We start from the raw sequence: 121,896 nt of genomic DNA on the forward strand, positions 1-121,896 counted from the left end.
TTCCTCCCCACAAGGAATTTTTCTTCTCACGTCCTAGACAAAGCAAGTCAAAGTATAAACAGTCTCTCTTTTAGATTTTTCCTTAATGATATGCTTGTTTGTATTTCATGACAAGTTCTCACTGTGTAGCCCAGGGTAGCCTTAAACTCATGATCTTCTCTCTTCAAGTGCTGGAAGTATTGCTGTGTGTCACCAGTCTTGGCCCGATGCTTTTCCTTAAGACCTTTGTACATGCTTCTGTATTTGCAAGTCTAATATCACAATTATTAATGACCTTAGTGGCTTCCACACCTGTACAGGTAGAAGTAAGACGAACGTGAACTTTGAGCAGTGACCATGCATGAATGTTAGTTGACATTAGTGAGCAGACAGCCTCAGTGGCTCCAGGGGACTCCTCCCCTTTGATGACCTCTACTATGGCTTCACTGTGTGCCCAATTACCTTCCATGGCTGTGACCAAACATCTGAGAAAGACAAATTATAAGGAGAAAAGATTTATTTTGTTTCAGTTTCAGAGGTCTCAGTTGACTGTTGTTTGGAGGCCTGGGGTGAGACAGAATATCACAGGAAGGAATGCTGGGTAGAACAAAGTATTCACCTCAAGGAAGGCTGGAAGCAAAGAGAAGAAGAGATAAAGTGAGAATATTCCCTTCAAGAACACATCTCCAGTGACTTAACTTCGTTCTGTTAACACCCACCACTTAAAAGCTCACCATTTCCCAATGGCATCACAAGCTGGTGAGTAAATCTTTAAGGGGTATGCTAGATCCAAACTATGGCCTCTGTCCCTCTAGAACTCATGTTGAAAAATTAATCCTCAATGTGATAGTATTGAGACTTGAAGGGACTTTTAACAGATGACTGGGTCATAAAGAGAATCGAATGCCTAGCTCTTGGAAGTGAGTGCTCACTCTCTTGGGATTGAATTGTTAACCTGGCTTGTTATAAAGCAAGCTGACTCCAGGGAGCATTGCCACCTTTAGTTGAAGCAGCATGAGCTGCTCCCTAGCACCATGTTCTTGGATTCCCCAGCCTCCAGAAATGTCAGGCAAGGAAACATTTTTCCTTCAAAAATTTCCCAGTCTTAGGTAATAGTTACAGAAAGCAAACTAAGACAAGCCACTGTGAGGGAAGTATTCCCTCCTACCTCACCTCACCTGGGCTCAACAGGGAGGGAATCTAAGATGGCCCATCAAGGCAGAATGACAGAGAACAAGGTCAGTATAAAAGGTGATTGGCATGTCCACAACACCCAGGACAGTTAACTCCCATACTGCATCAGGTAGACCTGAGACAAACATGGGGTCTGAATCCCTTCTCTCTGAGCTTGCATCTCAAAACCTCACTCCTTTCTTCTTATACAAAAAGATATAGACCCCTCTAGCAGGGTACCAGTGGCTCACACCTGAAATCTAATTACTCGGGAGGCTGAGGGCTGAGGATCTCGGTTTGAAGCCAGCTGGGCAGGAAAGTCTGTGAGCTTTTTATCTCTAAACACAAAAAAGCTAAAGTATAGCTGTACTCAAGAGGCAGAGTGCTAGCCTTCAGGAAAAAAAAAAAACAAACCTCAGGAACAGCATCCAGGCCTTGAATTCAAGCCCCAGTACACATGCATGCACACGCGTGCGTGCTTACACACACACACACACACACACACACACACACACACACACACACAGACCCACCTTTTTGGTGGCAAAAATCACTCCTGAAGACCTGCCTGGAAACCCCCAGATGAAGAAGATGGGTCCAACCAAACCTTCCAGAGAGCCACTCACCATGGTTCCTAACCCTCCTGAGCAGTGAGGTAACAGCTGTGTGTGTCTGGAAGTCAGCTTAAGAGGGTGAAGGATGATATGCACTCAGTTTCCAGAGCTCAGCTGCTGGACGCTGAAGTGGGCGGATGGGGTTTGACACTGCAGGCCATGAAGAGAGGTACCGTGCGCAGAAAAGAACTCCAAAGACAGCCCTGGCCAAAGAGAGGGCAGCACTAATAAAAAGCAGCTTCCTTAACTGCTGCCAAGGCCAATACCTTGAGAAGTGTCTTCAAGGAAAGGCTGGCTGAGGGCCAGACCCCTGGCTTTCAGACGTGGCTGCCAAGGCCTTGCTGCTTAGGCAATACCACGGCTCCCTCTGCACCGTGGCCAGGAAAATCTGCCAGGAGCCTCCCCTCCCAGGCTTGTAACTCGACCTCCACAGCTGTGTGTGAACGGAAAACAAATGATAAGAGTCTGCACACCTCTTCCAATTAAATCTGATATATGAATTCCCTCCTTTCTTATTTTTTTTTATCAAAGACTATTTTTGTCTTGGTTTTCAAGACAAAACTAAGCTAATGAGGGAAACTCCTGCCACATTTCTTGACCTTGTCTAAACACGACCCAGCCTTGCCCTTTCCACTGTGGCACATCTGTCCTGACCTACTGCACACAGAAGAAAGCCCCAGATAGGCTGGGAGGAAAGAAGAAAAGAATGGACATGGCTCTTTCATCTTTACATGTGAGCATTGAAGATCCCTTTTGGCGAGAATAAAGACAGTTTATAAGTCTGAGGCACTGATTTGCTCCACATTTCCCAAGTGCCTGTTGTTTCTAAGAGCCAGAGAGACTGAGGGCAGAGGAGATTGCCATCCCTGCCTCATGGTGCTCCTAGCCTAGTGGAGTTTGCAGATGAGCGATCACGTCTGTATAGGACACTATGGATGGACTTTAAGAGGACATGGATGAGAGCTCACAGGAAGGGTTGGTCACAGGGAGCCCTGGATAGCTTTCCTGGGAAGAGACATGGAGCCTGAGACTGAGAGGCCACATTTGTTTTCTCTTGCCTGACAATCCACAGTAGCCAAGTGGCCCAGACTGGAGTGCTAGCCCTGGTTATCCAGGGCCTAGCTCCTTTTAATCTTACATTTTCATCTTTCAGAGCATCTTTGTCATCAAAGCCACCTCACCAGCCACACCAGGAAAAGAGAAGATGCTTTGGCTTCCTTCTCCCTGTCCTGAATTTAGTCCTATGGTAACTTCTAGCTGTGAGGAAGGCTGGAAGACGGATAGTGTGTAACTGAACAGCCATATGCCAGGCTAGCACTAAGGGAAGATGGAGTGACAGATGTTAGTGGACAATTAGAACTCTGTCAGAGAGGGGAGGAATGGCTTGTGGATGAACACAGTCAAGGACAAGACACCCAAGACAGAACACTAGACATGCAGAGGGATGCACTAATAAGCTCTGATCTAAGTCTCTTATCAACAGGGTTTCATTTAAGCCCCAAATCCTGGAAGGAAATGGTGTTCCCATTTTTATTTTAGAAGACAGCAAAGGTCAGATGATTTAGCTAAGGTTCCAGGGATGTACTAGCAAAGCCAAGATAGTTCAGGAAGTCCATTGAATTCCACAGTTACTGGTCTCTCCAGGAGGTAACACTTCCTCTCTGCAACGCTATCAAGCAAGTAGGAGAGATGAGGGAACAGCGATTCCAACCCGAGGGTGCTGCAGATAGTGAACGAGGCCTAGGAGGCAAGGGTGGGCTTGGCACAAGGCAGCAGGTGAGTCATAGAAGCACCATCTGATTAAGCCCACTACTTTTGGATGTAAGAGAGTGAAAGTTCAGAGTCTATTCTGGGACTAAATCCTTCCTCACAGATGAGTCTCAGAATTGTGAGCAATGTTGCCAGATGCTCAGATGAGAAGAGGATCTTGACCTCAGTATGATCAATCCAGGCATCTGGTCCAACCCCACCCAGAGCGAGAGCTCCTCCTCAGCATCTCTGAAGGTTGCCAGTCATTGCCAACTCAAGCTCAGTGCTGGGAGGGTCTTACCACCTCCCAGCAGCGTCTCTGAAAGATCATTCTGGATGGCCTATAAGTTTTTTAGTTTTGGTTTTTTTTGTTACTGTTGGCTTTTTTTTTTTTTTTTCTGGGCCTTAGCGCTGTCCCTCAGCTCTTCAGCTCAAGGCTAGCACTCTACTACTTGAGCCCCAGGGCCACTTTCCAGTTTTCTGGTGGTTATTGGAGATAAGAGTTTCACGGACTTTCCTGCCTGGGCTGGCTTTGAACCTTGATCCTCAGATCTCAGCCTCCTGAGTAGCTAGTATTACAGGTGTGAGCCATCAGTGCCTGGTGGCTTTTAAAAAAATAATATGTTTATTTGCTTGTTTTTGAAACAGACTCTCAGGCTGGCATCAGACTAGCAATCCTCCTCGGCTCAGCCTCCTAAGTACTGGGCTGAAAGGCATGTGCCACCCCATTCAGCCTCTGGAGCTCTTCTGATAGATCCACACAGGTCTAGAGGTTGGATAAGACTCAGCTCCCTGCTCAGGCACTGAGTCCACCCACCCATGGTCTGTAGATATCCAGAGTTCCATACCCCCGTGGTTACAGCAGTGTGAGTCCCTGTCCAGAGCATTTCCCTCTGCGGAGCATCCCAGTACCACCCATGAGATGGAGACCCCTGATGTCAGGTGGCTGACAGCATTTCTTACTTCCATGAGCATCAGACATGTTCATTACCTTTCCCAGAGCCTCACAGCCACAACCTTGAAGAAAAATCACTTTGAAAATGTGCAACAGATTTGGCCTATGAATAATTCAGCACAGCTCCTGACTCAGGGGAAGTATTCGGTTACTGATGCTTCTGAACCTAGAGAAACAGTAGATAGATAGCAAGCCACTGTGGGGCTGAATCTGCTCTGATTGGAGGGGGTGGATGGGAGGAGGGAGGGAAGGAAGCAGGGAGCTGAAGGTGGAAAGATAATCAATTTCTTCCTCCAGTCTGTCTTAGAAGCTCCCAAGGACTTTCTCTCCCCCCACAGAACAGGCTTAGAGGAAAGCAGGGACACGGGCTTGTGGGAGCTGCTTGGAATGACAGGCCACCTCAACCTCAGGAACATAATGATGGTGTGTGGATTGAGTTGTAAAGCCCTTCCATTAAGGAATCATGAACTCAAAGTAGGAACCTAGCCCAGGGTGCAACAATCCTCCCAGAGTGCCCTGGCACAAACCATCCCATTTTGGCTCAGCATTGCTTCAGGACTAGAAGAGGTTAAAGGAGAGAGATGAGGGCTTGGGTTGAAAGTTTAAGCTCCAGTTCTGCCTTTCCTGGCAGTAGAAGCATGAGAAGGTCACACACACTTACATGGTATGAATGAGGTGACAACCAAATAACCAGATCTGCCAGTGACCCTGTATTGTCACCTCTGGTCCCATAACAGGTCAGCTAAGGAAAACTCTTTCTTACTGGAGGTGTTTTGTCTTGGTGAACCAGGTCTGCTCCCCACCTCCTTTTGTGTGCTAGTTTTGGGGCTTGAATTCACCGTCTCATGCTTGTGCTTGGCTTTTTCATTCCAGGCCTTGCTGTCACTTGAGCCACTCCTCTACTTCTAGCTTTTAGCTGATTGGTTGGACTGAGCCACACCCCTACTTCGGGCTTTTTGCTGGTTACTTGGACTTTCCAGCCCAGGCTGGTTTCAATTTGTGATTCTCAGTTCTCAGCCTCCAGAGTAGCTAGAACTACAGGAGTGAGTCACGGGCTTCCAGCTGGGGATGTCTTGATATAGAGCATAGGCCTACATAAATAGCCTATTTTTCTTTTATGCTGAATTCCAAACTTACTTAACACTCTCATTGTGAAGAGGAGAGAGTCCAAGGAAAGGCACGCTAAGAAAAGATGAGCAAGAATTCCTGCTCCAGATCCAAGCAGAGCAGCTCCAGGGCACTCACCTCATGCCTGCGTCAATCACAGAGAATAGGCAAGAGCTCCACCTCCCGCCCACCACAAAGGCCCAATATTACAGGCCCACTTGGACAGCTCACTCCTGGTGTCGCTCCTTAGAATAGAAGTGAGGGTAGGAAAGACTAGCTTGAGTGAGTTCTCTTGGGGTAAGCACTGGTTCTCTTGGGGTCTCAGCTTTAACGTGGGGATAATAAGCCAGGCATTGGTGGTTTACCCTAGCTACTCAGTGTGCTGAGATCTGGGGATCTCAGTTCAAAGCCAGTTCATGCAGACAAATCCAACAGGCTCTTATTTCCAATTAGCCAGCAAAAAGCTGAAACTAGGGGCATGGCCCAAGTGGCAGGATACCAGCCGTGAGAGAAAAAAACAGAGAGCTCACGGCTCTGAGTTAAGCCCCAGTACTGGAACACATGCAGGCACGCATGCATACACATGAAGATTGTAAAAACAATAGCCCTGCTACCTGAAGGGTGCCTAAGGGAAGGCTGGGGAGGGAGGGAGCAATTCAGGTTAAGGGATATTGTTAACAGCAAGGACTCTCAGGGAAGCAGGCCCTGGCTGCACTGAACCCTGGGGATCACACTGTATGGAACACAGTCCCCTGCCTACAGACTGCTTAAATGCAAAACACATTCCTACAGCAGCCTGAAAGACAATACAGATGGTGGACAATCTGGTGCTGGCTCCCCATTACCGACAGCGTGTGCAGTAATATGAGGTTTTAGGCGTTGTTTAGCCCCTGCCAATGAGGTGCCTGACACTCTCCACCCTTTGGCGAGGTCACCATGACTCCCAGCCTAGCACTTTACTCTGAGGCTCCCCAAACCCTGTGAGCCACCCATCTGCCCTGGGGAAAACCAATCAGCCAATCAGCCCCTCTGTCTCCAATGCCAGTGGCATCTTTGCCCAAGAGGAGCACCTTTTGTTTTTCTGCACCGAGCACACATCCCCTTGTGACAGTATACATCACTCAAGGGCTATTGTAAAGACGCCAGAAGTTTCCCTCACAGAGGCGGCCTCCTGCAAGACAGCAATGAATGGCCTCCGGCTTTTTCATCCAGTTACTTCTCCCTGAGTGTTATACTCTCCTAACCGTCCTTTGCCTTTTTCCCCCGTCTTTTTGTCTTGCTTGTTTGCTTGCTTTTCCCGTGAAGAAAACACACAGCGAGTTAGATAGTAAACACCTGATGTCGCCATGCTGAAGCCATCTTTCTCACATCTCGCCCAGCGTCCAGCCCCACGAGCAGCATTCTCAGGCTGCTCTTTGCGGGGAGTGCCACCCTCCCCGCCAGGGGACTTACCAGCAGACAATCTCTGAGGTCTTCACTCTCAACTCTGTGTGTGTGTGGTCGTGGGGCTTGAACTCTGGGCATGAGCGCTATCCCTCAGGTCTTCAGCTCAAGCTTTACCACTTGAGCCACAGTGCCACTTGCGGCTTTTTCTGAGTGGTTTATTGGAGGTAAGAGTCTCACGGACTTTCCTGTCTGGGCTGGTTTTCAATCGCCATACTCAGATCTCAGCCTCCTGAGTAGCTAGGATTGCAGGCATGAGCCACCGACACCCGGCTCACTCTCAGCTTTTATAGTGAAGTAGAGCGGATCTGGGGAATCAAACCCAGGCCCTCAAGCAAGCGAGGCAGGCCTCTACCACAGTCACACCCCAACCCTCAACACCATTAAGCTCCCATCCAATAAGGAACAATCACGCTTTACCACCTGAGGTTTGAATACAAAAACACTAATACAAAGAATAATTATTATTGTTATTACAGTCATAATAATTATTATTGCAAATTATGTTAGCATAGTGGAGACAGTTTCAAACTTTGCAATTCAGGGGGCCCGCATACTGGTACCCTTCATTTTTTGGGGGGATACTATTCCTTTTCACTCCTCCCCCTCTCGAGTTACCATGTCTTTTAAGTGATCTCTTCAAGTGAACCTTCTTGCTGTGCTACAGTTCCACAAGCATTAGGGGTAGAAGACTGTGCTAACACTGCCCAGCCTGTCTTTGAGTGCAGGGGGCAGAAATTCAGGAGACTATTTCCACACGACTTAGTATCTAAAGGCCTTTTCCCCCGTTTTAGAACTCCAAAGGCAATCTGGGCTGAGGTGTGTGTGGAACCCACTGTAGGCATTAAGCTACAGCAGGAAAAGTGATTTTTAGAGGTCAGCTGGACCTGCCCGGGGAGCCTGGGGAACATTTGGGAAGTGTGAAAGGCGCCCCCTGGTGGAAACAAGTGATCCGACAGGCGAGCCGCAAGGAGAACCAGGACTTCACCAGGCCTCCCATGGGGTCCAAACAAAGCATACTTTTCCCCCCAACAGAAATTCCTTCAGAGGATCGCTGCTGCCTTCTACCTCACTCACCAGGCTGCAACAGCCTGGAATATTGTAACTAATGGTGTCCTTCTCCAGAGGGTCCCTGGAGCTTTCTCGTTATTAATTATCCCATGAGCCCCCAAGGCTTTAGCTAGCTGTGAAGGAGAAAACGAATGTTGAAAAATAACTGCACAGGATGGGAAGCAGTGAGGTCATTTCCCTTGGAGCTCTGCAAGTTCCTAGAAGCCATCCCAGGTGGGGTCCCAGGCGCCAGTGGCCGCAAGTGCTCAGTATGGTACCAGGTGATCCTTTGAAGCTAAAGGCAGGTGAGTCACATCTTTCCTCTGCTCAACCCCCAGCAATGGCTCTTATTTCTCTTAGAGGAAAAGGCCCTGCATATGTTAGCCCTACTAAAACTGGAGTTTTAGACCCCATGCCCCAAACTCCAGGGGTACCACAAGTGAGTTCCAGCCACTCACCTCCGTAAGCCAAAAAAAGAGACCACAAGTAGCCTCCAAGGTGGTCTAGCAGTCGTTCATCTCAGGATTGGCCAGGGAGGTCTTTGTTACAATAAGAGTCATTGACTCCTGCCTGGTGTCTAACTCCTGTCCTCTCCTTCGTGGCTCCCAAGATGGCTGCAAATAACTGCAGGAGAGAATGGCACAGGGCAAAGGACGTAGCTACAAAAATGGAAGAGGCAGGGATTGCCTAGCTTGTATTCTGCTCTTAGTTAATTCATACGCCCAAGTAAGGAGTCTGTGTTTCTCTGCAAAATGTGGTTTAAATACCTCTTCCACTACCACTTCTGAGATCTCATCTCCTGCTACTGTGCCCTTAGCTCAGCCCACTCCAGCCACATTGACTTCTTTGCCATTCCACCAACAGCCAACATTGTCTAGAATGTTCTCCCCCCAGCCCTCGTTTGAATTCGCTTTTCTCCTTTCTTTCTATGCTCAGATCTTCTCAATGAGATTTCTGATGGACTGATTTCCCCTCCTCCCATTCACAGGTTGGAGCCCTCACTTCCAACGTGATCCTCTTTGGAGTCTTCAAAGAGGTAATGAAGGTGAATTGAGGCCATGGGGTAAGGTCCTAACACGAGCTGGCATCCTTATAAGAAGAAGAGCTGCCAAAGTCCTGTGCAAGCAGGCAGAGGTTGCACAGGCATAGGGAAGATAGCAGCCACCTACAAGCCACCAGGCCTCACGGTGAAACCTGCTTCGCCAGCACCTTGATCTTGGACAGCAGCTTCCAGAACTGCAGAAAGCAAGTTTCTGTTGCTCCCATCGCCTGGCCTACGACGTTCTATAGCAGCTTTGGCAAACTGACATAAAGCAGAGGGTCCAAATTAGGCAGAAGGTTAAGACTGTCAGCTCACTTATTTCCGCTGGGAATCTGGAGCCCCTGAAGCAGAGGAGCAAGCTGAGAAGGGCTACTTGTTAAAAAGATCTCTTGGGCAGCCACTGATGAGGAAGCTGCTGGAGGCAGGGAGAGCCCTGGGGGAGCGGGGAGGTATTCCACCAGGCAAATCTCACAGTGAGCTTTTTATTATATGCACTCTGTGAGAAAGATTAGATTCAGGAACATATCCTTGTTAACCCCTAAGAGCCAGGCACAGGCAGATTGAGCAAGGGTTCTGGCCTGCAGCCTTGGGGAAGGAAAGCCAGACTCCCTCTGCTAACCCTCCTACTTAGGTTCAGACAGCCCCAAGAGCTAGGCTGTGTCTTTGTTTGGCTCTTAGCAAGAGAAGGACTTGTCTGCAGGCAGACATCCTTCAAAACACTCCCAATCTCCATCTTTTTCTTGAGACCTTCCCAGCAGGCTGTTGCCATGACAACCATTGCTGACCCAACCTTCAGGAAGCAACAGCCAGCCAGAGCTCAGAAAGGCTGCATGTGGTCTGGCTGCTGCTAGTCATTACTCAGTCTATGATGCAACACACACACACACACACACACACACACACACACACACACACACTTCTGCATATATTTGCACATTATTTTTCTTACTTCTGCGAATATTTGCACATTATTTTTCTTACATTCCCCACCTCCATGCTGGTGGGTTTTCTGGACAATTATAGCAGCCTATGCTTCCCCACCCACCATGGTGATTCAACCAAGTGAGTAGTGGGCATAGGACCTGAGCAGCAGAGCCAGTTCATTCCCAGGAATAACTTCTAGGGACTTCAAGAAGGAAGTCCCCTTCTCCATCTATGCCATACTGGGATTTCTCTAGCTGTGACCTTGCCTAGGTATTTGATCTCATCCAGAGAGAACAAGGTCATCACTCGAAGAAGCAAAGGCAAGCAGAGAGAGCCAGCATTCCTGTGACAATGAGTCTCGAGTTCTAAGCCCCTGGCTCCATGATAGTATGTAGGGTCTGGTTCTTTGCCAGCTTTGGGAGCCATGATGCTCCATCACCACAGTCCCTGGTGTCTTCTTCCCAAACCATTTCTTCTTTTAGCTCCCATCTACCTGTCTGGTCCCATCTGAAAAAATCGCTTCCCCTCTGTGTGCCTTAACTAGCATAGCTCCAGAGCTGGGGGAAAGCAACTAGGTTCTAACTCTCTCTACTCCAGGAGGTTTTAGAGGAGCAAGAGGAGACAGTGGAAGGCTTAATGTCAGGACTGTCATGGAATTTGGGGATTATGGGGCCGCTGATATTAAGAAGAGCTGGCCTGGGGACCAGGAGACAGAGCTGTGCCCCACACCTGGCATAAGGCTCCTCCTGGCACTGTGAGCCACTGCTAAGCTGCTGTCAATGAAGAATGCACTCAGCTGCCACACAGGGGAGAAGGTAGTCCCAGCCTCCTCCCTTCCCTATGGGATTCACCACTGATTCTGTAAGAGGCAACTTAAAAGATGTCTTTTCTGGGTTCTGTGCATTAACGGAAAGTCCCCCAATTTTGTATGTGTGCCCTTTGATCTGAGCTATTCTCAGCTGTAGTCCCTCTGGAATCCCCTTGTTTGCAGAAGAAAAAAAGATGGATACCCATCAGGTATGCAGGCAAACTTTCCCTCAAATGCCTTCTTCTTATCATTATCTTAAAGAAAACAGCCCCAAACTCAGGAGATCACCTTGCTCCTGTTCCGTTCCAGTAATAAAGTCATAAAACTTCTCCAGAACTCCTCCAAGAACAAAGGCCCAGATAATGGCCAACCAGACCTCACACCTGTGTCCTGGGGACTGTTTTAACTATGCATGCCTTTCTCACTCCCTGCCCCCAATTCTCCCTGTTTAATCTAGGCCAACGTCTCTATCTCTGAAGGCTGAAGATATACTGAAATGCTGTCTTCCCATGGCTGCCATGTAGTAAATCTCCTTTCTCTGCCTTTTTATTTCTCTGTCTTTTTATTTGGCACATGAGTGAAAAGGCTGGACCTAATTGGGACTCCTATACTTCGAGCCTGGGGTCTCAAAGTCTGGTTTGAATTGGGCTCTGTTCCTCAGCACTGACCTAGCTTTCCTCTGAGTGCTGGAAGGATGGAGCTCAAACATCCAGAGGGAATAAGAACAGCTTTCAAGCCAGTGGCTTAAACATGTCAAGCCCCAAGGAAGTGAGGCAGAGCGAGGCCGGCCAGCATCCATTCATGCAGCCCTTCCCTGGTGCTCTCAACTGGCTCCAGGCAGAAATGCCTGGGATGGGTCCCTATGTGCTAAACAGACAGATGAGGGTGAAGGGCAAAGGAAGGTTATTTCATGGCCCCAGGACATACTGCAGGATGAGGCCAAGTAAGCACTTCGGCCCAAATGCAGCCATCGATCTGGGTCCAGACTTGAGCTTTTAGATAGAAGGACAGAATTAGGGAAAAGGGTGAATGGCGTGCATAATTTTTAAGTAGCCCCAGTCCTAGGTGTGTTTGGTGATCAGCCACAGCAGCAGATGGTTTGTCAGCCTGTGGTCTCAGATTGATCAGGTGGGGCCTGGCTGATCATGATTTGGTTCTCCTGGATCTCGAGAAGTTATTCTCATTTGAGAGGAATCATCAGATTCCCATGAGAGGGTTCCCCTGCTCCAAAGTGCAGCATCATCATTGTAGGTAACAGTCTTCACGGAGGGGAGGAAGTCTGTCCTGCAAGAGTCTACTGTCCCTGTAGGGAAAGGTCCCTTGTCATAAAGATGTTACCAGTCTTATCTTTCTTGGAACCCAGGACAATTGCAAAGTGATTGCAGAGAGAGAATAGCTTACAGCAGAGATACATAGAAAAGGGAGGCAGGAATTCCAGATTTTTCTCTGACTTTTAGTTAATTCATGGGCCTGAGTAAGGAGATAGTGCTTTTCAGCAAAAGCAGATTAATATAGATACAGGTATACAGATAGGTGTTAAAGTACACAAACTTTCACTGAAAGGAAAGCTATGAAAGTAGGGGGCTCCCAAAAAAAGGAGTCCCCAACAGCAAGTTAAGTACTAACTGTATGAAGCTGAAGGATGCCACCAAGGAGTTGGATTCATTTTCTTCACCCATTAAAGAACCAAAAGGCAAGAAAGTAAAGCAGACAGAGGAAGTTTACTTGAAATCGAACCCTACAAAAGGAGAGACTCTTTGAGAGGGTCCCCAAAGGGATGTCCCAGGGCGTCTTCTCCCAGTCTTTATAGTAAAGGCTCCTCCCCCCACCTCCTCTTTTGGGCTGTGCATTGATTGCTTGATGATTTGCACATGAACTACCCTGGTTCTTTTCATTAATTGAGCAGCCACTCAGGGAATTATGGGAAGAAGTGTTTGAGCCAGAACTCACAGAACTGTGGGGAAAAACAAAGAAGCATTTGAGGAGGAGCCCAAGGTACTATGGAAACAAGAAGTGATGGTCTACATGTTACCTGCTGTGGTACATCTGCCATTTTTTATCCTGATTTTTTCTAGTGGAGGAAGCCTAATTCTCCCTCAGGAAGATTCTACAAGGTTCTATCTACTTTTCTAAGTCTTCTCAAAAAACCTGTGAGGAGCCAATGGCTCACACCTGTAAACCTAACTACTCAGGAGGCTGAGATCTAAGGATTGTGGTTTGAAGCCAGCCCAGGCAGAAAAGTCCCCATGAGACTCTTCAATTAATCACTCAAAGAAATCCCCACAAGTGGTGCTGTGGCTCAAAGTGGTAGAGTGCTAGCCTTGAGCAAAAAGAGCTCAGGGACGCTGCCCAGCCCCTGAGCTCAAGCCCCACACTGGGCAATAGCAACAACTTATAAGGTAGTAAGGGCACTGGAGCCCCAACTACACTGGGTAAATATATTCTTACAAATGAGGACTTCAGTGCTCAGAAATGTTAAATAATTTGCCTGAGTCACAGAACTCTTCCCAATTGTTGGAACCAGATTCACTCACAGAGCTTCTGCCCCATTGCTAAGTTCTACACAGGGAGGTGAAGGGAAGGAGGCAGCGTTTAGAGTTTCTGGTCCCTGTTACACTGAGCAAGCAAGCCAGGCTGCTGCAGAGTGAACAGAGGCAGCTGTGCTGAGTGATGGATGGGGCTTCTGGTTACTCCTGAAAATGCTCTGTGCACAAAGATATCTCAAGTAACCATTCATGGTTTAGGATGAGCACCATAGACTCCATTAACCACACAAGGCTAGTTTGCTGAGCCACGAGCAACTTTCTGTTCAATGGTGTGTTCTATGCAGGACATCACTGAAAAGATGGCAACTATGGCAGGACAGACAGCTTGGGATTTTGGTTTCTTTTCTTTTTCCTGTTTGTGTTGGTATTGGGGCTTGAATTCAGGGCCTGTGTTCACACTTGGATTTTCTGCTCAAGGCTGGCACTCTTCCACTTAAGTCACACCTCCATTTGTAGCTTTTTTCTGGTTAATTGGAGTTAGTCTCTTGGATTTGCATGCTCGGGCTGGCTTTGAATCACAATCCTCAGATCTCAGCCTCCTTGAGGAGCTAGGATTACAGGTGTGAGCTAACAGCTCACTGGGATTTTGTTTTCTTAGAGGAGGCTGTGGTTGCTAGATACTCCCACTCTCCACAGCTTGCTTACAGTATGCACCACAGTTCCCATTCACAGTCACCAGCATTCCTTCTATTCTGGATGCTCAGCTGGACTACATTTCCCAAACTCCTTTGCACATAGATATGGATAGGCTTCAGCTGAAATGAAATGAAAACAAAGGTGCTGGGTGCCACTTCTAATCACAAAGAAAGAGAAGAAATCAGAGCCAGGTGGAGACTATCAACCCAGGGCAACCTCGGAGGTCTGGGGCTGATCATGGAGAAGCAACACCCACATAAGTCCCTGAATAACACGTAAAGAACTGCAGAATCAGCCTGCACAACTAACCAGGTGCTGTCTCACTTGCTGTAATCCCAGCTCCATGGCAGTGTTTGTATGAAATGCATGTATCACCCAGCTTGAGGCACCACTGGGGATGTGACGCACCATTATTTTTTACACCACTGAGAAAGAAAAATGCTACCAATTAATGCTATGCCACTATGCTTTCATTTAGAACTTTCATTGTATAGATTTTGCAAATCATAGATTTTTTTTTAAATCCTACATCTCCCATGCATAATAAAACAGGAAACATAGATGAAAATATTGGCTAAGATATTTCTTGTCACTGACTCCTCCCTTTGAATCAGACTTGACCATCGTTTTCTTCATATGCTGTCATCTGCCCTGTAGCATCTGAAGTGTTGGTGATGAAGCATTTCTCAGGGGAATCCATAAAAGGATTGAGTGTCCTAAACACTGGGCTTTTAAGACAGAGCCATAGTTTTATGGCATTAGTTTACTTTGGAATTCTATCTGAATGCTGTCAAACATATCTGATCCACCACCTTCTCCACAACCATTTCATTCTTTTGTAATCAGAGAGAGCATGCTCCTCAATTGTATGGGAATTTTCCCCAGACTACTAATACATATTCAGCAAATTTGTGTGTGTGTGTGTGTGTGTGTGTGTGTGTGTGTGTGTGTGTGTGTGTGCGCGCGCGCGCGCGCGCATGCGCATGTGCACGCGCACATACCAGTACTCAGAATCTGGGCACTGTCCCATAGCTTTTTCACTCAAGGATAGCATTCTACTGTTTGAGCTAAAGCACCATTTTTGTCTTTTTGGTGGTTCATTGTATATAAGAGTCTCACAGACTTTCCTGCCCAGGCTAGATTCGAACCATGATCCTCATAGCTCAGCTTCTTGAGTAGATAGGGTTACAAATGTGCACCATTGCCACCCAGTTTACTCTGTATTTTTTGTTGTTGTTGTTGGGGCTTGAACTCTGGGCATGGGCACTGTCTCTCAGCTCTTCAGCTCAAGGCGAGTGCTCTACCACTTGAGCCAAAGTGCCACTTCCAGTTTTCTAATGGTTTATTGGAGATAAGAGTCTCACAGAGTTTCCTGCCTGGGCTGGCTTTGAACCGTGATCCTCAGATCTCAGCCTCCTGAGTAGCTAGGATTAGAGCACCCAGCTATTCTGTATGTTTTGATGCTGGACTTTTTTTTAAATGTTCACACAAATGATCATAAACTCATCAAGGCTGCCAGTAGCTGACAGCGAACATAAGATGCCATCCATTTGTGATACACTGCAATTACAGAGGTTTTTGAATTACAGGGAAAGAAATGTCCGATTTAAAAAAAAAAATACGTTTATAAATTCTCAATAAATATGTGTTAAAGCAGCAGATAAATTCTAGTTTCCAGTTTATGATTAAAAAAATGTTTTGTCTATTTTAAAGAAAAGTCTTTAGTGGGCTGGGAAGGTGGCTCAGTGGTAGAGTGCTTGCCTTGCATTCACGAGGCCCTGGGTTCGATTCCTTAGCACCACATAAGCTCAAGTGGTAGAGCTCTAGCCTTGAGCTGAAGAGCTGAGGGACAGCGCCCAGGCCCAGAGTTCAGGCCCCACGACCGGACCAAAAAAAAGAAAAAAAAAGTCTTTAATTTGGAGTCTTTGATTTAGAGGAATCAAGATTAAGCTGCTCTTGATGCCAACAACTTAAAATCCAATCAAAAGGCAAAAAAAAAAAAAAAGGAAAGGCAAATTCGCTCACATAACCCAAAGTCCTAAAATAGGATTGATTCAGCATCGTGAATTCAGTGACACAGCAACTGAGGAGAGACCAGAGCTCCTTGCTATATCTCTGCTCTGCCATCCTAGTCATGCTGCTGGCTTGGTCCTCAGACCAGCTGCCCTCAGGGTCCCAAGTTGATTGCCTTAGTTCTAGCGTCACATCTAAACATGGGAAAGCCAGTGGGGATATAGGGATTGAATCTTCTCTATGAGTTTTTAATCTAATCTTTTTTTTTTTGGGGGGGGGGAGTCGGTCATGGGGCTTGAACACTGGGCCTGGGCGCTGTCCCTCGGCTCTTCAGCTCAAGGTTAGTGCTCTACCGCTTGAGCCATAGCATCACTTGGATTTTTCTATTTATGTGGTGCTGAAGAATCAAACCCAGGGTCTCATGAATGCAAGGCAAGCATTCTACCACTGAGCCACCTTCCCAGCGCTTCTTTATGAGTTTTTAAGTGAGAAAACCTGCCCTCCATCAAACTTCTTGTTTGATTGGCAGCCTGGGTCCCGTACTTTCCACTAAAGCAATCTGTAGCAGAGAAGTATAAATTGCCCTGACTAGATTAGATCAATCAAAATTCACTTTTTGTTGTTGTTGTTGTTTGGGGGGGGGGAGTTCTGGGCCTGAGCACTGTCCCTCAGCTCTTCAGTTCAAGGCAAGTGCTCTACCACTTGAGTCACAGCGCCACCTCTGGTTTTCTGGTGGTTTACTGGAGATAAGAGTCTCACAGACTTTCCTGCTGGCTTTGAACCATGATCCTCAGATCTCAGCCTTCTGATTACCTAGGATTGCAGGCGTGAGCCACCAGTGCCCAGCTCAGGATTTACTCTTGAACATGGCATGGAGTTCCCCTTCCCTTTAGGGGAGGATGTGAAAAGTAAATTAAGGAAGAAATGAACAGATGGTGGGTGAGTGGTAAGACAGCCAGTGTCAGATGTCTGGTTGTACATTAAGGTTGTTTCCAGCCTCACTGCCCATATCGATGTGTTGTGCTGGCAGAGAAAGTATCACTATTCATTTTCAGGATCTTGTATTATTGCTCTTTTTTTTTTTTTTTTCACACCTTGGGTTCTACCACTTAAGTCACATCTGGTGTTTTTACTGGTTAACTGGAGTTGAATTTCTCAGACTTTTCTCCTCTGGCTGGCTTTGTCTGAATCGAGATCCTTAGTGCTCAACCTCCAGAGTAGCTAGGGCTACAGGCATGAGCTACTAGTCTAATGCTTATTTTTGATGGCAAACAACGAGGATATGTGCTGTAAATCCATCCTTAACGGTTTTGTGGCAGGTACTAGTGCTAGCTGACTTACACTCTCTAAGCTGCTGTTTCGCTTGTTACCATAACCACAAAGACAAAACACCTCACAGTCACCTTCCAGATGCCTTGCAACTGGAAGTAACCATGTAAGCCAGGTCTTGTCAATAAGATACAAGCAAATGCCTTCTGGGAGTTTGGGGACTTTTTTTTTTTTTTTTAATAGCTCAGAGGCTCTCATACTGTCTTTTTTTTTCTTTTTTTTTTTTTTTTTGGGGGGGGGGGTCCGGTCGTGGGGCCTGAACTCTGGGCCTGGGCACTGTCCCTCAGCTCTTCAGCTCAAGGCTAGCGCTCTACCACTTGAGCCACAGCACCACTTCCGGCTTTTTTCTTTTTTCTTATGTGGTGCTGAGGAATCGAACCCAGGGCCTCAGGCATGCAAGGCAAGCGCTCTACCACTGAGCCAACTTTCCAGCCCCCCTTCTCATACTGTCTTTAATCTCTTTTCTATCATATTTCTGTCTTAAGTGCAGCTTGGTAAGTTGCTGTGACTTGATGTCTGTGCTTCTTGCAGCTGAATGTTATTCTAAGAATTCTTTTGTTTTTGCCATTCTTGGGGTTTGAACTCAGGGCCCAGGCACTGTTCCCTGAGCTTCTTTTGCTCAAGGCTAGCACTCTACCACTGAGCCACATTCCCAGCCAAGTATTCTTGGTCATTTCAAATATACATGCTAACTTCTGTCAGCTGACCAAACCGTCTTTGGTCCTACCTATTGTAACAGGGTGGTGGTACATGTCTGCAATCCCAGCAGGCATGAAGCAGAAATAAAAGGATCACAAATACGAAGTCAGCCTTGGCTTATGTAATGAGATTCTGATGGAAAAAGTATAGTATATCAGCCAGGCACTGGTAGCTTACGCCTGCAATCCTAGCTACTCAGGAGGCTGAGATTTGAGGATCACAATTCAAAGCCAGCCCGAATAGGAAAGTCTGTGAGACTCGTATCTCCAATTAACCACCAGAAAAAAACTAGAAATGGCACTGGCTCAAATTGGTAGAGTGCTAGCCTTGAGCAGAAAGAGCTCAGGGACAGGGCCCAGGCCCTGAGTTCAAGCCCAATGATTAATCCAAAAAAAAAAAAAAGTACAGTATATCATATATATATATATATACATATATATATATACATATATATATATATATATATGAGTTTTAGTCTGTGGCTTCTTTGAAGGAAATATTTATGCTACGTAGACATTCTATGAGAGTTAACTTGGTTAAAACTAAGTAGTGTAATCTGTTCCCATCAGATCACAAGACCCTGCAAGTGCTGTGCGGTGTGAGTGTCAGGATCACCTCTTCGTCCAAACTGTGGGACTCAGCTTCCTCATAGAGTCATGACAAGACACTCCTGGCATCTGAAGTCTGTGTATACCACAGTGGCCCAGTGAGATTGTTCCAGTGACATCACAGCCATCTCAGTTGTGTGAGTACACTCTGTGATGATGCATTCTGTGATGATGGCAGATGTATCTCAATCATTAAGTGACACATGACCATGCTTTAGTTGCACATATCAGTTTAAAGGGAAGCTCTTCAGTACCAGCCCAGCTGTCAAGTTCCCAGCCCAGGCTATCCCATTGGCTGCCTCCTCCTCCTTTCTAGGAAGGAAGAAAGGAAGGAAGGAAGCAAACAAGCAAGCAAGCTGGGCACTAATGGCTCATGCCTAGCTGAGATTTGAGGATCAAGGCTCAAAGCTAGCTTGGGCAGGAAAGTCCATGAGAATCTTATCTCCAATTAACCACCAGAAAACTGGAAGTGGCATTGTGGCTCAAAGTGGTAGTGAGCTAGGCTTGAGCAAAAAGCTCAGGGACAGCACCCAAGCCCTGAGTTCAAGCCCCAGGAATGACAAAAAAAAAAACCCTCTGGTTTCTATTTCTTAAAATTTATTCTGATAAATATTATTTTATATGATTAGAGTACCTCCTCCTTTCAAAGTTGCTTCTGTTCCACAGGATACTGGACAAGGGATGGAAGGAAAGGACAAAGGAAGGAGAAAGTCAATATAGTACTAGCCTGGAAGTGCTCAGGGGTGGGAAGAAAAGATCTTTAATCTTTGCATCATCCTCAGGAAAAGAAACCCTGGCCCTGAGGACCTGCTATGTTGGACCCACCAGTTTTGCAGGGCAAAATTCTCAGGAGACTGTCAGCTACCAACTAGCAAATCAACGCTTAAGAAATTTTGATTTTAAAAGATCTAAGTGAAGATTCTAGGGCCTCCAGATTTAAGAGGGCACGATATATTCACTAAAAAAAAAAAATGGAGAAAATGCACTTAAATTTTTACATTTTTAAAAAAGAACCCTGGCTTTGAGCTCAGATACCTGAACTATTTTTGAGCTATATGACCTTGAGCAAGTCTTTTATCTTCTATGAAATTCCTACACATCCCTCCTCCCCTTCCCCCCTCCCCCCAGTCAAGCAAAGGAATATCCGGAGGACACATTAAAATCAGTATGAAAGTCTTTTGTTTTGGATCTTAAAGGAGAGAACAACTGAGAGGCTCAACGCCAATCATGCAGAACATTCCGCTTCACAAAGCCCTCCCTATCCTTTCTCTGGGAGCCTCGGCTCACTTCCACATGGGCATTTGTTAGCCAGTCAGAGCATGCTGCCATCTGCTGGAAGAAAGAGGAACTAAACACCAAAGCATCCTTTCGCACCCGTGCGGGCAGGACCCCAACTTTCCATTCAGCTGTGACTCTTGTCCTTGAAGACCATCAGAGGCATCCCTAACCAGCTATCAATTTCTCAGAAGAATAAGATTTCAAACCATTTTTCTTTTTTTAAACTGGTAGTATATTATTCAGCTTTAAGAAATTCTCAACATGGCTGAATCTTGCAGACATTATACAAAATGACACATGCCAGTCAGTCTAATATTGTGTGGCTTCACTTACACTAACTAAAGTTGTCAAATTCATAATGATATGGACATATGGTGGTAGACAGGGGTGAGGGTGGGGAGTGGAGAATTATCACTTAACGGGTATCAGTTTTGAGTGTTGCCAGAAAGTTCTAGAATGGATCTGCACATCTGCACAGAGATGTGGATACATTTACTAGTGAACTGTACACATAGATATGATTCATTTTATGTTTTGTAACATTTTACTACAGAACATCTCAGGAAAGAGTTCACTCCACAGAATCACCCAAACATAGACTGAATGGAGATGGAAATAAATACGTCACATGATGACCTGAGAAACAGGGTGGACAAGACAAAGGATGTCTTCCCTTTAAAGGACAGCTCTCCCGATGCCCATGATGGCCACAGGGATCCTTTCTTTGATGTGATAAATCTATTATCTTTGCTGTTCTCATTTCCAAACCAATTCCTCCCTCCCTCCCTCCCTCCCTCCCTCCCTTCCTCCCTTCCTCCCTTCCTTCCTTCCTCCCTCCCTTCCTTCTTTTTTCCTTCTTTCTTTCATTTCTTCTGGTCCTGAAGTTGAGCTCAGGGCCTGAGCACTCTCCCTGAGCTCTTTTTTGCTCAAGGCTGGTGCTCTACCACTTGAACCATACCTCTACTTCCAGCTTTTTGCTTATTAATTATAGATAAGAGTCTCACAGACTTTCCTGCCTAGGCTGGCTTTGAGCCATAATCCTCAGATCTTAGCCTCCTACGTAGCTAGGATTATAGTTATGAGCCCCTGGTGCCAGGCCAAAATATCCCATTTTCATGGGCAATTTTGGGGATGGCACAATACTATGTTCAGCTGAGCCAGAGCCCCTGCTCCCCAAGAGGTGGCTGTGCTTGACCACTCATTGGCAGACAGCCAATTTCCTTTTGCTTTGGGGGCTTTGGGTTTCCAGATTACAGAATTCCAGAAAGTCAAGGGCTCTGAGCAATTTGTGACACTGAAGGACTTCTCTCCTACCTTATTAAAAAAAACAGAAATACAGAAAATGTTTACAATGACTATTCAAAAGCCAAAAAGTCAGCAGGCAGAAGCCTAACCTTGCCCACCAGAGCCTTCCCACCACCCCTTTGTCACAGGTGAAGAGGCAAGATTCTTCCCCCAGGGTCTCACCAGTGGAGGGAGCTTTCCTCATGAGGATACCCAAGGCCCACCAGCCACAGCAATGCCAGGTTAACAGGGGCATGTTGAGTCTATTCACAGAAGTAGCAAGCAGGAAGCAGATGTCAGGTTCTCCAAGACCCAAAGATCCTGGAACTCTTATTGTTGACCTTCTGCTTTTAGAAGCCCTTAATCACCCCAGCTTGCCTGCCTGATCACTAAGTCTCACCCAGAGGCAAAGCCAGAGAGAAAAGATGGTATTTAGACACACTTGGTGACAGGGGCAAGGAAAAGTCACCAGAAGGGGATTTGGTTTATTAAGATCTCCATCCCAAGCTGACACCTGTAATTCTAGCTACCAAGGAGGCTGAGATTCCCAGTTCAAAGCCAGCCTATGGAGTACTGACCCCCACACAAAAAGAAAATAAAAATCCCTGTCTCCATTCCTTAGGCTTTCTAGGCTTGAAGTATGTTTCCTAATCTTCCCCCAGAATACCTGTACATCAGCAGGATTGGGGTGGTGAAGTTCATTTCTGGGTCAGCAAAGTTGATAGTCACAAGAGAAATCCAAGTCCAGGGAACAGAGGGGGAGGGAGGATGTGCGAAGTCAGAAAACAGAACCTGGCCCTCATCCATGTTCTCTTCAAAGCTTGAAAAGCTAGTTTCTCCCACTTGTCTGGAAGTCTGGAGAGGATCCAAAGAGACAGACACCTCTCCCAAAGCCCTGCAAAGGTCCCCTCCTCCCCTGCTCACCAAGAAGGCAGACACTCCCCCACCCTGTCAAAGCTGCAGGGTTTCTGAGTTGGGGGAGATTTGGGAGCAGGGGAAGGAGAGCATCTGAGCAGCTTCATCCTGGCCAATCACAGAAGTACAGGTTCTATGGGCTGATGGTCCCAGTGATTTGTCCTATGAGTGTAATACTGTCTTCTAGTTGGATCACCCCAGATACCCTGGGCCACTCCCAGAGACTCTAGCCAGTGTCTGTCCCACTATTCTCGTGCTCTGGGTGCTCCACACACAGGCTCTGAGGTCATGTTGAGCCTGGTGAGATGGATGGCATGGAAATAAGAATTACAACCTCCCAGAGATGGAGACAGACATCTCCCCTTCTCAGGGGCAGGGAGATGGGGAGTAGGTCAGAATCCCAGTTCTTCCCAGATCTCTTGCCTTAACTTTTAACACATCATTACAACCTGGGTGACCACTGAAGGAATATCTCACCTGGAAGGAATGCAAAAGGGGAAGAGGGAGCCACTAATGATCTGGGAAAGGGCATACTCCAGGACAATCCTGGGGTGATGCTAATCATCCATCCTCAATAAGGATACACCAAAGAGCAGGGGAAGAACCCCATCTACCACTTCTCACTCATGTCTCCCTTCTGTGATTACTAGACAAAAGCACCAGCTCATCAGAGCAGGTAAAACTGTCCATGTCTGGTGGACAGACTGAAACTAATGGGCTGTAAAACTAGGAAGCCTTAGTCTGTTTCAGGCTGTTCCCACTGGTAGAGTCTGTGCTCAGATCGGGAGAAAGTCATACTGATAGTCTGTTATCCTGGGACAGCCAGAACCTCTGGATGGGAACACAGATTCCTCAGTTAATCATTAAGAAGCCACTCGCTGGGAGGTAAAGCAGCAGGAAGTTCTTTGTCCATAAATACGTGTAGAACACAGAAGACATCCTGCAATTTTACATCTGGCCTGCAAGGGGCAGCATATCTCTAGAAACAAACGACCATAGTGTGTGCTTAGGGGTTACTTCAGAAAATGGATTTAGTTAGCCAAGGAATAAGTTTTTGGTTGTTGTTGTTTTGTTTTTGTGCCAGTTCTGGAGCTTGAACTCAGAGTATGGGCGCTGTCTATGCGCCTTTCTGCTCAAGGCTAGCGCTCTACCACTTGAGCCACAGCACCACTTCCAGCTTTTTCAGCTTATGTGGTGCTGAGGAATAAAACCCAGGGCCTCATGCATGTGAGACAAGCACTCTATCACTGAGCCACCTTCCCAGCCTTTTTAAAATCAATTTGATGTGTTCCAGTATGCAATTTCTACTCCTACATATTTTCACATTTGGATATTTTCTCTGTGTTTTATGCTAGGTAAAGAGTAAACTTTTTTTTTTGGTCGGTCGCAGGGTTTGAACACTGGGCCTGGGCACTGTCCAGCTCAAGGGGAGCACTCCATCACGTGAGCCACAGCACCACTTGCGGTTTTTTAGTGATTTATTGGAGATAAGAGTCTCAGGGACTTTCTTGCCCGGGCTGGCTTTGAACCGTGATCCTCAGATCACAGCTTCCTGAGTAGCTAGAATTACAGGCATGAGCCACCGGTGCCCAGCTAAGAGTAAACTTTTAATGACTACATACTTACAGACTGACCAGTTGGTTGAAGATAACTAGATTTGCCTGGAGCATGGAAAGCGCAGGATGAACTAGGAGGAAGTGAACTAGGGACTGACGAATGCCATGGAAAAGCACTGCGATGATCTGAATGCCTGTCTACTCTCAAGCTCATGTTAAAATTTAATTGCATTGAGAGGTGGAAGCTTTAAGAGATGTAAAGTCTGCCTTGGTGACTAGGTTTAATGTCATTATTGCGGAAGTGGGTTACCATGGTGATGGGTCCCTTAGAAAAATATAAGTAGGGTCTCCTCTTGCTTTATCCCACCCCTCTCTTACCCTTCTGCTCCAGGACAATCCAGAAAGAAGGCCCTCACCAGAAGCCAGACCCTGTTCTTGAACTTCCTTATCTCCAAAAGTGTGAGCCAGTAAGTTCCTGCCGTTTATACCTTTCCCAGGTTCAGGTGGTCTGTTACAGAAACACAAAATGGATGAGGACAAGTGCTTTCCTTTCTGGCTTGCCCAGGAAAACCAACCGCATTTGAAATTTTCCTAAAGGATATTTTTCTCCAAGAGCAAGCTTACGGACAGATGAAACCAGTCATCTTGGCTTATTAATATTCCTCCTCTTTGCAAAGTTCATTCTACACACATATTAGATAAACAAGTTCCAGGTTTGGGTTATACGTATTTAAAGCTTTTACATTTACACTCAAAGGCATTGCACATTATACCCTCCCTACAAGACCCTCTGGATGCACTGAAGCCATGGAAGTTCATGCGCACCCCCACTGAGAAGGGACCGTCAGTGTGCAGCCCACCTGGCTTTGGCTAGCTGAGCAGCAGAAAAGCAAATATGCTGAGCTTCCTAGGGACTTGCTGTCTGCTGTCCCTGAAGCTATCTGCCCATCCCTCAGGACATCATGGTTTTCTGAGCAGCAGAAGATGGGAGCCATTAATGTTCCCAGTGTCCCACAGCACCCTTATCTCAGGCAAACCCCCTGTTTGCTGAGACACGGACAGACTCGGGCAGCCTTGAAGGGTGGGCCCAGAGGGCTGGGGAGGTATGGGTGCCAGTTCTCAGCCTCCTGAAAGTTGGTGCTTTCCCATAAGAGCTTCAGATTGGTGGGGTTTTTTGTTGTTGTTGTTTTGATTGGTGGGGGCTTGAACTCTGGGCCTGGGTGCTGTCCCTCAGCTCTTCAGCTCAAGGCTAGCGCTCTACCACTAGAGCCAGAGCTCCACTTCTGGTTTTCTGGTGGTTTATTGGAGATAAGAGTCTCACAGACTTTCCTGCCCAGACTGGTATTGAACTGTGATCCTCAGATCTCAGTCTCTTGAGTAGCTAGGATTACAGGCGGGAGCCACAGGTGCCCAGCTTCAGATTGGTGGTCTAATGACACACAGCCAACTAATGCCCAAGTTCCCCATGTAGCTGGGTTCGTGGCTTCAGTGGATGAAGTATCTGTGTTGAGAGGAGGCAGCAAGGTGGTTGAGCAGGAGGGAGACATCTATGTTCTCACAACGAGCAGGGTCACTGCAGCCAGAGACAGCTGGAGATAATGCCTGGCTGTAGATAACACAGGAGCCCGGCCTGCTTCCTTCCACTGCTGAGCTTTGCTGTGTCTTCTAGAACAGCCTTCAATATTGGCGCTATCCCTAGCTTCCGGTCAGAGCCTGAGAGGGATGTGGTGGGGTCTATGCCGGCTCAGAGTGCTGCCCTGCAGAAAGTAAGCTCAGCAGAGGCAGCCAGGGAGCCCACAAGTGGTCCTACAGCCCATTTAACTACGCGAAATGCCATATGCCTGGGGCTGCTATTCTAGAGTCTTCTCTTCTCTCCCCCAGGATGGGGAATATGAGGGGCCTTGGCTGAGGGGGTCAGGAAAGGCTGGGTAAGAGTTAGATAGGGAAGAGAGGCCTGCCGGTGGGGAGGTGAGACTCTTCATCAAACAAGAGGATTAGGGGCACAGCAGGAGAGTCATAGAAGGGAGACTGTGGGCACCAATGAGGCTGTGGTCTTTAGGCCCTACCTTACTTCCTGACCAACAAAAACCACACACAGCTAGGCCTCTTCACCACCTCACCATGACAGGCAGGAGGTGTCCAGCATGGGCCTGCCTGGACCTGGTGTAGAACCAAGGGCAGAGTGTGGAATGCAACCAAGGGAGGGTAGCACCCCTGTTCTTTAAGGGTAAGACTGGACCTCAGGTGGCGTCAGACCAGCAGAACAGAGAAAGAGAGGAGGCAGTGGAGGGGACAGGGTAGTGTTATCACTTTCCGCCCCGGGGAAGCGCTGAGGATGCTCCAGGCTGGGTGGCCATGATGTGATAGATGGATTCCCGGAAGCGCTGGTCTCGGCTGAGCCTCTTGGCCACCTCCTTCAGCTCTTCTATGTTGTTGGCCTCCAGCTGGGAGGTCATGAAGGACTGGGATGGCTTCACTGGGAAGACAGGGCCCGATCACCTCGGGAATAGCCCTCCCTCCACCATGGCTTGGTCCTGACCCTGGCCCCCCTCCCAGCCCCGCCCCCTCTCAGCCCCATGGACCACTGAGCTTCTCCCAGCCCTTCCTGACTGTGGGTTTCCACAATCCTGTAAGAGACCCAGGGTACAAGAATTTACCTTGGGTCGGTAGAGCCAACCGGTCCAGCTTAACCCCAGAGCGGGGCCAGCCTTGCTTGTCCCCCACCCTGCCCTCTTCCTGCCTTGTGACTAATAACTTGTGCCACCAGATCCCATCAGGGTGGCAGCCGCTGAGCACACTCACTGTCATTCCAGGAGGTGCTAGACCGACGCCGGTGGAAGCGGCAGCTCTTGATGCGGCGAGTGGCAGCCTTGTGGATATACACCGAATTCTTCATGATGACAGGCATCTTGGCCTCCAGCTCTGCGTTTCGGATACACTCCTCAAAGAACCCTGTGGTGGAGGCAAGATCAGATGGGTCAAGTTGGCTACTTCCTTCCCTCAGCCCCTTCTTCCCTTCCCTTCCCAGGGATGGGGGAGGGATAAAGGGATTGAGGGGGAAATATGCTGGTCCCATCCCTTTGAGACCATTGCTGCCAGCAGGGGACAGAGCTTCCTCCATCCCTTATACCAAAATCTGTTGCTAGCTCATGGGCAGGTCTGCTGAGAACAGAGCTCAGTTTGAGCTTTTAAAAATTCCAAATGGCAGCAGTGCCCAAGGGAACCCTTGGGCACTGAATAGCTGTAGAAGAAACCCCACAAATGACCAAACTTATAAATAAGCAGGCCTCCATGGGGCCTGGAAGCTGCCGTGGCTGCGTGGCTGGGGGCCAGTCCACAGAGGGAGGACTCACTTTTCAGATGGCTCACATCAGCCCGCATCCTCTCCTCCTTCTCCTTGTTTCGCACCTTGGAGTTGAGCCCTTGTTCCAGGCTCTGCAAGGCTCCCTCGGCCTCCCGCAGACGCCGCTCCAGGTCCATGCGGACCTTGACCTCAGCCTGGACAGAGGCAAGTGAGACAGAGAGACAGAGACAGAGACAGGAGAGGGGGGTGGAGGGAGGGAAGGAGGGAGAGAGAGAAAGAAAGGGCTAGGAAGCAGTTATCATCTCTCTAGAAGCCTTCCCTCATCACTCCTGGCTCAATGGGCTCAAATGGAAGTTTCCACATCATGCTTCTATCTCTCACCCCCAACCCAGGTAGCCTGGGCTTGGTCCCTACTCCCAAGAGGAGGTATTTATTAATGATATGGCAGTGTCTTTTCCCTCATAGTGGTGTCATGCCCACATCTGGACTGCTGGTCAGGTTGCAGAGTATTCTGGTAGCTAGCCTGTACTGGACAGCACCAGACAGGAACCCCAAGAAAGAGGAAGGGCCCTTGAGCTCACCTTAAGCTCCCGCTCAGCCTGCTGCTTCTCTGCTGTCAGCTCCTGCAGCGAGTTCTGCAATGCCTGAGACTGGCTGGAGTAGAATTCCCGCTCCTCCTCCAGGGCCCGTGAACGCTCTTCATTCTCCTTCATCCTGCCAGCAAGAGAGGACCTTACTCAATGTGCATGCACCAAAGGGGGTCATCCCTCCGAGACCTGGCTGGAGACACTCTGAACTCCCAGGACTTCCTGGGTCCAGCCACTCAGGTGAAGAGAGGAATGACCTGGTTCCATAATGGAAGTCCTAGGCTTAGAGGCATCAGACTTGGGTCTAGGGCGGGTCAGTTCTGTGACCTTAAGAAAGCCCTATCACCCCTCAAAGACTGTTTCCTCAGAGATAGGAGGCCAAGGGAACCTGCCTACCTGGCCACAAACACAGTTCTGAGCATACAGTGATGCTCTGTAGGATTCACCATTTCAAGAGACAATGAATCATCAAGTCAGCATTGGGGAGCAAAACTTGCTGGGAAAACAATCCTAGACAACAGGAAGTAAGTGGCCCCTCTGCTCAGTACCAGCTAGAACTCGAGTCCAGCTTGAAGAAAGTTCCTAGATTCCAAGCCACTGGAAGACCCAGGTGTCTCACCGCTTCTCTGCAAGGTGCTTCTCTGCCAACAGCTGCTGCATCCGCTCCTCGATCTGCCGTAGGTTGCTATGGAGACCCCCACTGGCAGGTGGCTGCTCACTCTGACTGGCCAGGGACTGTGGCTGGTTCTTGTCCTCCTCTAGCATTTCAAGGGTTTTCTTCTTTTCTATGGAGAGTTCCTAATACAGAAGTAGGGAAAGAAGAGAAGGAGCTCAGTTTTTAACATGGCGGCTTACCAGCCTTTCAATTTCAGGGAATAAACCTCTCCTCTCTCAGTCCTCTTTGAAGGACACCTTAAGATGATGTCTCATTCCAAGATAGCTCTCTTCCCACAACAAGGCAAGTTTACTCCTCAACCAAGGGAGTCAAAGTGGGGCCCAATATGGCTACTAGTGGAGAACCAGGTCCCAAGGCCCAAAAGCTCCATGATCTTCTGGGGTTCCATCTGTTCACTTGATAAAACACCCAACAGAACCAGACTAAGAGCAGATTTAGATTCCTATATCCACTGGGATCTTATACTACACAGAGTTGCAACCGTCCATGATGAGAAGCAGGGAAAAATAAAGACACCACAAAGCACCAGTCAGTTAAGGGAGACTGGAAACCGTGGCAACCATCAAGGCCATAAACCCCCATGGTGGTTACACCAGGGTTTGGAGAGACCATGAAGACATAATAGAATGAAATACACAATTGGGAAAACACAACACAGAGGTGCAAAATGTTGTATGAGCCCAGAGCTCAGAGCAAATACCTGCCTAGAAGAATTAGGGAAGGTTGACTAAAAAAAAAAAAAAAAAAAAAAAAAATATATATATATATATATATATATATATATATATATATATATTTGAGGGCAGGGAGATGGAAATAGACTCTATCCATGGGTGAGTGCTAGCAGAAGGGGCTTGGGTTAACAAGGAGGTTTTAAAGAGAGAGAGAAGAGATTTGAGTTGGTCTTCAAAGAATGAGTAGGAGTTCTCCATGCAGAGGAGAGATGGAAAGGACATGCTATATAAAAAAATAGTCTGAGGGGCCTGGGAAGGTGGCTCAGTGGTAGAGCGCTTGCCTTGCATGCATGAGGCCCTGGGTTCGATTCCTCAGCACCACATGAACAGAAAAAGCCGGAAGTGGTGCTGTGGCTCCAGTGGTAGAGCGCTAGCCTTGAGCTGAAGAGCTGAGGGACAGGGCCCAGGCCCAGAGTTCAGGCCCCATAACTGACAAAAAACAAAAACAAGAAAACAAAAACAGTCTGAGGAAAGGTATGGGGAGCAAGAGAAGTCATCTCTGTGGCACATGAGCTCAGTGGTTAGAGCCGAGTTGGATGTATCATTTTGTAGGTGGGGGGAGGGGGGCTAGCAGGGAAGGACCTGCTAAGGCTAGAATTAGCACTTACACATCATGCTAAGGAGTGGGTACTTTGTCCTTGATTCATGCCACACCCTTCTCCCTTCAGTTTCTTGTGGTACCAGACAAAAATGATTTGGCAGTTACTTTCATGCTCGATTTTACCCAGGAGCACTTGGGCGAATGAGCCACAAGAAGGATGTGGTGCCCACCCTAATCGATTCTCCATCTTCTATAAAAATACTGGCACCAGAGAAAGTTGGTTTCCTAAGGCCATGGTCGTGGCCAGGGCCTGCTGGAATTTGCCCTCTGGGTAGGGGAACAAACAGTTCCTGCTTTGGCCTCCATATCAGCTGTAGTTGCCAGCCATCCACAGAGATCTTTTAGATTAGCATCTCTTCCCTCCCCCTTGCAGGAACCCCACTGGGAAGCACTTGGAAAAACTAGAATGGTGGGAGCCCGACCACCAGCCCACCAGCAGCCCCTCACCTCCAGCGTCTGCTGCAAGGACTCTGTGAGGTGCCTCAGCTCCTTTTTCTCTTGTTCCACACCCTTGAGGCATCTGGCCGTGAGCTCCAGCTCCCTGTGAGAACAGAGGGCTGTATAGCAATGCCCACCTCCCCACCACCAACCCTGCACACAGACTGCTGCCTCTCCTTGGTGACAGCCCTCTGTACCTCCAGACTCCCCCCTCCCCCAAACAGCTGCAGGTCCAGGGCTGAAAGGAAAGCCACCAACAAAGTTGGAGTCATTTGTTCCAGGTGCTCACACACCTGTCGGGTGGGATAAGTTCATGTCACACCCCTCTCCCCTGTCTATGGGACATTCCACAACCATCATCCCTGGTCAGCACGGTCAGCACCCATAAGGGCCCAGCCACACCTGTTGTCCAAGACAGCACCTACTAAAATCCATGCTATTATGCCGATTTCTCAAAATCTTTCACTCTTCAAGGGCTAGTTCCATTCATCCCACAGGGTCATGCATGTGTCTTAATTCCTATGACACAGGAAATCTACACTACCTTCTAGCCTCAACTATATATAGAATTGTGTTAAATGTCTCTGGGTGCAAGTCTAGTTTTCTCAGCCAAGATGGCAAGATCTCAAGGAAGGGAACTTATTTATTTGCAAGATCAATTTTTACTTGGGCTGTTACTGATGGTCAGTGATGATGGTGAGGATAATAATGACCACTGGTGGCCAATGTAGTAGCCTCCAAATTCTGGATAGAATACATCCAATCCCCAGGGGTCCCCTCCGCTTTTTAAAACAATGTGGAACACTTCATGAATTTGCATGTCATCCTTGCACAGAGGCAATGCTAATCTCTCTGCATCGCTCCAATTTTAGCAGGCGTGGCTGAAGCGAGTTTCCATCATGCCTAGCTTGTTTGTTGAGATGGGATTTTGAAATCTTTCTTGCACACTCTGGCCTCCAACCACAGTGCTCCCAATCTTAGCCTCTGAGTAGCTTCAATTACAAGCATAAACCTGTAAAATTATAGGCATAAGAGGCTTTCTCTACCTGATACTTTTTAAAGCTATACATTTGGGTGCCTTAGCTTCGTGTAATTATAATTCAGCTCGTGATTATAATGTGTATCTATGTTTGCAAACAGTGACAGGGGACCGAAGATCCCAAGTGGTATCCCTAGCCCAAAAGGGAAAAGGATTGGCTCTGCAGATGAGGCAGAGCATGTTGGGGGTTGAGGCTGTCAGCATCTGTAGGCCAGGCCAGCTTGCTCCTGACTTGAGCATGAAGATAGGAAGGACTAGCTGCTGTGTCCCGGTCAGTCTATACTTGCCCATACCTCCATGTTCCAGTTCCCCCCACTGCAAGAGGATAATTATCAATGAGTAGAAATAGCTCATTGCTGGGGGTGGGAAGCTGTGTGTCTACCGCTTCCTTGGAGTATACAGAGGCCTGAACCATTGGGAGGGGAGACAAAGCCATAAGAGCTATCTCCTGGGTGGAGGCCTCTCCAGACCTGGCTGAACACTGCTCTGCATGCCCTGTGCTGGGGCACCCCTCCGGGACCCTCCCGGGGCCCACCACCACCTCTTGATCTGCTCCTGCTCCACTCTCAGCTCCTGCACCACCTCCTCAAACTGCTGCTTCTCAGCCTCCAGCACCTGGTTCAGGCGTTCAAGCTCCTGCAGACAACCAGACAGGAAGAGAAGAGTTATGGGGGGAGGGAGGAGAGTTCACTGAAGTTGGGGGCTCCCTACTAATCAAGGAGACCCTCTGGGATTTGGCTCAATATGGCCAAATATAGCTTAGCAAGATTTGAATTAATCACTGAGGAATCCTGGCCCTACTCAGAGACATGCAATCTCAACCAACCCCAAGTCTGGGATGAACTCAACCTCTTAAAACAGCAAACTAGGGGCTGGGAAGGTGACTCAGTGGTAGAGTGCTTGTCTTGCATGCATGAGTCCCTGGTCGATTCTTCAGCACCACATAAGCAGAAAAAAACAGGAAGTGGCACTGTGGCTCAAGTGGTAGAGTGCTAGCCTTGAGGTAAAGAGCTGAGGGACAGAGCCCAGGCCCAGAGTTCAGGCCCCATGACCAAGAAAAAATAAAATAAAAAATAAAAACAACAGCAGCAAAACAGCAAACTAAATCCAGGTGCTGGTGGCTAATGCCTATAATCCTAGCTACTCAGGGGGCTGAGAATTGAGGTTTGAAGCCAGCCCAGGCAGGAAAGGCCATGAAACTCCTATCTCCAATAAATTACTCAGAAAAAGCCAGAAGTGGTGCTGTGGCTCAAGTGGTAGCGCATTAGCCTTGAGCACAAAAAGGCTCAAGGACAGTGCCCAAGCCCTGATTTCAAGTCCCAGGACTGACCAAAAAACAAAAACCAAAACAGCAATTTAAGCAGGACTTGGAAATGATCAGGACACAGGTCCTGTGGCAGATGTGAAGACTACTCTGCTAGGCAGCGCCAATGACTTATACCATAAGGGTAGCTTGCTGACCTTCAAGCCTAAAGAAAAAAGAGGGAGTATATATTTCCATTACAGAGCCCCAGAATGCCTCTTTGACAATTCAACTTGCAGATATCTCCCACTACTTAATATTGCACTGGGCTATCTTTCTGTACTTGAAAATGGGGAAGGGTCAGTTATTAAAATCTCATTCCTTCTCTCTACAGCTAAGCCTCCCAGAAGCAGAAAGGGAAGCTAACCCACCTGGACCTAGTTTTTCCTCTGGCTTTTCTCTTTTGGTGGTCCCAAAATATGTGATTAAGGTGCTTTTCCCTTTTCTTCCTCTTTTGGGGAAGGGGTGGTACTGGGGTTTGAACCCAAGGCCTTGTTCCTGTTAAGCAATTGCTCTATCATTTAAGTCACGCCCTAGCCCTTTTAAGCTCTAGTGATTTTTTTTTTAATAGGGTCTCTGGTTTCTGTCCTGGTAGGCCTGAACCCCGATCTTCCTAGTTACACTTTAGGGTAGCTGGAGTAACAGATGTGTCCCACCATGCCTAGTTTATTGAGATGGGATTCTTTCTGCCCAGTCTGGTCTGGAACTACAGTCCTCCCAATCTAACCTTCTAAGATTACAGGCATGAACCTATAGCATCATAGGCATAAGATACTTTACACAAATTCACAGGCAGAGCTGTGTCCAGGCAGTATTTGCTGAGAAATGGGTACCCATGAACCACAGCCCACCAGGGTCAAAGCAATTTTAAAAGCAATTCATTATCCATCAGATGCTTGAATTTCCCTCTGAATTTCCTGCCAGAAATGGTCCAGCTCTGCTTGAGTAGTTCTTACCAAAGGAAATTTGCTCCTTTGGTAAGACAGCCCATTTCACCCTTGAGCAATCTGACAGAAAAGCTCTTTTTTACAAGCTCCACCCCCTGCCAGGCTGAATGCTGGATGTTCTGAAAGCCACAAATACAAAAGCATTAATGGATGGTGATGGAAGATTTGGTTGAATTCTTTGCAGGTTCTGATGAGGTACAAATCATTTATGCTGCATGTCCCATCTCTTCCCCTACCCCTACCTCCTGGGCCCTAATTGCTTAAACCACCTCTATCCTTGCCCCAAACTCTCCCTCATTTCAGCATCACCTTTACTTCTTGTACTTTCTCTGTGACTTAGCCCCCACAGTCCAAAAACAAAGGGCTAGCAGACAACTCTTAGACAATCCTAGACTGGCAAAGCTAAGGGGGCAGCAAATGCCTGGCCAATGCTTGGTGGTTCCAGCACATATAGGGAAAGGGGGTAGTTCCTTCCACAAAGAATTAGAGACACAATCTACCTTCCAATTTTCTTTACTGAGTCCAGTCTCTTCCCATGGGGGCCACAGGACAAACCTAAATTCTTTTCCTTTCCAGTGTTTAAAAGAGCTGTTCCATTCCCCAGTTTCTTGTCTTCCAAGCCAAACAATTCCTGTTTGCCATGCTTCACTGGACATGATTTCGAGTTCTCAATAAAACTAATTATGCCCTTGAAAAGAATGTACTGACGGGTTCCTGATTAGGAAGACTTCATTCAGTAAAGATTCTTCACAAGTAATTTGCAGGCTCAATCCAATTCTAGGAAAAGCCCCAGTGAAATGTTTTCCTTTATATTTCATCCTATTCATTTACGCTACATAAATTTATTGAGGATACAAAGTTACTGTCTTGGGGCTTATTATCTTCTATATATATATATATATATATATAAAATCAGACTGGTGGGGCTGGGAAGGTGGCTCAGTGGTAGAGTGCTTGCCTTGCATGCCTGAGGCCCTGGGTTCGATTCCTCAGCACCACATAAGCAAAAAGAAAAAAGCTGGAAGTGGCGCTGTGGCTCAAGTGGTAGAGCACTAGCCTTGAGCTGAAGAGCTGAGGGACAGCGCCCAGGCCCAGAGTTCAGTCCCCACGACCGGACCCCAAAAAAAAAAAAAAAAAATCAGACTGGCATTTTTTTTTGGCCAGTCCTGGGGCTTGAACTCAGGGCCTGGGCACTGTACCTAAGCTTCATTTGCTCAATGCTAGCACTGTACTACTTGAGCCACAGTGCCATTTCTGGCTTTTTCTGTTTATGTGTACTGAGGAATGGAACCCAGGGCTTCATGCATGCTAGGCAAACACTATACCACTAGGCCACATTCCCAGCCCCCAGACTGGGATTTTTGATCAAATTCAGGAATCAATTATTACTAAAACAATGACATATTAGAATGGTATTACAAAACAAGATACATAATAAGGCAGGAACCACTTTATGTAAAGCTGTCCTGGATGAGCAGAAGAGTAGAGGAGATGAGGGGGGAGGGAAAATCATCTGATTCTTGAACTCACAGACAAAGCTAAATAAATAGGAAGACAGGCAGGCCATAAGGCTGGACCCATAGTAAAAGCACATATGATGAGAAAGAGTTAGAGGGACTGACAGAGTACAGACCATGTAGGCCCCTGGGCTATGATGCAGTTTTCATTTTTCTTCCTGAGCAAAAAAAAAAAAAAAGCAATGAAAGTTTTGAGTAGAATGCAGGGGAAGAAAAGGGGGAACATTATCTAATTTCAATTTTGTTTGTCCTGGTAGTAGGGCTCGCACTCAGGGCTTTGAGCTCTCACTGGATGTTTTCACTCAAGGCTGGAGCTACTATCTCTATTTCTGGCTTTTTGCTGGTTAACCGAAGATAAGAGTCTCACAGACTTTTCTGCCTATGCAGGCTTTGAACTGAGATCTTCAAGTCTCTGCTTTCTGAGTAGGTAGGATTAGAAATGTGAGCCACTAGTACGGAGTTCTAATTTCAACTTTAAACAGTGAATCTGGCTTCAGTGTAAAGAAATGGATGAAGTGGGTCCAGAAAAGGGAGGCCCAGATGGGAGGCCACTGACTAGTCCAGGCGAGACCTAATAGCTGTGTAAACCAGAGCAAGAAAGTGAGATAAGTGGCTTGGCAGATTCTAATCCTTTAATAGACCTATGTCTATTAAAGAAATTAAATCGATAGTTAACCTACCAAATAGTACCAGGCCCAGGTTGGTTCCCAGGTGAATTCCACCAAACATTTAAGGGAAAAAATTATTCCAATTATCTACAATCTCTTTTTTTGTTCTTAATATATATTTTATTGTAAAGATACTATACAGAGGGGTTACAGTTACACGAGCAAGGTAATGAGTCCATTTCCTATCAAGCATTGTTACACCCTCCTTTATTTTTCCCCTACCATCTCTTTCCTCCCCACCTCCCCAACTCCTCCATTCCCCCCACCCCACCCTACCAAAGTTGTAAACTTTGTTTCAACATACTGTCTTGATCTACAATCTCTTCTAGAATTTAAAGCAGAAGAACCAGATACTGGTAACGCACACCTGTCATCCTAGCTGCTCAGAAGGCTGAGATCCAGTGGATCATGGTTCAAAGACAGCCCAGGCAGGGAAGTCCATGAGACCTTATCTCCAAAATAACCAGCAAAAAGCAACGTTAAAGGTATGATTCAAGTGGCAAAGCACTAGCCAAGCAGGTTTGAGGCCCTGAGCTTAAACTTCGGTATCTCCAAAAAAAGAAAGGGCAGTATTTCCTAACTCATTTCTAGCATTACACTAATGCTAAAATTCAACGAAGACATTACAGAAACACTACATACTATAGACCCGCATCATTCATGAGCATAGTTGCAAAAGTCCATAACAAAGTATTATTTTTGTCAGTCCTGGGGCTTGAACTCAGGGCCTAGGCACTATCCCTGATATTTTTTTTTTTTGGGTCCGGTCGTGGGGCCTGAACTCTGGGCCTGGGCACTGTCCCTCAGCTCTTCAGCTCAAGGCTAGCGCTCTACCACTTGAGCCACGGTGCCACTTCTGGCTTTTTTCTTTTTGCTTATGTGGTGCTGAGGAATCGAACCCAGGGCCTCATGCTTGCAAGGCAAGCGCTCTACCACTGAGCCACCTTCCCAGCCCCTATCCCTGATATTCTTTGCACTCAAGGCTAACACTTTACCACTTGAGCCACAGCACCACTTTCAGCATTTTCTGTGTAGTTTCTTTGGAGATAAGTGTCTCATGGACTATCCTTTCCTGCCTAGGCTGGCTCTGAGCTGTAACCTCAGATCTCAGCTTCCTGAGTAGCTAGGATTACAGGCATGAGCTTCTGGCACCCAGCCAAAATATTTTTTAAATCCAACAATGTATAGAAAGAACTAGATAGCATAACCAAGTAGGATTTTTCTCCAGGTATTCAAAGCTGGTTCAATACCAAAAAAAGCAATTTATACAATCTGTCACACCAATAATGGCTAATAAAGAAATGCCATATCCTGTGAGCATATGAAAAGTATTTGACAAAATCCAGTACCTGATGATGGTTTTTAAACACACACACACACACACACACACACACACACACACTTCAACAATCTAAGAATAGGAGATTCCTCAACTTGATAAGGAACATTTCACCATAGAACATTTTCTCTAAGACTAATAACAGAGCATGGATGCTCACCACTGCTTCTCAGCATTGCTATGAACTCTCTGGGTAATGCAATAAGACAAGAAAAAGCAGCAGATGGTACATAGATTGGGAAAAGAGAAATAATGCTGACATTATTCAACATTTACAAGGGAGGTCAGAAAACAGCTTTACATTTGTAGTGGGAGGTTCCAACTCAGTCTGCAAGAACTATATCAGAGCCAGGCCCTGATGGCTCATGCCTTTAATCCTAGCTATTCTGGAGGCTGAGCTCTGAGCCAGGGAAAAGTCCCTGTGAGACTCTCATCTTCAATTAACCACTCAAAAACCAGGAAGTGGAATTGTGGCTCAAAGTGGTAGCATGCTAGTCTGGAGCAAAAGAGCTCAGGGACAAAACCAAGGCTCTGAGTTCAAGCCCCATGATTGGGGTGGGGGCAGAGAAGTATTATATCAGACCAGACCTGGGCATTGTCTGATTTCCCTTTGCCCATCTCCATTCAAGGTTGAACTCTCAAAGTTCATTCAGAAAAAGAAAGTTAGGTAGGCCTCTCTCTTCCAGGGTTAAAAAGAAGAGGCCACAAGGAGCCAAGAACCCCTGGGGAATGTGCACCTAATGGAGGGCATTGTCTTGGGCCTAGACAGATGCCCCCAGGATTGATCCTCCTAGATTCTCTGCTCAGGCCACAGAGTCTCAGGCCTTTCCTGCCATGTGGAAGATGCCAGGGCTGCACAGTTATTGATGCATGTCTAGATGGGTCTTGGAAGTACATGAAGCACTTTCCTGAATTCTAGTTCATTGATCATTGCAGCAACCTGAGAAGCTGGCAGAAACTGTCATTATTTTATTAAGACAAAACAGATGGACAATCTGAACTTCAGAGATGTCAATAGACATGTCCAAGAAGCCAGCAAGAGAGCTGAGACACTGATCCAGATCTCCTGGTTCTAGACTCTGAGTCTTCCTGTAGTCAGTCTCCTGTCCTCCATAGACCTCACAAATCATCAGGAGAATATTCAGCTTATCACTCACTCTTTCTGTGGTCCAAAGCACATCCAATAATCTCTGACCTGGAGAGGAGGTGCAGAAGGTGCAGAGGACAGGTAGTCCTCTAATGGAGGAGCAAGTTAGGGAAGGAAAAACTTACTAACTCAGTGGTCCACCCAGGAATTAAATCTGAGATCCATTCCTGCTCTAGAACATGCCACAGATAAAGAACCTGGCAGTTTTCTTCTCCTTCCTGCCCAGAGAAGCCTTAAAAGTACAGCTGGGCCTGAGCCTTACTCCTAACTTGTTTTAGAAAGAGTTTGCATTCAACAACCTTCCTCTATCAACAGGCTATGGCATAAGTAAGGATTGTGTTCAGTGGGTTTCTGCTGTCCTAATTTCCCAGCTAAAGACCTAGATAGAGTGTCTAAATTTTCCTCCGGCTGACAGCTGTCCTAGATTTAGCCTCTCTGATGGATAAGTCTCCTTTCCCCTCCTGTGGCTAATGGATGCTGCTCCATCCCATCCCAGGCTTCCTTGATCACCCATCTTTAAGTTACTGACATTGCACCAAAGGCTCACTTACCATGTCTAGGGATATGTAAAGAAAAATGCCAAAATTCTACTGAGAGCTAGAAGAGAGAGAGAGAGAGAGAGCTGGGAGACACAGGGGCCCAAAGCTGGCAAAGGAGAGACTTGGTACCTCATGGAACTAGATCTCCAACCTATGCCCCATGTACAATTCTCAACCTGTTCTTTTCTTTTTATTCAACAACATGACTCTGAAGTCCAGTTGGAAGAATAAATGGCAAGCATAACTGATGGCATTTTTGAAGAAGGAAAATCAAGGTGGATTGTTGTGTTGGATTAAAACTAAGATGTAAGCTGAGTATTGGTGGCTTACCCCTGTAATCCTAGTTACTCAGGAGACTGAGATCTGAGAATCTCAGTTCAGAGTTGGCCCAGGCAGGAAAGTCCATGAGACTCTAATCTCCAATTAACCACCAGAAAACCAGAAATGGAGCTTTGGCTCAAAGTGGTAGAGCACTAACCTTGAGCAAAAAACCTTAAGGATAGAGTCCAGGGCCTGAGTTCAAACCCCATAACTGAAATAAGTAAGTAAAGTAAATGAATAAACAAACAAGATGTAATACAAAGTTGCAAGTTGTTCATTTTATTGGTTTGTTCCATAGACAGTAAGCTCTTATCTTGGGGCAGATGCTGGATCAGGCAATAGAAGGCTTAAGGTCCAAAAGGGACATAGTGTTTCTGTGTTTGAAGCCCCAGGAGGAAGGTCTGGAGTTCATGAGAGCAGAACCAGAGTCCAGCTCTGAGGCAAGGCTGATGGCCCCAGCCCTGCGGCTTGCCCAGACAATAGTGAGTGACAAGGCAAAGAGAAGTGGACAAAGTCTGACCCTTTCATCTATCTGGACAAAAAACTCTGCAGCTTTGGACCTCAGGCAGTTATCGTGCAGGATTGGCCCAAAATTAATTACTTAAGATGGGCATGATGGCACACACTATAATCCCAGCTACTCAGGAGGCTGGGGCAGCCAGGGCAACTTGGCAAGACTGTATCACAAAGTAAAAATAAAAATGGGCTAAAGGTGTAGCTCAGTGGTAAAACTTTGCCTAGTATATGCAAGCCCATGAACTGCAAATAAAGTAACCCACAGATAATCATTGAGCACAAAGCATTTTATATGTACCATCTTGTTTAATCTTTACTTTGTTCTTCAGATGAGACTATTGGTATTCAGAGTGGTTAAGTAACTTGCTTGAAGCCACGCAGCTAGAAGTTGGTAAGGTCAAATATAGTCTCAGGTAGCTTGACCCCAGAGTCTGAGCTGCTAATCACAACCCTGCCCTACCGTTCAGGCAAGGGCAAGTCTACATAGAATTTGATATGAAGTGGACTTTGTTGGCTCAAATATAGCAAGAGTCACCATGACTCCACAGGCCTATGATGAGCCTACTTACAGCTCAATTGTGAACATTTGGAGGATGAAGGAAGCTCTAAGATCATTCAATCCAATCACCCTTATGACACCAGAAGCCTATATAGATACCAGGCCATTGGAGCCCCATGACTATCAGTGCCAAGCAGATAAAGGTTTTGAGTAGATATTTGTCTAGAAGGTCACCTCTTGAGGGCTGATGAGGAAACATAACATTGCCTGCCAAGAGCCTACAGCAAGTTGAGAGCATTATAATCTCACTTGGCCTCCCTGTTCCACCCTGATTTCTCTATACTGGAGATGCCCAGCCCTCTGCATGGTCCCTAAGCTGGATACAAAATGCAGCTGCCAAGGAGGGGACGTGGAAGGAGGGGTGCCATTCTGAGCATGCTCAGAACTCCTACCTCTCTCTGCTCCCTCTGTAGGCAGAGTTCTTCTGTCTCTTCCATCAGTTTGTCTGTCAAAGCAAGCACACATGAGAAGCTCACTCAGACAAGAGGTCCTGAGGGGGCAGGTGCCTGAGGGTGACCTCCATCACCCGCCCCCTGCCCTCTCTCAGGGAAGAGGTCAGCTCCTCTAATAGCCAGGCTTTGGGACCAACTCTGCTGAATGAAACTGCCTTGCTGACCCAAACTGCTCGCCTCCTTTCTGGTCATTGAGAACAATGCTTTGTGCATTGGTGGGGCTATGAGGTTGGAGGCTCAAGTGGGTGTCTCCTGTCCCTACCCACTGGAGGACAGAATCCTGAGGGTGAGGAGAGTGGTGACTGGAGCCAGCAGAGGGGAACCAGTGCTGGTCTGCCAGAGTCTAAGGAGGTGAAGGAGAACAGGTCCCAGGCAAAGAAACCAGGTCCCACCTCACTTCCTCTGTGCTTACCAGCCAGTGGGGGGAGTATGGAGCCTAGACCCCTGCAGCCATGACAATGGCTGGGGGTAGGAGTGGGTCTCTACATTACAGAAGTAGAAACTGAGGCTTGGAGAAGTTAGTATGTCTAAAGATGGACACAGTTAAGAGATGGGTTCTAGGGGCTGGGAAGGTGGCTCAGTGGTAGAGCGCTTGCCTTGCATGCTCGAGGCCCTGGGTTCGATTCCTTAGCACCACATAAGCAAAAAGAAAAAAAGCCGGAAGTGGCGCTGTGGCTCAAGTGGTAGAGCGCTAGCCTTGAGCTGAAGAGCTGAGGGACAGCGCCCAGGCCCAGAGTTCAGGCCCCACTACCAGACCCAAAAAAAAAAAAAAAAAAGAGATGGGCTCTAACACTGAGGGTAGAGCCCAGGTTATTTTACCCAAGTTATGCTGGCCATAAAGACCTTTTCTGCACCTTAAAGCCCTCCAGGCATCAAACTGTCTGCTAAGCCCCAACAGAGACATCTCCACCCCTTGCCTAGAACCTCAAGCGCTGCCACCAGGGAACCTCAGATTCCAGCCCACTCCCCTGCTTCAGCCAACCTAAATATTCCTGCTTTTCCTTAGCCAACTGCAGCCCCTGGGCTTCCAGGCTTTTGATCATGGCTTCTCCCAGCTGGGCATTTTTCCAAGTCCTGAGGAGGGAGGGCAGATGGGACAGAAGAGAACAGAGAAAGAAACCCAAAATCGTTAAAGCAGTAGGGCTGAGGAGAAGGTGAATGTACGTTCAGTTCGTTATGCCTGCTCATTCTCTCCAGAATCGCAGCCGGCACTCACTTTGGCCACTGGGCTCCAAGCCACCAGCATTGATCGCTTACAGTAACTGGAGCCTGGCGGGGCTGCAAAGTGGGCCATGGGGGCTGGGCCAAGAGCACTTGCAAAGCAGAGCAGAGCAGAGCAGAGATTACATCCTGGTTAGCTTTCTGTATCACTGCATGCCTAGCACCTACACAAAGCCAAGCACGGGGCATGCATGACTGTTATTTGTCAGACCAAAGTTATGACTCAGCTCACATGGACAGGAATTTGAATAGTGTGTGTGTGTGTGTGTGTGTGTGTGTGTGTGTGTGTGTGTGTGTGTGTGTGTGTGTGTGTGTGTGTGTGTGTGTGTGTGTGTGTGTGTGTGTGTAGATGACTCTGTGTGTGTGTGTGTGTGTGTGTGTGTGTGTGTGTGTGTGTGTGTGTAGATGACTGTGTTGGGCTGGGGTTTCTATGATCTAGACTGATTTATAAAATCTTAGTTCTAGTCTTTGCTAGGATTAACTACAGTTCTGGGGAGGTGAATTGGATGGAGGGAGAGTTTACAACCAATGACACTGGATTCACTCCCAAGAGTTGGAGGCAAATGGCCTGCCACCTGTGACTGCTCACTCACGTATGGGACATAACAAGTGTCTCCTCCCCTCTCCCTAGTCAAGTCTCTGTGTCAGGATGCCAGCTGAGAGGCAGGGAGCTCTGGGCAGGCCCAGCCCAGCCCCTTCTCTCCTGGCTCACCCACAGCCCTCCTGGCAGATACTTACACCTTCCCAGACTCCTGCAGCATCTCCAGCCATTGCGTCTGCTCAAACTCGGACTCAGCAGCCAGCAAGATGTTCCCCTGCCAGGAAGAAGAGCCAGGGTATGCCATACTGAGGCCGAGGAAGGCCCTCTCCTCCCTCCCCCGCCCCGCCATCCAGGGCACTGATAGGCCTCCCAGGCTAGGCTGTGCAGGGCTGTTCCGAGGGAATAAAAAACAAGAAGCTGCTCTGCCCTGGCACTCACATGAAAGTCCTGGTGTGAGATCTTCATGGCGTAGGGCATGCTGGGCTCTTCCTTGGCCTCTACCAGGCAGCCGCCCAGAGGAATGACCCCCTGCAGAAGAAGCAGAATAGGCAGCTCTCACCCCAGATAACTCATCACTCAGCGGCCCCTGGAGAAAGCCAGGTGCTGCCAACATCCCAGACCAGACTCTAGACTCCAGCGCTACTGGACAGAGGCCAGCACTGACTCCCAGAAGAAAGAGGAAGGGATGAACAGGCTTTGAGGTAGAGGAGGGTACAGGAGGGAATTTTCTCTCCAGACTCTCAGCTAGACCACAGCAGGACAACTCCTGCTGTTCCCACTCCCACCCCCACGCAGAGGCTCTGTGGCCGGAGGCATCTCACCTTGGGATGTATATTGAAGTACTTATTGGATTCAAAGCTCTTTCTCTCGCTCTCAGAGTAGTAAAGCAGAAAGCTCTCTTTGATGATAAAAAACCTATAGTGAGTGATGGGGAGAAAAGAGTAACCAGGAGAGAAGGGGTGAGGTCTCTCGGGACAACAAGAGCCTACATTCCATATTGCACAAAGGCCTCAGTTGGCCGGCCATCCTCCGCTGTAGACAGCACAGTCCCCACACCAGGACAGGGAGGAGGGAGGCCCAGGGCTGGAGGCCAGAGCTGCCTGCCTCTGTGCCCCCTGAGCTGATACCACTGGCACAGCAGAGCACCTTTGGCCCTTCCCCTTGGGTACTCTCACCCCTTGAGTGACCACTCTCAGTCACTTAGGAGCTCCCCCTGCAGAGCAGAGGACAGGAGGCATGTGATTGTAAGATGGGGTCTTTTGGTGTCATCTTGGGAGCTGGCAACCAAATGGAACTAGGCACCCAACTGGTAAGGCCGTCCCTTAACATCCCTTATGTCTCAAACCGCTCACAGCCTCCCTCCAGAATTCACGTCTAGCAGGACCATTGTGCCCTTAAGCGCTTTCTAGCTGCTGGGGTGGTGACTCCTCAGTGTCAGCTCCGGCACTGAGCCTACCCTGGGGCCTCTTAAAAAACTGATGAGCATCAAGTGTTCTCCAGGGGGAAGAGTCAATGGGGCCTCAAAAGTCAGACACCCAGAATGGCTGACTCCTTCTTCCAGGGCACAGTTGCAGTGATGCAATGTGAACAAAAGGCATAAGGATTCTGAGTTGTTCTTGTCATACATATGCAGGGGGTGGGGAGGTGGGGGAGAGAAGTCAAAGCAGTGGCACATTGTACTTGCTGGGATGGCTTACAATAGCCAACAGTGGGCATCTCTCCCCTGCTCTGCATTTGGTGACAAGGTGTCAGCCACTTGATATTAGCCATGGAATATTTACATCAGAAAGTCAAATGCTACAGAATCGCTAAGCCCCACCCCAAGAACCTGTTTCTGGGATTTGATCTCAAGACTTGTGCCAGCTCAGCTTTCAGGCTCAACCAGTTGAGCAACATTCAGTCTTACCGTTTCCTAGATATTTTGGAGATGGACCCTTTTCTGCCCAAGCTGGCCTTGAACCATTATTCTCTAGACCTCAACTTCTTGAGTAGTTAGGATTGCAGGTAGGAGCCACCAACACCCAACTAAGAGCCTGCTCTTAACACCACTAGCTAGCACCTTCTTGTGAGGTGCTGGAGAAGTTGCTGGTGGGCATCAACAAGCCAGAGAATCTGTAGGTCCTGCCAGCCGTGGGGCCGTGGGGCTCGTCTGAGGACACAGCTGCTGGGCGGCAGGTGGAGGGGCAGGCCTGGGTCTGGGAGAACTGCCATCTCTCCTCTCCTGAGCAGAGGGAAGTGCTTTGGTGTGAGCCTAAGCCAACTAATTGGTTTGAGTTGGTTTGACTGTTTTGTTTTCTGAATCAAGGCTCGTTTCAAACCCACGATCCTTATACTTCAGCTTCCCAAGTAGCTGGAATTATAGATGCACACTAGTGCACTTGGCTTCAACCTATTTTCTTTATTTGTCTGACCCTTTCTGCCCAATCACTTAACAAATACACCCTGTGAACCTGGTGACACTGCTAATGCCAACGATTCTGAGAGCACAGGAATACTACCTACTTCTGAACTAGGTGACATTCTGGCCCTCCTACCTACCCACCACTCCACTTTCCCACCATTTCTGCCCTTCAGTGTGTCTATGCTCTAGAGATCTGTGGAACTCAGATGGAGACAGTGCTGCTCACCTGGCCTGGCCTCCCACCATGTTTCTTCTGGCTGAGCCCTCCTCACCCAATTCTCATCCCCAGACCAGCCCGCAGTGATGTCTGGCACTTCCTGATCAGACTGTACACTTAGCTCTTAGTACCAACTGGCACACTCCGTGTGCTTTTCTTGTCCAAAGGAGGTCACTGGGCTTCTGGAAGGCAAGGTCATGCCACTGCCTTCCCCTGAGTAAGGTAGATATCTTCTACCCGTTTCCAGAAAACATCACAGAATAGGTAAGGGTGTAAGGTGGTACCAGATACACCTGTCACCGGCTGGCTGGTGGGGTAGGGATTAGACATTCGCACCCAGCTCTCTGAGCTTTGGGTTTTGTTTTTTTTAATCACCAGTAGAGTAAGGTAAAACATCTGCCTTATCTGATCACACAAAATATTGAAATGAACTCCAGCAAATGGAAGCAAGAAGTTTTCTTTTTCTTTTGTTCTGTTTGTCCATTTATATGTCTTCGGGAGTACAAGGGGGAGGCACAGAGATGGGGGGATAAGGATAAATAAATGCAGCAGTGGGACTCACTGCACACTATGTTAAAAATGAACTATACAGCTTGTGGGTGGGGACAGGAGGAAAAATCTGGGAGTGAGGGAAGGGGTGACACTGTCCAAAAAGAAATGTACTCTATACCTGATTTATGCAACTGTTAACCCCTTTGTACATCACCTTTATACTAACAAAATTTAAAAAAAAATACCTGCCTTAGGAAGATGCCAGTGGCATACACCTGTAATCCTAGCTACTCAAGAGGCTGAGATCTGATGATCTCAGTCCAAAGCCAACCCAGGCAGAAAAAGTCCATGAGACTCTTATCTCCAATTAACCTCAAAAAATCAGAAGTGGCACTGTGGCTCAAGTGGCAGAGCACTTTAGAAAAAAAGCTCAGGGACAGTGCCCAGGCCAAAAGTTCAAGCCCCAGGACTGGCAAAAAAAAATTGAATTAAAAACAATTAAAAAAAAACAAACCTGCCTTATAAGGGGATGGTGAGAAGCAGTTGAGTGTGGGCTCCTCACTCTGCCAGACCCAAATCTGTGGTAACTAGTGGCACAGAGCCACCTCTGGCCTGCCCCATTCAGCAGCACCAGAAATACTGCTGGTGCCTCTCCATGAGTACAGTGAAGTCCTAACCCCAAGTGACTGTATTTGGGGCTAGGGCGTTTAAGAGAAACTAAAGTTAAATAAGCTAATAAAGCCAAGGCTCTAATCCAATAGGGCTGTAGCTCTATAAAAAGAGGAATTACCTTTCTCCTTCCTTTCTCTATCCCTTGCCCCATCTGCTATATGGAAACATACCAAGACTGAGAAGTTGACCCATCTTCACCAGAACCCAATGATGCTGGGTGATATTAGTGGGTTGATATTAGCCAAGGTGGGCAGAGAAGACTAATTAATCTTTGCTAGATGTGGTGGTACCTTCCTGTAATCCTGGCACTTAGGAGGCTGAGGAGGATTTTGAGTGAGGACAGCCTGGGCTGCAAGACCTTAACTCGAATTTTACAAAAGGTGATTTTTGAGGAGGGAGAAGTTGTTCCAGGCAGAGAACCCACAAGTGCAAAGGTCCTGAGGTGAGAAGGAGCCTGGCTCTGGAAGGATCTGCAAGGTTGAAATCAGCAGGCTGTAGCTACTAAAATAACAATGGCAGCTTACACTCCTTCAGCGCTTACCACAAGCCACACCTGCCTCCACGCAGTTACCTCTGCCAGTGCACTTAACATTCAAGGTATTAACTCTTCAGCATCCTACCACGCAGGTGCTTACATGGGCTGGAATGAGCGGGAGGGCTTTGAGCGGGAGGGGCCTGATCTACCGTACATTGCAAAGGTGTGTCCTGACTGTTGAACTGAGAGCTGGAGTACTGGGGTAAGGGTGGGGAAAGCGGCTAAAGAGTCAGTGCCACCCAACATCACACTGGTGGGCAATCCTTAGCATTTGCCCTGCACACAGGCTGGGTCCCTAGATGTCACTCCCTTTCATGTGAAGTGCAGCATAGAGACAGACAAGTGATGGAGGTCCTGAGCAGCCTTTGCCCCTTGTTAGCTGGACTGCAGCAGGCCCCGGGGCTGCCCTGGCTGCAGGGATTGCTAAGGGCCCACACACAGGTGCCACACCTAGCCCAGCTGCAGCTGTTTTCATCTTGGTGGGGGTGAGGAAGGGGAGGAGTGCTGGCACAGTCCTGGGGAAGAGGGCAGCCTCCCAGCTAGCAGTGATGTGAATCAGTCACCACTGGCTCATTTGGCAAACATGCTTTTAAGACCCAAAGGGCTAGCTTTGCTTATCAACCTGCCTCAGTGGTGGCCACTGTCATGATTATCAGCCTCTGCTCAGCAGCTGGGGGTCCAGAGTCCATGTGCCCTGCACAGAGAAAGAACCAGTTCTCATCCCCTCCTCCCAAAGTCCTCTCACTCAGCTGAAAGCTGGGATCCAACACATTCCAGGCTTTGTGGAGCTGAGCTGGGTATGTAAAGGCTGGCACATCATTCTCCTATGCTGGGAGCTCTACATGCATGTGTGTGTGTGTGTGTGTGTGTGTGTGTGTGTGTGTGTGTACATATATAGATAATTTTTTTGCACTGTTCTTTTTGTTTAAGGCTAGCACTCTATACTTGAGCCACAGTGCCACTTCAGGCTTTTTCTGCTTATGTGGTACTGAGAAATCGAACCCAGGCGCTAGGCTAGTGCATGCTAGGCAAGTACTCTACCACAAAACCACATTCCAAGCCTGAGCCCTGCATATATTGAGATTTTTGTTTGTTTTCCCTCTCATTCTGGGGTTTGAGCTCAGGGCCTGGAGCTCTTCTTGCTTGGTTTTTCACTCAAGCTAGCCCTTGAGCCATACCTCCATTTCTGGTTGTTTTGCTGGTTCATTGGAAATAAGAGGCTTTCAGATTTGTCAGCACAGTCTGGCTTTCAGATCGTAATCTTGAGATCTCATCCTCCTGAGTAGCTAGGATTACAGGGTTGAGCCACCAGCGCCCAGCTTCTCTGGTCTTAAAGAACAGCATTTTTACCCCTAGATGGCAAAACATTTAGAAGGCAGCAAGACATCCACTTTGCTAAGTGTTTAACTGACATTGCCTTATTTAAACACCCTGAGATGGAGGGATTTTATTTCTATATTTTCTACTTCACTGGGGAAGAAACTGAGACAAAGAGAGATGAAGCAATGGAACAGTGGCATCCTTGGAACTCAGTTCTCTCTACTGACAAAGCTGACATTTTGACTGCTTGTTCTCTGTGTGGCCTGGGGCTCCTTGTCCCTTCTGACCAGGAATTGTTGGTCTCCAGAAAGCTGGTCAGCTCAGGCCAGAGAGCTTTAAGGAGTCGCCAGGCATAGACAGGTACTGTGCTGAGTTCTGGAGTGTGTTAACTCCCCATCGTCAGGAGTTTACCAATGAAACCATGAGAGTATGCAGCCAGCAAAAAAATTTTAAGTAGCTCATTTTCAGCTCTGATTTTGTGTCAGGCACTGTTGTAGTAACAGCATTCTATGTGTTAATTCATAAGTAGGAGAGGAAACTGAAGCATGGAGAAGCACTATGCCCCAAATTACATGGCTCAGAAATGGGGGTGCTAGAAGACTTGAAAAGCACAGATAAAGGAGCAGGAAGCTACACCACAGCATTGCAAAGTCCCAGTGTTATATCTATCACAACAGTGCAAATCAGCAAATTAGCATATGACAACATTTAAAAACTATGTTATTATATCACAACATTGTAAAGCACCAGCATGCATGACAACACAGTAAGCTTATATGAGCCACAGGAAAAGTTGAGGCAGGAATGAATGATGTAGGGGGCCCAGACAAGGGACCTTCTCTGAGAAGTCACAACTAAGCAGAGCTTTAAAGAAGAAATAGGAGTAGCTTAGAAATTTGTCCAGAAGTAGAAGAAGGAGACATGTATTACAGACAGAGAGAAAGGCATATGGAGAAGTTATCGAAGTTATATCTGGGATTACATGCAGATAAGTGCAAAAGGGACAGCCAGTAAGGCAGGGAAGCTGAGGGAGAGGGGAGAAAGGAGTAGATGACAGAGAACCAGGGTTCAGAGCAGGGCAGGCTTCGGACTGCAGGCCAGGAGCTGCCAGAGGATTTTAAACAAGTTATAGGAAGGGGGTACAAAGGGATCCACAGCCAGGCAAAGTGACCAACTAGGAGGTATCAACAGGCTCATTAAATAACTAAACAAGGGTAGGTTGAACTGACTGTGATGACATGGTAGCTTCCAGATTCCATCTTTCCTTCCTTCCTTCCTCCCTCCCTCTCTCCCTTCCTTCCTTCCCAAAAGCCTCATACTTTCTAGGCATGCAACTCTAACACTGATGGATGAACCAGCCTTTTTCTTTTTCTTTCTTTGTTTTTTTGTACTGGTTTTTCTTTAGATAGAGCCCTTTCCCCGCCTCTGTCTATGTCTGGACTGCAAGTGTCTTTCATGCTTCTCATATCAGCTAGAATGACAGATATATACCACCATACCTAGCTACTGATTGAGAAAAAGTCTTGTCATTGTTTTGCTTGAACTGGTCTCACACTACTATCCTCTTGGTCTCAGCCTCCATGTAGCTAAGATATGAGCCACCCTACCCAACAGGGCTCCTATCCTCGAAGTCTTGTGCTCAGAGTGCAATAATGTCTCTCCCAGAGTTATTGCTAGTTAATAACACCTGATTCCTGAGAGATCAGACTTGAGATGAGAAAAATGTCCATCAGACCACCAGCACTTTCTCTTGGGGACAGGTCCTGTCACAGAAAGACCCAACTAGGACACTCATCTGAGCTCTTTAAGTTTTGGAGATGAAAATGCTAAATTTGAGAGTATTGGCTGGGAAGGGTTTTGTATGACAGGGTACTAGAAACTGGAAGTTAAGAAACTGGAAGTTAAGGGAATCCTGCAGGGCAATGGGGAGGAGGTGTGGTGAGTGCAGAGGAAAGACCCCTCACCTCGAAACACATGAGACTGAGTTCTACAGGGACAAGAGAGAGTGGCCAGCAGAGGAGGTCTGAGAAAATGGGGAGCTAAGACTCAGTCAGTGGGTGCGTGAACTGTGCCTAGCTGCTTCTCCGTGCCACATCTTCCTTTCAGCAAAGTTCACTTGACCCATAAAGACCCACGCTGGGGACGTGGTTTATTGGTAGAGTGCTTGCCTAGCATGCATGAAGCTCTGGGTTCGATTCCTTGGTATACATACACAGAAAAAGCCAGAAGTGGCATGTGGCTCAAGTGGTAGAGTGCTATCCTTGAGCACAAGAAGCTCAGGGACAGTGCCAGGATCTAAGTTCAAGCCCTAGGACTGGCAAAAAAAAAAAAAAAAAGACCTTGTACAAAAGGCTGGGGAGGGGTAACTGTGGGGAGGGAGAGGTGACTGAGATACAAGGTGAGCTCCGCTTCTGGCTGTGCAACAAGGAGCTACTACACCAAACAGTGAAGCCATTCATGAAGGAAGAAACATGAGTCTACAGCCTCGTAGGGATCAGCAGGAAACTAGTGTACAATTTACACTTGTAAAGGATTTGATACCCCTACTGTTAAGTTGTCCACAAGAGCTGGGCACTGGTGGCTCATACCTATAACCCTACTACTCAGGTGGCTGAGATGTGAGGATCAAGGTTCAAAATCATCCCAGGAAGAAAAGCTTGTAAGACCCTTTATCTCCATTAACCATCAAAAACCTGGGAGTATAGCTGTGGCTCAAGCAGTAGGATGCTCTCCTTGAGCAAAAAAGCTCAGGGATAATGCCTGGGCCTTGAGTTAAGCCCCAAGACCAGCACACCTCCATACACAAACCAGTTGGATTCACCCCATCTCCAGATGAGACCCTGTGGACCCTGAGGCTGAGGGGATATTCCACAGGCTGAACTAGTACCTAGGCACTGGCAGAACCAGGACTGGAACTTAGAGTTCCTGCCTCAGACTAGATTTACTCTCCACTCTCCCACAGCTGCTATCTGAAGAAATTATACCCTCGTGTGCAAGTCCCAGATACACAGAAGCTGAATTGCCTGTGAGCGTGAGGTCTAGCCCCACGCAGAAAGAACTCATTCTCAAGCAAGGCATCAACAGTCCTTAAGGGAGGGGCGGGGAACAGAAGAAAGGCTGGTTCACATAGTTAACTCCCTTGACTTTGGCAGATGCAGTCTGTGACCCCAATGGAACCTGAGTTAACACATTTCATTTCCTGCCTGTGTGAAGGGGGAGAGGAGGGTGTCCATAGATTATGTACATCTCCCTAGACTAGGGGACAGGAATCTGGAGGGCCAGCAAGGCACCTTCCACCTGCTTTACCCCATGTTTCCTAGCCATTGGTTGAGGGGAATGACATCTCCAGGACAAGGAGAAGATAAGATAAAGTTTGAGGGTGAAAACACCATGGAATCTTCAGAGTAAAATAAATTGATCACTTGTTGGAGGGGGGCGGGGGAGGAAGGTATACTTACTTCCCCAATTCCTGTCCCTTCTTCAATGCTAAGATAACTTCCTGCCAGTTCTTCCTCCCCTAGCCTTCCCATACACATTCACAGGAGAATACCTGCCTCTCAGCCCCAACGATGCTGCCAATATGGTAGAAGTTTGGGGAACACCTGTAGATTGGGGAGGGGGTTCAGGACCCCTCTATAGTAGAAACACTGCAGCTATGGTTATAGGATGCCTCACACAGCCAGTTGTGAGAGCAAACATCTATGTCACAGAATGAGGCTGAGCCTGGTGTCGTGGAGCTGACCAGATAAGCTCTTCCTCTCAGCACCTCTGTAATATTCCTCTCTGTAATAATGGCAAGCCCATTATTACAGTGTGATCTTTGAGAAATGGACCTCAGAGCCAAAGACAAAAATATAACTGTAGCCCAAATCCATGTAAGAAGAATCTCCCCAATCTCCTTGGTATGATGACCACCATCTGTACAGATAATCTTTTCACATCTGTGTAGGTTGCCTCCTGAGAGCTGGAACACGTGGACACTATCCCATGGAATCCTTGGTACTTAAGCAACACTGAGTCCTAGCTCCCTGAGGGCCCATGGATGGTCCACAATGGGGAGACCGCTGGCCCAGACCCAGCTGGTCCCCTCTGACTATCTTGCACCAGTGGAGAAAAGGGACAAGGAATATAGATGTCTCTGTCACAGAAAGAAGTTGGCTAGGTTCTCCTCAGGGATTTGGGAGAAGGGATGGAGTGCTGAAAAGAGCATGCAACCCAGGAACCAGCTAGCCAGGCTATGGGTTCAGCCTACCCCAATGTTGGCACTGGCCAAGGCTAAGACCTCTCTCGTGCCCCCTTATTGAGTTGCCCAGGTGTCTTCCCTGCTGTCAGACCAAAGAGGAAGACAGTTATTCCTTTTACCCGCTAGCTGCCCCTCCTAGATCCTTTCCTTACTCTTAATTACTGCTTTTACCTTCACTTTTTTTTCCTTTTCCTTTTTTTACCCATGGAAAAATATGCTAGCAACTGAGTTCAAGGGCATCTTCCTCCAGATTGGCAGGACTGCTTGGACAGTAGGGGATAGAGGCCATAATTCTAAAACAGATCTTGAGAGGAAGAGGTTTTATAGAGCCTGGCCAGCTGAAGCTGGTTCCACCCTGCCCACCACTTATTTATGCACACGGAGGTTTCTAGGCCCCCTCCTCTCAGCTGACCACCAGGGCATCGATCGCTCTAATGGAAAACCTCTGCAGTGGCCTGGGCTGCCTTGTCCCAGTACTTTCCTGTGGCTGCTAATTAGCTGATATCCAAAGACTACATCACAAATGGGAAACTGGAACCCAGGAGGCCCTGTAGAGAGCAAGTGGGGGCTGGGCTGAGCATCATGCCTCCCACTTCCCCCAACCAGACAGGAGAGAGGGAGAGGGGGAGAAAGAGAGAGAGTGGTTACCAGAGTTGGGAGCATAAGCAGGCCTAGATGGGCAGGTGAGATGTTAATTCTTTCCAGGAGAGGGAGTCTGTGCTTAGTGGCAGTTACAGAGGAAGAAAGGGCACCAAGATGGCAATCTTCTTCAGTGAGGGTTGGAGGACTTGACTTGGAGCTGTATTTGCAGAGCATGTGTAGTGTCCTGACTTTGACCGATTGGGTTCTGTGTGGCTGTGAGGATAGAGAATCTCTGGGTGCCCCAAGCCCCCTGCTAAGGCTTCCCAGGTTATCCTCAGCTTCATCATCGTGCTTTTTAGCTGAGAGCGCTTTCCTCCTGACAGTCTCCAAATCAACTGTGGGTGCAAGAATCCACTGCATGTACAGTATTTAGGGGGTCAGGGAACATACTCCAGGAAGATGGGTGGGGGGTGTCCCTCAGGCACCTTTGCATTTACCAGATGCAACCAGGTGAAAGTGACTGGCAAGAAAAATTCTGGATGACAGCTCTAGAGGAATACTTCGGGACAGAAGCCAGACCTGATGGAGAAGAGAGTTGGCTTCCTGGAACAGCTGAGGCAGAAGAGGGGCAGCGGTATCCTGCTAATAGTGCCTGAGTCTCTAGGCAGCAGTCTCGTCCCCACTCCCCAGCCCCCCCACCCCGTCCTGGCAGACAGCTTTCCACTGGCCTTCAGGAGCTGAAGCTCAGGCAGCCAAACCCCAGAGCCCTCACATAACCTTCATGCTGTTCCAAACCCGCAGTTAAAGCACCAGAGATAAAACTGAACTTCAGAGAAATTCAAGGGATCTTCATCCCATTAAATCCCAGAGAGAAATCTATATAAGAAGGAATAAAATTAAGCACCTAATACCAGCTGTGTAAAATTGCAAAATGCATGCAGAGCTCCAATTGTTCTGTGGTCTCATAGAGATATTAAATTATTTATCAAAATTGAACATCCTAGGCACTACCACGTGCATATGGTCTGCTGGGAACACTGGAGGCCCCTCTGCTCAGGGCAGACTCCTGGTGTGGGATGGGGAAAGAGCATGTGGAGGCATGCTTACTTTCCTAGAAGGGGGATGAGCCCTCCAGGGAACAGACAGGACAGCATCTGAGTGCTGAGCAGCATATGTTAGATCTGAAGTTGGCTTGAGACCTGCACCTGCAGCTTTGGAAGCTTCCTGTCAGTCCTGTGAACTCTTCCTCATCCTAATACTTCCCAGGCTCCTCAGGAATTGAAAAGAAGCTATGGACATCTGAAGAGCTGTCTGATGGGAGGGGGAGGGGTTGGGGGATGGAGGCTGCTCTGGTTCTCCTCTCCCCCTCACTTTTGACAGAACCAGTCCAACCCCTCCTCCACTCCAGCTTCATGGATCCTTTCCAGGTCCTCCACCCCAGGCGCTGGACTCTTCCCTCCATATAGCTCAAGGGACAGTTTGGAAAGATTTCCAACACCTCTTCCCACCTACACTTCCTGGCCCCTCCTCTCTCTGCTGGACTGAACCTTCGAGAAGGGTCAGTGGCTCAAGTTGTACATAGAGGTTGAGGCAGAGGGAAGGGAGACACTGGTGCCCCACTTTTGAGTTTGTCCCTCTAGACCTGGATGAAGGGATGGAATTGGCTGTGGGGGTCCCAGGAGGATATTGCTGGCTGGAGGTGGGACTTTTGGGGGGGTACCGTCCGGTGAAACTTGACCCACTACAGTGTGAGGTCTGCAGTCCGCACCCCGCGTCCCCATTCGAGGTTCAGCTCATTCCACAGACAAGGCCCTGCTGCTCCCAGGCCCGTGGTCCCACCCGGGCCCTGGGAGGAGGGAGTCCCTGGCCAAGCCCCCCATCTTCCAGGGTGACAGCAGTGGCCGGAGGGGGCTGGGAGGGCCCGAGGCCGGGCTCCCTCCCCGGAGGTCATCTGGGGGTGAAGGGACGCACTCACCGCCGGGACCACTTGGCCGACGGTCTCCCGAAGGGCCGCTTCCACAGCACCCCGTACAGCTGCACTTTGGTGCTGATGTCCAGCGCGTCCGAGTCGGTCTGCTCCAGGGACGGCGACGGCGACACCGAGTTGGACTTGGACGTGAACATCATGTCTCAGCGGGACGGCCGCCGGCGCGGGGGACCGGAAGGACGGCCGGGGTCGACGCGGGGCACCGTCGGGGCGCGTGCGAGCGAGCACCAGAGCGGGCGAGCGGAGAGGCCCAGCGAGCCGGCTCGGAGCAGCTGCATTGAAGCGCGCCGAGCCCGGAGCGCGCCGCCGAGGGGTGCGGGGCGCGCGGCCGGAGCCCGGGACCGAGCTGGGGATGGATGGCTGCGGGCCGGGCGGGAAGTCCGCGGGGAGGGCGGCAGCTCAGCCGGGAGCCGCAGCCTTCCCGCTCCCCCCCGCTCCCGCCCCCCCGTGACAGCCCCAGTTCTGGTGGCCCCGATTGGCTGGGAGTGACAGGTGCGCGCCAATCAGGGCGGGCGCGGACTGGAGGGCGTCCGGAAGGTCCCGGCCCCCGGCAGCTCCAGGATTCGGCCACAGCACCTCCCCACGTCCGCCCAGGCGCCCGGCCCCTCCTCGTGGAAACGGGGCTCCCTTCGTAGATAGCCACGATCTCTGCATGAGGGAGAGGAAGGAGCAAGGGCGTGGTGTCCTGGACTTGAGATTCCAGAAGAGCCTTCACGTAGTTCCCTCTGTCAGCGGAGGGAGCCTTGGTTTTTCTCTCCCGCAAAGAGGAAAGGCCCCCAAGCACTTGGCAGGCGGGAGGATGGCGGGGTACAACTTTGTACTAGTGCCCGACCCGAGACGACGTTCCACCAAGGTTGATGCCCCGCCCCTCCTCGCCCCGCAAGTGGGTTCCACCTCCGCCGTGCGGGGATCCCATGGCTGGAACTTGGCAGGCTGTGGCGGTGACGATCTTAGTCAGCGAGTGCAGTCTGTATTCGTGATTTAATCGGTGCACCTGGCAGGTGCTCCCTAGGGGATGCGTGCTCCACTTCCGCTCCGCCTGGCTCAGGAGCCTGGAAAGGCTTGCTTCTTCCAGGCCATCCCTGGGCAGTCACGATTTCACCTGTACCTTTAGGAAACACTTTCCTCACTGAAGATCTGTGATTCCTCACGTGAAGTAAAGAAGTCAGATTGGAGCAGAAGTTAACACATGACTAGCCTGGAGAGTCAAATCAGTTTACAGATGGATGTTATTAACTTGCCCCAAGTGAAAACCATGGATGGAGCCATATATAATGTCTCAAAGCACATATTGTTTTTCTATATTCACTAATTTTTTTTTCAGAACTGGAGATTGAACCCAGGGTCTTTTGCATCCAAGACAAGCCCTGTACATGAGCCACACCCTCACCTCCAAAAATAAGATCTTAAGTATTTATTTAATGGAAGTTTACAGCAGGTCACCACCATCCAAAGCAAAACGTGAAATATTTCTATCACCCCAGAAATTTTTGCCACCTTCCCTAGAAAAGCACCTGTGAATCTAGTCAGCAAGATGCAGAGATGCCACCATGTATAAGGCCAAATTATGAGTCTTTTTTGGAGAGCCAGAGGACTGCTGGTGGAATGCAGCTAGCGCTAAGCTTATATAGGCCAAAACCACACACAGGGTGTTGAATCAAACCCAACAAGTGTTACACAGGAGCAAAGCAAACCAGATAAGGACATTTAAACCTAATAGAAAAGCAAACTATCTAGGGAAACAATCAGGGGAAATCAAAAGCCAATTATCTAGGGGAAGTTTAGACACAGCCTCCTTACTTCACCTTGCACTTATCATCTGCAATAAAGTCCTGTCCCTGTGCCTCTGACAGGCAAGTTCATATCACACACTTCTTTCTAATGCAAGGTTTTTAGTGTTTAGATGGCTCCTAACTGGGGAATGGGTAGCTCATACTCCTAATCTTAGGAACTCCAGGAGCTGAGATCCAGAAGATTATGGTTCAAACTAGCCCAGTCAGAAAAGTACTTGAGCCTCCATCTCCAAAAAGAGCAAAAAACCTAGCTGGAGGTGTGGCCTAAGTGCTAGAATACCAGCTGAACAAGCTTGAGGCCTTGCATTCAAACTCCAGTACTAGCTACTCTACTGAAATGAGAAATAGCCTGGAGGGTCACAAACTCAAAAGCTTCCATGGAGGAGCCAGCATGCCAGACATTAGGGGATGGTAACATTTGGGGCAAATTCCTTTAGGCAGTGGAGTAATTTTAATACACAGTGTAAGAAGGGTTAAACGTGACTATAATGTATGTTATGTGTTTAGAAAGCTGGCACCAATGCAGCCACCTGGAGACAGGCCTCTGGCAGTACACAGCAGCCAATGTTCTATGGCACTGAGCTTCCCTTCCCCCCACCCCGACCCTGCCCCACCCCACCCCACCCCAGATTGTTCTGCAGCAGATTTTGGGTACCATTCTGGGAGCTTCACCTCAGAACTGACTCTCTGGCCCTCTTGATATCAATTTATTCCTTTTTTGTTGAATCAGGTCAGAAGCAGTTTTGGACACTTACGGCAAAGATAAGCTTGTGAGCCAGGGGGAAATGGAGGGTAGGGTGAGCCCAAAGATCATTTGATAGGAGAAATGGATCCCAGGTTTCTTCAATGGCAGAGAAACTAAACTTTGCTCATTCGGTCTATACCTGGAACATGTAGACAGACCTTGTGGGACCACTCAGTGTGCAGTGAAAATGTAAAAGATTTTATTGAGCGAAAAGTGCTGATGTGCCAGACCACTCCTGGAGTTGGGATCTCAGGAAATGCCCCGAGGGCCAGCTCACATCTGCTTCTAAGCATTTTGGGCTAGGCTGGAGAAAGGGGGAGGCTGGGTGTTGGTTTTAGCCAATGATTGTTACAAGAAATGCTCACCTTTACTTTAAATTTCCCGCCAAGGTTTTGCTGGTGGGAAGCAGGGGAATAGAACAAAGGGTGGTGATGGTCCATTGGGTTAGGGTTTGCATTGCTCAGAAAACAGCAGAAGCAGAGTTACAGTTACAGGGTTACGGGGTTACAGTTACAGTTACTAGCTAAAGTAACAAGTTACCAGGGAAGTCTTATCCACAGCATCCTTACATTTATATCTTAAAATCATTTATTATCCATTTTACATAATCCAAGTAAAAATCATAGTCCATCTTTATGTCCTCCACCATATCAGTGGCTAAGGCTGGGTAGCAAGACTGAGGGAGGCAAAGAACACATGTTCAACCAACCACTAACTACTACTCTGCTTCTGTAACCCTTGACTGACAGCCCAGATGCTATCAGGTCAGCTGAGGGAAAAGCTTTTCTGCTTCCACTGTTCTGCCCAGCGGGTGGGAGGGAACATCCAATGCCAAGACTTTGGAGCAGACAAAACAAGCAGGAGGCCAATCCAGGGCCCCACACCAAGTGGGTCAGAGCTGTCTAATTTCATTGGCAACAGAGGGAGACCTGCTTGCATGGAAACTCAGGGTCTTAACGTTGGCTTCACACCTACCTGTTGAATGTTAATTCAACTTACTTACCTGTTGAATGTTAATTTTGAACTAAGCCAGGAGGCACATACTATGTTTACTTTCCCAGAGGAGAAAAAAACACGTTAAAAAAAAGTTGTTTACTTAAGGTCACTCAGCTAGTTGCTAAAACATGATAGGCTCACAGGACTTGTGAAATGAGGAAAAAGTGGGGGGATCAGATGTCTTCGTTTGAATCCTAAGCCAGGATCCTTGCAGCTGCAGACATACTAAGTGAAGTACCAGTGGGGGGACACTAGACCCTTCTCAGTCCTCCTGCCACTGTCACTGATTCTCAATCATCAGCTCACCTCCGGCTCAGAGTTCCTGTAGAACTAAAGAGACTGCTTTGCTTGCATTGTACAACCCCCCGCCTCTCCTCTGGGCTTAGAGATGGCTCCTGATAGTAAAACATGTATTACATGGCTGCTTCACCTCAGCAGTCTAGGGGGAAGAACTGTGTGAAGCCTGTGTGACTGAACTCCCTGGTGAAATGAGGCAAAGGCTATTCAACCTACCAGAGCAAAAACATTCCCTAACAGAAAATTGTGACATCATGATGGGCTCATAAAAAATTCCAGCTGGGCGCTGGTGGCTCACACCTGTAATCCTAACTATTCAGGAGGCTGAGATCTGAGGATCGAAGTTCAACGTCAGCCCAGGCAGGACAGTCCATGAGACCCTTATTTCCAGTAAACCACTCAGAAAACCGGAAGTGGTAGAGCGCTAGCCTTAAGCTGAAGAGCTAAGGGACAGCGTTCACAACCAAAGTTCAAGCCCCAATGACAGAAAAAAATGTTTCCAGCAAGCCAGGCAGATGGTTCTTCCCCTAGTGCCACTTCCCCAGCTCCCTGCCCCTCAGTCTTGACCTCATTTTTCAGGTAGGAAGACAGGCCAAATCTTTTCCAATTATTTTGAGGTTAGTAGCATGATCCAGGAACACTGCTATTCTAGCTTCTTTAAGCTGACCCAGCACCAATGTCAGCCTGATGCCTGTGCTAGGTCCAAGCTTCCCTACAGGACCACAAAACACAAATGGAAAAAGATCTTGACTCTCAACTTGGCCCCGGGGCAGCATGAGTCTTCCATGGAACCTCCTTCCCTCCCCCCACCCCAATTCCATCATTCAGCTCCCATCCCACTGTGGCAACAAATTGAGGTGAAAAGACACCTTTCTTTTAGTTCCTGTGGACCTTTGCCCATTTAATTCCACACATCTAGACGTCTGTCTGCCTGGATTGGAGGTTTTCTCTGTGATTACTTCTCTGCTGATCATGGGCCCCTCAAGGGCTGGAGATCATGTTTCATGAAATAAGCTAGACTCAGTCTTTTCTCTCATAGGTGTAATCAAGATTTTAAAAAAACATGGAAATAGGGGCTGGGAAGGTGGCTCAGTGGTAGAGCGCTTGCCTTGCATGCATGAGGCCCTGGGTTCGATTCCTAAGCACCACATAAGCAAAAAGAAAAAAGCTGGAAGTGGCACTGTGGCTCAAGTGGTAGAGTGCTAGCCTTGAGCTGAAGAGCTGAGAGACAGCGCCCAGGCCCAGAGTTTAGGCCCCATGACCAGACCCAAAGAAACAACCAACCAACCAAAAAAACATGGAAATAAAAGGTAGACTATTTGGGAAGAGGAGGAGGAGGAGGCAGGCCAATGAAGTGTAGTATTGCCCCTATTACCTTCTCATAATAGAATATAAGTACATTATATATGAGTATGTCATAGTAAAGTCAATTATTTTGTACTGGTATTTCCTAGTATTTCTTAAAATCAGCCTCCAGTTTTCTTTTTTTGGTCTAAGACTTGGACTTGAATTCAGTACATGATGCTTTTGCTCATTGGTTAGCACTATACCAAATAAGCCATGTCTCCAATCCCCTTCAAGGCTAAATTTGACAGGAGAAAATCCCCAGGTTGTATTTCCATTTAAATCTCAAAATCCAGAGGGAAGCGGCAACATTGTCCAAAAAGAAATGTAGTCTTTACCTGACTTATGTAACTGTAACCCCTCTGTAATAACAAATTAAAAAAAATCTCTAAATCCAGAATCAGCTATTTCCAACATCTTTATTATATGTTCACAGAACAACTCTGCTCTTGAAAATGCATCTACGGTGGTTGGCACCTGTTGCCTGCTTCTCTTGTCCATAAGTGGTGTTATTTGCTCTATATAGTTTTTTTTTTTTTTGTCGGTCGTGGGGCTTGAACTCTGGGCCTGGGCGTTGTCCCTCAGCTCTTCAACTCAAGGCGAGCGCTCTACCACTTGAGCTACAGCGCCACTATAAGTTGTGTTATTTGTTACTAAGAAATTTAATTTCTTTTGCAAGGCAAAAATAAAAACAAAAACAATCATCAATAGATTGGTGTCTTTTGGATACTTCCCATTTGACAAGTCCCCCAATTTTCCCTCAGTTCTTGCTCCTCCCTTCCCTAAAGGACATGCAGATAGTAAGCACCTTCTTCTCCTTCTCATTACCTTTTGGGTGCTCAAATGTGAGTCAAGTCTAGTCATCAAACAGAAACAATACCAAGAGATAAGAGACACTCATATAAGGTATGCACTAATAAAAATTTATTATCAGAAAACAAATCAGAAATTTTTAAACAATTCACAATTAAAGTGGAAAGAGACAAAATTATAAGGCAGCCATCCATGGAATGATTTCATGTGTACAAAGTATCCAGAAAAAGAGACACTTAAGATCACTGTCTAGGCCACAGAACCAGAGAAAATGCAGTGTAATCCCACGAGACTCTCAGCTTGCCAGAAAACACTACCAGGCAAAGAGCAAAGCTAGTCTCTTTGTGTTAAGCAACTGTGTTTGATGGAACATAATCTTGGACTCCTGAACAGCTAACTAGTCCTTTTCTGTAAGCCACACACCTCCTTCAGGTGTCCTGAGGTGAAATGAGATGTCTCAGGTACAAAAAGGTTACATCATTGGTTTTAATTTCATAGCATCTTTAATGTCACTCTTTGGGCAACATGGACCCTTCTCTACTGAGTAGAAATTTCTGTTTGCAAAGAAGGGTCCTCTATACAACTACCAAGGGTAGTTCTCTGCACTGCAGCAGTTGGGGACAATTGTGGTCGTGATTCTTAATCTTTTGGGCTCAGAGCCCAAGAGACAGAAGAATCCCTTAGGGGCTTCTGCTGTTGACATTCTATAGTTCCCAGGGTCAATACCTATCGAACCCGTGTCAGGGGCTTCACACACTCAGATGCCTGTGTGTCCCCCTAGTTTGACTCTTCAAGGGAAAAACAACAAACTAGACAGTGACATTTAGAAGTGGTAAAAACCACAATTACATTGTCTCCTTTCTGTAAGAAGTGACGCCTCAAAAAAGCCATATTCTTCCTTTTCTTTAGTGGTTCAAACTACCAGAACAGGCTGTTTTGAACTAGAAACTAAGAAGAAGAAGAAGAAGGCTGATAAGAACACACAGCCTCTGTAGGTAGGAGTGTTTCCAAACTCTCCACATTGCAGTGCAAAACCACGGACAAAAAACCCCCAGAATCAAACCCACAACCTCACTGTGATGATGTGGGAACTGATGAGCAACTACTTTGAGAACAAATGAGGGGAGTAGTAGAAGTGATTTCACCTTAATTTGCCACTTGAAAGAATACTTGGAACCTGAAGAAAGTCTAGCCCTAACCAAGAAAAAAGACTCAAAATTCAGATTGACTTTGGTTATGAGGAAGGATGGACCATGTTTTTCATAATTTACTGCATTTCTTTGTGCCTATGATTTCATTTGTAATCATGGCAGCAACTAAATTTGCTAGTGTTTTCAAATGCATTTGAGCATTAAGGCATCCACATCTAAGGAGGCAGTTTTAAACAGGAAAAGAAACAGTACTAAAATATGCTAAGAAGCGAACGTTGAGATGGCCTTTCTGGGAGACACAGCCTGCCACTTGAACAAGCTCTTCCTCCAGTGAAGGGGGCCTCTGCCACACGGTGTGGTTCCCTACTGCCTGAAGATGCATTGAGCCCTGTAAAATTTGTATGGCTATTTCTGCCTGCTGGCCAGGGGAAATATGAGTAGCTCCCAAGGCAGCAGCTTTAGGATCTGGGAAAGCCCACAACTTCTGAGAGCCTGTTAGTATTGAGGTCCAGAGGGGAAGGCAAATTTGAAAGTATGATGTTCAATCTCTGCCAGAGCTCAAGGCCCTGTCCAGCAAGATATTCTGGCCAAACTTTTTAAGCGTGATGGCAAGGCACTGCTGAAAGAGGCTTTGGCCAGCAGAACAAATTTCTGATCATCACACACACTATGTAATAGAAATTACTTCTATCCAAACCAAACCAGACAGAAAGACCTGCTATTTATTTGACAAGTATGTTTCTAGAAAGAATCAAGGCAACCATACTTTAGAAGGACCACTGTTACCATGAATCAGGAGAGTCATTCAGACTCTCTCTTGGCTTGAACATTAGATGCCATGGTCGCCCATCACTATATAAAAACCGTATTCTATTTATGCCACTTCTTTCCCTGGAGCCAGCAGAGGGCGCACAAGTGTAACTCTGCAGCTGCGGACCCAGTGATGAAATGGGAAAGAAGAAAACAGGCATGCTGGCTTATGTGTCACACAAAATGTTTGTACAAATGACTAAATCCACTGTCCTCAAGAAACTATTCTTGGTTCCCTCTTAATGTAATGTGATTTCAAGTGGTACAAAAAATAAAAATAAATTATTAATACAGTATTACACACTTAATTGACAAAACAGGATTTATACAGATTTTGGCAAACATGGAAAATTACCTTAGTTTGTTAAACACTTCTGCTGTCTCAATTGTTTAAATTACCAGAGTATTAGTGACTGTGTCAACTCACACATGAGGAAGTGATATTTCCACAGCTGAACACAGCTGTGCTGGACACAAAAATAACTTATTTGAAGGGACTAAAGGACAGAGACACTTTTATCTTCATCACCACAGTTCAAGGAGTGGGTGTCCTGATGAGAACTCGTCTCACACAGTACTGACATCACCACCAGCAGTAAGCAGCAAATTATAGGGAGGAGGAGCTAGAGGAGAAAGTTAGGAGAAAAGTATGGGAAATATGAAGACACAAGACACATGATTTCAGTAAGCTTTAAGCCAACGGGCAGACACTTCTCACTTATGATACAGCTAGACTTTCTTCATGCTACAGGTGCTTGCTTATGTGAGCAGACACAATGCTTCCCACGCTGGACAAGTGCCTTGCCAGAGGGACTGTCGACCTGCTAAAAGAAATACTTAAAAGAAGAAAAAAGAACAACACAGATTTTGATAGTCTTACTTTTAGCAAGATCATTAAAACATTGTCAATAACTATCCAAATTCACTTAAAATTTAGTATCCCTTAATTTCCAAAGATACTTTGTGATGGGAGTAAAATTAAAGCCTAGCCTGAACCTATGAGAACTTGGGTCCTTTAGAAATGGACTGGAGGCAGGTATTCTGCCAAGGAAACTTGAAAGAGATGCTATTAAACACTAGTCATATCTGCTGCACCGGTGGAAAGAATAGCAGGCTACATTCAGAGAGGCATATGCAAAGGAGGTGGTTAAGATTCTTTAGACATCCCCTTTCACTGGCTATCTCCTTTTAGAGAATGAGTTCAACTTTCAATGTGTCTTGCTCTGACTTTCCTTCTCTAATTTCAAATTAACTGCAATCACATTCCGCATGTAAGAGAATGGTGCTGTGGCCTTCTATCAAGGCATGTGGCATACATGCTAAAGCACCAGTCTTCCAGGGTGAGGACAATGTTAAAAATCAATGGGTAAAATGGCAGAGCCTCTAAGGAGAAAGACATTTAGCTTAATTACAGAACACTGTATTTTCATAATTACTATTTCCTTCTGAGTATGAAGTTCTCCACTTTTCTTTAAAATTAAATTCCATCTTCCCTGAGAATAGGGTTAAGAGAAACATCAGTACTCAATATGCCAAAGACCCTTTAAAAGACAACACAAGTCTCTACCTAATCACAATGTGTTGTTCCTACTCTACAAGCTTTTCCATTACTCCGGGGTTGACTCTCACCTCCCTCCGGACTCTGGGAACACAGGTGGAGATGGGCAAGGTGAGACAAGACACTGAGGAAGTGAGCAGCTGTCACAGGTTGGCTGTTCTCACTGGATGGCAAGCGACCATGGACTGACGCTGGAACCTGAACATTTAATGCTGGTGTCCTACTGACAGGATGAGTGGGATGAGACAACCCAGAACCAGGGCTGCCACCTCCAGGCGGCTGAGGCCTCTCCCTCCAGTGCTGTCAGCTTTGTGGCTGTGCCCCATTCCGCCCACCTCAGGGAGGACATGTACTGTGGCAACGTAAAGAAATGTCCCAGCAGAGAAAAGCATGGCTACTCCAGTAGCGTTGACCTCTGAAAGAGCTTCTTTACTGCTCTATGAGATAAAAGAGAAAAAGGAAACATTAAGTCAAGTAAAATTCAGGCTAAGCCCCAAACTAAATATTCACACCTGACAACTGGTATGGTCTCAGGCATGGGAGACATCTTGACATGCAAGTAGATCTAATCATTTACGGAGAGCTGAGGAACATCAGTGATGTACATAACTGCTTGATTCTGTCTGGTTGATGGTACTGGGGTATGAACTCAGAGTCCTCTGCTTACTAGGCAGGCACTCTGTTGCTGAGCCACGCCCCTAGCCTCCTTTTCACTCATTTTTCTTTCAGTAGTCTAACTTTCCTACCAGGTGTGTGCATGAGGCACATTCTGTCCATTTTAGGCTTTCCATAGTTGCTAGGATCACAGCTGTGTGCAGCCATAGCCAGCCTCACTGAGATGGAATCTTTCATATATTTTTTTCTGCCCAGACCAGCCTGGAACCATTATCCTGTTTTCAGCCTTTCCCACAGCTTGGGATGACAAGCATGTGACACTGCACCTAGCTATCCATTGAAAAGGAGTCTCAAAAACTTTTCTGTCCAGGCTGGCCTCAAACCATGACCCCCACCTTCTCAACCTCCCAAGTAACTAGGATTGCAGGTATAACCACCAGTGCCTAGCTCACAAGCACTCTTTAAAATTTTATTTTAGATTGGGGGAAGGTGAGAAGAGAGTAAAGGAAATATAATGGAGGGTATAAACTTGTTCAAAGAATAGTGCAGGAAGTGGTACTGTGGCTACAAGTGACAGAGGGACAGTGCACAGGCCCTGAGTTCAAGCCCCATGGCTACCATCACCACCACCACCACCACCACCAAGAACAATAACAGCAAAATACTGCATATATCTATGGAATTATCACAATAAACTCTCCTTGTACTAGATTGGTGTATGCTAATCAAAGTAAAAATGTTTTAAATTTACATATATACATATGCATAAACATATATATACATATATATTATGGGTTCAAAGTGATGTTATGATTTATGGAAGTACAATATGGAGTAATTAAATCAATCGAATTAATATATCCATTACCTCAAATACTTTTTCTTTGTGGTGAGAGCATTTGAAGTTTACCCACAACTTTACTAGGCAGGCGCTCTACCATCCCCTATTACCTACACTCTTTGGATGAAATCAACAGGTTAATGTAGACATTCAACTTCAGAAATCAATTCATTCATTCTACTACTACTTAAAAAGTGTCCTCTACACACTAGACTATAAGCCAAGTACCTGAGGTACAGTGGCAATCAAGATGCAACAGCCACCCCCTCTAAGCTTAGAATATTTATATAATTAATTTCTATCTTTTCCATTAAAAAAGGCAAGCCTATGGATTAATAAACAATTCAAATTTTAAGACCTTTGCACAGATGCAGTATGTAACTGCAATGCCTCCAGAATTATCAGGACCTTCCTGTAATAAGTTGTAAAACTTATACTGCTCAATGAAATAGCAGTCATAATTTAAAAGGAACTCTATACTGCTCACAAGCTCTTCAGGTGAATGGAAAGGGTTGTTTAACAATAACTTGTTTGTTAGCAATCAAGACCAACAAATCTTCACTAACAAACTTAACCATTGCTTAACTATCTTTTTTGTTTTATATTCCTTTTAGTAAAGGTAAAAACCTCTATTCTGTAGTAAAAAGTTTACTATAGAATAATGAATCTCCTCCCTAGGAGGAGTGGAAGAAAGTAGTTCCTTCAAACCAGTACTAAGTTTGCTTCTAAGATTTTCCTCCTAAAGCTTGCCCACTGATATTTAGGCAAAGTGGGAAGGGTTGTTGCTAAGAACTACAGCCCAAGTAGACTCAATCACAAGGGACAGAAAGGTCCAGCTTGGAGGAGAAAGGGTGCTTGTGCTTGTGAGCTGACAAATGACAGATGTCATTTCAGATCTAGCTATGTTCAGTGAAAAAGAACTAGATATTCTAATGACTGCTAATGACTGCTGGGAAGAGAATAATCTGAGTCAGCAGAAAACAGCCATCTTTGTTCACCCCCTACTCTGAAAGACTGCCATAGGTACTTTATGTGCCTACCCCAGTACCACACAGAGATGATTGTGACTGTGTATGCATTTGTGTAAACACTATTAGAACCAATATGAACAAGGAAATGTTGAAGGACTGATTTGGAATTAAGACATTTACCTTGAACAGGTGTTTACACTTATTTTTTTTGGGGGGGGGAGGGGTCGGTCATGGGGCTTGAACTCTGGGCCTGGGCGTTGTCCTTCAGCTCAAGGCTTGGGCCACAGTGCTGCTTCCAGTTTTTGAGTGGTTTATTGGAGAGAAGAGTCTCACGGACTTTCCTGCCCACCTGGCTTTGAACCACGGTCCTCAGATCTCAGCCTCCTGAGTAGCTAGGATTACAGGTGTGAGCCACCGGCGCCCAGCTACACCTAATTTTTGTCTTTAGTTTGAGAAAGTAATGTAGTTGGAAAACCAACATTAGGGATTTTAAGTTCTGGTAGATCTGACACATGTCTAGAAAAACAAGGGGTGCTCAGACTTACCTTACTTAGTCCTAAGAATGTCACCATGGACATAACTGGTGCTGCCAGTGCAAAGACCAGCAAGTGCTTTCTAATTCGATTCCGCTCCAGGCCAGCATGCATTAGGAAAGAAACCAGCCCAAATGCTGCTGGTGCCTGAGAAAGACAAAGTACCCCTTATTAGTACCCTACAGAGATGGCTTGCTTCTACATCAATATGTACATGTCATGATATGAAATCTCCTATCAAAAACCATAGCACCAAGACTGAGCCCTTTTAAGAATTAATGTTCTAAACTAAGAAGAGATTCTACATGTTGTGTATGTGTTTTTTAGCTGGATAGAGAAAGTCAAGGAGAGAAAAATACTTATAAAACAAAAATATATGAAATATAGAAATCTAAAGAGAATTTAATAGTTCGGATGTATGCCCACCAAAACCCTCAAGTAGGAATTTAAGAAAATAGCAAAAAGTAGCTGTGAACAGAATTATGCAATTCTCCAAAATGATAGTAATTAAGAAGCTAAAAGACTTTTCCCATTCCAGAAAGGCAATATGGACCCAGAAAAGTTTTAATTTCAAATATATTCAATAGCAAATCTTGGCTTACCTTATGTAGCATTATTGCCACAAACACAATTAACTGCACACTAGTCTGTGAAGTAGAAGCTGCTGCTCCCAAAGCTACACCATCCGCTAAGTTTGGAAACAATAAAACATAAGATTTCTATAAACAACAACAATAGCATAGGCTGAGTGTGTGGACTTTAGAGGCAGGTAGAGCTGGACCTAAGGCTGGAGCTACTTCATCTTTCTGAAGTTTAGCCCTCTCATCTTTTTTTTTTTTTTTTTTGGTCTTGTTTTGTTTTTCTTTTTCTTTTTTCTTTTTTTTTTTGGATCCGGTCGTGGGGCCTGAACTCTGGGTCTGGGTGCTGTCCCTCAGCTCTTCAGCTCAAGGCTAGCGCTCTATCACTTGAGCCACAGTGTCACTTCCGGCTTTTTCTGCCTATGTGGTGCTGAGGAATCAAACCTAGGGCCTCATGAATGCAAGGCAAGCACTCTACCACTGAGCCACCTTCCCAGCCCATTTTGTTTTTCTTGTCTGTCGTTGGGCTTGAACTCTGGGCCTGGGTGCTGAGCCTGGGTTCTTCTGCTCAAGCTTAGTGCTCTACCACTTGAACTACAGTGCCACTTCCAATTTTCTGGTGGTTTACTGGAGATAAGAGTCTCATGGACTTTCCTGCCCGGGCTTGCTTTGAATGTGATCCTCAGATCTCAGCCTTCTTAGTAGCCAGGATTACAGGCATGAGCTACGCTTGGTTTTTTTAACTGTATTTTTTTTCCTTTTCTTTTTTGATACTGCAGATTGAGGCGAGGATGTTGCACTTGCTAGTCAAGCGCTTTGCCACTAAGCTACATCCCAACCCTAGCCTTCTCATCTTTGTAACACATATTTCTGCCAGGCCCTGGTGGATCATGCCTCTAATCCTAACTACTCAGGAGGCTGACATCTGAGGACCACAGGCAAGTCCTTGAGACTTTTATCTCCAATAAATCATCAAAAAGCCAAAAAATGGAGCTCAAGTGGCAGAGCACTAGCTTTGAGCAAAAAAGCTCAGAGACAGCACCTAGGCTCATAAAAAAAACATTTTTCTTAGATATTTTAGATATTTTATGGAGATTATATGAGAATATATGTAAAAGGCTTAGCATGAGGCCCAGAATATTCCATGTTAGTAATTTTTATTGTTGTTAATGGAAAATGCATGAAACTAAAAAAAGCTACTGGTTAGTCCATCAATTAGAAACTGCCCAAGAAGAATGAAAAAGGAAGCATGTCTTCATCTTACACATAAAGACACCAAGCCTCATATGCCTTTGTCACTAACAGAACCCTACTATTGGACATGGTCAGAGTTGTGGCTCGCAAATGAGGCCATTAGCAACACTGGGTCTTCTGCATTCCACCTACTGCCTTGGCCTACAGTGGGCAGCAGTTGTTTGGTACAAAATTGCCAAGGCTCTTTCCCAGATGAGATTCTTAGGAGGGGGCTGCCAACTACTTAAAGGCTCAGATAGGAAAAACTAAATGGTCCACAAAGCTGAAATATTTACTAACTAGTCAACCTTGTTACTATTGTGAAAAAGCAGCCACAAATGATACAGAGACATGTGGGCATGGCTGTTTTCATACAAGTCTATCAGAACAATTTATATAATTTTCATGTATCATAAGATTTGCTAGGCATGGAAACAGAGTGTTCCATGTTACACTTCCAACTTGTTTGTTTGCTGCCAGTCCTGGGGCTTGAATTCAGAGCCTGGGTGCTGTCCCTGAGCTTCTTTTGTTCAAGGCTAACTCTCTACCACTTAAGCCACAGCTCCACTTTTGGCTTTTGTTTCTTGGTAGTTTACTGGAAATAAAAGAGTCTTAAAGACTTTACTATCTGGGCTGGCTTCAAACCCCTCAGATCTCAGCCTCCCGAGTAATTAGGATTACAGGCCACTGGCACCCAGCTCAGCTTTTGTTTTTAGACAGGGTCTTGCTACACAGCCCAGGTTATCCTAAATCTTACAGTCCTCCTGCTTCAGCCTCCTGAGTGCTGAGCCTACAGGCAGACCTAGCTCATTCTTTTCATTTTTAACCATGAAACACACACACACACACACACGCACGCACGCACGCACGCACGCACGCACGCACGCACGCACGCATGTGTCACTCTTGTAATCCTAGCAGAATTTACTAAGCAACCTGCCCCAATAACCAATCCAAGAACATTCAATATGGATGATCAGTGTGCTAAGCTGCTCTGTGTGACAGGAAGGAGAGGTCTCACTGCAATCCAACCCTACCTGCAGCATGGACAACCAGACCCAGTGTGGTAGTGATTTTGGAACTGATCGGTCTTGCTGTTTCTGGATCTGCAGTGAAAATGAGAAAGAAGAATTAAGTGAGACAATTTTCAAAGACTAATCTTAAAGCACACAATTTCTTTTATTTTCCCTTTTTTTTTGGGGGGGGGGGTGGGGGGAGAAAGGGTCTTACTCTGTAGCTCAGGCTGTCCTGGGAACTTGCCATTTTCCTGCCTCTGCCTCCCAGTGATAAAACTACAGGCATGTACCATCATACCCTACTGTCTTTTTCTTTTTGCATCAAGTCTTAGAAGTTCTCTTTACCCTCAATAAGTGGGTAGATGGGAACTCTTCATCTGAACTAGGCTTCTCTAGAGAAACAAATGTTTGAACTGTATGAGCCTCAACTGCCTCAGCTTCCTCAGACTCCTTAATCCTCCAGTCCTCTACAGAAGTGTTCCACTGCCTGATTCTTCTTTCTGGTCCTATCTAATTGTCACTGCTTACCTCTTCCCCTTCCAGTCTCCAACTGTCTTCATCCCCACATGTCCAGGCTGGCCTCAAACCACAAGGTTCTTAAATCATTCATCAACTGTTTCCATCATATTTCTCATTATCAAGACCAGTTACACCAGTTTCTTTAACAGCAAAACATTCTTATTCTCTTTTTCACCTATCAATTTCACCTAAAAATTTCTCTTGAAATTCTTGACAAGTACTAACCTTCTCAGTTCATCAACTCAAAACCTAGGAATTGTTCTAAGCCTAATTCTAAGACAACCTCTATTAACAAAGAAAGCAAAGATCAGTTCCAATTCAAAACAATGTTGTTAAGTCACAAGTAGCATCAGAGATTCTTGTGAATCTCTACTTCAAACACATAAAAGCATTTCACTTAAATATGTCTTATGTTGACTGTAACCAATGAATATATTTTCAACTTAAATATGTCTTCTGTTGACTACATTCAATGAATTTGTTTTCTACTTCTTTCTCTTTCAATGTGTCTCATGGAGTATAGCATAGTACTATACTCATGGAGTATAGCATAGTGATAGGTACCCAATGGTTGCTATAAGTTCTTGCTCTAGAGAATGAAAAAAAATAATGTCTTTATCTGTATCACATAAAGATGCTACTGTGATTATAGGAGATGTACAGTAAGTAAATATGTCCAAATGATGTAATGTGAAAGGATGGGAGACCTGGAGCCAGGTACTGGTGGCTCATACTTGTGATGCTAGATCTTCAAAAGATCTGAGGATTCAGGTTTGAATTAGCCCAGGCAGAAGTCTATGAGACGCTTATCTCCAATTAACCACCAAAAAACTAGAAGTGGAGCTGTGGCTCAAGTAGAAAAGCAACAGCCATGAATAAAAAAGATAAGTGAGAGCCCAAGACCCTGAGTTCAAGCCTAGTATTGGCATAAGAAGTAGGGACAAGGGGAAGGAGGAGGGAAAGGCAGAGGAGAAGACATTGAAATGCTAGGTGAAATGACACGCAGACATTAGTCAAACAAATTTCATAGTTTAATCTTGAAAAAAGAAAGGCTTACAATATAAGAAGCTGTGTCTTTTTTTAAATAAAAGTAGTATGTTACTTTCTACTAACAAATTTTGTTAAAAACAAAATTTAAAAACAATGCAAAGAAGGAAAGTTAAAGTCCCATTAATCACTGAAACAAGAAAAAAATTCTCTATCAGTGAAATGGGAAGACTACTGTTATTACTCTGTAAGGAAAATTAGCTTGTTTTGGCCTTTCTTTATACATAACAAATAGCCTTGTGGTTTACTTGTAAGCATATCATAAGTAATTTAATTTTTCCTTTGGTGGAGTTTTATTTGCTTGTTCTGTTTTTGAGACAGGGTCTTGTTAGGTTGCCCACACTGGCTTAGAAGTGGGACATTGAAGCAATCTTTTTGTTTTGGCCTCCCAAAGCATTTTTAATAAAAACTAGAGGTTTTTAAATTAAGGTGTTTGTTGGTGGTGGTGGTGGGGGGGGGGGTGGTAGTGGTGCCAGTCCTTGGGCTTACACTCAGGGCCTATAGCACAGTCCTGAGCATTTTTTGCACAAGGCTAGCACTCTACTCCTTGAGCCACAAGCTCTACTTCCAGTTTTTTTAGTGGCTAATTGAAGATAAAAGAGTTTCACGACTTTCCTGCCTGGGATAGCTTTGAACTGTGATCCACAAATGTCAGCCTCCTGAGTAGGTAAGATTACAGGTGTGAGCCACAAATGCCTAGTTTAAGTGTGTGTGTGTGTGTGTGTGTGTGTGTGTGTGTGTGTGTGTGTGTGTGTGTGTGTTTGTTTTACTTATAGGAAAAGATTGTATTTCAAAATAAATAAAAGAATGAATTAAGTTGTACTGGTATTTAATAACTCATAAAACCCTGCAGGCACTATGTTAAACCATGTCATAGGAGATATGAAAGCCAGAAAAAAGTGCCATCAGAGATAAAACAGGAGCAAGAATAAACACATGCTACATTTTACAAGATATTATTAGGCCTACAATTTATTTACGATTTTTAAAAACTTTTCAGTAGACTCATGACTCTTGCTAACTTTATTTAGACCCAGTCACATCTCCAAGAAGACTTCACAGTCTCCTACCAGCATTAACCATGTCATGCAGACACCATCATTATGTGTGAGTCCACTGGGCCACATGAGACCAGCCCATCTCTGGCAAACAGAGCGAAATTGGCTGACAGACACAGAAGGAGCCAGCCAAACACTCCTTCAACTTCAGCTCTAGCTCCAGGTGGAACAATGGCATTTCCTGAAGTGAGCAGGTGCTCTGAAGGTTCGTCTTACTAAGAATCATTTTGCTGGGGCTGGGAAGGTGGCTCAGTGGTAGAGCGCTTGCCTTGCATGCATGAGGCCCTGGGTTTGATTCCTAAGCACCACATAAGCAAAAAGAAAAAAGCCGGAAGTGGCGCTGTGGCTCAAGTGGTAGAGTGCTAGCCTTGAGCTGAAGTGCTAAGGGATAGTGCCCAGGCCCAGAATTCAAGCCCCACGACCGGACCCAAAAAAAAAAAGAGAAAATTTTGCTAAGGCATGAATTCCCTCATCCTCTTTGGAGTTTGGTACATTTCAGAAGCACATCAAGAAACCAGGAACAACTTTAGTAAAGGTTTGGCTGCCACATCCTTGATGAAACTTTACTGCCAAGGTCATTCTGGACCAAAAAAATGAACTAAGTCTCTTCTTCCACTGATAAGGATGCCTTTTCTGTTACAGACATCAAGAGACTTGCCAAGGAAACATCTAAGATAGTCATAAGCTCTTCCCCATGTCTCTCCCTTCTATGTAGTCAAATGTAATAAAAGCAGAGCACCCTCGCTGCCATTGGGATGGGTTGTGATGTGCTAACAAGACTGGAATACAGTTGGTACAGAGCCTCGGGATGCCTCCAGAGAGAATTATCTATGCAAATTCTTGTAAATGAGTGTCCCAGGTTTCATAGGTTGTCACTAAGGAGTCAAGATGATGACTTTTCAAGATCAGTACTCAAACTTGGTACAAGCTGCTTTTGCTCATTGGAGCCACAACTCCATCTCAAAGAAAATGGCTTTTGGTAGTAACAGTTGAGTTGATGAAAACTCCAGGGCAAAGCTGGTTTTGCAGATTGCCACTGATGATTCTGTCACCTCATGGACTTCTTTTGGAAAGGGCAAAAAGAGCTAAATGTTAATGTCAATCGGTGTCAGCTTCCATGTGGCAAGTGGCTATAGCAATCTTAAAACCTTTGTACAGGCAGTTTCTGATGCCCACTGTGTCTTTAACAGGGACTGGGATTGGTTCTAGCATGTATCTGCTTGATATTGGTAGTAGCTTACCAGATCTAAGCATGTGCAGCTTAGAAGATTACCAGCATGTTTACCAGTACTGGACAAGCTTTTTTCTCTGGAGTAAGACTCATAGCTGAGCCAGGCAGATATAATGTCACATCTGCTGTCACACTTGCACTTAATATCATTGCCAGAAGAACCATACTCATGGAGCTGAGAGGTTCTGGTGATAATGATGATGATGGGTCCACTTATGTATTAATACATGCACTTTATGTTTTATGTGAGTGATAGAATACAGGAATTATTTAATTGCATCCTTTACTATTACACACATATAAAGCCCCTACTGCAAGAGATTCAAGCCCGATAAGAAGCTATTATTCACCTAGCACATGAGGACCAACATGTGATGGCTTATATTGGGCAACTCACTGCCCAAGATGCATGTGTTCTCTAGGTGTTCTCTGAAAACATGGGTACACAGACTGTTGTTATTGCTTCTACTTCAATGGATTCCAAGACTACTTATTATGTGATTTCATGACTAAAGTGGCCACACAAAGCTTCTTGACCTAAGTAGAGAGCAGAGGGTCAGTACTTTGCCCATATCGTGGTACTCTGGAAAAGGGATGGACCATTGCCTAGCAGCCTGTGCTTAGGCTAGTATCAATGTGTAAATACCGTCCTTGTAGCTGTTTACTGTAAGTGATTTTTAAATTAAGGAATTTAAAGGGATCGTTTAGCTTCATTATTGCTAGTGTTGCTGTGTCTTTGTTAGAGTATGGCTGCATAGATACAGTAATGGGAGGGGATTATACTTAAGGGATTATACTTATCTGGGTTCTTATGGAAAGTATTTGAATATTTGTTTTCTATGGATTTTTATTCACTTTTCTAACATACAACTGAAGTGTCTATTGGCTGCCAAATAAACATTTTGTAGCTCCTATAATGGAAGAGTGGGCCAGAGCTTAGAATTTGCTTTGAAAATAAGTTACCTTGAAGTAACTGGGCAGGGAAATAAATGAAGACTCATTTAAATTTTTTCTCTGACCAATCAGCTAACATTTTATCCAATCTACATCATCATTTGCATTCATGATCTTTCTCTATATATACAAATCTACTTTTTTACAAGCTGTAAACAATATAATTGCTTAACCCCATATACTTAAACATGTATTTCCTAACAGAAAGGCTATTATATAATTATAAATTATATATTTTTATATTATATTATATATATATATATATATATTTTTTTTTTTTTTTTTGGGTCCGGTTGTGGGGCCTGAACTCTGGGCCTGGGCGCTGTCCCTCAGTTCTTCAGCTCAAGGCTAGCACTCTACCACTTGAGCCACAGCGCCACTTCCGGCTTTTATTCTTTTTGCTTATGTGGTGCTGAGGAATCGAACCCAGGGCCTCATGCATGCAAGGCAAGCGCTCTACCACTGAGCCACTTCCCAGCCCTATATTATATATTTTTATATTATATAATTATATAATCATATAATTATAATAGTTATCAACATCAGCAAACTTAGCACTGATCTGCTTTCTAATTTCTGTTGCATATTCTCTCAAATGCCTAATAATGTCCCCAGGGAGCATTTCTGATGACACATCTCACTGATCAACATAGACAGTATTATTCCCTTGCACTTCCTTTTCTTTTAGTACAACCATCCTCCCCTGCAGACATCCCCCTGATATCTGGTTTCACTATGTGTTCTTGGATGGAATGCAGTTCAGGATTCTTCTGTAGTACAGGATGCATAGCTGCTGCTCGGGGTGTATGCTGGATAAGACACCAGATGCAGTCAATGTGATCTCATGAATACTCTGCATTCTGCTGTATTTCTCCAGAGAATTTTCGCTTCACTTAATTCATGTGTTTTGGCTCACACTATAAGCTGTTCAAATCTCATTTGAGTTCTTTTACCTTCTTGAGCTTTCTGGAATCTGCCCATACAAATAAAAGGGTTAGCAAGAGACTTCAGCAGTTAATGTACAGAATTTGGGGGCTGAGTTTTTTCTCTGGCTATCTCCATTCTAAGATCTTCCTTCTTTCTAGTGCTTTCATTCTCCTGAATTCAGTCTTCTACATCTTTAGGCCAGAAAAACTGAATTTTATATGAGAATCTTAACTGCTTCATGGATGCTGACTGCTAAAATTAGTAAAATTAGGAAATCTTAGTCCTCTTTCAGGTACTACTCTCTTCCAGAATTTAGGTACTGTCCATTGTTTTTAGGTTGTAGCTGTAAATTTTTTTCGTCCAGAGTTTATGGTCAACTGTCAAGGAAGCAGGTCTGACAGCTTAGCCAAATGCTGGTGACATTAATTTTGATCATGTGGTCAAAATATTGCTGAATTTTTTTCTTTCACTCACTTATTTTCCCTTTGTACCTAATAAACAAATAAAGTTTTACCTGATAGAATTAACATTTGCTGATGATTCTTTTGCCATTTTCTTGGAGGTACTAGGGTTTGAACTCAAAAGCTCTACTACCTGATTGTGCTCCTAGCCCTTTTTCCTTCAACTAATTTTCAGATAGGATCTTGCACTTTTGCCCAGGCTGGTCTTGAACTACAACACTCCTATTGAAGTCTTTCTCATAGCTGAAATTACAGACACACCCACTATGGCCCAGCTTATTTGTTAAGATGAGGTCTTGCTAATTTTTTGCCTGGGCTAGTCTTGAACTTTATTTTTCCCCCGGCCCCCGTGGGACCCCCCCCCCCCCCCGCCCTCTTTCTTGCCAGCCATGGGGCCTGAACTCTGGGCCTGGGCGCTGTCCCTCAGCTCTTCAATCAAGGCGAGTGCTCTACCACTTGAGCCACAACGCCATTTCCAGCCTTTTCTGCTTATGTAGTGCTGAAGGAATCAAACCAGGACCTCAAGACAAGCACTCTACCACTAAGCCACCTTCCCAGCCAATCTTTCTCTCTTAAGTAGCTGAGATTATATGAATATATCACCATACCTGGTCCTCACTGATGATTTTTGCTTGGGCCATCCTATACTATTAGTATTACAAAAATGGCCATTTTCCAAGTCAACATTTGCCAACTGACATTGGGCAGTAAGCAAATTCCTTTTCTCCCCTTCATCTGTCATCATATAGATGTGTTCGTTGAATTAGTTGTTTCTATGTAATTGTATTGTCCATTAAAATGCAGTTCATCTGTTTCAGCTAGCTCCCTCATCCTGGTTGATTCAGTCTTTTTTTTTTTTTTTTTTTTTTTTGCGGGTCCTGGGCTTGAAGTCAGGGACTGGGCTCTGTCCCTGAGCTTTTTCAGCTCAAGGCTAGCACTCTACCACTTGAGCCAGAGCTCAAGTGGAGATAAGAGTCTCACAGACTTCCCTTGCCAGGCTGGCTTCGAACTGCAATTCTCATATCTCAGCCTTCTGAATAGCTAGAATTACAAGCATGAGCCACCAGTGCTCAGCTTCAGTCTATTTTTTTTTTTTTATTCCGGTCGTGGGCCTGAACTCTGGGCCTGGGTGCTGTCCCTCAGCTCTTCAGCTCAAGGCTAGCGCTCTACTACTTGAGCCACAGCGCCACTTCCGGCTTTTTTCTTTCTGCTTATGTGGTGCTGAGGAATCGAACCCAGGACCTCATGCATGCAAGGCAAGCACTCTACCACTGAGCCACCTTCCCAGCCCAGTCTATTTTTTTTTAATGTAGATTAATGTCTCTCAAAGCCAAAAGTATACCAAGAAGGCATGCTCAGAGTTGTGCCACTCCTTTCACTCTATCTTGTACAGATGACCACTGTACTGTCATGTATCTAAGCCTTCTCCTATGTTTTTCTCAAAGACAAGAGATGTACATATTTTTAAAATTTCCTTTCTTATATGCTAGTTGCTAATGTATGTTCCAATATTTTTCACTTATAGTAATCTCTTAAAGACCTCCCTCTACCAGTTCACAGACACTGGATTTTTTTTTTTTTTCTTTTTGTCGGTTGTGGGCCTGAACTCTGGGCTTGGGCGCTGTCCCTCAGCTCTTCAACTCAAGGCGAGCACTCTACTGCTTGAGCCACAGAGCCAATTCCAGTTTTCTAGTGGTTTATTGGAGATCAGAGCCAATTCCAGTTTTCTAGTGGTTTATTGGAGATAAGAGTCTCACAGACTTTCATGCCCAGGCTGGCTTTGAACCATGATCCTCACAGATCTCAGCCTTCAGAGTAGCTAGGATTACAGGCGTGAGCCACTGGCGCCCAGCTTTGATTTTTTTTCTTTAGTCTTTCACAGCTACATAATAGCCTTTCTATTCATCACACTGATCTCCACAACTACAGAATTAAGCAGTTTCTGATATTTTACAATGATAAACAAAACAGCATTGAATAATTGTGTAAATATGTACTTTCACACTGGAAATGTGTTATCAGGGACCTGGGGTAAGTGTGAATATATACATAGCCCATATACTGCCAAGTCCCTCTGTATATTTGGCATATCATTTTGGAACTGCAGCACACCAGAGTGCCTGGTTTTACCATGCTTTTGTCAACTGAGTATATTGTCAAACTTTTTTGAGTTTTTGCCTCTCTTGACAAGAAAAAAATAGTATCTCAATGCAATTTTTTTTTCAACTCAGGGAATGGGTGTTGTTCTTAAACTTCGTTTGCTCAAGGCTAGCACTCTACCAATTGAGCCACAGCTCTACTTCCAGTCTTTTTTTTGGTAGTTTATTAGATATAAGAGGCTCATTGACTTTTCTGTTCTGGCTAACTTCAAACTGTATTGATACTCAGATCTCAGACCTAAGTAGCTAGGATTACAGGCATGAGCCACTTGTGCCTGGCTTTCAGTGTAATTTTCACATATATTCCTTTAAATGAAAGGAAACATCTTTGCTTATACTTGTATATTTTCTGTTCATATCTTTACCCAATTTTAGTAGATCAAAGTCTATTCACCTACAGTTCACAGATGAGAACATGAGTAGAATTTAGGAGGTGTCAGTGACTTTAGCTTGCAAAAAAATTACTTGAACTCAGGGCCTGGGCACTGTCACTGAGCAATACTTCTGTCTTTATTGTTTATGTGGTGCTGAGGAATCAAATCCAGGGCTTCATATATGCTAGGCAAGCACTCTACCCCTAAGCCATTCCCAGCCCTCTTTTTCTTTTTTAAAACTAATCTCTGATTGAATATTAACCTTTTTTTTTTTTTTTTTTGGTCAGTTGTGGAGCTTGAACTCTGAGTTCAACTCTGAGTGCCTGGGCACTACCCCTGAGCTCTTTTTGCTCAAGGCTGGTGTTCTACCACTTTGAACCACAGTGCCGTTTCCAGTTTTCTGGGGGTTAATTGGGAATAAGAGTCTGCCCAGGCTGGCTTTGAACTGTAATACTCTGATCTCAGTCTTTTGAAGAACTAGGATTACAGGCATGAGCCTCCAGCATTCAGCAAATTTAGCAATTAACTGCCAATAGAAATCAGATAATTTGATACTATTTTCCAGCTATAGACAATCTGAAATTGTTTTCACAAATCATCACATGAAATTAACACACTTGCTGGTACACTGCATTATAGTTTTCCTGTCTGTGAGTACTCTAGTGATAGAGCTAGAGATCTGTCAAATATTCTGCCACCTGAAAGTAGGATCTCCCACTGGGGACCGAGATATCTATGCTGCTTTCCAATATTTTCTGTCTGCAAAATTCCTTGTCAACATATACGGACACAGACTCTATAAATTCCTCTTTAGATTTTATAACACTCAATTTATTTCCATCACTATGACATCAAAGGTGAATTATGTATCAGAATCCTTTTTTATTTACTATAAGCCATATTAAAGATATTCACTAAGCCAATATGAATTCATGTGATTTTAACACAAAAAAGTTACTGTGAATAGGATTACAGATAAAAACTGTTTGCAAACTCCGATTGTCCTTGACTTATTTTTCCTAGGAAACAATGGATTTTAAAACATTCAAAAGAAAGCATCTTTTGTTAATCAGGATTCTCTAAAAGAAAGACGCCCAAATCAACTGATGCTCTAATCAGTACATATTTTGTTAAAGACCACCACACAATTGAATACTCTGAAACATTAGCCCTCATACTGAGGTTCTAAAAAATAAAATTCAATTCTAACTTGCTTGAGATTTAAATCATCTAATTATTTTACACACTGATAAGGAAGTTATACCTTACTATACTACAAATATGTTCTGTGTTGGTAACTAAATTTCAACACAATTGGTTTTCTCTGTAATCCTATGTACTATACTTTATACATTTACAAATAATATTCTGGTAAAAAGTTTACAGGTTTAGGGCTGTGATGTAGCTCAGTGGCAAAGCGCTTGCCTAACAAGTGCAACCTCCTGGGTTTGATCCCCAGTACCAAAAAAGAAAACCCAAAAGAAAAGAAAGAAAAAAGAAAAAGTCTGTAAGTTTTGGATTGGCTCAGCATTAAAACAGGTGAAGAACTTCTACCCTAGCCTCTCAACCAAAGATGGCAGCTTTAAGACCATTGGGGTTACAGATTAATAAACATTTCCTTGTGCCATGTCAGAACTCACTATGAATGAAATGAGTATTCCCACCACCTTATGCAGACAAATAAAGCCATAAAAACAGGTTGAGTTATTCAGTTGTTTGTAACTTTCCAAACTGCAAATTGACTGCCCTGCCCAGAAAGCCTTGAAGTAAGCCACTCACCACTCACCCACCACTCACCATCAGTGGAATGCACATGGGAGCTGCCAATCTGATCCACCAGCAACATGAAAACAAAGCCCAGGACAAGAGACACACCGATGTAGGCATGCAGCTTCGTGTGGTCGTGGCTGTGCTCATGTTCATGGACCACTGCTTTGTCTGATGCAAACACATTCTGCGATCCACTGGCTTGGTGGTGTTTCCCTAGAACAATGAGAAAAATGTCTTTAACAGTTTCCTGTAGAAGCTTCCATTCTGTTGTATCTTAGGCTCTACCTAGTTTGCTGTAAAAATATTCAATTTCTGTACTGTGAGCCAATCAAACTCCTTCAACTTAAAGTTTATGATGGAATAATTCCTGAGTGTCCTCTGTTACTGGCATATGGACATTTTGACTGCCTAGCATTCTCAAAACCTGGGACATGGAAACAAATCATTTTTGGGAGTATTAACATAGTTATAGATAAATTCTGAATCTTTCTTTTCATCTGAGAAAACAAAAATTATGCCAGTCTCCTCAGAATCTATCTTAGGTCATTTTTATGAGAACAAGCAAATGAAAAGCAGTAACAAAACAATGACAATCTAATGAACCTAATTTTATACATAGGTTGACAGAAAAAATTGCAAATAAAAATAGAATAAAGGGTGAACAAATGCAGCAATTGTACTTACTGGATACTAAATTGAAAATGAAGTATACAACTGGTAGATAGCGAGGAGAGAGAAAAACTGGCAGAGAGCAAGGGGAAGAGTGACCTTGTCCAAAAAGAAATATACTCTGGGGCTGGGAATGTGCTTAGTGATAGTGTGCCTAGTATGCATGAAGTTATGGGTTTGATTTCTCAGTACCACATAAAAACAGAAAAATCCAGAAGTGGTGCTGTGGCTCAAGTGGTACAGTGCTAGCCTTGAGCAAAAAGAGCTCAGGGAAAGCACCTAGGCCCTGAGTTCAAGTCCCAGTTCTAACCTACACACACAAATACACATATACATACACACACACACACAATTTAGCTTCAAAATCTATCAGTGGGAGGCTGGGTGCTGGCAGCTCTTACCTGTAATCTTAGCTACTCAGGAGTCTGAGATCTCAGGATCATGGTTCAAACTTAGCCTGAGTAGGAAAGTCCATGAGACTCTGATCTCCAAATAACCACCAGAAAATCGGAAATGGACCTGTTACTCAAGGCACCAGCCTTGAACAAAAAAGCTTAGTGACAGTGTGGCCAACCCCTGAGTTCAAGGCCCACAACCAACAAAACAAAGAAAGAAAAGTCCAAAGTCGCTAGCAGAAAAACAAAAAGGACAGAGCAGTTAAAGAGGTATATCCTTCAATCTACATTCAGTTCTAGGTATATCAAAATTGTTATGAGACCAAATTACAGTAAGAGACGCCTATCCTATTCTTCTAGTTTATATTCAGGTATTTGATACTTAAATGTTTCAGGGTTGGGAATATGGCTTAGTGGCAGAGTGCTTGCCTAGTATGCACGAAGCCCTGGGTTCGATTTCGCAGTACCACATAAACAGAAAAGGCCAGAAGTGGCACTGTGGCTCAAGTGGTAAAGTGCTAGCCTTGAGCAAAAGAAGCTCAGGGACATTGCTCAGGACCAGAGTTCAAGCCCCAGGACTGGCAATAAACAAACAAACAAATAAATGCTTCAAGGACAAAATCTTTATCTTTGTTATAGTTCATAGAAGAGGGTAACACAACCATTTCTAATTAAATTAAGCAGTTTGATTAAGGAGTTACAAAGTCTTTTTTTTTTTTTTGGGGGGGGGGGGGGGGACCTGGGCCCTGACCCTGAGCTTCTTTTTGCTCAAGGATAGTGCTCTAACACAAGAGCCACAGCACCACTTCCAGTTTTTCTCTGAGAAGTTTACTGGAGATAAGAGTCCTCATGGACTTTCCTGCCTGGGCTGGCTTTGAACCTAAATTCTCAGATCTCAGCCTTCTGAGTAGCAAGGATTACTGCCTTGAGCCACCAGCGCCGGTTTTGGTGTGCTTTTTTTGGTCCCCAAGGAGTTTTTCCTGTTTTAGGACTTCATACAAATAGGATCAGAAAATTCATTATATTATTTTGAGCAAGTCTTATTTGGCTTAGCACGTTGTTTTCAGATTCATTTATGCTCTGCAAATAAGAGCAGCCCATTTGTTTTTGTTGAGTAATGTTTTATTTTTTGGCTATAATACAATTTGCTAATCTATTCTAATTTTGACCTATCACAAATAAAGCGGTTATAAACTTTCAGGTCCAAGTCTTCATGTTGATACATTTTCTTTTCCCTCAGTTAAATACCTAGGAACAGAGTTAATAGTTTCTGTGTATATTACTCGACATGTTTTCCAAAGTGGTTATACCATTCATAGACCCAACAGCATTATGAGTTGCAGTTGCTCTACAGCATTGTCATTAAATACTGCCAAGGCTTTAAACTTCAACTACTTTTACATATATGATAATGTCATCTGCAAACAGGTAAGTAGAAATGTTTTCTTTCCTAGTTTGCTGAAAATCTTTTCATACATCAGCATTTAACTTTGTCAAATATTTTTCATGTACATGGATATGCAGGTATCTTTCTTACATAATGATTTAAACTCTTTTCAATAGGCATAGAAGGAGCTGGGAATGTGGCTTAGTGGCAGAGTGCTTGCCTAGCATGCATGAAGCCCTCAGTGTAGCTCAAGTGGTAGAGTGCTATCCTTGAGCAAAAACAGCTCAGGGACAGTGCCTAGGCCCTGAGTTCAAGTCCCAGGACTGGCAAAAAAAAGGGGAAGTAGGCCATAGCAGTATTGGCAAGCCTATTTTCAATTGACTTTACTTCCTCCACCCCCAGTTGTGGGACTTGAACTCAGGGGCTAGGTGCTGTCCCTGAGCTTTCTTGCTCAAGGCTAGTGCTCTACCACTTTGAGACATAGTGCCACTTTTGTTTTTCTGGCGGTTAACTGGAGATAAGAGTCTCACAGACTTTCCTACATGGGCTGCCTTTGAACCACAATACTCAGATCTCAGCCTTTTTTTTTTTAAATTTAAATGCCAGTCCTAGTGCTCTACTACTTGAGCCACATGTCCACTTCCTACTTTTTTGGTATTTACTCTCACAGATTTGCCTGCCTGGGCTAGCTTCAAACTGTGATCATCAGATCTCATCCTCCTGAGTAGCTAGGGCCACTGGCTCTTTTAAGGAACCAATTATTTTAAGGCACCTCCATATTGATTTCTATAGTGGTTGCACTAACTTAAATTTTCATGAGGAGTGTATAAGTGTTCCTTTACACACACACACACACACACACACACACACACTTCCCAATACTTGTTTTCTTTTCTTTTCTTTTTTTTGTGGGTCATGGGGCCTGAACTCTGGGCCTGGGTGCTGTCCCTGAGCTCTTCAGCTCAAGGCTAATGCTCTACCACTTGAGCCACAGCACCACTTCCGGCTTTTTCTGCTTATGTGGTACTGAGGAATCTAACCCAGGGCCTCATGCATGCAAGACAAGCACTCTACCACTGAGCCACCTTCCCAGCTCCAACACTTGTTTTCTTAATGAATGCCATTCTGACTGGGGTGAGATGGAATCTTAGTGTAGTTTTGACTTACTATGATGTTGAACATTTCTTCATGTATCTACTAGCCATTTGTATTTCTTCTCCTAAGAGAAGAAATTACCTAACAGCTATTTGTTAAATTTGCTTACCCACTTATTAATTATTTGTTCTTTCTAAGTTTTGTATTTTTTTGTATTTGTATATTCTAGATATTAATCCTTTACCTGTTGAATTTGATTTGAAGTATGTTTCTCTCTTTAGTTCAGAGAGCATAGTTAGATTATAAGACACCACATTCAGTTTATTTCATTGAGATGGAGTCTCATCTGCCAACACAGACCATTTTACCTCTTTCTGATTTAGATGCCACTTATTAAGTTATTGCCTAATTGCAAGGCCTTCCTTACGTAAAGCACAACAGAAAAAAAGACACAGATAACTTTTATTGCTAAGGAATCTGATAAGTGACATTCTTAAAGTGAAAATTAATGGATTATCTATACTAAACAATTCCTGATAACAGCAGGTTTTGACAATTAAATGTGTTATGAATACAACACATAGTATAAGTACATTTATATTTAGATTATGAGACAGATGAGCACTAAGGAGGCAACTTGCATTCATATTTAGGTCTCTGACCCAATAGTCTGCCTTCTTCAACATGCCAATTTAAAAAAAATCCAAAGAATTATGATGATTCCATTTTTTATTCTACAGCAAACAAGCAATGCAATGCTCAATAAACTAAGTTCTTATAATTATTTTCTATAGAAAATCTCTACACATTAAAGCTGATTATCATCTAATTTGTGATTTTTAAGAGGTATAATTATAGACGAGTATGTTAAATTCTTTTCACATTAATTAGTATTTAATAATGCATATTAAAGCATCTGAGAAAAATCTGTTAATTATTGTAATTACAAGGCTCACAGATGAGTGAAATCATAGGCTGTGGTAACATGCAAACAATCTCTTCACATGAAATATAGCAAAAGGTTGGTTTGACCTATAATGAAGAATTCACTGGTGTATTAAAATTCTGCTTTTGAAAAAGAATGGTGGAGATACCTAGTACTGACCAAGATGGAATGTGCTCATTTCATCCTCAATTACCCACAAATTACTACAACAAAACACATTTTTAAAAACCACTGGAGGACTACAGAGTAAAACTTGTGCAGGGTGCCACTGGCTCTCACCTGTAATCCTAGCTGCTTAGGAGGCTGAGATCTGGACAATCACAGCTCAAAGTCAGCCTGGGCAAAGTCCTTAGGAACCTATCTCAATTAACCACCAAAATGTCAGACTAGAGATGTGGCTCATGTGGAAGAATGCCTGCTACGAGCAAGAAATCTAAGACACAGTTCAAGACCCTACATTCAACCCCCCATTCCAATACCCCCGCCCCCAAAATTGCTACAAACAAGCACAGAAAAAAACTTCAAAGGAAACAGGAGTTACTGAGAGGTACTAGAGTAGAGGAACTGTACTACTTGTTTTCTTTTTTCTCCTTTTTTTTCTTTCCCCATGTTGTAGCCCAGTTACAGATCTGATTAGCAGCAAAACACAGGTGGTTAAAAAAAAAAAAGAAAAGGGGGCTGGGAAGGTGGCTCAGTGGTAAAGTGTTTGCCTTGCATGCCTGAGGCCCTGTGTTCGATTCCTCAGCACCACATAAGCAAAAAGAAAAAAGCCAGAAGTGGTGCTGTGGCTCAAGTGGTAGAGCACTATCTTGAGCTGAAGAGCTGAGGAACAGTGCCCAGGCAGGCCCAGAGTTCAGGCATCATGACCGGACCCCAAAAAACAAACAAACAAACAAAAAAAACTGTCACCACCACCGCCAACAACAACAAAACACTTTTTAGGCCAGAGCAGCTAGAAGAAGGAACTGTAGTGATATAGAAGGGAAATCTCGCTGTTCTGTGTTCTGTTCTGCTTTATTACCTTTACTTTGTCTGAGAGTAGCTGAAGCCACTAGCTCTGCAGTGGCAGCACAGAGAACAAAAACTCCTAGAGAAACCTTTCTGACCAGAGGACTGAGAATGGGGAGCCTAGGGTCCAAGTGTATAGGATACTGAGGAGGAAAGGATCAAGTGCTGAGTCAGGGATCCCTCTAATCCTGTGCACTAATGGCACAAATCCCAGGCTCATCCTTGTACTCTGCATGAACAGGAAACACTAAAAGGGGCAACACAAAAATCTTCAAAAATCAACTAAAACCAGAACTATCTCCCTAAAAAAGGCAAGACACAATTTGTAGTCCTAATCTAAATAGGTTAACTGTCTCCTCAAACAAACTAAATTATTCTCTAGAGGACTTGATGGGATCCAGAGTCTCCAATTATAATGTTCTAAATGTTTTAAGACATAACTCAAAATTACTCAACATACATAGGAAAAATTGAGCAATTAACAAAGGAAAAGACAATTACATCCAAAGATAACTGATACTGGAAAATCCGAGGACATCCAAAGCTATCCAGTTATAGCTAGTATGACTATAGAGGACAAACATCAAATGCATGGATGTCCTCAACAGAGAAACCAAAACAGTAAAAAGGAACCATGCAGAAATTTTACAACAGAGAAACATAGTATCTGAAGTAACAAATTCATGAGATTTATAGCAGAATGAAGGTAAGAGTTAAGAATCTTTCTCAGAGTTAGGGAGCATCAACTGAGATCAATAGCTTACAAGGCCTAAAAGATAATAGCTCTTGTAGACTCCTGGGTTAATAAACACAGCAATCAAAAGGCAAAAGATGGTTAAACTGGATTTTTTAAAAATTATCGAGTTATATGTTGTCTATAAGAAGTCCCCCTTTCAGTATAAGGAATAACACAGGTAGGCTAAAAGTGAAAGGATGGGAAAATCTATACTATGAAATACAGTGACACATCGATTGAAAGGAAACTAGATGGCTAAATTAAGCTAAAATAGACTTCACAACAAGGAACATTACCAGGAAAAATTATTATTACATAATAATTAAAATAGTCAACTCACCAAGAAGGAATAGCAATCCCAAATGTGTATATACTTAACCTGATAGAAATGGACGGAGGAATAGACAAATCCACAATCAAAAAGACTTCAATATTTCTATCTCATCAATGTATAGAATGAGCAGAAAATCAGCAAAGATCTAGAAGACCAATATTACTACAGTGATTGGTACCTAAACATCATGATACCGGGTATTAACAAAATGCATATGAAACATCTAACAAGATAAATCACATTCTACACCATTAAAGAACACTTAAACCAAGTGTAGCAGCTCATGCCTGTAATCTTATCTTCTTGAGGAGATTAAAAAAGTGAAGGACTGTAAAGTAATACAATTCCCATCTCAACTAAAAGATGGTCAGGGTGGTATGTACCTGTTATCCCAGCTAAATAAATAGAAGCATAAATAGAAGGATCATGTTCCTGGCAGATCTAGGCAAAAGTATAAGACCCTATTCAAAAATAATTAAGGTAAAAAAGGTCTGGAGATGTGGTTCAAGTGGCAGAGTACATGCTTAGCATGCAGAGAGTTTAACCCTTGTACCATGTACCAACCAACCAATCAACCAACTACAAACAAAACTTTAAAACTTGCAACTATTTAGGGCAGGATGTATGGTTCAAGTGGTAGAACACCTGCTTAGCAAGAGTTAGGCCCCAAATTCAAACTCCAGTCTGACCTCTGCAAAATAAAATTTCTAGGTATTCAAATCATACTAAGTATGTTCTCCAACCAAAATGAAATTAAACTAGAAATTGGTAACAAAAAGAAAAGAGGACATAGCCCAAATATTTAAAAATTAAGCAACAAACTTCTAAATAACATATAGAGTCCAGGAATATAGACTATTGGTAGAGCGCTTGTCTAGTATGTACAAGCCCTAGTTTAATCCTCAGTACCATGAACAAACAAACAAACAAACATAGGTAAAAAAGGAAGTTGCAAGAAAGTACAAAATACTTTGGACTCCATGAAACACAATGAAGCACAGAATGAAAATAAAAACATAGCACATTCTTTGAGAGACATAAACTTCCAAAGCTATTTGAAATAAACCATAGGTTTGTTAAAAGTTACCATTAGAAAAACCACAGACCAATATGCCTTATGAATAGAGAAGGAACACAAAAATCCTTAACAAACAGCTAACAAACTGTGTCCAACCATCTATATAATATAAAAATATATAAAGTATATGTAATAACTAAAGAGAGGAGGTATATTTGTCTAATCCAACATGTAAAAATCAATCACTGCAGACTGAATCATCCAAGGAAATTTAATATCCACTTAAGTTAAACACTCTCAGCAAAAAGCTTCCTTCATCTGAAAAGGGGAATCTGTAAACCACCCACAGCTAACATCAAGCTTAATCATGAAAGATTGAATGAGAGCAAGGAATACTTGCCTTCATTTATAATCAGCCTCACTCTATATGGTCCATGGAGGACAAAAAGGAAAGGAAAAAACAGGCAGATTTGAAAGGAAAGCATCCAGCTGCTGAAATTCACAGATCATGTGATTGTTATATAGCAAATCCAAAGAAATCTATTCAATAACCTATAATAAAATGAATTTAGTAAACTTCTATTTACTAAAATACTAAAAATGGAAAAATTTTGAAGTACTGTTTACTATTTCAATACAAATGTGAAATATTTAGGAACAAATATAATAAATAAAATTTGTGCACATACGCTAAAAATTTTAACACTAAGGTAAGGTAAATTTAGCACTAAGGTAAGAAATCAAAGATAACCTAAATAAATAGAGAAACATCTTTTTTTTTTTTTTTTTTTTTTTTGCGGGGGGAGGGGATTGGGGAGGGTCTGGTCATGGGCCTGAACTCTGGGCCTGGGCGCTGTCCCTCAGCTCTTCAGCTCAAGGCTAGTGCTCTACTACTAGTGCTCTACTGAGTCCCTGAGCTATTCTGCAAAAGTGAAGAATTAAGAGCACAAAATGCTCTACCTCTTCGAGCCACAGCCCTGCTTCTAGTTTTCAGGTAATTGGAGATAAGTCTCCCATGAGTATAAGCATCCAGCTGGAAAACTTTATTTTTTAAGAAATGTTGACTCTATCTCAAATTAATAAATCCAACTTAGTCTCAAACAGAATCCCAGTACAAGCCAGGCATGATGACTCATACAAATCAGTAATACCAGCATTTGGGAGGCTGATGCAAGATGAGCTTGAGTTCAAAACCATCTTGGGCTATAGCAAGATCCTGTCTCAAAGTAAGTCCCCATCCGCCCCCCCCCCAAAAAAAAAAAAACACTCCAGCCAGGTTCTGGTGGATCATGCCTGTAATGCTAGCTACTCAAGAGGATGAGATCTGAGAATCACGGTTCAAAGCCAGTCTGGGCAGGAAAGTCCCTGAGACTCTTATCTCCAGAAAAGAAGCACAGAGAAGTAGCACTGTGGCTCAAAGTGGTAGAAAATTAGCCGTGTGTGTGTGTGTGTGTGTGTGTGTGTGTGTGTGTGTGTGTGTGTGTGTGCATGCATGCGTGCACACGCACGCGTGCATGCACACAAGTACTAGGGACTGAACTCAAGAGTCTTGTACTCTTGCTAAGCTTTCTTGCTCATGACTAGGACTCTACTACTGGAGGCACACCTCTAGCTTGGCTTTTTACTATTATTTGGAAATGGAATCTTTTTGACTTTTTTGTCTAGGCTAACTCTACAGTTTTCAGCTTTTTGAGTAGTTAGGATTTTCTCTCTACTACTAACGACATGTTCAATGTCAAAAATGTCAAAAGCTATTTCTTCTTTTGCCTGTGGTGGCTCATTACTGTACTCTAAATACAAAGAGGACAGTCAAGAAGATTTCAAGTTTGAGGCTACCGTGGGCTACTTAGTGAGTTTAAAGACAGTCTAGGTACATAGTGACACTATGTCTCAAAAAATACAAGAACTCTTTTCAAGGTAGAAAAAAAAAATACATTCTCCTGCCAAACCTCCAAGTCAGTAACATATCTCATATAAGGCTCTTCTCTTTCTCACCTTCCAGGATATCTTCATAAAGTGCATGCACTCCTTCAGGCACGATGACTGCCAGCGCAGTGCCACAGAGAAGGCCAGCACCCAAAACGGTCACCAGCTTCAGTCGCTCCTACAAAGAAACAAAAGAAACCCTGAAAAGACTAACCAATGAATGGGGAACAGTTTCTGAAGCAGTAAACATGAAAAATGGCCAGCCTCACAATTAACTAATATCATACAGGCTGCATGGGAAGCTGAGGCAGGATCATCTGGGCCCAGAGACTCAAGACCAGTCTAGGTAACCTATCAATACCACTGTCTTAAGAAAAATAAAGAGTAGATTAACAATGATGTAGATTGACATCTGCTATCTATGAAAGGGAAAGATGACTAGCTTTGCCTTGCCCTGGAAAGAATGTGAACTGCTACAACTTATCTGGTGAACAATTTGTAATTTAGACTTAATACTCAAAAAGCATGAATTCTTGCTGGGCACTGATGGTTCATGCCTGGTTTCCTAGCTACTCAGGAGGCTGAGATCTGAGGATCCCAGCTCAAAGCCAGCCAGAGCAATAAAGTCTCTTATCTCCAGTTAACTACCAGAAAATCAGATATGGGCTGTGGCTCAAGTGGTACAGTGCCTGCCTTGAGCTGAAGAGTGGGGGGGCAGTGCCCAGGCCCAGAGTTCAAGACCCATGACCGCCCCCCAAAAAAGCGTGAATTCTTGTTCAACTTTCCCTTTCTTCTCCTTTCCCTTCACATTTCTCATTTCTTCCATGTAAAATAAAAAATAAATTCTCTAATCTAGAAATTTTACTTCTAGAAATTTATCCTAAAAAAGAATTAAGCAGAGATGACCATGGCACTTACTATGAGTGCAAACCTAATTCATCTAATGTCTAAGAGAGGAGACTATTTAAATAAATGGTACTACTTCATCACAGAACCACAGCACTTAGCCATGAAAGTTATCATATAGCATAACCTCTACTCATGGATATGCTCATGCTGCACTACTGTGAGGAAAACCTGATAAAACAATATATATTCATAATCACATAGCTATAAAAGTATGCACAAAGCAGAACACACTTGACTTCATAAACTATAAACATATAATATGCAGTAGAGTTATAATATTTAATTAACAAAACACTTACAGTTTATCTACAATGAATGTGTTACTTCTACAATGAAAAAATGCAGTTAGATGTTAATACTAGCCGGTTGTGGTGGCAAACACCTGTAAACAGGAGGCAGAGGCAAAAAGAATTCTGAGCCGAGCGCCGGTGGCTCACGCCTGTAATCCTAGCTACTCAAGAGGCTGAGATCTGAGGATCTCGGTTCAAAGCCAGCCCGAGCAGGAGAGACCGTGAGACTCCCATCTCCAATAAACCACTAGAAAACCGGAAGTGGTGCTGTAGCTCAAGTGGTAGAGTGCTCGCCTTGAGCTGAAGAGCTGAGGGACAGTGCCCAGGCCCAGAGTTCAAGCCCCACGACCACCAAAAAAAAAAAAAAATTCTGGTTGAACGCCAGCCCAAAGTCAGCAAGGGACCAAGCACTGTATCAGAATGTGTGGTGTGTGTGCATGTGCACACGCACGTGAGCCATTCCTGGGGCTTGAACTCAAGGCCTGGGCACTGTCCTTGAACGTCCTTTGCTCAAGGCTAGCAGTGAGCCACAGCAACAATTCAGGCTTTTTCTGTTTATGTGGTACTGAGGAATCGAACCTAGGACTTCATATGTATTAGGCAAGCACTCTATCACAAAGCCACATTCCCAGCCCACCAGAATTTATTTATTTATTTTTAAAGCAATAGTATCTATGACCCAGCCATACCACTCCAGGCATCTACCCAGAATTTCACTATCCAGGATACCATAAGGAGGACACTTGCACATTCACATTCATTGCTGCACTATTCATAACAGCCAAGTTGTGGAAACAGCCCAGATGGCCTACATTAGATGAGTGAATCTAAAAGATGTGGTACTTATACACAATGGAATTTTACAGTAATTAGAAATAATAATATTGTCATTTGCAGGGAAACTGATGGACCTAGAACAAATCACGTAAAATGAGGTAAGCCACACTCAGAAAGACAAATGGTGCATGTTTTCTCTCATATGCAGAAACTAGAAGTAAAATACACTGGGATATGATAAATTATACAGAACTCCAGACATTCACACAGTGAGACGAAAAGAGGATACACCTAGGGGAGGAACACAAAGGCACAATGCCTATGTGCCCCTGATCATATAGAATAACATTTATCAAAATGAACTCCAGGAAATGGAAACAAGAGATTTTTGTTCATTTGTTCTTTTTCTTTTCTTTCTTTCTTTTTTTTTTGGCCAGTCCTGCAGCTTGATCTCTGGGCCTGGACACTATTCCTGAGTATCTTTTGCTCAAGACTAGCACACTATCACTTGAACGACAGCGCCGCTGCCAGCTTTTTCTGCGATTAACTGGAGATAAAGAGTCTCATGGACTTTTTGCCCTGGCTTCAAACTACAATCATAAGTAGCTAGAATTACTGGCACAAGCCACTGGTGCCAGGCTTTTCTTTTCATCTTGTTTATTCGCTGTCTTTGGGAGGGGGGAGGGAGCACAGAAATTGAGGAACAAGGGACGAACAAATGTAGCAGTGGTACTCACTAGACACTATGCTGAAAATGAGCTACACAACGTGTGTGGGGACGGGAGGGAAAAACTAGGAGCAGACAAAGGAAGTGATGACATCGTTCAAAAAGAAATGTACTCAATACCTGACTTATGAAACTAATCCCTCTGTGCATGCTCTTTATAATAACAATAAAAAATTTAAGCAATAGTAAAATTATTCTATCGGTTGGATGTACATATCACTCAATGTGGAAGAAATAGTTGTACTGTCAAAGCTCATAGACCTTTATAAACCATAAAATAACTTTGTGAAGGTTAAAATGTTTGACTTTAACTAAGTATCACTATCCCACAATACTGTGAAATTTGTGAAAAGTATGTAATCACTTAATCTCAATTTAAAAAATTAATTAAGAAAAGAAATAATGGGGGCTGGATAGGTGGTTCAAGTGTAAAGCACCTGCCTGTCTAGCAAGTATGAAGCCCTGAGTTAAAACCCCACTACTGCCAAAAGATTATTAAGAAAAAAAAAAAAGAACAGTGATAATAGTTTCTGTTTTCCTTTTTTAGTGTCCATACTTAATGCAATTAAAGGTAGGAAATCCTGTGTCAATTTTCTGCAATTTCAAAATTAATAATGATTTGTGAAATTCAAAAACCTAGAAAACTCTAAAAGCGAACCCCAGGTTATAATGCCATTAAAAACTCAGAAACAAAGCTTCTGAGTGTGTAGGAAGAGATAGATAATCAAGGCAAACAAATACATCATCTAACTTTAACATTTTTTTTCCTTCAAAAAAGTCAGCATGACATAAAATTACTGTATTATGTTCTCAATTCAGCTTGAAGTTTAGTACATCAAATGAAGTTCAACTTCCACTGTATTTACTGTGTGTCTGTTTTCTCCAAAACTGTGTTGTATGTGTGTTTTGTATGTGTTTACCTATGCCCATACTGGGGCTTCAAACTCAGGGCCTTATGCTTCCTCAGCTTTCTCCCTCAAGGCTGGCATTCTACCACTTAGCCACAACTCCACTTTCAGCTGTTTGCTGGTTAACCAGAAATAAGAGTCTCATAGATTTTCCTGCTTGGGCTGCTTCAAATAGGGATTATCAGATCTCAACTTTCTGAGTAGGTAGGAGCTACGAGCCTCCAGTGCCTGGCTGACAATTTTTTTTTCATTTTTTATTGCTTAGTTTTCAGTTTATAAGGTAGTATCTGGCACATAAAAGATTTCCCTAAGCACTTAAAGAAAGAATAAAGGGGCTGGAGGTATGACTCAGGTGATAGAGCAACCACAAAGCAAGCAAACCAAGTGAGCATGAGGCCCTGAGTCTAAACTCAGCACCAAGAAAAAAAAGAAAAAAAAATACTGAATTAAAACTCAATATCTCAGAAGACAGTGAAGATGTAGGAGCTGCCACTTCTGGGCCTGATATTAACAGATTTATGAACAAAGTGGAGACAGTCCTAACATAGTCCTCATAAGTATAATTATATCAAGATTTTTTTAGTTGATTCCAAACTTACGGTTTGGCCCATGGTGTATATATATGTTCAGGAAAAAAACATAATCAGATACACCAGGAAATGTAAAGCAATTGTCACTGGTCTCATTACTATACATATCTTCCATGACATCTATTTTTACTGGCAAAATATGCTCAGTTTCAATCTGCAGCACAGCAATACAAAAATGGCTCTATAAAAGTTATCACCTTGATATATGTCTGAACCGTCTTGATGGTGACCAACACATCTAATGAAATGAAGTGCCACAAATCAAAAAAAAAAAAAGTCATCACTACCATGGGTTGCATTTTCAATTTTTATTTGAAAACAAACATCTGAACCACCTAAATCATTTCTGACTCAGTCTAATTCATCCCAGCCTACAGATGGGGCTCCGGTATGTGTGTGGCTATGTTCCTTCACACACTTCCCCACTTGAGACTCAATCTCAAATTACGTCTCTGTTTATCAAAGGTAACAAAATGCTGACAGCTTCTCTCCTTTGCTTATGGTAAATCACTAAAAGGGTACATATAAATGAAAGACTACAAATTCCAAGTGTAGTTCAAGATGGAAGGAGAGTTCCCCAAGCCACAGTTTCTGTCAGAATAATGATATATTTCCTCAAGAGAGGCATAAACTGTGCAGCGCCATTGGTTTTATGTTACTTCATTTTAGAACTTCACAGTTCTAGCTGACTGAGCCAAAGTACCGACCAGCTGGATTAATTAAAACAACAGCTTGTACTCAGTGCCATTAACTGTCAGCACAAAGTTTTGAAGACAGTCTAACTGTAATGGCAGATATCAAGGTAGTTAAAATAGTTTTTCTTTTCCTGTTCAGAGAAATACTCAACAAATTATTTGGTCCAACTGAATATAGTAAATAATGTTAAAAGCTTTCTTTCTTTCTTTTTTTTTTTTTTGGTGCCAGTCCTAGGGCTTGAACACTGGGCTGGGCGCTGTCCTTGAGCTTTTGTGCTCAAGGCTGGCACTCTACCACTTGAGCCACACTCTCCCTTTTTTATTGTTGTTATTGTTGTTTAATTGGAGAGAAGAGTCTCATAAATTTTTCTGTCCTTAAAAAAAAAAATTCCTTGGAAGTGGCGTTGTGGCTTAAGTGGTAGAGCACTAGCCTTGAGCTGAAGAGTTGAGGGACAGCACCCAGGCCCAGAGTTCAGGTCCCATGACCTGACCTCCCCCCCCAAAAAATCCTAAATATTACTCCATCTATACTCCATAATAAATTGTACATTTATTATAGATGTAATAGGATATAATAACATTAAATATAAAAAAACAAAAAAATAACTTTTCTGTCCTTGAACCCTGATCCTCAGGTCTCAGCCTCCAGAGTACCTAGGATTATAGGCATACTATATTATATAACATATAATATATATAATAACATATTTTATATATAAGCACTGGGCTTAAAAGCTTTTATATAGAAAACAGCTTTTCTCGGAAGTGGCGCTGTAGCTCAAGTAGTAGAGCACTCGCCTTGAGCTGAAGAGCTGAGGGACAGCGCCCAGGCCCAGAGTTCAAGCCCCACGACTGACAAAAAAAAAAAAAAATAGAAAACAGCTTTTCTCAATCCTTGTACTCATGCCCATTTTAGTATTTAAAGCATCAACTACAGTTTAAAAAAAAATCAGAGATGTATATCTTACTGAAAGGCCAATTCCTTTAAAGTCCTAAGAAAAGATAGATATACCATCAGCTATGGAATAACTCTTGTTAAGGTAATGAAGATTTTTCCACATGCTTAAAAACCTTCAAGAAGATATTTTCTAATATTAATCTAGTTACTACATTTGCTATGAAATGTTAGTAACAAATGAAGAAAACTCAGGTCTGAACTTTGTTCTTCAAGTCCTAACTAGAAGAAAAAAACCCATGCTTCCTGGCTCTAAATAGCAACTGTGTCATGCTAGGCAAGTCTTAGACTTCCAGACCTCCTCTGTAGGAAGGTGCTCCAATCAGGATTACTGCACAGCAATATGATATTAGCACCTTCAGTGCAGAGTAAATTACTCGCTTTAACATCGTCAGCTGTAAGTGCAAAGACCTTTAAGCACCTCGGCAGAAAAGGCAAACAAATACACCCAGACACCTAGGTCACAGTGCCCTTAGCAACGTTTCCAGCCATTAGGCCAGTGACAGAACACTGTTTTCTAAACATAAAAAATAAAAAATAGGTATGGCTTGCCTAACATACAAGAGGCCCTCGATTTAATCCCCAGTACCACAAAAGAAAAAGAAAAAAAGCATAAATGGGAATCTCATTATAAGATTATTTTGCCGGGCATCAGTGGTTTATGCCTGTAATCCTAGCTACTCAGGAGGCTGAGATGAAGATTACGGTTCAAAGCCAACCCCAGGGAGGAAAGTCCATGAGACTCTCTATTTTTTCTGTTGGTCATGGGGCTTGAACTCTGCGTCTGGGCACTGTCCCTCAGCTTTTCAGCTCAAGGCTAGCACTCTACCATTTGAGCCACAGTACCACTTCTGGTTTTCTGGTGGTTAACTGGAGATAAGAGTCTCATGGATATTTCCTGGCTTTGAACCACAATCGTCATATCTCAGCTTCCTGAGTAGCTAGGATTACAAGCGTGAGCCACTGGTGCCCAGCCATGAGACACTTATTCACAATAAACCACCAGAAAATGGCTCAACTGGTAGAGCAGTAGCCTTGAGCTGAAGAGCTGAGGGACAGCACTCAGGCCCAGAGTTCAAACCCCATGACTGACAAAAAAAAAAAAATTCTTTCATGTGACTACAAAAGCAAACCAAACAGAAGACCATTTGGAAAGAACTGAGAAACACTGGCACTAAATACTGTAACATGAGTCCAACTGAACTGCACATATTAAATTCATAAAACACAATTTTCTCTAACCAATTAATAAGATTCCAAAAACAAACAATACTCAATATTGGTAAGAATAAACTGTCATGTGCATTAGCTTGAAAATGTATACCTGTTGGTATATGAAGCATTTTCTTAGGAACATTTAATATTCTTGATCCCTATTATTCTACCACTATGAAATAGTGGGAAACAGGGCCACAGCTTTAGCTGTCAAAATACCCATTCAATATTATCATGGCAAAAATCTCAAGAAAACTTAAATAGGGGCTGGGAAGGTGGCTCAGTGGTAGCATGCTTGCCTTGCATGCATGAGGCCCTGGGTTCCATTCCTCATCACCACATAAGCAGAAAAGACCAGAAGTGGTGCAGTAGCTCAAGTGGTAGAGCACTAGCCTTGAGCTGAAAAGCTGAGGGACAGCACCCAGGCCCAGAGTTCAGGCACCAAAAAAAAAACTTAAATAATAATCATGTTAGTATATAAAAAAAACTTCATGAAATGAAGGCACTTAAAATGTCTAGAACACAATGTCAGGTGCCAGTGGCTCGTACCTGTAATCCTAGCTACTCAGGAGGCTGAGATCTGAGGATTGCGGTTCAAAGCCAGCCCGAGCAGAAAGTCCGTGAGACTCTTATCTCCAATAAACCACTAGAAAACCAGAAGTGACGCTGGGGCACAACCGGTAGAGCACTAGCCTTAAGCTGAAGCTACAGGGACAGCGCCCAAGCCCAGCGTTTAAGCCCCACAACCACCATCACCAACAACAAAAATAGCCTAGAACACAAGGTTTTGCTTATATATATATGTATAATGCACACTATATGTATTTTTAGTGTTTTGTTCTTCGTGTTTTCTCAGGCACAATTTTCTCTGCTGTCTAGTATAATCTATAATCTGTATGACCTGTGATCTCTGAACCATTTTCAAGCCTCAGGCCTTTTTTTTTTTTGGTCGGTCTCGGGGCCTGAACTCTGGGCCTGAACTCTGAACCCTCAGGTCTTCAGCTCAAGGCTAGCACTCTACCACTTGAGCCACAGCGCCACTTCCGGCTTTTTCTGCTCATGCATGCAAGGCAAGCACTCTACCACTGAACCACCTTCCCAGCCCCCAAGCCTCAGGTTTTTATCCAGCATATATTGTAATATGTTAGTCAGTGAACAATGTCAAAAGAGTAAACAGGTGATATAGTGGAGCTGAGCTAATATACAATATACAGTTGTACCAAAAGATGCCTAGAACAAGTTTTTATATTAAAGGAAAATGTTTATGATACAGCACCAGGTAAAAGGGACAATGTAAAATTACTTCTATATCACCTAATTGTCCAAGTTAAAAATGTAAACAGGGCTGAGAATGTGGCTTAGTGGTAGAGTACTTGTCTTGCATGCATGAAGCTCTGGGCTTCCTCAGTACCACATAAACAGAAAAAGCCAGAAATGGCGCTGTGGCTAGCCTTGAGCAAAAGAAGCTCAGGGGCAGCACCAGGCCCTGAGTTCAATCCTCAGGACTGGCCAAAAAAAAAAGGAAACAAAAAGCTGGAAAGGAAATGCTATTAGTGATTTTAACTGGACAGTAAGAAAATGATTTTTTTTCTTTTTACAATTACCAAATTTTAAATTTTCCAGAAAACTACTTTTATTGCATATAACCAGGATTTTGTCAAAGAAACTGCTAATTTAAATAGAGGCTATATAAATAATGGCCTTGAACTTATTAAACCTTAAGGTTCAGTTTCCTCATCTACAAAGAGGTTCAGAAGTCTTCCTTTTGGTTCTGACACATGGGTTCTCAGTAAAGCTATTAGCAATTATTCTCCTGTGGTCGAGAGCACAATGTCCCTAATGTAAACTCAGAGACCTGTTCTCTTTGACTACTTTTAAGCAATTGTACTTTGGGAGTCATACAAACATGGGATGTTTCCAGTCTCCCCCTTTTTGCTGTGGCTCAGTGAGAGGTGACTGATCTCTACCAGTTCCCACAGTCCTCTCTGCATATAGCTCAGACACCCAACAGTCCTTCCAGAGCTTCCACACTGCTAACTCAAACATGTCACCTGGCACACAGTGATATAATAATACATGAGTTGTAGTTCAAGAGATTTCATATAAAATCCAGATTTCCAGCTCTGGAGAAATAGGAAGTTTTGACATTATCAGGGCTGGTGTTATCAAACAACAGGTAGTCTTAATTCTCATTACTGTGAGACTGTGACACTTGGTTCCTTTCCTTCACTTTCTCCCTCCCCTCCTTCCTTCCTTGTCTCCCTTCCCCCCTCCATCCCTCTTGAAGGTTTTTTGTTTTAAGACTTGGTTTTATTAATAGTCTGAGACCAGGCTGGTCTGGGCTCTTAATCCTCCTGCCTCTGCCTCAATCAGTGCTAGAATTACAAATGTATGCCACCATGTGGGCCCATCTTTAATTTTTTTTCTTTTAAAGATAGGTTCTCACTATGTTGATAGGCTAGTGTCAAACTCTTGGGCTCAAGTGATCATCCTGCCACAGACTTCAGTGTAGCTGACAGGCCACTGTACCTAGGCTGAGCTGTTTTATCTTTTTCCAGTAATGATTCACTGGTTATTTGATTTTATGGCCGATTACCTAGCTATCAGTCAAGGTCCAACAAGGAAAAAGAAACCATAAAGTAATTTGAACAAGGAAGTTTAATATAAAGAATAACTTTAAGCCAAGTGCTGGTGGCTCACACCTATTATCCTAGCTACTCAGGAGGCTGAGAACTAAGAATCTTGGTTTGAAGCCAGTCTGGGCAAGAATGTCTGTGAAACTCTTATTTCCAATTAGGCCTCAAGCCCCACAACCAAAAAAAAAGAGTAATTTTAACAAAAGGCCTGGGGGCAATGAGGAACTGAGAGACAGAGATTAGAAAAATAACCAATACCAGGAGCGGCTACTACCAAAGGAGCAAGGTACAAAAGAGCTCCACAGTGGCTGAGAGCCGAACCCGGGAGAATAGCAAATGGTTGTAGCAAAATGGATGACTGAAGAAGTTCTTAGGTGCCAACCTGGTAGAATGTGCTGGGAATCTGCTTCCATGGTGTTGAGCAATACTGTGCCTACTACAGACTCTGGTATAAAACCACCTAAGTGGGGTGTCAATGGAACTGCTGCCTGCTCAAAGCCAGGCAGGTGTGTGTGTGTGCGTGTGTAAAGGGACAGGGGCCAGTGGGGTGTCAATGGAACTGCTGCCTGCTCAAAGCCAGGCAGGTGTGTGTGTGTGTGTGTGTGTGTGTGTGTGTGTGTGTGTGTGTGTAAGGAGGCAGGGGCCAGTGGGGTGTCAATGGAACTGCTGCCTGCTCAAAGCCAGGCAGGTGTGTGTGTGTGTGTGTGTGTGTGTGTGTGTGTGTATAAAGGGGCAGGGGCCAGTGGGGTGTCAATGGAACTGCTGCCTGCTCAAAGCCAGGCAGGTGTGTGTGTGTGTGTGTGTGTGTGTGTGTGTGTGTGTGTGTGTGTAAAGGGGCAGGGGCCAGTGGGGTGTCAATGGAACTGCTACCTGCTCAAAGCCAGGCAGGGTGTGTGTGTGTGTGTGTGTGTAAAGGTGTATGTGTGTAAAGATGTGTGTGTGTGTGTAAAGGGGCAGGGGCCAGTGGGGTGTCAATGGAACTTCTGCCTGCTCAAAGCCAGGCAGGTGTGTGTGTGTGTGTGTGTGTGTGTGTGTGTGTGTGTAAAGGGGCAGGGGCCAGTGGAGTGTCAATGGAACTGCTGCCTGCTCAAAGCCAGGCAGGTGTGTGTGTGTGTGTGTGTGTGTGTGTGTGTGTGTGTGTGTGTGTGTGTAAAGGGGCAGGGGCCAGTGGGGTGTCAATGGAACTGCTGCCTGCTCAAAGCCAGGCGCTGTGTGTGTGTGTGTGTGTGTGTGTGTGTGTGTGTGTGTGTGTGTGTGTGTGTGTGTGTGTGTGTGTGTGTGTGACTGCTCAATGCAGGAGCCAGCACCCTGGAAGCTGGGTGTCATGTCGAAACTGGACAAAGGAGCAGAGGAGCCTCCTCTGCTACAATAGGTGCTAGAGATGCTTCCTAGAAGTCTGCTGAACAAGCAGGCCAGAACCAAGAGGGGGAAATCCTTCCTCTTACAAGTGCTCATCAGTACCCTGCCAGCTGGCAGAAGATAGATATTTAAAAGGCCCAGATGCACTTTTTGCAGAGTAGTTAATGAAGGATCAATTTGGAGCAAGAGGTAATAAATTGCTAAGTAGTATACTAGCCCACTAAAATTACATAAAAAGATAAACAGGAGCCAAGTGAGAATCTAGAACTACAAAGAACAAATACAATACTTTCTTGGTCCTTTAGGTTAATGAGATTTCTGGATTATTAATTTCTCTATGAGAGGTACTAGCAGTATTTTTCTTTCATCTTTTTTTGTTTTTTGTAGCTTGCCTGGCCCCAAACTTGCTAAGCAGCTAAGGCTGGCCTCAAACTTCACCTCCTGCCTCTATTACCAGGGTGCTAGGATTACAGACATTTATAGCACCACTTCTGGTTGAGGGTTCTGTAATTCTGTCATTGTTTCATTTTGGAAGTATTAGGAAATTAAGCTCAGGGCCTTACGGCATTTTACCACTTAAACCACTTTTGCTTTTGGTTCTTCAGTCTCTCATGCTTACCCCAGACTGGCATTGGGCCCTCATCCTCCTGTCTCTACCTCCTGTAGCTGAGATTGGAGTCATGCACTGCTATACCTGGCTCTGTCAAAGGTTTTAAAAAAAGTACTGACCTCAGCACTATTATTTGGTACCAGAAATTTCAAATTCCTGTAATGGATTTTAAATCTCATCAATGTAATTGTAAGACAGTCTTAGCTCTAAATTCAATGAAAGTCTCACCTCTAAATTCTTCTATTATAGTCAGTCACAATTGTCACATACAGAAACAGGCCAGGCACTGGTGGCTCATGTCTGTAATCCTAGCTACTCAAGTAGCTGAGATCTGAGGATAATGGTTCAAAGCCAGCCCGGGCAGGAAACTCTGTGAGACTCTTATCTCCAATAAACCACTCAAGCAGTAGAGTGCTCGCCTTGAGCTGAAGAGCACAGGGACAGCACCCAGGCCCAGAGTTCAAGCCCCATAACCAACAAAAAGAAAAAAGGAATATTCTGAATCCATTTCACATCTTCCCTCAAAAAGGATGCCATTTTAGAGCTGATTAAACTGCACAACTTAGAACTGATTAAATTGTGAAGATGTCAAATTTGCAATGAATCTTGGATAGTTCAAAATGGGAACTCTTTCAGATTCCAATTTAGCAGGTATTAACTTAAAGGGCACCTAAGACATTTACATCTCTTTTTTCATAGGCTTCAGTATTCAGTATTCAATTTGCTTTCAGAATTCCAAGTTTGTTCTACACAGACTTAGCACAAGGCCTGAGAACTGTGGAAAGTAAAATGTTACCAATGTCAAGGATGTTCCTGAGCTGAGCACTGGTGGCTTGTATCTATAATCGTAGCCCCCCAAATGCCACAAGTACAGGTGAGCACTGATGTGAACTTCACTGCCTCCGACAGTTCCTTTTGAAATCAGTGCAATACTCATCAAACTAAACTCTAAAATCATCCTGAGAATAGCACTATTTTCATTTATGAATTTATGCTTTTTTTCTTTTTCTTTTTCCAGTCCTGAGGCTAGAACTCAGGGCCTGGGTACTGTCCCTGAACTTGAGCCAAAGCATCACTTCTGACTTTTTCTGTTTATGTGGTACAGAGGAATCAAACCCAGGGCTTCATGAATGCTAGGCAAGCATTCTACCACTAAGCCACATTCCCAGCTTTATGCTGTTTTAATAGATGAAAAATAAAGCATTATACTAGATAAAGTAGGTTCCAAAGTTATTTATGTAGCAGTACTGTTAAGAGCAAAGAAAATTGCTCATTGGTAACTAAATGGGAAAAACATGAGATTCTTTACCAGATAGGATACCATTTACTGAAAGCATGCTTTGGTTTCCATTGCAAGTTATATGCTAAAAATACTTAGTATTAGTTACATAGTATCATAGTTACACACAATTGTATTTGACAGAATTTTTTTCCTTTGTTTTATAAACTGTTAGGCATGAAGGTTCAGTTGACCAGGCCAAAGGGCAAGGAAAAAAATGCCACGAAAGCATGAAGAGAGGTGATTTGGGGAGTGGAGTCTGGGACAAAGTGAAAGAAAAATCAATGCCTTATACACTTTAACTAGCAGATTTGGCAGGTGGACTTTGCTACAGCAATTCCAGATTGACTTTAACTTGTTTCTAAATACCAATCCCAGAATTAAACACTGTAATTAACGGTGGCATTGATCATGCAACTTTATTCCTGCTCTAAGAAATTTTTTAAAATACAAATGACAAAATAGTACCAAGAGCCGGGCACTGGTGGCTCACACCTGTAATCCTAGCTACTTAAGAGGTTGAGATCTGGTGGCTTACACCTGTAATCCTAGCTACTTAAGAGGTTGAGATCTGAGGATCACGGTCAAAGCGAGCCTGGGCAGGAAAGTCTGTGAGACTCTTATTTCCAATAAACCACTTGAGCCACCAGCGCTGTGGCTCAAGTAAGTCAAGTGGTAGAGCACTCGCCTTGAGCTGAAGAGCGCAGGGATAGGGCCCAAGCCCAGAGTTCAAGCCCCACAACAGACTAAAAAAAAAAAGCAAGATTAAGAATATGAATAAAGGGCTGGGAAGGTGGCTCAGTGGTAGAGCGCTGGCCTTGCATGCCAGAGGCCCTGGGTTCCATTCCTCAGCACCACATAAGCAAAAAAGAAAAAAGCCGGAAGTAGCGTTGTGGCTCAAGTGGTAGAGCGCTAGCCTTGAGCTGAAGAGCTGAGGACAGCGCCCATGCCCAGAGTTCAGGCCCCAGGACCAGACCCCCCCTCCCCCCAAAAAAAGAACATGAATAAAAAGCATTCTTTTTCATATAAATGAGAATAAGTGGTAAAATCAAATAGGCTTGCCTGGTCCTCTTCTCACATTTATTTATTTTTATTTATTTATTTTGTCAGTCATGGGTGTGAAGTCAGGGCCTGAACACTGTCTCTGAGCTTTTCTGCTCAAGACCAGCACTCTATCACTTTGAGCCACAGCTCCACTTCCAGTTTTTCTGGTGCTAAATTGAGACAAAAGTCTCTCAGACTTTCCTGCCTGGGCTGGCTTTCAATTGTGATCCTCAGATCTCAGCCTTCTGAATAGCTAGGATTACAGGCATGAGACACCAGAACTTGGCTTCTCTTTTCATATTTATAATTAACACTCAACACTAAGAAAAGCTAGACTTCCTTAAAAAGCGAAGTTGTTTAGCCAGTGTATAAGTTTAGGGACCTATTTGCTAAGGATAGAAATTGTGCTTCAAAGTCCCTACAAACAACATTTATTTTTACAAACATTATCTTGCTAGTTTCATGATACACTGGTCTACAACAGGAGTGTAACTTGCCTAAAAAAGACGTTTCATTCCTAGCAGATGAAAACTCTAGTCAAGTTCTAGTTCAGTGGCTCCTACTTGTAATCTCAGCTAATCAGGAGATGGAGAGCAGAATGATCTCCATTTCAGGCCAGCCTGGGCAAAATATTAGCAAGACAGACAAATACACTGAGCATAGTGGCATACACCTGTGATCACAATTACCTGGGAGGTGCAGGTAGGAGGACTGTGGTCTAGGGCCAGCCCAGGCAAAAAGCCAGCCCCTACCTAAAAAATAACCTAAAAGCAAAACAGAGGCTGATCATGGTTCAAATAATGGAGTGCTACCTACACCAAGAGCACCAGCCAAGTTCAAACCCCAGTAAAGACAGGAAGACAGAATGAGAAGGAGAGAGATAGGGAGGAGTGCACCATTGAAAAAGGCCACTTGAGGGCTGGGAAGGTGGCACAGTGGTAAAGTGCTTGCCTTGCATGCATGAGGCCCTGGGTTCGATTCCTCGGCATCCCATATGCAGAAAAAGCCAGAAGTGGCGCTTTAGCCCAAGTGGTAGAGCGCTAGCTTTGAACTGAAGAGCTGAGGGACCCAGTGCCCAAGCCCAGAGTTCAGGCCCCAAGACCAAAAAAAAAAAAAGCAACTTGACCATCAGGTGGAAAGACACAAATGATATGGCATACCAAGTATGTTTATAAACGTTAATAACAGATTTCCTTTTAGTGAAAAAAAAACAACAGCACATACCTGCATATTCCAATAATCACTGACGATCATTTAAGAAAATACTGAAGTTATAAATTCTTTTTTAGAAATGAAAAGTTTTAACAAAGTGCACCTTCAGTCCCAGTTACTCCAGAGTCTGAGGGGGGAGAACAGCTTAAGCCCAGGAGTTCCTCATCAGACTGGGCAACCCAGCAAAACACTACTTGAAAAAATAAGTTATGGGTGCTGGCACTGTGCTTAGTGGTAGAGTGCTTGCCTAGCATGCATGAAGCCCTGGGTTCAATTCCTCAGTACCACATAAACAGAAAAAGCTGGAAGTAGCGCTGTGGCTCAAGCAGAAGAGTGCTACCTTGAGCAAAGAGAACAGTGTCCAGGCCCTGAGTTCAAGTCCCAGGACTGGCAAAAAAATAAAAAATAAGTTATGGGTTGCTTTTCTGAATTATAACTCTTTATAAGTGTTGCCTCAATTCAAGTCTTCAAATATGCAATCAACCCAAGCCACAAAACGTCAATCCAATTCTAATGTAGTTATAATATATTCCTTTTGTTAGAGAAAAACAGCTGGCTCACTAAGCACTAGGGAGAGAAGTAACTTAGAACACGAGTTCACGGGCCAAGGAGAACTGACAACCTGGGGCTCCCCAGCTCAACCTGCTGTTGCTTTGAAGGTACACACCGAAAAAAAACAGTAAGAAAAAAATCGGACATGTTGTTAATCTAACAAGGGAAGTCTGTGAGCTGGATTTCTCTGTTGGCTATCTTGAACATGGTCACATAACTTTGCTACAATGAACAGTGTGGTTAATAATTGCTCTGGGTCAGAAAAAAAAATCTCAATTTAAATTCTAATGTACTTCATGAATTTGCCCAAATTATATAACTTGTCTGCGTCTCAGTGTCCTATCTAAACCTCAGTTAACGTTTATGTTGTCACTGCTACGTGTTTTTGCTTTTTTTTTTTTTTTTTGGTGCTGGATATTAAAACCAAGGCCTAGTTATGCTAAGCAAGCCTTGTATGCCATTTCGGGGGGATTCAGAATACTTCAGGTCCTTCCGTGGAAGCATCCTCCACTCACCCCAGTTAAGATTTCCAGCGATGAATATGAAGTTTGTTTCCACGGTTAATGTCCTGCATCTTTAACATACTCTCTTCCTTAATGAGCCCTCTGGCGCTGAGATTTAACCAGAGAAGCATCTTTCCTTTACAAGTAACCACTACTTCGTGGCATCATCCTAACAGTCGACAGAAAATTGAGAATTTCTTACCTCTGAGAAATTCACAGCCAAAGGAATGATCCCAGCCACGTAACATCCCACCAACATAGACAGAGACAGCAGACTAATGGAGATGAAATCATCCATTCTGCCCTCCTGTAGTCAACCCACCGCCGCCAGACTTCAAAATTCCAGTGACTTCCAAAGGTGTGCGGGTTCCACGAACAAGTGGGCTTCTCCGGTGGCTCCTGCCTCCCCGCCGCGGATGTGTTCACGGAGCACGTTGCTCTTGAACGCACCAGGAAACAGCTGCCTCCCCGCCACCCCCCGACACCTTGTTTTTCCCCCCTGACACTGGCAGCAGAGAAAACTTTGAGCCAGTCTTAAGTGCCAGTCCGTGGGTTCTTGGGTGACAGTCACTAGCTCCTCGTGGGTGGAGACGGGGCAATGGTGCACGGATCGTGGGGACAAGGACGGTACCACGGCCCGCTCCCCGCCGCCCCTCCCGCACACAGCCAACGCGCCGGTGGCAGCGGGGAGGAGGACAACCCCGCCGAAGCCGTCGTCCGCTCACCCCGGGCTTGCCGACGGCGACCACGCCGGTGATCCGCCCCCCTCGGGTCGGGACCAGCCCACCGGCCCCCGCAAAGTCCCCACCGCGTCTAGAATGGGCAAAGCCGTCCTGCAGGTCCCTAACGACGAGTCCTAGGGGTTCAGCAGCAAAGCAGACACCTGGCTGTCCCTGCCCTAGACCCGATGTTGCCCACGGTACTCCCCTCCTCCGGGCCTCGACCCCGAAACGCCGATCCCACAGCGGCCATGGCCGCCAAGTGGCACCTCTTCATTACACCAACTTCCGGATTGTGTCCCGCCCCCTCCGTGGAAGGGCACGTCCGGGTTACAACCAGCCTATAAGGCGGGAGTCTTAGGTTGCCGCCATTTTTAGTAGGGCTAACAAAGGATAACCGTCGTCGCTCTCTACTTATGATCACTTCAGGCGTATATCTAACAGCTTCAAGTACTGAAGACGGCGTCTTTGGATGAATTATCCTTTCTAAAACTTCCACACGTTCCCTGAAGTACCCCCTATTGCCCTTACCTAAGATGGCCGAAACGGAGTCAATCACCGCTCTAGCTACCGGAAACGTGTGCATCTTTATGGTCAAAAAAAAGGACTCTCTGGCGTCGCTCTTCCGACCACTTCCGGCGGCACCTCTCGCGGGGATTGGCTGTTGGCGGCGTTGTAGCTGAGCTCGTGTGCGGCGGCGGTGTTGGCGGCAGCAGCGGCGGCAGCAGCAAAGCGTTTAGCGCGATGGTGAGGAAGGCTTTAACGGCCACCTAAGGCTTCCGAGAGCTTCTTACCCCTCTCACCCTAACGATCCATCGCAAGCGTGCTGGTTCTCACTCCTGCGGCTTGTAGGGCGACCCTTCCCCTTCCCGCCTTGGAGGCTCGGGGCCTGGCTGTAGGCCGCGCGGACTGGCTCGGCTCTGCGGCTGCGCGGGCACGCGGCGGGCGTCCGGGAGCGCTCTCTACGGAGAGCTCTCGGCGGCTCCCCTCCTCTTGGTGGCGGCAGGCGTGGAGGGCGCGCTTTCCCTTCGCAAGTTGGGTCCGTAGAAAGTGTTTTCTTCTTCAGGGCTCCCACTTGGCCTTCCTTTCCGCCCTCGATCCTCTTCATAGCCTTTGCGTGTGTTCTCTAGGGACGGGACTCTGGGCAGATGGGCTCAGTTCGGGCTCCAGGCCCCGAGACAGCACGGTGAGGGTGAGGTGAAAGGGTTGTTTTTAGGAAATAAACCGCCTGGAGCCGGTGGTTCACGTCTAATCCTAAGCTACTCGGGAGGTCGAAAACTGAGGATCGCAGTTCAAAACCAGCTCGGACAGGAAGTCCAAACGCCGGGGAAGCCAGGAGCAGAGCTGTGGCTCAAGTGGTAGCCAGAACAACTCGGGAACCGTGCTCAAGCTCCAGGACTAGCACACATTGGTAACAGGGAAGCACCGCCATTTAAAAAACAGCTATTTGGCTATAGTTTTTTTTTTTTTTTAAATGTCATTTTCTATCTTTAGTAGTTTTTAAGCCTTTTCTTTGGGCAGTAACTATTGAAAATAGTGAACTTTACCCACAGGTTCATTTTAAGATAAAATGTGAAAAACTGCCTTATAACTTTTCATGTGTTACTCTTTAAATGCTTAGTCCTTCGTTTCCACTAGAATAAAATGGTGTAAGTCTAGGGCAAGCCATGTTTCAAAGAATGCTAGTGTTTCTTTCTGTGAGATTGTTTTCTTCCCAGCAAATGAGATTGGAGCTGAACTCAGAGCACTCTCTTAGAGATAAGGGACTGCCCCAGCTGGCTTCTAACCTTAATCCTCACATCTCAGCCTCCTTAATAGTTAGGGTTACGGGGGTATCAAACCACTGGTGCCTGGCTGAAACTGCTTCAGTAGCTCATTTATACAAATTTCTATATAACAAATTAATGAAATATTTTCTCTGGCTTTTAATCATTAGTTAAAAGTATTGAAATTGTTTTATTATATTACATTAACACTGTTCAGGTTATAGCTGAAAATTAGTGCTTAAAAAAGTGCTGTTTTCTGCTTGTTTTCAGCAAGTCTAGGTGTCAGCCATTTCCATTCGCATTTGTTGATAGAAACTTGGATAATTTCAAGAGTTTGGGGATCCTGTCATGAATTTTATTTATTGTGCCGGTCCTAGGCTTGAATTCAGGGCCTGGGCACTGTCCTTTAGCTTCTGTGTTCAAGGCTAGTGCTCCACTATTTGAGCCATAGCTTCATTTCCAGCGTTTTGGTAGTTAATTAGAGATAAGAGTAAGAGTTTCACAGACTTTCCTAAAACCAAGGCTGGCTTTGAATCGTGATCCAGATGTCTGTCTTCTGGGTAGCTACAGGTGTGAGCCACTGGAGCTGGGCTAAAAAATTCTTTTTTCTAAGCCCAAACCTAGTAATATAAAAGAAAATAATTGTAAATAGTTGATTTAGGATTGGGTTTATAGTGGAGTTACATCATGTTATCATTTAGCCAACCTAATGAAACAAATGGGGAGGGGGTTACAATTTCAGTAGACCAATGACTTAAACCCTGGCATGACACTTGAGTGATGTCCGTAGGCTTTTTTTTTTTTTTTTTTTACTACCAAAACTGTGGGGGGGCGGGGGAATAGTAGCATTTAGTGGATACTGGCCAGGAATGCTGCTAAACATCCTTCAATGCGTAGGATAATGCCAAAGAACCGTCCAGCCCAAAGTGAAATAGTGTGAAGGCTCAGAAACTCTGAAATTGACCTACCAACCAAAACAAACCTCCCTGGTAAGGATAGAAGAAAAGCCCTCAGACCATGGCTGTTATTCAGTGTGTTCACATATCTTGGTGATAAGACCATCTAGCCATTTTTTGTGATTATAGTATTGAAAAATAAGTAACATAGGTACAAAATAGCCCCCAAGGCAAGTCATCTATTAAATAGTAAATGGCATTTTTAGTTCTTTACAGTAATGAGGAGTGGACCTCTAGGACCTTGCTTGTATTCATGCTAGACAAAGTGTTACTGGTTATATCCTCCCCCTTTTCTAAATTTTAATTTGAGACAGGGTTTGTCTGCCTTTGGGGGGTGGGGGTCCGGTTGTGGGGCCTGAACTCTGGGCCTGGGCGCTGTCCCTCAGCTCTTCAGCTCAAAGCTAGCGCTCTACCACTTGAGCTTTTCTCCAGCTTTTCTCTTTTTGCTTATGTGGTGCTGAGGAATCAAACCCAGGGCCTCAGGCATGCAAAGCAAGCGCTATACCACTGAGCCACCTTCCCAGCCCCGGTTTGTCTGCCTTCTAACTCACTTTGTAGCCCAGGCCAGGCTCCACTCCCAAATGCTGTAATTACAGATGTGCTTTACCATACCTAATTCTCGGTGTTTTTTAGGGTAATATTTACTATATGTATTTATTTCATATTGCCAATTTATTTTATACCTTAATGTTAAGAGTCTAACCCTTGCAAAAAAAATGACCCCACTGATGTACTAACATTGGAAAAAGAATATAGGTTGATTATTGTGCTTGCAGTGCTTAGGTATGGTATTTCCCTTTCATCTTCCCTTATCCTGGTTTTTTATTGGAGTCTTAATAAGGCTAGAAATACAAAGAGACAATGGAGACAGGAAATCTTAGCAGGTATATAATCTGGTTAGGAAGAAATGATAAGAATAATGTGGTATTGTGTACTGAGTACTTGTAGGTATTACATGTACTCTTGAATTTAAGAAAATTGTCATCATTAAGGACCAGAGACTATAGAGGCCTTACCAGGAGAGTTGTGAATCCCGCTGCTAATATCTACTTAATATTCTAACATTGAATCATTGTTGCATCTCCTTATATCATGTTGCGAATTTCTCATATTTCTCCTTCAGTCTCACACCATTTTGCTGGTGCAGCCTACCAAGAGGCCAGAAGGCAGAACTTACGCTGACTATGAATCTGTGAATGAATGCATGGAAGGTGAGTCTTAACACTAATTAAGGGGAAGAAATCTGCAGTTCTCACCCCATACACTCTAAAAATGTGTTTCATTTAGGATCTGGGTTTCTTTTTTACTCTAGGTTTCTTGAATTGTCAATTTAAGCAGGGAAAATAGATATTTAGAGTATGCCCCATTTATTAGATGTTTTATGTATTAAAATTATTACAAATGCTACTTTACTGTTTGCATATTTGTATGGTATTCCAGGGCTTAGATCAGGGCCTCACATTCTTGCTTCACTCTTTGGCTCAAACCTGGTGCTCTACCACTTGAGCCATAGCTCCACTTCCAGCTTTTTGTTGTTGTTGCTCTTTTGTTTTCTGAGCAAAGAGTTTCTTCGCTCAGAAGAGACTAGTTTGAGCTGCCTTCAAACTAGGATGCTCAGAATGCCTGTGTAGCTACGATTACAGGCATGACCTACTAGCACCAGCTTACTTTACTGTTTAAATCAAGCTCCTGTATATAATCACTTACATTTGAGATTGTTTGTTTGTTTGTTTTTGGCCAGTCCTGGGGCTTGAACTCTGGCCTGGACACTGTCCCTGAGCTGCTTTTGTTCAAGGCTAGCACACTACCACTTGAACCACAGCACCACTTCTGGCTTTTCATATTTATGTGGTATTAAGGAATGGAACGCAGGGCTTCATGCATGCTTGTAGAGCACTCTACCACTAAGCCACATTCCTAGCCTGAGATGTTATTTCTTATGTTGTTTGGTTGTGTTGTAATATGTAAATATATTTCAGATAGTCATTAAATTCCAATACTAGATTGTTAAGGCAGACCTTTGGGAATGGTCTTTTGAGCCCAATAATCTACCTATTAAATTAAAAGCTGTTTAAATTTGGTTATAGCCCATCAGAATATTAGAAAATAAAGAGTTAGCCCAAAGGATAGAATAATGAAACCAAGTCAGTATAATTTATTCTACATTTGACAAGCTGAAGGTAAACCATTAAAAGCATAGATTGGAGCTCACAAACTGGATTTATTCTTAGGCTGATCTTCAAAACTGATTGGTACATTGTAGAACAATGATACTATATGCTTATAAAAACAAAACTACTTGTAATTAGAGATGACGAGATGACTTTTAGATAGCTGGTGTAATTCCTTTGGAGAAGCTGTCAAATTCTACTCTAGTTTTAGAGATTGAGGAACTTCCTCACACTTTCAAGTCCAAATCCAGTCCTTTGCAATGCTTGCTTGTCATTAAAGTCAACACTATTTTAGAATAGTAAACTATTTTGTCATATTTGCATTTTGTCCTGCAGTTCCCTTTAATGATCATGACTTAAGCCAGCACAAGCAGGAAAGCCTGTGAGACTTAGCCACCAACAAGCTAGAAGTAGAACTGTGGCTTGAGTGGTAGAGTGTTAGTCTTGAGCAGAAAAGCTATGGTATAGTTCCAGGCTCAGTTCAAGGCCCAGCACAAACAGAAAAAAATTTATTTTCTTATTTTGTTGCTAGTATATTTGGTGTCTCAGTATAAGGTACACACCCAGGGTCACAAAAATTAATGCTTGTGTTTTTTCTAAAGTTATTATAGCCTTGGCAATTTTTTTTATTATTATTATTTTTTGTGAATTGTGGGGCCTGAACTCTGAGCCTGGGTGCTGTCCCTCGGCTCTTCAGCTTAAGGCAAGCCCTCTACCACTTGAGCTACAATGCCACTTTCAGCTTTTTCTGCTTTTGTGGTTCTGAGGAATCGAACCCAGGGCCTCATGCATGCAAGGCAAGCACTCTATGACTGAGTCACCTTCCCAACTCCATCAATTACTTTTATTCACAACATTTTGAATGGATATACATGTAATACAATATAACATTTATAATGTAACTTAATGCATATTATATGTGATGCATATAATATGTAATAGTAACAATACAATATACAATATCATATGATAATGTATGTTGAACATACATGCTATAAGGAATAGATAATGTTTCACTTGTATGTAGCTTTTCAATTGACATAACACTGTGAGAAGCAATTGACCATAAATATGAAGGATTCTCATTTTCATTTTATTGATCACCATTTGCCTGTCCTTAAGCCAGTATCACTCTATTTTGAATATAGTAGTTTTGTGGTAAGTTTGGAAATGGGAAAGTGTTCTTTTTCAGGATTATATAGGTTATCCTGGGTGTCTTGCATTTCCACCTCACATTTAGGATTAGCTTATTAGTTTCTGTGAAAGCAGCTCAGGTTTTATGATATCTTTATAATTTCTGTAAAGCTGGTGATGTTTCCCTTTTTTATAAATTTTGCTTCTCTCTCTATCCCCCCGTCTCTCTCTTTCTCTCTCTCTCTCTCTGTGTCTGTGTCTCTCTCTCTTTCTCTCTCTCGTGATTGAACCCAGAGCCTCACACTTACTATACAAGTCCTCTGGTATGGAGCCATATCCCCAGCCACTCAGATTTTAACATGAATTGCATTGATATATATATATATATAGGTGATAAGAGGAGGAGAGTGTAGGCATTGTCATCCTAATGCTGTTCCAGTCCATGGACACAATCTTTACTTTCAGTGACATCTTGTAATTTTCAAGCAGGAGTCTTGCTTCTTTGTTAAATTTATTAGTAGGAACTTTATTCTTGTCTTAGGCTGAATTTTTTCTTACTCATGAAATTTGAGATTGGAATAGAAAGTTTTCATTTGTTACCCATATTCCAATGTGGTATTTTTCTTTACGTACTTTATAGCTAAAAAATTTACTGAAACCTGTTAGTAAGAAATAAGTGGCGGGCTGGGAAGGTGGCTCAGTGGTAGAGCGCTTGCCTTGCATGCTCAAGGCCCTGGGTTCAATCCCTCAGTACCACATAAGCAAAAAGGAAAAAAAAAGCCGGAAGTGGCGCTGTGGCTCAAGTGGTAGAGCACTAGCCTTGAGCTGAAGAGCTGAGGGACAGCGCCCAGGCCCAGAGTTCAGGCCCCACGACCGGACCCAAAAACAAAACAAAACAAAGAAATAAGTGGCATGGTGGTACATATACCACCTATAATCCAAGCTACCCTTGAGGAAAAGGTAGGAGGATCTCACTCCATGTATATCTAAAGCAAAAGGATTAGGGGCATCACTCAAGTGATAGAGTACTTGTCTAGTATTCTTGAGGCCCTGGCTTTAATCCTTAGTACTGCCCAAAAAAAGTTCCTGGAAGCAAACCTTGGGCTTTGTGCATACTGGTCAAGCAGTCTGCCTATATAGTGCAGTGTTAACACTTTTTTTTTTTTGTAGGTCATGGGCTTGAACTTAGGACCTGAACACTGTCCCTGAGCTTTTGTGCTCAAGGCTAGAGGTCTACCACTTTGAGCCACAGAGCTGCTACCAACATTTTAGTGAATTTGTGGAGTTTTAGTTACTGGGCATAATGAAACAAAAGTAGTATTAATACTGGCACCAGTGGCTCACGCCTATAATCCTAGCTACTCAGGAGGCTGAGATATGAGGACTGCTGTTTAAAGTCAGGTTCAAAGCCAGTTGGGCAGGAAAGTCTATGAGACTCTTCAATAAACCACCAGAAAACCGGAAGTGGCACTGTGGCTAAGTGGTAGAGCACTTGGCTTGAGCTGAAGAGGGACAATGCCTTAGGCCCAGAGTTCAAGCCCCATGACCACAAAAAAAAAAGTTAGTATTAACATACAGCACAACCCATGTAGAACTCATGCAGTTATAAGGTTTTGAGTTTTTTTTTCTCTCCCTAGGTGTTTGTAAAATGTATGAAGAACATCTGAAGAGAATGAATCCCAATAGCCCCTCGATTACGTATGATATCAGTCAGTTGTTTGATTTTATCGACGATCTGGCAGATCTCAGCTGCCTTGTGTGAGTATTAGCCATTATATTTCTCCATTTGTAGTTTTGTATTGCTCGTCCGTCTGAGGTGATTTATGTAGTGTTAGGAATTTCCTGGGTGCCTGACACTAATCTTTGCATTTTATGTACTTTATAGTAATGAATGTTCATTTACATATAGATCATAAACTATAAAGCCAAACTTACAGGTGTGAGCCACTAGTTGGTGGTAGTTTAGTATGGTAAAAGCACTTGCCTAGCACACACAAAATTCTGGGTTCAGTCCCCCCTGGCACTGAAAGGCAAAAAGAAAGTCTAGACTAAAAAACAGTATAGGAGAAATTGTAGTAAGGTTTTATTTTTATAAAATAAGCCTGAGACAATCTGGCTGTGTATTAATAAAATTTAGGTAAAAACTTAGGTATCATATACAGTTACAATATGGATTTTTCGGTTTCTGAGCTATAAGATTTTTTGTGGGTTTTTATTGTTACAACAGAGGTAGTGTACAGGAGGTGGGAATGTGGCCTAGTAGTAGAGTGCTTGCCTAGCATGCGTGAAGCCCTGGGTTTGATTCCTCAGTACCACATAAACAAAAATAAATAAAATTAAGAAGTGGAAATGTCGCTCAAATGGTAGAGCTCTAGCCTTGAGTACAGAGGCGCAGGGACAGCACCCAGGCCCTGAGTTCAAGCTTCACAATTCACACACACAAACACAAACAAAAATAAAAAGAGAAAAAAAATTGTTTTGAAAAAGGTAATGTACAGAGGGGTTACACTTACATAATGTAAGTTTTTTTTTAGTAAGTGTTTTGAGTGTATAAGCTTTGCTTGTTTAGAGATGGGGGTGCATCTTCATCTTGTCTTAATGTAATAAGGAGAGCTACTGCAGATCAGAAAGACAGCTTGGGGTCTGTAGAAGCACTGCTCAGACCCTCAGATTTGGTTCTTACATAACCATAGCAAAGCTGTAAAAAAAAGGTCCATACCAACAGCTATTAATTTTACTAATGTACTTATATTTAATTGTCTCATTTTTCAAGTGTGGGTTAACAGCCCTTAAGACATCATTACTATTCCATGAGTTAGAAACTAGCATGCAGATTGATGGATCCCTAAATGTTGACAATCATTGGGATATGGATAACATAGTTCTAAGAAACTATTCCTTTTTGTAGTTGTTTTTTTTTTTTCAATGTTACTACAAATCCTCAACTCCTTGAAATGGACAAGATTAGCACTTATTTAATAAGCAAACATGAATAGTAAGGTTAAAACTTATTTTGCTTTTCATAACAAAGATAATAGTAAAGAACTGAATGTTACTTTTTATTTAGTTAAGCATTTTGTAACATGGAAAGCTTGTGCTTTTTTTGTTTGTTTGTTTGGTTGGTTGGTTTTTGTTGTTGTTCGTGGGGCTTGAACTCTAGGCATGGGCCCTGTCCCTCCGCTCTTCTTTCAGCTCAAGGCGAGCACTCTACCATTTGAGCCACAGCACTATTTCCAGCTTTTTCTGCTTATGTGGTGCTGAGGAATTGAACCCAGGGCCTCATGTATACAAGGCAAGCACTCTACCACTGAGCCAACTTCCAAGCCCACCTTGTGCATTTTTAATAGCAAGCTTTTAATCTTACCATTCATAGGAAAAATAGGATGTTAATTATATAAAGCATTTCTGCTTTGGAGTTTATTTCTCTTGCCAAAATTGCCATCTAGATTTCTAACACACACGACAAGGACCACGCTAGCATCAGGGGTATATTTTGCTTACTTCCTCACCCAGCATCACTTTACTAAGTTGCTTCACTTATCATACTTACATTTTTTAGGGGGCAGCAATGAAATATTCGTTGATAAATCTGAGATATCTTTTAGGAGTCTTTAGGCAAACTAGGTGGAGCTTTAAATTCAGACTACATCTTTGACCTTTCTTGGATGCTATGCAGATGTTCCCACCAGGTGGTGCATGCACACAGCTTAGAAATGTTGCAATATATGCTGTGTATTCATGCAACAGCTGGTGGTTTATGTCTACTTTTTTATGCTATGTTTTAGCTGGAGACTTCAAAAAGAATATATTACTTAGCCAGCTAGGGTTCAGTTTTGGGACAGGTGGAAGATTTGTCTTTTTTTTTTTTTTTTCCACTCAAGGCTAGCTCTACCACTCGAGCTAGCTCCACTGGCTTTTTGGTGATTGATTGGAGATAAGAGTCTCACGCCCTTTCCTGCCCAAACTGGCTTTGATCTGAGATCCTTGGATCACAATCTTCTGAGTAGCTAGGATTACAGGTGTGAGCCACCAGTGCTTCCCTCCCTTCGCTTTGATAAGAGATATTTTGGGGCTTGCTATATGTTTTTTTTTTTTAAGTATGTATGGAAAGATTACAGTTCTATGTCATGTTATATGACTGCTTTTGCTCTTGCTATATGTGTTCTGATAATTCTCTTCCATAGGTATCTAGTGTTTATTAAAGATTTACTAATTCAAAATCAGTGTAGCCAATCTAACATTTGTACTAATGCTTGGTTTTTGTTTTGTAATCAATAAAGGAACTATGAAAATAGAAGCTGTGTGGGAGAAAGAACACATGGCTTTTAGTCAAACTGTTGAGAAGTAGATAAGAAACAGTGAGTGACTAAAGAGCTCTAGGCCTTGGTTTCTTTCTCCACTGTAAGATTACACTACATAATGTAAAGTTCATATTGGCTAAAACTCAGCAGCTATGTATGCAACTTTTCCCATTATTTTAGTGTAGGTCATGTGTGGAAATGTGCACATCAGGGCCATCATTTGGGCATTATAAACTGAGGCTGTAAATATAACAAGTACTATAACTTATTACCTTTCTGTTTCCCAGTTACCGAGCTGATACCCAGACATACCAGCCTTATAACAAAGACTGGATCAAAGAGAAGATCTACGTACTCCTTCGTCGGCAGGCCCAACAGGCTGGGAAATAATTGAGTTGGAAGCATTAGGGCACAGGGGGTGGGCTTGGAACAAAGGTGTGTACAATGTGCTATCGTGGGAGTTTGTATTAACAGTGATGCTGTTTCCATTTTGTTACAGTCTAGCCAAGAGCGAATGTATTAGATGAAATGAGGATCTTTCTATTGAAGGCCCTCATTGTAGCTTTTTTTTTCTTTTTCTTTTTTTTTTTTACTTAAACATTTTTATGATGATTTAGATGGAAGTTGTTCATTGTCAGTTAATGTTGGTTCCAGTCCTTCAAACTGTTCCTATCTACTTTATAACATTCACAAACTAACCCTTCAAGATGGGGTGGGGTGGAAACAATTTAGTTATGTACTCAGATAAAGTCTTAGTGCAAAGTAAATAAATGTTGTTTAGTTATATTTTCTTACTGAGTGACTTTTCTTTGCCGCATATTATGTTTTCTTGGAAAGCATTACCAGTTTTTAAACCAGTAGGCTTCCACACAAAGAATTTGAAGAAAGTTTCTATGTGTGCTAATCATTTTGTTTTGATTAAGAGGAAGCTAATAAGCTTCTACCTCATTGTTTCAACAGTTAATGAGTCTCAGAGTGTCAGTGTTCATACCTATTTTTTTTTTCCTAGATATTGGATTTTGAACTCTGGGCCTGCAACTCACAGGCAAGCACTCTACTGCTACATTTTTTTTTTTTTTTTTTAAGATAAGGTTATATTATTTGCCTGTAGCTCACCTACCTGGATCTTCCTACCTGAGTCTACTTAAAAGGTTGGGATTAAAGACCTCAGCCACCACACCCAGATGTTTGTTGATGTGGGTCTCACTAGCTTTTTTCCTGGCCTAGCCTCAAATTGTAAAACTTCTGGATCTCTACCTCTCAAGTAGCTAGGGTTACAGGCATGTGTGGCCATGCCCAACTGGCTACTATTGACACAGACATACTTTTCTGCTTGTGATGGAGTGATGTCCCAATAAATCTATCACAAGTTTAAAATGTTAAGTCCAAATGCATTAACTGTAAATTTGTCAGGTGCTGATATCTTACGCCTGTAACTGGCTACTGTACAAGGAGGAGGCTGAGATCTGAGGATCATGGATTGAAGCCAGCCCAAGCAGGAAAGTTGATAAGTCTTATCTCCAGTTAACCATCAAAAAGCCAGGAGTGGAACTGTGGCTGAACACTAGCCTTCGAAAAAGGAAAAAAATGTTTAGCCCCTAAGTTGAAGGCCCGGGAATGGCACAAAAAAATAAACTGAACAGCATAACAACATAGTAGAGTGTGGGTTCCCCTTGTGACGTGGGTGGCTGGCTGGCTCAGTGCCCGCATCCCTAAAATGTATAATGCTATATATCACTGGCCTGGGATGAGATCAGAATTCTAAGGATGGTTTTCTGCTGATGGTTTCAGATTGGCAGTCAGGCTAACTTCTGGCTGACTTAATACTTTCCTTGGCCCTGATCGCACTTGCCAAGTTAAGGCTTAATTATTTTTCTTTTACATAAAACCAAATTCTAGAAATCTTTTTTTTTGAGGGGTGGGGGTCCGGTCATGGGGCCTGGGGGCTGTCCCTCAGCTCTTCAGCTCAAGGCTAGCGCTCTACCACTTGAGCCACAGCGCCTCTCCAGCTTTTTTCTTTTTGCTTATGTGGTGCTGAGGAATCGAACCCTGGGCCTCAGGCATGCAAGGCAAGCACTCTACCACTGAGCCACCTTCCCAGCCCCTCTAGAAATCTTTTAGCAGACAAATATTCTGAACCAAAGAGCTATTCAAATGAGATACCTGGCAAAAAAGTAAGTATAGCAGTAAGTTTACTGGGTCAGCCAAATTGTAAGGCTAAAATCCTAAAGAAAAAGGAAAAGATGCAAAAAGTCAAATGAACCTCATAATACCCTGTTACTCAAGTTGTATTTCTCTCATGTGACCATTTGTTTTAAAAAAAAAAAATAGAGCATGTATGTAAGGGATGGGATCTGTTGTCAAAGGCAATGCAGTTTCTGGTGTTGGACTTACAGAGAAAAAGGGGGGTTGAGTTTTGGTTGAACTCAGGGCCTGGGCAGTGTCCCTAAGCTCTTTTGCTCCAGGCTCTACCCCTTTGGGCCACAGCCCACTTCCAGTTTTCTGGTGGTTAATTGGAGATAGTCACACAAATGGTCCTGCTGGGGCTGGCTTCAGTCTGTGATCCTCAGATCTCAGCCTTCTGAGTAGCTAGGATTACAGGTGTGAACCACCGCTGCCTGGCAGTAGAAAGAACATTTAGGTCTTAGGTATTGTGTGATGTAAGCAGAGGAGGGGATCAGCATTGTGATTCATGAGACATACAAAGAGGAGCCACCAGTATAAGGAAAAAACACTGAACTCTAATACCAGTGGCTGAAGATGACCAGTGAAATTTGATGAAACTAGTGTACTCCAGCTAATGACCACTGTCCCTCTGTTGGGAGACTTAGAGTAGTGTTTGGTTTTTTATTTCCCTTCTCATAAACCGGGTTTTACTTCCTAGCAGACCAGTTAATAAATTCCTAATTTTCTAGTCTGCCTTGTTTTATATTCTCTCAAGTAGCTAAAATATTTTTTATTTTTTTTATTGTGAAAATACTGTACAGCGGGGTTATAATTACATGGGCAAGATAATGAGTACATTTCTTATAAGCATTGTAGCCTCCTCTGTTTCCCCTTCCCATTCCATCCTCCCCCCCACCCCCCACCCAACCCTCCTCCCCCCCCACCAAAGTTGTAAAGTTCGTTTTTGACATAACGACTTGTACATCTCATTGTTGCAATGGGTCCACCTGTACTAAAATATTTCTTGATAATGGATATTCTTTACTGACTGGTATAGGAGACAGTGGGAGTTCACAGTTGTTATAGTTCTCTGGTGTCAGATATTTCCAGCACCTCACAAAATGTTCAAGTAGGTCACATGGCATCTCATTTAGGAAACAGGTGGTGAACCGTTTGGTTTGGAGCAAGAGTTAAGGTTTTATGCTGGCCTATAAACAGGCCAGAACCCAGCTGCCAGTGGCTCAAGCCTGTAATCCTCAGATCTCAGGATCTGAGGAAGCTGAGATCTGAGGATCGCAGTTCAAAGCCAGCCCTGGCAGGAAAGTCCATGAGACTCATCTCCAATAAACCACTAGAAAACTGGAAGTGGCGTATTGGCTCAAGCAGTAGAGCACTCACCTTGAGCTGAAGAGTGCAGGGACAGCACCCAGGCCTGGATTAAGCCCCATGACCAACCAAAAAATATTTATTTATTTATATCAGAGGTCTGAGCAAAAGGCTGGTGGCATGACTCAAGCAGTAGATCGCATCCCTAGCATCCTAATATTACAGAGAAAAGAGTCAAGGTCTTAATATGTTACCTATGTGGGTCTTAAATGCTCAGACTCACGTGAGCCTCCTTTAAGCCGCTGAATAGGTTGGGACAACAGAAAGAAGCATTTAAGGGGCTGGAAAGGTAGCCCAGTGATGTAGTGCTTGCCTTGTATGCACGAGGCCCTGGGTTCAATTCCTCAACACCACAACAGAAAAAGCTGAAAGTGACGCTGTGGTGTAGTGGGAGTGTAGAGTCTTGTGTAGTGGGAGTGTAGTGGTAGTGGTAGAGTCTTGAGCTGAAGAGCTGAGGGACAGCACCCAGGCCCAGAGTTCAGACCCCATGACCGACAAAAAAAAAAAAATCGGGCTTTGAAAGAAAAATATAGTAAAATACAAAGCACCAGCAATGTTTAGAAAACAGTAAGCAAGCCATCATGTTGGAATAAAGGAGTAGGTACAGGATAGAGGCCAGGGAAGCTACGGCTGCAGTGCCTTATATATCAAGCTGGGGGCTCAAATTTAATTCCTTAGGCTGCAGGTAGCATTAAAAGATTTTCCAATCATAACCTGTCAAATCTTTGCACTAAGGGGATTAAACATACTCTAGGCTTGGAAAACCGGAGAATATGACATCCTACAAGCCAAGAGGTTTTGTGTTTGAAATTTGGCTTTCAATTTGGATCATTTTAATAATAGAATATGAATACAAACAGCAAATTTACAGATAAAAGAGTTGAAGATCCAAGCACCAGTGGCTCATGCCTGTAATCCTAGCTACTCAGGAGGCTGAGATCGGATTGCAGTTCAAAGCTAGCCCAGGCAGGAAAGTCTGTGAGTCTCTTCAATTAACCACCAGAAAACAAAGTGGTGCTGTGGCTCAAGTGGTAGAATGCTTGTCTTGAGCTGAGGAGCAGAGGGACAGTGTCCAGGCCCAGAGTTCAAGCCCCACAACAGACAAAAAAAAAAGTTCAAGAG

At 44.3% G+C, this 121,896-nt stretch overlaps 3 protein-coding genes and 1 pseudogene across 4 annotated transcripts; 1 reads left to right on the top strand and 3 right to left on the bottom strand.

Moving 5' to 3' along the window:
* Nucleotides 1–25,077: 25,077 nt before the first annotated feature.
* Plekhd1 (pleckstrin homology and coiled-coil domain containing D1) lies at nt 25,078–54,832 on the bottom strand. Its single transcript, XM_042692657.1, has 13 exons — nt 54,595–54,832; nt 42,979–43,072; nt 42,596–42,685; nt 42,355–42,431; nt 41,378–41,469; nt 40,336–40,388; nt 31,629–31,723; nt 30,058–30,151; nt 28,219–28,397; nt 27,594–27,726; nt 27,062–27,206; nt 26,511–26,660; nt 25,078–26,184 (listed from the first exon to the last, which is right to left on the bottom strand). Exons 1-13 carry the CDS (start codon nt 54,744–54,746, stop codon nt 26,015–26,017), a joined length of 1,524 nt encoding a protein of 507 aa, XP_042548591.1. The 5' UTR covers nt 54,747–54,832; the 3' UTR covers nt 25,078–26,014.
* On the bottom strand, nt 30,839–30,939 carry LOC122118899 (annotated as a pseudogene).
* A 5,851-nt stretch (nt 54,833–60,683) lies between the features above and the next one.
* Nucleotides 60,684–107,190, bottom strand: Slc39a9 (solute carrier family 39 member 9). Of its 2 annotated transcripts, XR_006149420.1 has the most exons (8): nt 106,378–107,190; nt 89,984–90,092; nt 80,428–80,613; nt 69,922–69,990; nt 67,676–67,761; nt 67,086–67,220; nt 64,185–64,550; nt 60,684–63,391 (listed from the first exon to the last, which is right to left on the bottom strand). XR_006149420.1 is itself a non-coding variant. In XM_042692454.1 (7 exons), exons 1-7 carry the CDS (start codon nt 106,471–106,473, stop codon nt 64,320–64,322), a joined length of 912 nt encoding a protein of 303 aa, XP_042548388.1. In that variant the 5' UTR covers nt 106,474–107,190; the 3' UTR covers nt 60,684–64,319. The 2 variants fall into 2 exon arrangements, 1 of the variants encoding a protein (XP_042548388.1); XM_042692454.1 differs by having other exon boundaries at nt 60,684–64,550.
* A 340-nt stretch (nt 107,191–107,530) lies between these two features.
* On the top strand, nt 107,531–118,013 carry Erh (ERH mRNA splicing and mitosis factor). The gene is made up of 4 exons (XM_042692455.1): nt 107,531–107,641; nt 110,740–110,827; nt 114,559–114,679; nt 117,510–118,013. Exons 1-4 carry the CDS (start codon nt 107,639–107,641, stop codon nt 117,610–117,612), a joined length of 315 nt encoding a protein of 104 aa, XP_042548389.1. The 5' UTR covers nt 107,531–107,638; the 3' UTR covers nt 117,613–118,013.
* Nucleotides 118,014–121,896: the final 3,883 nt, after the last annotated feature.

This window comes from Dipodomys spectabilis, unplaced genomic scaffold (genome assembly GCF_019054845.1).
Source record: "Dipodomys spectabilis isolate Male_0828 unplaced genomic scaffold, ASM1905484v1 ptg000157l, whole genome shotgun sequence".
Classification (NCBI taxonomy): Eukaryota; Metazoa; Chordata; class Mammalia; order Rodentia; family Heteromyidae; genus Dipodomys; species Dipodomys spectabilis.

Bases quoted from the DNA above. Each gene is read 5' to 3' on its own strand.
- Plekhd1 (XM_042692657.1), bottom strand. From the start codon at position 54,746: ATGATGTTCACGTCCAAGTCCAACTCGGTGTCGCCGTCGCCGTCCCTG. The intron at 41,470-42,354 runs GTAAGTATCTGC...CTCCCTCCTCAG, and splicing joins CTGCAGGAGTCTGGGAAGGT to GACTTGGAAAAATGCCCAGC. The intron at 28,398-30,057 runs GTGAGGGGCTGC...CTTCTGTATTAG, and splicing joins CCTTGCAGCAGACGCTGGAG to GAACTCTCCATAGAAAAGAA.
- Slc39a9 (XM_042692454.1), bottom strand. From the start codon at position 106,473: ATGGATGATTTCATCTCCATTAGTCTGCTGTCTCTGTCTATGTTGGTG. The intron at 67,221-67,675 runs GTAAGCCAAGAT...TGTCTTTCTCAG, and splicing joins TGGCAATAATGCTACATAAG to GCACCAGCAGCATTTGGGCT. The intron at 64,551-67,085 runs GTAAGTCTGAGC...TTTATCTCATAG, and splicing joins CATTCTTAGGACTAAGTAAG to AGCAGTAAAGAAGCTCTTTC.
- Erh (XM_042692455.1), top strand. The intron at 110,828-114,558 runs GTGAGTCTTAAC...TTCTCTCCCTAG, and splicing joins TGTGAATGAATGCATGGAAG to GTGTTTGTAAAATGTATGAA. The intron at 114,680-117,509 runs GTGAGTATTAGC...TCTGTTTCCCAG, and splicing joins GCAGATCTCAGCTGCCTTGT to TTACCGAGCTGATACCCAGA.